This window comes from Balaenoptera musculus, chromosome 21 (genome assembly GCF_009873245.2).
Source record: "Balaenoptera musculus isolate JJ_BM4_2016_0621 chromosome 21, mBalMus1.pri.v3, whole genome shotgun sequence".
NCBI lineage: Eukaryota > Metazoa > Chordata > Mammalia > Artiodactyla > Balaenopteridae > Balaenoptera > Balaenoptera musculus.
This window is the reverse complement of record NC_045805.1, coordinates 7,719,969-7,864,147: the sequence shown is the minus strand read 5'-3', so window position 1 is coordinate 7,864,147 and position 144,179 is coordinate 7,719,969.

Genomic DNA, 144,179 nt, shown 5'->3' with positions numbered 1-144,179 from the left:
ATTTCTAAAACAATAATGGAACCACCAGGCATCTTGAAAATTTATGAAATGCCTACCAACAACTATAACACACTGGGTCACAACCAATGAAGAGTACAGACTTCGGAAGCACTAGAGGTGGGCACCAGGAGGGGGGCTAATGGGAGGGGTCACGGAATAGTTGGTATCGGGGCTCCACCTGGACAAAGAGATAAGATTTGGTTATTTGGCTTTGAGAGATGAGATTAGCAGAGGACATGAATGAGTAAAGGTAGATAAAGTGAAACGATTCTTTGAAGAAACTAGAAAGATTTACTGAATCCTATAAGGAATCTATAGGAGGACCTAAAAGCCCCTATAAGGAACTTGGACCTTCTTGAATAGAAAATGAAGGTTTTTGTTTGTTTTTTGTGTTTTTGTTTTTGTTTTTTAAAGCAAACCTGACACACCTACATAATGCTTTGAATGATTAATGAAGCAGGGGTAGTGATAACAGATTTTTAAATGGGAAGAGAATAGAGGCTGGGAACTGAGTCTGTAGTGTTGAATTACAATCCAGCTGATCAAAAATTTAGCTGGAAATGGGGAAGAGGTAGTGGGAGTGGAATAAAAGGGAGAAGAGTTCAGTGCGGCCAGGAATAACTGTGGCTCTTTTGGAACAGGAAGCAGGGAGTTCTCAGAGGACTGATAAGAAATTAGATCACACACATCAAGGTGTGATTCAGAGCAGACAGTTCTGCTTGTGTGTTTAAAGACGGCTGTGCTAAAAAAAAATAAAAAAATAAAAATAAAAAAAAAGACGGCTGTGCTATAACCATTGAACAACCTTCTGGTTTATTACAAAAGGGGAAACTTTTAGACATTCAAAACCATAGTCATCCATTAAAAACGGACAGTCTATCCTTTGGAGAAAGAAAAAAGAATTCAGAAGTGAAAGATGCTCACACCACCCTCCCACCCCAACTTGACCTTTTTAATGCGTAATCTGTACTTTCCATCCAGAGAACTGGTCTCTAAGTGGATCAGATGCCCTGGCAGAGATAGGGCTTCACGTTTAACATGCTACAGGCACATATCCTGTCATCTGCAACTGGGAAAGCACACTGCAAGGGGGATTGTTTCCGTTATTTTGGAGAAAACACTTCAGGCAGAGTTCAGGGATAAGAAAACTTGTCAGTAAGAGATTCTATTCTTCTCCAGAAGAAAGAGCTCAGAGAACAGACGGTGCTCTCCTTGTTCTGGGAGACAGATTCGAAGACCAGATCAAGCGCCTCCCTCTGGTAAGTTTTCTAACTCATCACAGTAAAGTTACCTGTAAAAATCCCTCCAAACTTCAGGGAAGTTAAGAGTTAGGAGCTAGGGCTTCCCTGGTGGCGCAGTGGTTGAGAATCTGCCTGCCAGTGCAGGGGACACGGGTTCGAGCCCCGGTCTGGGAAGATCCCACATGCCGTGGAGCAACTAGGCCCATGAGCCACAATTGCTGAGCCTGCGTGTCTGGAGCCTGTGCTCCACAACAAGAGAGGCCGCGATAATGAGAGGCCCGCGCACCGCGATGAAGAGTGGCCCCCGCTTGCCGCAACTGGAGAAAGCCCTCACACAGAAACAAAGACCCAACACAGCCATAAATTAATTAAAAAAAAAAAAAGAGTTAGGAGCTAAATAATAATTTAGATACAACATACTTTACTCCAGAATTTTTTCCACAGGACACTCAGTTAAAGTTGAATCTCAGATTTTTTTTTCCTAAAAAAATTGTGTATGTTTGTCCCATGCAATATGTGGGACACACTTGTACTAAAAATGTGTCTGTGAAACATAGAAAAGGCTTCATCACATTGGTTTAGGCAATGGTTTCTTGGATATGACACCAAAAGCACAAGCAATAAAGGCAAAAATAGGCAAGTGGGACTACATCAAAGTTTTCTGCACATCAAAAATATAATCAAAAAAAAAAAGAAAGAATATAATCAACAAAATAAAAAGGCAATCAGTGGAATGGGAAAAATGAAACCACAAATCTGATAAGAAGTTAATATTCAAAACATACATAAGATCCTACAAATACAGAGCAAAAAAAAAGTCCAATTAAAAATGGGCAAAGTGGGGCTTCCCTGGTGGTGCAGTGGTTAAGAGTCTGCCTGCCAATGCAGGGGACACGGGTTCGAGCCCTGGTCCGGGAAGATCCCACATGCTGCGGAGCAACTAAGCCCGTGCACCACAACTACTGAGCCTGCACTCTAGAGCCCGCGAGCCACAACTACTGAGCCCACATGCCACAACTACTGAAGCCCACGCACCTAGAACCTGTGCTTCGCAACAAGAGAAGCCACCGCAGTGAGAAGCCCGTGCACCGCAATGAAGAGTAGCCCCTGCTCGCTGCAGCTAGAGAAAGCCCGCATGCAGCAACGAAGACCCAACGCAGCCAAAAATAAATTAATTAATTAATTTAAAATAAAATGGGCAAAGAACTTGAATAGACATTTCTCCAAAGAATACATTCAAATGGGCAACAGGTGTAGGGAAAGATGCTCAGTGTCACTAAATCATGCAAAACAAATCCACAATGAGATACCACCTCACACCTGTTAGGATGGCTACTATCAGAAAACAAAAGATAAAAGATGTTGGCAAGGATGTGGAAAATTAAAATGCTTGCACAGTGCTGGCAGGAATGAAAAATAATGCAGCCACTATGAAAAACAGGACAGAGATTCCTCAAAACATTAACAATAGAACTATCGTATATTCCAGCAATACTATTTCTAGGTTGTATCCAAAATAATTGAAATCAGGATAGGAAAAAGAGGTCTGCACTCCCATGTTATTGAAGCATAATTCACAATAGCCAGAATGTATAAACAACCTAAATTTCCATCAACAGATGGATGGATAAAGAAAATGTGGTATATACATACAATGGGATATTAGCCTTAAAAGGAAGGAACTCTACCATTTCAACATGGATGGACCTAGAGGGCATTATGCTGAATGAAATAAGCCAGTCACAGAAAGACAAATACTAGATGATTCCACTTACAGGAAGTATCTAAAATAGTCAAACTCATAGAAGCAGAGAACAGAACGGTAGTTACTTAACGGGGGACATGGAAAGGGGGACTGCTGTTCAGACTACAAAGTTTCAGTTACGCTAGATGAATAAGCAGATCTGCCTTAGAACGTAATACCTATAGTTAACAACACTGTAATGTGTACATAAAAGTTTACTGAGAGGGTAAATGTCATGTTAACAGTTCTTACCAAAATAAAGAAGAAACAAAGAACATAGCCTTTGTCACCAACCCTGTAACCAAAAATAAACTCAAGCAAACTATATTAAAATACAATGGAAAGAAATTCACCAATTTCAATTATTCTGATTCAATTAGATAAGAACTTAAAAATTCCTTTTTTATTTTTAATATTTTTCTACATTTAAATATATTTCATTCTTAATAATAAACATTATTACTTTGATAATGTAAAATGTTTATTAATATATCATTTTCAAAAACAGTTTTTGTGAAATTATAGATGATAAACTAAATATCATAGGCCTTCCTTAGTTGTGTTAGTAAAAAATAAGCACTAAGAAATAGTATTTTTGTTTTATCCGAAATTCTAATTCAGCTGGCTGTCCTCTGTTTTATCTGGCACCTCTTCCAGGCTGACCCACAGTGGTAATCCAGGGGCCGTGACTTAGCTCCACTATGGCTTTCCCTGCCATGAACACTCCATCTCTTCCTCTGCTTTACCCTTTAGCAACGGCGTCTTCTATTCCTGTTCCACCACCTGCCCTCTTCTCAATCCTACTTCAGCCTCCTTAGAGATCGCTTCCATCCCCCTGTTACGCCAACACCAAGATGCTGATAATACTGAATGCGTGCGCCTAGCTCATCCTTAGAGGGCAAGGACTAAGTTTCTTTGCACGTTCAACAAGGCCCTTTAAGGCGAGGGTCTTCAACTCTCCTTGAGCCCTCCCACTCCCAACACCGACGTCGGAAACCCCAGATCAGCTGTGCTCTTTCCCTCCCTGGTTTGGAGAGGGACCTGTGGAACACTTTGAACCACAGTGTAAGAACACACAGTAGGTATTTTTGAACCTATGAGAAAACATTTATTGAACAATTTTCTATCATGTATTCCATTAACGAAAAAGTGACAAAAAGAAAAGAAAAGAAAATTTTGCTTCCTTTGGGATGTCACAATTATTTGTTACTATTCATACAATGGGTACATTTACTGATTTCTTTCTGCACTAATAAAGAAGACAGTGTTCTCATGTAGCTGAATCATATTTTAATCCAGATGACCTTGGATTTACCCTTAACTGTGTCTCTATGTCCAGGAGAATTCATTTGCTGAATATTTACCATGTGTCAGGCTGATATAGCAGAGATAATATCGTGAATAAGACAAAATTGGCCTCAGGTTTTACAGTTTTTTTTGGGGGGGAGGTGGATATTTCTGGACTGAATTATTGTTGAAAAAAGTTCTTAAAAGCACATCTAAAAAATTCTCAAACATATACCTAGGGTAATTTAGGCAATTAATAATTTCAGAATTACACATAAACTCTAACTAAGGATCAAACCCCAGAAAAATGTCCTAAGCATGAATAAACTGTCAGAAAAATCACTCAATTAGGATTATACTTCAATTTTCAATATTAATCAAATGGCTTTCTCTGCAAATCATCTTGGCATTTAGAGTCAAAACTAAAGATTAATAATTATCCATTTGAATTTCAACACCACACGAATCTTTTATTTTTTATAAGAACCACAATCTCACAATTTTCACAACAATTAATTTCCATCTGGAGTAAAAACATCTTTAGTAAAAGCAAAAAAATGACTATTTTCACACATGCACACACACACATACACATACAACATATACACACACTCCCACATTAACATATAGTTTCTATGTATCAGAATTGGAATAAAGGGTGAGTTACAGTTAAACTAATTTTTTGTCAAGTAAAGGTTAACTAGAAATTTAACTTTGTTTCAAATCCTCTGGTTTAAAGCATTTATTAAATAAATCAGTAACCATTGCACTAATAAATAGTTATTTAATTTTCTTTCTAATATATTTATCATTTACTTTCTCTCAAACTCCCCAAACCTCATGCAGAATCTGTGAGTTGACTAAGAGAACTTTGTAGAAGTTTTCATTGTCTCTTGGACTCATCTTTATACTATTTATCCCCAAAAAGCTAGCGCTGCACAATTTTCAACCCCACTCAGAGGCAGCAGAAATGAACCGGCTAATTAAACATTGACATACATTTTTAGAATTCAAAAACCTGTTTGTCTGCATCTTAAAAAGCTCTAGGCTTAGAGTGATGCTAAAGTTGACCAAGCCTCACATATTCTGACAGTTCATATTCGGTCTATAAAGAAATAACAAAGAATCTGAGTCTTGAAAGGACAAGAAGACTGGTGTGAATGTTTTCATTTCCTGAGGCTGGAAAAATACTTAGATTTAGAGTTGAATGTATTTAAAATAAAAACTAGTTTTATCCTAGAGTCCTTTACAGGCAGATCTTAAGAAAACCTGCTTTCTCAACGTCTCATCAAACCTGTTCTAGAATTCTCTTTGTGAGAGGCCGGATCACATAGCTTTATAAAGCGAGCAATGGAAAAGGGTCCAGGCTTCTATTCCTGGCCCTAAAACTGACTCATGGTGTGCTCTCAGAGATGTGATTTCTCCTGGAAGCATCCCTCTCCCAGAAGCAGCCGTTACGAGAGGCGTGCTGTTCTCTGTTCCCTGGGACGACATCTCGCTATTTTTAGAAGTCAAGAGGCTCCTACTGGTGCTGGTTCATCCAGAGGGAGCATTTTGGAAGATGGTCATACAGTTCATGTGACCTGCTTCATTACTACTTCTTCTTGTAATTAGACTCACAAAAGATAATTTCAAAAAAATAGAGAGCTCTTTTTTTGTTGTTTTTTCCTTTTAGACTTATTTTATTGACTTTCCTTTGCCAGTCTGAAGTCCAAGCTTCATAACAAGACATGAAAAATATCAGCATGATCATTCTATGGTCTCCTCATTTACTGTAATGCCACCGGATATATTATGACTCCATTACTTTCGCCATTTCTTTCTTCCTAGATGTTTGTCAAACTCTTATTTATCTTGTGAAAACCTTTTTCAGAAACCACATAATCCTTAAGACTTTACCTAATATTCCCATTAAATCAGGCTTAACTATAATTTTCTCTCTTCTATTTTGTAACATATATATTACCTATATACTTGTTATACATATAACTTTGCAATATAGTATCATATTTTAATTACATTGTTGTGCTCTATTATGTTTAATTTACTAGAGATCTAAACACCTGCAGAGCTTTTATTTTCTTGCTCAACACTGCGCCTGACTCACAGAAAGCAAAATAACTATACGCCCATAGAGAGCTCTTGATTTGAATGAGGAAATTAAAAACGTAGCTATGGCAAAATGGCCTAAAAATAGACAAAAAAATGAAAAAAATAGAAAGGTGACTGTCTGATCTTTATAGACCCAGCACTCAGTCAAAACTTAAAACAGTAAATTTTTAAATAAAGGAAAATAAACTAATAACATAAAGAAGGGAAGTCATTTTAGAAGCAAGGTAATATTTAGTAAGAAATTATGTAAAACAACCTGTTTTACGTATTTCATATGAAATTTCCCTTTTAAACATAATAGAAATCTTTTTTTTTTGTTTTAATTTAAAAGCTAGGTAAACTGAGACTCAGGAAAACAAAACACACACACACACACACACACAGTTTAAATCACAAAATGAAAAAATGATGGAGCAAGCTTTTCAACCAGACCTTTCTGATATGAGAGAGCATTCTTTCTACTATACCGTACTACACTCATCATTCTATAGACAAAGGGATTATTAAATCTTAGTTAAGGTTTCTAAAGTTTTAAAACTTCTTTGCATTTTTAATGATATCCTTAATAATCCCCAAACTGTGGAAACATTAAATTATCAAGAAAACAAGAAATGACTTGTGTTTATCCAAATTTGGAGCACTCACCCTTGGACTAGACATGCCAGTTCATTCACCTCTACTGTGCCAAGCCTACACTTGATTTTCAAATCTCCAAATTGATGCTAATAAATGTATACATGGCAACACTGACTCAGTCCAAGTCCTTAGAGATAAGAAGATCATGAGATCCACAGAGCAAAAGCACGAGAGGCTGAACTCTAAAATCGGTGCTTTCTAAGCACTAAGAGATATAAACGTCTCGTGGCCCACGGAGTAGGTCTACTCTGGCGTGGAGAGAGGGGCAGAGATGAGATGAGGGCAGTCCTAAGCAATTACCTTAAATCTTTACGTTTAACACTTCTCATGTGATTGTGATCAAACTTTCATCACGGAAAGAAGTTCCATTCTGTGCAGCCTAATCTATGACCTAACTGGTCAGAAGAAACGAGACAATGCCTGAAAAGGTTTGTAAGATAAAAACATTATGGCAGCGGGGCTGGATTTAAGCAAAAATCAACATAACGATCTATGGAAGACTTTCAGTTTCAGACGAGAAAAGACTGTCCACATCAAACATTTTGCGGACATTTTGAAGAAAATAGTGATTGAAGTATCAAATTATACCATGTGCTGTTGTGTACAGAGGACAGCACCTAGAACTTACGTCATTTCCTAGTTTTGTAACTTTGGTCAAGCTACTTCTCCATGTTAATTTCCTCTTTGAAAAGTGGGAGATTAATTTAGATGACTGGAAAGGCCTCTTGCAACGTTAGACTTTTTTCATTTTTAATACGAGTTCCAAAGTCTCAGAAAAACAAGTTAGAATGTGTCATGGCCACACACATGTCAGACTCTGAACAGTCGAAACATAATTTGGAGATGCCAATTTATCTTACAGACAACTTAGAAATTTTGGTTGGAAAAATCAAGACAGAGGGAGGGAGGGGGGGCAGGGAGAAGGAGATTACAATAAGGGCACAGTTTGCTTCACTCCAGACATGGAGACTGGAGGAGAGATAGGATGAATTTAGTATGGCACCATGAAGGAACTGTAGTTTCGGTGGTATTAACCAAAGAAATGCATTTGGCAATGAAAGAATACGGTCGGAAGAGCCACTCATATGCAATCATACTAGAAGTGAGACTAGAGACCACTCAACTGCAAAACAACTAGAAATATTTCAAGATAAAAAACACCCTACAAAAATAAATAAATAAGTCATGTAGCTCATTTGTATCTTTTTTGTTTAGATTCCACATATAAGTGATAGCATATGATATTTGTCTTTCTCTGTCTGGTTTACTTAGTATGGTTATCTCCAGGTCCATCCATATTGCTGCAAATGGCATTATTTCTTATTTACAAAAGAGAAATAGACTCACAGACATAGAAAACAAACGTATGGTTACCAAGGGGAAGTGGGGGAGGGATAAACTAGGAGTTTGGGATTAACATATACACACTCCTGTATATAAAAAAGGTAACCAACAAGGACCTACTGTATAGCACAGGGAACTATACTCAGTATTTTGTAATAACCTATGAGGGAAAATAATCTGAAAAAGAATATATATATATATATATATACACACACACACACACACACACACACAATTGAATCACTGGGCTGTATACCTGAAGCTAACATGACATTGTAAATCAGTTATACTTCAATTAAAAAAAAAAAAGTCATGTAATTAGAGAAGGCTTGTATGTACCCACCTAGACTGGTGAATTTATTGCTCAATCCACTCAAACATCTGAGCAACTAAGACAAGAATTACACTGAGCTACATCAAGTATATGGTCCTAGGACACACTGAAATGTATACACAATCACCAGCTTTCAAGGGAGCCAGCTCTGGTTGGAGAGAGAAGATACACGTGCTCACTTACAGTAAAAACAAGTAATAGTAAAGATATCATGGGACCTTTGGGTATTAATCTCTTGAGGTTCACGCTCAGTGCTCGGACTGCCCTTGCGGGGAGAGGATGCGGCCTGGGTACCAGAGGCAGTGGCGGCCTCAGGAAGTGGACAGCCAGGGCTCCACGCCCGGCAGCCAGCAGTTCAGCCTGGACCCTGAGCTCAGATGGCTGAAGCCCGCCTGCCTGTACACGAGGAGAGCTGAGGTGCCTGGGAATCTCACTGCCCTCGCAGCCTTTACCGACGACAGGCGTGCAGAGGTATGGACACGCCGCCCTCCTTCCTAACGATCAGAACAGCCGGGAGGTGCGGCCACGCGGCCATCGGAGTCCTCCCCCGGGTGAAGCCGAGGTTCCTCTCTGCACTGAGTGCAACACTGAACCCGTGCTGGGCTGTCATCCCCTCCCTGGCCCACTCCTTCACACCCCTTCTGGTTTTTCCTGGGAATTCTAATAATTCACTTTCACAAGAAACTTTAAGGTTGTCTTCTGGGGACCCAAACCTCTGATACCTTCCTAAGACCCATTTTTGGGGGAAGGGTAGGAACACGCACAAGTTAAAAAGCCCTCTTTGTAACGGCTTCTATTAGCTGGATGTGGCCGAGTGACAGGATTCCAGCAAATGATACGCAAGAAGAAACCTGTTGCATGTTGCAAGGGAAGGTCTGCTTTTCTGATACAGTGCTTGCCCCTTTCCCATCAGAGCATCCTTCCCTTGGGGAAGCAGGAGGCAGAACAGCCTAAAGATGACCCTGAAGACCAAAGGGACCCACTGAGGGTCACAGAGAGGAAGGAGAAAAGGACACAGTTCAGTGTCCGATGACTTCAATGGCAGTGCAGAGCGAGCGGCTCAGATCTAGACAGAGTCCCCCAGACACGTGATACGGCGACACAAACAAAACTCTGTTATTGTTTTTTAAGTGTGAACAGTTCTATTTCTATGCAACTGAGGGCTATCTCTAACGAATACACTGCTGATATGGACACAGAGGATCTCAGGACATATTTTTTTTAATGGGTGAAAATTATACTCCATTTTTTCAGGGAGTCTGAAAGGCTTCACTCCCATGGATTGAGCTGGGCTGGCTACACTGTGATGTAACCTCGGGGAGTTTGCCTGCTGGTCTAGCCTCACTTGGCATCTTCCTTCTCTTTAATAACGCCTCTTGAATTAGCAACCGAAACCTTTTCACCACCTCTGGAAGCCCTCTAAGTCAATCAAAATCAGAATGCCTGGAACTGAATCTCAGCCTAACCCCTCACTAGCTGGTCCACTTAGAGCAACTGTGCTTTGTTTTATCAACTGCAAAATGGGTATAAAATATCACCGACTACAAAAGTTGGCTGTAGAGATTCAAAGCAAAGTGCTTAGAACCATGCCTACCTCGTGCTAAAGATTAAGGTAATTTTATAAGAAATTAAGTTCATTAATTTGAATTTATTTCAATTCAGATTTCTGGTTAGAACAGAAAGAGAAGGTTTGGGGATATAATAAAAGATACTATTTCAAGGGAAATTTCTGAACCTGTAAGATGTCAGAAAATTCAACATGTGATAATATTCATAGATTGATGGATTGGTGTTTTCCAAACTCCTTACTCATATTTAACTATCCCAGTGAAAAGCACTAGCTTAGAAGACATAACGCTGACAATCAGCTGACAGCAAGGATCCTGGCAGCAGGCAGAGAAGCCTTGTGAGGACCACTAGGAGACCTGCCCTGCTTGCCATGAAGGCGGCACAGCTACAAAACTCAGCCGAGTCAGGCACCTTGGTCATAAACCACTCCCATGTGCAGATTGAAACCTGGAGTATATTCTGAACCTTCACATATGCAATCCTTTGCCATTTGTTAGCGCTAACACTTTTGCTTACCTTGGTCCAAACATAAAATTTCTTGGCCACTACTTCTTTCCTCCATATGTCTACTATTCCTTCACTAGAGTGATACGGAATATTTCTGCCATAAAGATGCTGCTACAGACCCTATTTACTAATTTTTCCCTAAATGCAACTCTTTTGTTTGTTCTTCACTTTGTGGACTTCCAATTATTCAATGGCTCATAAAGCAAACAGGCTGTGTGGTCAGTATCTGAGTCTGTAATCTCACCCTGAAGGATTTACACAGATGTGTTAGCTCTATTATGAAACAAGACGACCCACTTTTTACATTTTGCAGTGGCTGTCCCCAAGGGGATGGTGAAACTTTTAGAGGCACTTGGAAATGGAGGTACACACACCTCCCAGGAGAAGATTTAGGCATTTTGATCTATAGAGCCATGAAGGACAATTGCAAGGGATCACACGTAATGTATCTAAGAAGATCTAAGCTCACCTTGCTCCCATCTAGCCAGGGTCGAGGTTCTTAAAGACACATCTGCATCTTGAAATAGGGACATAGTGATAAAAACCAAAGTGCCAAGTGTGAGCCTCTGTTCCTCGTGTGGGCTGTATTCTCATTATCCAGACTTGCTGATTGGGACTCATTATATCAACAGGTGATTTACAGAAATGAAGAGCGTGTGGTTAAAATGATATACAAAACAGAAATAGACCCACCGACATAGAAAACAAATTTATGGTTACCAAAGGGGAAAGGAGGGAGGAATAAATTAGGAGTTTGGGATAACCAACAAGGACCTACTGTATATATAGCACAGGGAACTAGACTCAATATTTTGTAATAACCTATAAGAATATGTAAAAGAATATATATATATATATATATATATGTAAACTGAATCACTTTGCTCTATGCCTGAAACGAACACAACACGGTAAATCAACTAAACTTCATTTTAAAAAGATGACAATGCACATAAAGTTCTTACATAGCTAAGTGCCTCTATAGCATGAGCTTGATAAAAGCTAAGCAAGAATAATTATTTCCAAAATCCTAATACGATATTAATATTAAGAGAGTCAAAGGGCTAAAACAGTGAAAAAAATATAAGTTAAAAAACATATGAAGGGAGATCTAGAAAAGATTTGACAAAGAAAAGTTGTGACTGAAAACTCCTAAACTAGGAATGAGAATTATAAAGACAGAGGTGTCTTAGGATGGTTCAGTTTCCCATGCAGACAGGCACTTCCTCAAGTCCACGGCTTCTTTTCTCAGGCTGAGAAGCTGGAGACAGGGTCCTAGGGGATTTTGCAATCAGGGACTCTTGTTATGTACCCGTAGGCCTTCCAACAACCACCCTGCCTAGCTCTCAAAGCCCTGCCTAGATGGATGACTAAGCCCATCAGTACAACAGCCAACTCCCTCTCAGCAGCCGTCACCTATGTGCTGCGGTCCAGGTAGTATTGGCAGGTACTGGACTCAGTTCTGGGGAAACAAAGCTGAACCAACTAGGAGACACCCCACACTTACTGTACAAGCTCCTGAGGTCGAGGCTGTTGACTGGACTCAAACTGCCTGTGACATTCACTAGAGGTGGAGTCTTAGGCAAGTTATTTTACCCCTTCCTCCCCACTTCTGCTTTCTTAGAGATGATGATAATCGCAAATGCCTCTCCCACAGGGCTCAGCGAGTATTAAGTAAGGAAACTTAGGTAAAGTACCTGAAACAATGACTGCCCCGGGGAAGCACTCAACTCATGCTGGGCAGACATACTCCACTGTGGACAAAAGGGGTATGCCAGTGAGGATGAGGCAGTGAAACAGGGGATGTGGATCCTAAGAAGATGCATTGTACAGGAAAGAGGCATTGTGCTCAGCTATGCTCCATCTTCAAGGAAACCACCAAATCAGGGAAAGAAAGTTGTAGTAAATTACCATGCATGTGAGTACATGTGTGCAGGCATGTGTGTGTTAAAAAAAAAAAAAAAAGTGCATGGATGGGAGCCCAAGGTGCTGAAATTTATTGGTAGAATCTTTTCAAATAAATAAATAAATAAATAAATAAATAATAAATTTATTTTTGGCTATGTTGGGTCTTTGTTGCTGCGCGCGGGCTTTCTCTAGTTGAGGCGAGAGGGGGCTACTCTTCACTGTGGTGCTCGTGCTTCTCATTGCGGTGGCTTTTCTTGTGGAGCACAGGCTCTAGGCTCACGGGCTTCAGTAGTTGTGGCACATGGGCTCAGCAGTTGTGGTGCACGGGCTTAGTTGCTCCATGGCATGTGGGATCTTCCCAGACCAGGGATCAAACCCATGTCCCCTGAATTGGCAGGCAGATTCTTAACCACTGCACCACCTGGGAAGTCCCTATTGGTAGAATCTTATCTACTGAGACTATTCTTAGCATTGTCGCAAACCTAGAAAAATCAGGAAAGCTTAAAATTGCAAATCTTATTATTCACTTCAAATATTAAGAATGCCAATTCCACTTCAGGACACAGTGTGGATGTCATACGTCTGCAGGTTTCTTTTTCAGGTACGTAATAATTTCCACTTGTAACTTGCTTTGAAACACTCAAGGCTTCCAAGGACACTACACAGTGCCAATAACAGTCCTGTTGAACTGTTTTATGGGACAATCATCTGGCATCCTGCTGGTGAAAACCAGCCTTCAACCTCACAGTTAATTCACTGGGGAGTTGTTATTGCCTCATAAAATATCACCGCTGTATTATTATGAGTAACAGCTAGGTAAAGCTTTTTGGTATTTCCATTGTGATTTACCAAATATATATATTTAAAGGATATCTGACACCATACCAAACACATATATATTTTTTTCTCTAGTAGGTGTAAAATAATGAAACCCCAAATGGAGCTGGAGTTTATGCCTCCATTAAAGGTAATTAAGTTGTAAATGCTGGTCTCGCTAATGCCAATGAGTGGCTTACTAGAAATAAATTGCACTTAACCGCATTTAGAATGCAATCCACATAATCAGAAATGACTGGTAAATTAGCACCAGTCAAAACCAGCAGCATACAGTAAGGATGGCAAATGAAAAAAAAAAAAGTTCCTGTTGAATTCATGCATGCATGTATGAAAAGACGAAATCTTAAAATCTCAACTGCTACAATGAGTCTAAGAAATCATTTACTTCATGCCCTTGCATTCACTAGAACCGTGCAATTTTATTAGCTCTCCTGGCAATGCAGTCTGGTGGCTTAGGGCATTGACAGAAGACTGTTCTTTTTTATGCCTAATCTAAATCCCCTCTGCTGTAATTTAAGCCAATCTCTGCTTTGCAGTCTCTCAGCAGAAGTGAACTTCAGTTCTTCACACCCTCCCTGAAAGCCCTTCCCACTATCTCTAATGCAACCAGCCCTTCCCAGCCTCACTCAGTTCTGTATTTGAATGATACAAATGATGGAACCACAGCGTGTATATTCCACACTATATAGAGGGTAGATTACAGAAATGCCAACAAACAGCTACTACTTTCTTTCACTCTTTAATTCCTTTGAATTTTAAAATATACTACTTAATTTTAAAAATAATTTGCTTCTGTTGTAATGTATGAAATGCCACAGAAATGGTTTTGCTTTATGTTGTTGCTTATTAAGATCTAAATATTTCTTTGTTTTTGCTGTTCTTTTTTTTAATTTTGCAGATCCTACACATAAAGTGGATGGCTGAAAAATGTGCATATACAAAAGCAAATAGGAACAAAATAAGGGGCAAAGCAAAAGAAAAGAAGAAAAGGCAATAAAAATTTCCATTCTTCCTGGGAAATACTGGGTGATATTTTCAGATTTACACTAAGCATTTTAAAAATTAATCAATTAAGTGGATTAATAGAGTCTTGCAACATTGACTCTCATATGGGAATTTGTAACTCAAAAAATTTAAAATATATTTATTATTTATTAAAATTGAGATAATGGTGAAGTCAAACTTACCATCAATCTCTCTCTCTCTCATGATTCACATTCAATAAAATGCACAGAGTGTCTATTATACACCACGTGCTTCTCAACAGCTTTTGTTTAAATGGAAGTCTGTGGGCCCTCCACCCCCAGCCGGCATGGGAAGTGAATATCAAACAAAAGGGAGGGAGGCACGGAGGCAGGAGCTGGCAGAGTGATGGGAAGCGCATGAATGGGGGGGACCGAGACCCGTGTGGCTGACAGGGTCTTGGTGCTCCAGCCGGGTGTCAGTCCTGAGCCTCTGAGGTGGGAGAGCCGAGTTCAGGTCATTGGTCCACCAGAGACCTCATGGCCCCTCGTAATATCAATTGGCAAGAGCTCTCCCAGAGATCTCCATCTCAACGCTAAGACCCAGCTCCACCCAACGACCAGCAAGCTCCAGCACTGGACACCCCATGCCAAACAACTAGAAAGACAGGAACACAGCCCCAACCATTAGCAGAGAGGCTGCCTAAAATCATAATAAGTTTACAGACACCCCAAAACACAACACCGGACATGGTCCTGCCCATCAGAAAGACAAGATCCGGCCTCATCCACCAGAACACAGGCACCAGTACCCTCTACCAGAAAGCCTACACAACCCACTGAACCAACCTTACACACTGGGGGCAGACACCAAAAACAACGGGAACTATAAACCTACAGCCTGTGAAAAGGAGACCCCAAACAGTAAGTTAAGCAAAACGGGAAGACAGAGAAATACACAGCAGATGAAGGAGCAAGGTAAAAACCCACCAGAGCAAACAAATGAGGAGGAAAAGGCAGTCTACCTGAAAAAGAATTCAGAGTAATGATAGTAAAGATGATCCAAAAACGTGGAAGTAGAATAGAGAAAATACAAGAAACACTTAACAAGGACCTAGAAGAACTAAAGAGCAAACAAATAATGATGAACAACACAATAAATGAAATTAAAAATTCTCTAGATGGAAACAATAGGATAACTGAGGCAGAAGAACAGATAAGTGACCTGAAAGATAAAATAGCGGAAATAACTACCGCAGAGCAGAAAAAAGAATGAAAAGAATTGAGGACAGTCTTAGAGACCTCTGGGATAACATTAAATGCACCAAATTTCCAGAAGAACAAGAGAAAAAGAAAGGGTCGGAGAAAATATTTGAAGAGATTATAGTTGAAAATTTCCTTAACATGGGAAAGGAAATAGTCAACCAAGTCCAGGAAGCACAGAGTCCCATACAGGATAAATCCAAGGAGAAACACGCCAAGACACATATTAATCAAACTATCAAAAATTAAATATAAACAAAAAAAATTAAAAGTAGTATGGGAAAAACAACAAAAAACATACAAGGGAATCCCCATAAGGTTAACAGTTGATCTGCAGGCAGAAACTCTGCAAGCCAGAAGGGAGTGGCAGGACATATTTAAAGTGATAAAAGGGAAAAACCTACAACCAAGATTACTCTACCCAGCAAGGATCTCATTCAGATTCGACAGAGAAATTAAAAAGCTTTACAGACAAGCAAAAGCTAAGAGAATTCAGCACCACCAAACCAGCTTTACAACAAATGCTAAACGAACTTCACAAGGCAGGAAACACAAGAGAAGGAAAAGACCTACAATAACAAACCCAAAACAATTCAGAAAATGGTAATAGGAACATACATATGGATAATTACCTTAAATGTAAATGGATTAAATGCTCCAACCAAAAGACACAGACTAGCTGAATGGATACAAAAACAAGACCCATACATATGCTGTCTACAAGAGACCCACTTCAGACCTAGGGACACATACAGACTGAAAGTGAGGGGATGGAAAAAGGTATTCCATGCAAATGGAAATCAAAAGAAAGCTGGAGTAGCAATACTCATATCAAACAAAATAGATTTTAAAACAAAGACTATTACAAGAGACAAAGAAGGACACTACATAATGATCAGGGATCAACACAAGAAGATATAACAATTGTAAATATTTATGCTCCCAACATAGGAGCATCTCAATACACAAGGCAAGTGCTAACAGCCATAAAAGGAGAAATCGACGGTAACACAGTAATAGTAGGGGTCGTTAACACCCCACTTTCGCCAAAGGACAGATCATCCAAAATGAAAATAAATAAGGAAACACAAACTTTAAATGACACATTAGACAAGATGGACTTCATTGATATTTATAGGATATTCCATCCAAAAACAACAGAATACACTTTCTTTTCAAGTGCTCATGGAACATCGTCCAGAATAGATTATATCTTGGACTACAAATCAAGCCTTGGTAAATTTAAGAAAATAGAAATCGTATCAAGTATCTTTTCCGACCACAACGTTATAAAACTAGGTATCAATTACAGGAAAGAAACTATAAAAAATACAAACACATGGAGGCTAAACAATACACTACTAAAGAACCAAGAGATCACCTAAGATATCAAAGAGGACATCAAAAAATACCTAGAAACAAATGACAATAAAAACACGACGACCCAAAACCTATGGGATGCACCAAAAGCAGTTCTAAGAGGGAAGTTTATAGCAATACAATTCTACCTCAAGAAACAAGAAACATCCCAAATAAACAACCTAACCCTACACCTAAAGCAATTAGAGAAAAAAGAACAAAACCCCCCAAAGTTAGCAGAAGGAAAGAAATCATAAAGATCAGATCAGAAATAAATGAAAAAGAAATGAAGGAAACGATAGCAAAGATCAATAAAACTAAAAGCTGGTTCTTTGAGAAGATAAACAAAATTGATAAACCATTAGCCAGACTCATCAAGAAAAAAAGGGAGAAGACTCAAATCAATAGAATTAGAAATGAAAAAGGAGAGGTAACAACTGACACTGCAGAAATACAAAGGATCATGAGAGATTACTACAAGCAACTCTATGCCAATAAAATGGACAACCTGGAAGAAATGGACAAACTCCTAGAAAAGCACAACCTTCCTAGACTGAACCAGGAAGAAATAGAAAATATAAACAGACCAATCACAAGCACTGAAATTGAAACTGTGATTGAAAATCTTCCAACAAACAAAAGTCCAGGACCAGATGGCTTCACAGGTGAATTCTACCAAACATTTAGAGAAGAGCTAACACCAATCCTTCTCAAACTCTTCCAAAATATAGCAGAGAGAGGAACTCTCCCAAATTCATTCTATGAGGCCACCATCACCCTGATACCAAAACCAAAGGTGTCACAAAAAAAAGAAAACTACAGGCCAATATCACTGATGAACACAGATGCAAAAATCCTCAACAAAATACTAGCAAACAGAATCCAACAGCACATTAAAAAGATCATACACCATGATCAAGTGGGGTTTATCCCAGGAATGCAAGGATTCTTCATATACGCAAATCAATCAATGTGATAAACCATATTAACAAATTGAAGAAGAAAAATGATATGATCATCTCAATAGATGCAGAAAAAGCTTTCAACAAAATTCAACACCCATTTATGATAAAAACTCTCCATAAAGTAGGCAAAGAGGGAACTTACTTCACCATAATAAAGGCCATATATGACAAACCCACAGCCAATATCATTCTCAATGGTAAAAAACTGAAACTATTTCCACTAAGATCAGGAACAAGACAAGGTTGCCCACTCTCACCACTATTATTCAACATAGATTTGGAAGTTTTAGACACATCAATCACAGAAGAAAAAGAAATAAAAGGAATCCAAATCGGAAAAGAAGTAAAGCTGTCACTGTTTGCAGATGACATGATATTATACAAAGAGAATCCTAAAGATGCCACCAGAAAACTACTAGAGCTAATCAAGGATTGTGGTAAAGTAGCAGGATACAAAATTAATGTACAAAAATCTCTTGCATTCCTATACACTAATGATGAAACATCTGAAAGTGAAATTAAGGAAACACTCCCATTTACCATTGCAACAAAACAAATAAAATACCTAGGAATAAACCTACCTAAGGAGACAAAAGACCTGTAGGCAGAAAACTATAAGACACTGATGAAAGAAATTAAAGATGATACAAACAGATGGAGAGATATACCATGTTCTTGGATTGGAAGAATCAACATTGTGAAAATGACTATAGTACCCAAAGCAATCTGCAGATTCAATGCAATCCCTATGAAACTACCAATGGCATTTTTCACAGAACTAGAACGAAAAATTTTACAATTTGTATGGAAACACAAAAGACCCCGAATAGCCGAAGCAATCTTGAGAAAGTAAAACGGAGCTGGAAGAAACAGGCTCCCTGACTTCAGACTATACTACACAACTACACTAATTAAGACAGTGTGGTACTGTCACAAAAACAGAAATATCAATCAATGGAACAGGAAAGAAAGCCCAGAGATAAACCACGCACATATGGTCACCTTATCTTTGATAAAGTAGGTAAGAATATAAAATGGAGAAAAGACAGCCTCTTCAGTAAGTTGTGCTGGGAAAACTGGACAGCTACATGTAAAAGAATTAAATTAGAACACCCCCTAACACCATACACAAAAATAAACTCAAAATGGATTAAAGACCTCAATGTAAGGTCAGACACTATAAAACTCTTAGAGGAAAACATAGGCAGAACACCCTATGACATAAATCATAACAAGATCCTTTTTGACCCACCTCCTAGAATAATGGAAATAAAAACAGAAATAAACAAATGGGACCTAATGAAACTTAAAAGCTTTTGTACAACAAAGGAAACCTTTAACAAGATGAAAATACAACCCTCAGACTCGGAGAAAATATTTGCAAATGAAGCAACTGACAAAGGATTAATCTCCAAAATATACAAGCAGCTCATGCAGCTCAATATCAAAAAAGCAAACAACCCAATCCAAACATGGGCAGAAGACCTAAATAGACATTTCTCCAAGAAGATATACTGACTTCCATCAAACATATGAAAGGATGCTCAACATCACTAATCATTAAAGAAATGCAAATCAAAACCACAATGAGGTATCACCTCATACCCGTCAGAATGGCCATCATCAAAAAGTCTATAAACAAAAATGCTGGAGAGGGTGTGGAGGTAAGGGAACCCTCTTGCACTGCTGGTGGGAATGTAAATTGATACCAGCCACTATGGAGAGCAGTATGGAGGTTCCTTAAAAACCTAAAAATAGAACTACCATACGACCCAGCAATCCCACTACTGGGCATATATCCTGAGAAAACCATATTTCAAAAAGAGTCATGTACCAAAATGTTCATTGCAGCTCTATTTACAATAGCCAGGACATGGAAGCAACCTAAGTGTCCATCGACAGATGAATGGATAAAGAAGATGTGGCACAGATATACAATGGAATATTGTTCAGCCATAAAAAGAAACAAAACTGAGTTATCTGTAGTGAGGTGGATGGACCTAGAGTTTGTCATACAGAGCGAAGTAAGCCAGAAAGAGAAAAACAAATACCGTATGCTAACACATATATATGGAATCTAAAAAAAAAAAAAGTTTCTGAAGAACCTAGGAGCAGGACAGGAATAGATTCAGATGTAGAGAATGGACTTGAGGACACGAGGAGCGGGAAGGGTAACCTGGGACGAAGTGAGAGAATGGCATGGACATATATACACTACCAAATGTAAAACAGATAGCTAGTGGGAAGCAGCCGCACAGCACAGGGAGATCAGCTCGGTGCTTTGTGACCACCTAGAGGGGTGGGATAGGGAGGGTGGGAGGGAGACGCAAGAGGGAGGAGATATGGGGATATATGTATATGTATAGCTGATTCACTTTGTCATACAGCAGAAACTAACACCCCATTGTAAAGCAATTATACTCCAATAAAGATGTTAAGAAAAAAGGGGGGGGGGAATTCTGTGGACTAGTATCACCTACCCATTCTTAGGATTAAATGAATTCCAAAATTTTGTTATTTCTTGTATACGAGTGAGTGTATATGCATAACAGTTTTTTATGGTGTAATTTATGTACCATAAAACTCACCTCCTTTTAGTGTGCAATTCAATTACTTTAGTAGATTTACAGAGTTGTGTGACTCTCACACAACCTAATTTTAAAATGTTTTCATCACTCCAAAGATAACTGTTCTATAAAGTCTAGAGTTTATTTTGTACTGCTTGTTTTGTACAACTATTTCTTTTTAATCTCTTTTCATTCAGGGGAAAATCTGGAGCTATCCAACATATTCATTCAGCATGGGTGATACTGAGTGTATTTTCTTATAAAAATAAAACAATTTTCACATCTATAAAAGTGTCACGTACAGCATACATGTCTTTGTCCATCTGCACTGCTGTGACAAAATTCTACAGACTGGGAGGCTGACAAACCAGCAGAAATTTACTGCTCACGTCTTGGAGGCTGAAAGTCCGAGCTCAGGGTGCCAGCGTGATCAGATCCTGGTGAGAGTTGCCCTGTGTGGTTGCAGACTTGCTTTGGTGTCCTGACACAGAACAGGGGGCTGGGAGCTCTGTGGTGTCTGTTTTACAAGGACACTAACCCCATTCGTGAGGGCTCCACCCTCATGACCTAACCACCTCCCAAAGGCACCACCTCCTAACGCATTACCTAGGGAGTTAAGATTTCAACATATGAATTTTGGGGGGACACAAACATTCAGACCATCGCGATTTATTGAGATCACAAAAACAAAAACAAAATGCTCATTATTTCTAACACAACGCACTTCAAATAAAAAACTGGATATACATTCTGACCAAGGACAGATCAATGACATGGACTTCTTTACGCTAGAAAATGGGATCCAGTCTACCAGGCTTCTCAGGCCCCCATCTCCACTTTCTCACTGACCCAAAAGTCAAACCCCACCTACACTTTTCACGTTGAAGTTTCCGATGCTAACCTCCATGGGGACAGACAAAAGGCAGCACAACTAACCCACTCGAGGACATTACATTTGCAGCATTGACTATGTTCTTAGATTCATGCTACATACTTCTCAGCCCAGGACTCTCTCTTATTCAGATGTCCCTGTAGCTTGTACGTGAAACTAAAGAAAGCAATATTACCGTGGTTAAACTGAAATTGTCTCTCTGAATGAGATAAAATCAAATATAAAGGATGAGAATAGGAATCTATAAAAATTACCCCAGGTATTTTTTATATATACTTAAATTCAATCTAGGGAAACTAGATTGTGATTTTTTACTAGAAAAGCTCATATATATTTGCAATATCGTCTGCATTAGGAAATAATGCATTAATGAAGGGTGCGGTCTCAAGGAATCTACAAAAAGGAAGTAAGAGATGCCAACTTGGCAAGTGGGTCCCTAGAACTACCCAGAGGCGAATGTGTCAGCAATTCTGTGTGGCAGGTATACCCTTCTGCATTAAAGAGGGCTGTATTCACATATATGGTTTGATGACACTGGCTAACAAAATCATCTCACTACCACTCTGATACCACTGTGTGGTCACCCACCAATCCTTTTTATAATTCACATTATTTAGTAGGCTTCTATAAAGAGAAATAATATGCCTGTTGGTGAATAGAAGTCTACATTTGATAGTTATTACTGTCAGTATCAATTAAGGAACAACATTCTCATATTAGCACTGAGGTTTGTTAATTTGGTTATGTCAAATCAAACTCTAGGACGGGATGATTTCGGGGCATCATGAATAATAAAATTCCCAAACCTAAAAGCTAACGAGCAATCCTTGGAAAATCCCTAAATGATCAAGAAAATTCCTTGGAATACAGTTACCATATTAAGATAATGCCACCTGACGGGGCTGGTTGGGGTAACATTGCTCTGCCCCCGCCAGTTTCAATGTGGTTTCATTTCAGAACTCAATCACTGAAGGGGCGCTCGTTCACACAGAGGAGCACGCAGTCCCTCCTGGGTACGCTGACTGGAGCGCTTAAGGCAATCAGTCCCCAACCCTCCCTGGGCAGGCCTTCTCTTCCCTAGCACTGTTGTGTCTGAGACCGTGTCTTCACTTGGTAGTTCTTCCTCGCAACCTCCCCTGTCAAATTTCCACTTTCAAAAGGAAGGCAGTCCTCTCACCCACCTGGAATCTTCTGATGGCTCGTTGCCTGGAGCGAAAAAAATACACAGGGAAACCAAAAAAGCAGACCTTACAGAAGTTACTGTTCCTGAGGGACAGGCATTGAGAGGGAGACAAAGAGGGGCTCTGGGGAAAAAGTACAGAAATGGAAGTGGTTTATTTCATGTAAGGCTTAGGGTCCATACAGCCAATCATACATTCACTCGTTCAACAAACATCCTGTATCTACTATTAGCCTGTCTATTCTTAAAAGGATTTTAGGGGTATCTTTAGCCCCAAGGTTTTCAATCTCTCAAGGTTTTTATACTTCAGGTATTTGGAGGAAAGTATGAACTGTGTATGCCTCACAACAGATTCAAACACGTTTCTGTTTCATAAGCATCTTATTTTAGGAAGAATAGACATTTTACCATGAGGCTGTGTGCCATTAAAATGTGTATATTTATTATCACTGCAAAAACAAACTTTCACTTTCATTGCTAAACTTTTTTACTTAATTTGTGACAGCACTTAGAATGTTTTTACATTCAACAGAATGAACTTCAAAAGCATTGTTTTTTTAAATTATGTATTTATTTAGTTTTGGCTGCGTTGGGTCTTTGTTGCTGCACGTGGGCTTTCTCTAGTTGCAGCAAGCTGGGGCTACTCTTCGTTGTGGTGCGCAGGCTTCTCATTGCGGTGGCTTCTCTTGTTGCAGAGCACGGGCTCTAGGCGCATGGGCTTCAGTAGTTGTGGCACGCAGGTTCAGTAGTTGTGGTGCACGGGCTTAGTTGCTCTGTGGCATGTGGGATCTTTCTGGACCAGGGCTCGAACCCGTGTCCCCTGCATTGGTAGGCGGATTCTTAAGCACTGCGCCAGCAGGGAAGTCCCAAACATTATTTTACTCAGTAAATTGAATGAAAAAGAGAAAAATGATAGGAATTAACTGATACAAACAGGCAATATTTAACTGTCAAGTTCTCCTGCTACTGGAGTCAACCTAGTAGCAGCTGTGACTAATACTTTTCTGTGTATGCACAGGCAAACACCGATTCCAAAATAAATAACATTACTTTAGAACAATCTTTTGATCTAAATGAAATGCTTTCCAGAGTGCTGGGTAAACACATTTTATGCAGCTGAATGGGCCATATAACCACCTTTGGGCCCAGCTTAAAATAATGACCAACCTCGGAGGGTGCAAATAGAAAATGGAACCCTATTACAGTCACCCAAAATTATTCCTGTGCAATTATGAATAACATACTTCATTAAAAATTGAGAAGTCCTAACAAAATTCTAAGCTTGGGGCCTCCCTGGTGGCGCAGTGGTTGAGAATCTGCCTGCCAATGCAGGGGACACGGGTTCAAGCCCTGGTCTGGGAAGATCCCACATGCCGCGGAGCAACTAGGCCCGTGAGCCACAACTACTGAGCCTGCGCGTCTGGAGCCTGTGCTCCACAATAAGAGAGGCCGCAATAGTGAGAGGCCCGCGCACCGCGATGAAGAGTGGCGCCCGCTCGCCGCAACTAGAGAAAGCCCTCGCGCGGAAACGAAGACCCAACACAGCCAAAAATTTAAAAAAAAAAAAAAAAAATTCTAAGCTTGGCTGGGTACTAGACAATGGTTGTAAACTAGGCCATATGGTCAATCTAGGTAAAGACTTTATAATACTGTCCAACCATCATAAGGACTATGTAAGTCTTTGATGATTTTTTTTTTAAAGTCAGATTGTATTACTGCCAGAAAATACCTGATTTTTCTGGCAATTCTTACAATTAGACTGGATTTGTCAATTCAATTACCAAATTAACTCATGTATAAGATGTGGGGTTTTTTCCCCCCCTTTGTTTCTTTATCAGTTTCTCTGAATTGTGTAAGACCTCCTACTAACTGCTCAGCTAGGCAGCAATAGAGACATAGCTGTCAGTGTCTGCACATGCATGAAACTGCTTGCTATTCCCATATTATGACTGGAAAATTACATGTTGTAATCCAGGATTTAATACCAGTTTAGGAAGGGATATAAAACTGGATGCCCAGACATCTTGCACTGACACAGTCTGGGGAAAAGCAAGTCAAAGCAGGCATCAACTACTCACGAGGAATCTCAGAGTCGAGAAAAGAGCAATCCTAGGAAATATTACATCACCATGGCTCCTCTGAATAGAGCAAAGGAGGGTATAGAGAGAAAGAAAAAGGAGATGACCCTCAGCTGAAGAAGACTCTCAGCTGAAGGATAATTGGAGTTGGACTACGAATATGAAAAAAGGTGTTAAAAGTGTTGATGCCACTTATGTTTTCTTTTTGATAAAGCACATCGGAGATACATAACAAAATATATGACAGTTCTGTGAGACAGCTATACAGATTGAGATGGAAGTCAAAGTTCTTGCATAATCGTTTAATTAGCATCATCAGTTTTCTTTCTTATTGGTATATAGGCTTCTGCATTTTTCTCCACGTTTCTTCAGGTAAAGTGCCATTTTACATGTTACATCCTTTCTAATAGATGCGAACTCAGTGTAGTGTCTGCAATGACAGGAACTTGTAGACTTTTTTTTTTTTTTTAAATTTATTTCTTTATTGATTGATTGATTGCTATGTTGGGTCTTCGTTTCTGTGCGAGGGCTCTCTCTAGTTGCGGCGAGCGGGGGCCACTCTTCATCGCGGTGCACGGGCCTCTCACTATCGCGGCCTCTCTTGTTGCGGAGCACAGGCTCCAGACGCGCAGGCTCAGTAGTTGCGGCTCACGGGCCCAGTTGCTCCACAGCATGTGGGATCCTCCCAGACCAGGGCTCGAACCCGTGTCCCCTGCATTGGCAGGCAGATTCTCAACCACTGCGCCACCAGGGAAGCCCCCAGGAACTTGTAGACTTTTGATTCACAGGGCTTAGCATTGTCCCAGAAACACAGTTGTCACTTAATACAATGTTTCTTGAACTAAAATGAAGATGCAGTCAGGATTCAGCAAGAAATGTAAACTAGAGTTTGTTTGAATCCTCATTTCTTCTTATAACACTGATCTTTTTCGTGCCTTTGTATTTTTCTTCTACGTTTATCCCTCCCCCCGTCTTTCCTTTCTTCCCTTCCTCTTCCTTACTTCATCCGTAATTTTCTGTAAGTTTGCAGTTTACAGAAAGCTGGCAATTGAAAATTCTGGAGAATCTACTGAATTGATGACGTGACAGTGGCCCCCACATCACACCAGCCTCTCAGTACCTTTCCTCCTTGGGCTTTCCTTGAAGGGATAGAGAAAACTTCCACTTCCATCCACATCAGCCAGTGAAGTAGTAATGGCAACTCACACTCCCTTGCCCACTGTTTCACATTGGGTACTGCGGTCATAATTAACTACTTAATATAAAACATCCTTAAAATCATACAACTTTATACACGTGCAAGCAAAACAGCTGCACTCATTCATATTACAATGTCACACAGCAAATGATAAATTTTCAGCGTTAACAAATTTCAGCCTCGTAAGTCTACTAATCTGAATATATTTGAAATTGAAAAGTAAAGAAGACTCCTTCCTTGTCTCCTTCTCCTAATCAAAAATGAAATCACCATGGACATGTTCAATACAGGTGGATACCCTAAACCCAGAAGTGAGTATTGTCAAGGAATCGGACTTCAAATGGACCTGCTGGTGTATGAGAGAGTAAAACTGGAATACGTTCAACACTTCTACAAAAACCAGCTAGCCAGCTATTCAGAGTCAAATGATCATGGGCTGCTGCTACATAGAAAGAGAATGTTAACCTTGTTTCTGATGTCGTTCATGGAGCAGCAAGACCTAAAAGGGTCAGCATGTCAAAATCCATGAGGTATACTGGCAGGAGGAATTAATCTGTTCAGAGAAAACAGTTTGACGGGAAAATTACCGTCAAAGAGAAGGAGAGTTCTTAAAAAGTGAGAAGCCTTAATGGAAATGACCAAGGGAAAGTGGAGCTAAATGGCTGTAATTAGCTCTTCAGAAAACACCCCCCCGCCCCGTGTTCATCTTCTTCCTCTGCGACCTCCCTCGCCCGCCTTGTTCTCATTTCTCCCGGCTCTTTATTCACTTGGTTCGCCGTCTTAGTATTCAGATGCTCACCCAGCCCTTCTCTCTCCTTTCCTTTGCAGAGTAAAATTACTTTAGATAATCTACTGCTTTTTGAATGTAGACAAATGGATATGTTTAACGGCGCCATACCCCTCCTGTTTGCCCCGCATGTGGTCCTCTGCCCCAGTCCTACTTTCTGCCCTGAGAATCCGTGAGCGGGTCCTTCTGCCCTCTTGGGTTCCAGCGGCGTTCCCCCCAAGTGGAAGCCCCACGAAAAGGTCAGAGATGGAGAGCATTTGGGGCAGGTCGCTTATCCCGCTGGCCCCTCCCATGAGATGTCGCCTGTTGCCCTTGACTGAAAGCAGCCACGCCTCTCAGGGCAGCCGCCTTTCTGCGCCTCTCCTTCCAGACTCCAGCTAGTGCTCTGTTCTCCCTATCTCCTCCGGGTCTGCCCAGGGATGATCACAGCTTAGCTACTCATAGACTAGCTGCCTGCACTAGGTCTCATGGTTTCTTTATGCCCGTGCTATTCTAAACATCATTCAGGAATAAAGGCTCCGAGTTTTCCCAGCTGCCAAGAGATCTGTTTCCTATTGGGAAACTGGCTAATACAATCAACCGTCTTCTGCTAAGGGTATAGAACATGCCTTTAAAGCAAATAACCCTAGCTCCATCCTCCTTTCTCGCTTACCGGAGGAAATCTCTATTCTCAGTTTATTGTTTGCTCGTTCCTTACTTTTTAGTCTAATATTCATATTTCTATGGCTTATTCTGTCATGTGTTTTTACCTTTTCATAAAGAGATTCATACTACACGTATTTTTCTGAAACTTGACTGTTCTTCACTCAATTTTATATTCCAGATTTTCCTCCATCTTACTGCCTATAGGACATTTTCACTGCTGCATTTTTTTCAACTGCATCATATATGCTGTACTTCATGAATCCTTTATACCACTGACGAACGTCTGTACTGTTTGCACCATTTCAGTGTTACACATTCTGCAGCCACAGATACACTTCACAGGTCTTCTGAAGCATGTTTCTTTAAGGTATACTGCTAGGACAGTGAGTTACAGCATCTTCAGTGTTACCAGACAATGACAGATTCTTTCCCAAAGTAACTATACCATTTTTTTTAAAACCACCGGAAGTACTTAACAATTCCAAGAACTACTTCTTTGCCAACATTTGATATTGTCCAACTTTTAAATTTCCACAAATTAGTATGTATAAAACATTTTTTATTGCAGCTTTAATTTTCAATTCCCTAGAGAACTAATTAGGTTGCAAATCCTTTCATATGATTTTTTTCAAGATTAAATTCTCTATTGTTCATTTATTTTTCAACTGAAATATAGTTGATTTATAATATTGTGTCATATAAGTTTTCCTTGAGTTTTCTGCCCAGTTTTTTTCTATTGGATTGTTGACCTTTTCTCACTGACTTACAAGGCTTTTAAAAAGTATCCTAGACATAAATCCTTTTGTAAATTATATGTGTGGTAAACAATTTTCCCCACTACGTGATTTCACACTTTAACTCTCTTTACGGAAGCTTTTGATGAAGAGAAGTTCTTCATCTCAATGTGGTTGAATTTACAACTCTCGTTCACTGTAGTTTGGAATTTTTATGTCCAACTTAAAAATATATTTGCCAATCATGTGATCACGCACATATTCTATTCTGTATTCTAAAATTTTATAATTTTGTGGGTTTTTTCACCTTGAGGTTTCAGTGGACCCCACAATAACTTCTGCATACATTGTGTAGTAGAGACCCGATTTCTGTCACTCCTCTCCCAACCGGATAAATACCTGAGGTGGTATAATATTGAATAACCTTTTCTCTCTTCACTGGTGAGCAAAACACACCTTTGTCCATATAGGTTACATATGTGTGTGGTCTATTTCAGGGCTATCTATTGGCTTCAATGGCCTATTTTTCTATTCCTGCAACAAAATCACACTGTTATAAAAAAATACATTTTATTATAGGTCCTGATATATGGTAAGGCTAGACCCCTCAGCATGATCTTAGTGTCGTGTCTATTATCAGAACGTCAAGCAACCATGTAAATTTTAGAATCAGTGTGTGTCCTTACTCTCTCTCTGTCTCTCTCTTAATCTCTTAACTGGGATTTTATTAAAATCTAAAAATCCATACGGGAAGAACTGTCATCTGTGTTACTTCCCTAATCACTGTTCTTATTCCCTGTCTCTGCCTTCCTTTCCCATTATGTTCACACGCACCCCATGTAGCTCCCCTCCCCTATTTCAGCCTATGTAATTATATTGTCTGACATCAGGTGAAACCCTTTCTGTTTTTCAACAACTTACAAATCCTCCACAGTTCCAATCAAATGCTGCCTCATTTATGAAATTATCCGTGATTCCTCACTGTGATTTTTCTGTCCAAAAATTTTTCATGTTATATTTCTAATTCTTCTCATGTAGCTTAGAACATTATTTTCATATTTATGTATATACCTAACATGGCAGAAAATAAGCTTTCGCTTTTGTTTATTTCCTATAGTAACTTTCAGAGCACCTTGAATATAATCGAGGATTCTAAAGGGCAAAAAGGCATAATAATAGGTGCTAAAGTATGTTTTATCTCACCTCCTCTTTTCCTGGATGCCTTATGATTTATTTGTCACTTTGCATATATTACCTTATTTACATATAGTTTTATTGCAATTATGCTATAATTAGGTATTATTATGCTTTCCTTACATATGAGGGTCAGATGCATACACACAAGTGAGCAGAGCTGGAATTAAGATCCAAACCCAACCCCAAAGTCCGTTCACTTCCCGAACCACCGTGAACTGCAAACAGCTGACAGAGCAGGGACCTTGCATGAGGTCCCTTGCACTGACCAAGATGGAAAAGCCAGAATAATGTAGTCATAGGGAAGGCATCTCAGACAAGGAGGTCCTACCAGATAAAACTGGTTTTTCTTCCATGCACACAACTTACTCCCATGCTGTCAGGTTCCTGACTCCCTGCGTAGATTTGAGAGCTACTGAGTAGATTTGGTTACAAATTCCAAGAGGAAAGTTGAACCATTAATGACGAATCACAGCATATCACACCTTTTATGGGTCCCTAGTATTTGCTGAGGCAGAGAAACAATTTAGCAACCATGCAGTTTCAAATTGGAGACTAACTAACTGGATGACATATAATTAGAAAATCAATTGTTTCATTTTGGAATTTATTATTTATTGTAATATCTAGCTTAGGAAATTAATAGGTTAATTTAGTAAAATACACTAAAAACATGCAGGCACATGATTTGAAGGTAATTCAACAAATGGAAAAAAAGTTTAAAAAATATAAAGAAATCCTCAAGACATTCACATCTTCTACCACCTCCAATTTCCTCACCTGTTGATTAATTTTTTGCTTTAGCTGTCATGTAACTCAAAGAACTGGTTCCAGTTTGCACAAAGTGTGACAGCTGCCAACAGCATAAAAAAAAAATCTCTCCCTTAAACAACATGAGCACTATTCAAATCTTCTCATGTAAATAAAAGGGGCAATCAGCCTTCATAGGCTGCCACCTTCCTACTGACATTGACATCTAACTGTATTCCACAAAATCCCAGATAATTCTTAACTCAATTCTCTAATTAAGCTAAGACCCTTTAAGCTTAGTAATCTTAAACATTACACCATGACTTTCAAGTGTGATTAAATTTTTCTAGACTTTATAATCTTCTCTTGATCAAAAAATATGACTTTTAACATAAAACTCTATTTGTAATAGACGAACCTGACCATATTAATTCTCAACCAAAAGTTAACCGAAGCCACCCTACAAAAAAATGGGACTGACACAGGATAGAAGAAAACATTACTAAGTTTTATAGAGTGGTAACCAAATGCTATTCTTTAAGAAGACTTTTTTTATTACTTATATTATTTAACCTTCATAACAACCTTAGCAACTCTATCATGCTATTTTGGTTTTGTTCTCATACTGTAGAAGAGAAGGTTGAATGTAAAACAATTAAAATAAAATCATAATATAATGCAATGCCTCCCCAATCATCAGAGTTATGAACAGTAGAAAGGAGTTTGGGAATCTTCTCGAATCTTTACTCATAGTTCTTTCCAGCACTTGCCTATTATATACATGTCATAATACAATGTAAACACAATATTATGAATGCATTTTCAAATAGTACAAAAATATTAATCAGCCTAACTTTCCTAATGATTCACACTTTAGAATACTTGAAGCATTCATAATGACCTATTCATTTTTGTAATCCTGAGGTAGGCTAGAACCAACCTCCAGGATTCAAATCTGTTTTCCATTGTAGCACACTGAATTCTGCATGAATAGACTATTGTTAGTTCTTTAAAAATACATTAATCTATTTAAAGGGACCTAAAAGAGCTACTGGAGCAGTAACCAAGGTATGTAAAAACCCTGGGCTAAACTTGGGGTTTGGAGAGACAAGTTCTCAGTCTCAGTACTTCCCACAACACTGTGTAAGCTTCTGAACAGAAAATAAATATTATGAGAGAAGTGGAACTATCTGCCCCCATACACATGTCAGTTCTGTTCTCTTTCCACCAATGCTGTTACTATCAGCACCTGGGAGAGCTCCCCACTTCCCCCTTCCTTCTTCCCCTCCTTTCTGAGGGTTGTTGCATGAACACCTCTGATTCTTTCCGCCACTTGCCATCACTGCCACTGCTGCTTGGGCTAATCTGTGTCTCCTCACATGCTACTCCCTCTGCCCCACCACTGAGACGCGGCCCCTCACTCCTGCTCCTCCGTGGTGGGTCAACTCACTTCTCATCCCATCTAGGAAACTGCTGGCAAGTCCACGGTTCATGACTTACAACTGGACTCAATATCTACTATGAGAATTTTCATTTTCTATTTTATTTTATGCAATGCATAATGGAGACTTAAGAAGGTGCTCATGTTTTCCAAGATAAATTTCAGGATTCAGTATCTTAGCCAAATTTTTTTTTCTCAAGATATAAATAAATTCAATTGTATGAGTTTATAAAGGTATTAAGGTCAAACCACATTCTCCTATATGTATAATATATTCCCTATTTTGAAGCATTTATATTGTTGTATTGTCAGCTTATATAACCCTACCTAGGTTATAAAATAAATAGACCACAATTAGGTATCACGAAACAACTGTTGGGGCATTCTGACTCTAGAATGAGTCTTTAAATTTGTTTTTATTTACTTAATTATGTTTTAATATTTGTGAATGTGTATTCTTTCTAAGTCTCTGAGTATAATAATATATCCACAATATACAGTTATTTTAAAGATTAAATTGAGATCATACATGTGAAATCATGAGCATATTGTAAGAACTCAAGAAATGCTAGGTTTTATCAATATCAGCATGACTCCTCAGTAAATGTAGTTTTAACTCCCATATGAGAACACGTGTTATAATAATGAAGCATACAGATATACTATGAGCCATATATAGAACTTTAAAAGTATACTTTAATAAAGCTGTAAGTTTTGGCTCATTATGTATTTCAAATATCTGTACCTTAAACTCATTCAAATATCCTGTAATGTACTTTAGGTAAAAAAAAAATAATAATAATGTCTCCTTATCAATGAGCTACACAGTAATAGAACAGGCATAGAAACAAAATAGTGAGATTTTTACGTGAATGGTCCACTCTCTCATTTTAAAGCCCTGTTAATTTAGATTCTATGGAGGTGAAATATTTTGTTTAAGTTCACTCAGCTGGTTGATATTAGCATTTTGATTATAATCTAAGTGTCCTGATTCTAAAATCCATGGTATACTTTGGTACAAACATTTATAATTATGTTAACATATGTAGGCTATACAAAATATAAGTTTTGGCCAAAGAAAGTTCTTTACGGACCAAGTACTTCAGGGGTTTTATAAAGTCCTTTAAAACAGTCTTCTAACTACCATAAAACCAATAACTCAGAGTGTATTCTGCTGTCCTATTCATCCTGGGTTGCTTTGTAATCCATCATGATATTTAAAAGCTGATAAAGTATGTTGCAGTGTGATTCATTTTGCTTTTGTGTATTATCTTCTGTACAGAGAAAGAAAATTTGTGTCACCCAAGCTTCAAAGAATAATAAGTATTCAATTCACAAAAATCCAAAATGCTGGAAAGGCTCCCCAAAATACTCAGGTTTTCTCCATCCCTGAAAAGACTGAGCCAAATCCTTTCCTTTTGTAATTTTTAATTTAATTACCAGCATACATAATTTACACACTCAAACCATTTACAATCACTTCTTCATATAGTTTTATAGCCTCTAACAGAATTGTTTCCTCCCAGTCTGACAGTCACACTACCTTGTGGGAGGAGTAGCTGGCCAGCTGGATAAAATATGCCCAGGCACTACAGCGTCCCGAGAATCACAGGGGTGCTGCGAACAGCCCGTCCACTGTGAAAGCTGCTGGGGTGTTCCTGTGATAAGCTCTGATTAGCAGCGCTGCCCGTTCTAACTAGTCTAAATTGCACACTCTGAGCTCTGACACAGTGGCAGCAAATCTTCCTGTGAAGCCGCTGAAACGCTGCAGAAGTTGTTCTGAGACTTAAGTCTTGGAAACACAGTCACTGAATTACTGTCTCAGGAATCCAGGAAGGACTACATCTACTATCTTACTGGCGAGAGGCAGCTCTGTGCTCCCCCGCCTCACATGATGTTCCCCGTCTGGGCCAGGCTATTTCGACTCTTAAGACTTCAGAGAGGTGGACTGAGACACCCACAGATGCCCCCCATCCACAGCAAGTTAAAGAAGGAACGGACCCCAGTCTCTTAGGCTAGATAAGACAGGAACCTTCTAGTTCATGCCTCACCAGCATAAACTCTGTAGTGTCAGTATCTTATCAAGACAGGCTTTTCTTTGCCCAAGGAGATTATCACTTATACTTACTTTGAAACAAGCAATACCCTCCCCACTGGCAGATGACCTGCCATTAGAGTCAAGGTGCCTCCATCATTTTGTGGAGAAGTATCTGGTTAAATACTGTCTCACACAGCAGCAATTACAAGCATTAAACAGCATTTGCCTTCAGTGACTCATATCTTGGTTGTTCAGCAAAAACCTCCAAACAGGTTAAATTATTTACATTTACTAGTTAACCCCTGAAGGGAGGAAAAAGGGCAGAGTCATATATTCCCAAGAAAACTCGAAATTAAATATGATTAAATAATTGTAAAACAGAATGAAAGGAGGGGAGAGAAGCAAGAAAAAATAGTTAGCAATAGGCTAAAAGAAAATGTGAACGGTAAAAATAAAAATAAAAAACCAGAGTGAGCAAACATGCAAAAGTCACACACAACTTAGACAGGTTTAGTCTTTAACTCCACTTACTAAAACCTAGAGTTGATTTCGTGTATACATGTGCACACAGTGAATTTTCACATTTGGTTCCAGGTGCTCATGGCAGGTAATAACAGCAATAATCTACAGCAATACAGGCTCGCCAATGGCCCTCACTTCTCAACAGGTATGTATCCGCTACAAGGCTCTGTCCATTACACACGCCCCTACTGTCAGCAAGTGTCAATTACAGGACCAAGTGGGAGGGGATAAGCCCTCCGCAAGTGTAGCTCCTCTGACCCCTGTCCAAAGTGTACATGTCAGATGAAGAGTTTCTTCAAAGCTGTAATGAAATAAAAATGTCCTGAATTTGATGAATTGAGATGAATTACTTTGAGGTGGCAGGTCTCTCTCGTTTAAATGCAAATCCTGAAGTTAATTTTAGAAATGTAAAGGATCACAGAGATCATATAATCAAATGCTCTCATTTTACAGGAGAAGACACTGAAGGTCAGAGAAAGTAAGCCTCTTGCCTAAAATAACACCAGTAAAATACTAACTGTAAGTATATATAACGAGTCTTCAACAGGCATCCGACTATGTGTCATTTTATCTATGTTTTCTGATCAATTTCTTCTTTCATTTTCCACAACTCTTGCAAATTATGTATTCCTCTGGTCAAAGGCTCTAATGTTTCTCTTCTCATTCCTCATTGATGATCTTATCCACCACTACAGTGAAAAAAATGGAAGCCAACTTCCTCTCCCAACTAATCAATAATGTCTGTCTGCCTGCCTATCTATCTATCTATCTATCTATCTATCTATCTATCTATCTATCTATCTATCTACCGTATCTATCTCTTCACCTTTGGCTACATTCATTCTTTTTTCTCCTGACACCAAAAGCAGGTTTCACCTCTCTTATTTAGAGCTCTCTATTTACTATTTACTATTATTTATTATTTCCTTCTATTCTCTGAAAAAAAAAATCTTACATGAGCAATTATGCCTTCTATAGTTACATGTATACTCACAGCTCATCATAAACCCACGATCTGTGTCTTTTTCAAACATACAGACACATGCACAAATTTCCCTTTGGGCCAATGTCCCATTTCAGGTACCATAGTATATAGCACCTTCTTTTTATATCCAAGTTTCTTAAGTTTTAAATATTTTGCTTTATAGTCCTAATCACCTACTCTTCAGACCACTCCCATATTCCTCTGATACCATCACTCCAACATGAGTTTCTGAGAAACAACATGAACTCCATGGCGCTAATCCCAATGGGTGCTTTAAGTTCTCATCCTACTCGAGTCCTCAGCAGTGTCCTGGACATCATCATCAATGCACAAATCACCCTCCCAAACTTCTGAAGATGCATCGGGCTTGAACCCATCTCCTTGTGTGTCTGTCACCTAATTTCACTACCCCCTTTCTGCAAAAGCTCTAGAAACGCTGTTTATGCTTACTGACCATTTCTTTACCTACTCTGCGTCCACCCACCATCCCATGCAACAGTGCGGTCCGTACTGCAGCCCGTAGTAGATGAAGAGGCGGGCACAGACACTGGAGTGGCCTATTCAGCTTTGCATTTTTCCAAAAGTGCTTCAGATGGGGTGTGATGTGAGATTGCTGATGAAAGAGCTTTCTATCACCTTGACTGAGACTATTTAGGTGGTTACTGTAGTTGGTCTGTAGAGAAATGAAGGTGTCCTCCACTACAGTGGTGGTGGTTGGAATGAACATGAGGGTAGAGATGTGAGAGATGTATGGGAGACACAATGAGCAGGACACAATCAGATGTTGACAGAGAGAGGATGGAGTCAAGATTCTCTACCAGACTTCTACACTGAGCAACCGGGCAGATGGCAGTGGTGTTTACTGAGATACTGCACAGCGGAGGAGAAGGAGGATTTATAGGGATGGAATTCAGACATGCAGAATTTCATCACTAGAACAGTAATAGCCAGTAGGTAGTTGGATATGTAGAATTAGAGATCAGAGGAAAAGGCTGAGATGGAATTATATCTAGGAGTCCTTTGGCATCCATCTACTTATTCAAATATTACTTATTAAGTACCTACTTACTGTATACCAGGCACAGTTGTAGGCTCTAGAAGTATACAGTAATGGGGGGGAAACAAAATTATGCACCTTTATGGATTTTACATTTGATTTGGTGAAATAAACAGAAGACATATTAAATAAATAAATTATATACCGCGCTGGAAGCTGATATGTATTATAAAATAGAAGTAGGCTGGTGTAAAGGAAACAGGGTGTACCTGACTAGGGAGATGCCTTTTTGACACATAGATATATAGATGAAAAGTGCAGCTGTGAAAATTCACAAGCTGAAATCTTTCCAGTGCACTGTGGGAAAGAAAAACCAGGGGAATGTTTATGAAAGTTCTTATAGAGGAAGGGGTGGTCATAAGGGTATGATAGCCAAGATAAAAATGTGTCTAAAGAGGAAGGAAGTTTCCACTATATGAAATCTGGAGGCAACACAGTTAAACTAAAGACTCGGGAAGAGTAACAGGCTTCCCAGTATTATCTTATAATGGAGTTCAATTCTCTTAATGTGCAGTTCTTAATTGACAAAATCTAGCTGCTGACCCCCTCCAGCCTCATTCCCGGCTGTCCTCTTTGTCACTCAATCTGGCTGTAACACACTTCCCTCAACATTTTAAGTGCACTGTTTACTGTGCTCCAGACTCAGAGCCCCTGCACTTGTATTTCTTATGCCTACAGTATTATTCAACCACTGTCCGACGGGCTGATAGACCCCCCTTATCTGTTAGCCTAGGCTCACTTCGCAGAGAAGCCTTCCTGACTCTCCCAGGCTGGCGGAAGTTGCTGTCGCGTAAGCCTCCATAGCAATGCGAGCACCCCTCCACAGCACTCATCCCTCTGTGTGAATTTAGTTTCTACATCTCCCTTCGTATTAGGGCCCCTTTTGGGTTCAGAGTATCCAGCCACTTCTTTTCATGAGACCTACTTAATTATCTACTTGTTTTCCTCCGTGACATTACAGACATTGCTCCATCAACCCCTAAGATCTCCATGTGTCTTTCCTTCCAGGTGGACGCCTGTCTTCCTCTGTCCTATCTAATGCTTTCTGACTGAACTGTTTAGGAGAGAAGAGAGAAAGAGAGGGTAAAAAGAGGAGAGGAAAGGAAGGAGGAGATGGGGAGAAGGAAAGGGAGGGAAAAGTACAGGGAGCGAAAGAGGAAGACAAAGAATGGAGTAAGAAGTAAAGGCATCCTTAATTATTTTTCATATAAAGTGTCTCTACTTTTTAAAGTATAGATTACATACAAATTTTACAGACCCTACTTTTATTTTCTTTTTCCTTTAAGTGCAAGAATCAAGCATAATCACAAAAGACAATTTAATGAAGCCTGAGAGTATTATGTAATATTTCTACACATAATACTCTGGTATGTGTTTCCGGTTCACAGCAGGACAAATAAGAACCATTGCCCAGTAGCTCCTATAACTCTCACATAACTCAGAGGAAAAGGGTCTATTTCTTAAGTGAATGTCACCTCCTTCCTCCTTCTATGGGACTTTCTGATAACCTGTAGCCTTTGCTGACATCACCTATGCCTGCTGGGTACCTTGTTGTCCACTGGATACAAGTAGCTGGGAAACACAGGTCATAGGCTTTTCAAAGACAATGCAGTCCTTAGACGGAGGAGTTGCTCTGAACAGGTTACATGAAGGCTTCCAAAAAGTGATATTTTATAACTGAGCAACGATACCTATTTTTAATCCCTCAGCATTGAGTTCGAGCTCAGGGATCACCGCTAACATTAGGGAAAACAGCAGTCACCACTGCCCAGACCCACACTTGATTTACACAGCAAAGGAGGGGGTGTACATGTTTTAACTTAAATATCAACTGGAAACCTGGAAAACAATGTAACTCCTGGAAGATTGCAGGGCTGTTCTTTTCTAAGAGATCAACACTTTTGGAGAGACAGAATACGTCCTCCTTGGACGGAGTGGGGAGGGGAGCTCAGGGTGCAGGGCTCAGCCTCAGGCACAGGTGCCCTGTGGCTCAGGGGGGCAGGCCTGTCTCTGGTTGTTATGGAACTTTCCTGAAGCTGGAGACACAAATGTGCGTGTCCCTAGCAATTGCATCGAACTACTTGAATGGGCCTGGTAGGAGCCTATAATTTCTTCTACTGTAATGAAATTCTGGCTCAAAGGCATACATCACAGCATAATGGGGATTCACTTATGTCACAAAGGGCTAAAAACAGCAATGAAAAAAAAAAAAACCCTGAAAAATCATTCAAATTAACTCTGCGTGTGCTCTGACACGGTGTTTCATGCCTTTTGGACTGAACACGAATATCCTGCAAGAGTGAGAGAGTGTAGAAAAGCACACAGGCAACATGCTGGCTCTCTTTCTTCATTCCAGAAGGTGCAGACCTGGGATTCTGTTTAAATGAGGACACACTGATGAGACAGAAAATGCCAAGTACAAAGAGTCCAGAGCACGATTATTTGACAGGACAATAAAAGCCCGAGTGGCCAGGATGGATTCTCCTGTGTCCTTGAGCTGAGTCTTCTTGACTCTCTTCATTTCTAGGAATTACAAATGAGCTCTACAGAAGGCTATTTCCTTTTCCCTGTATCTGCAGAATGTAACAGGTGCCAGAGAAACCTTAGTGTTTCTACCCTCTGATATATATAGCCCCCACTCCCCAATTTTAGTGCCTCATCCCTTCAGCTTCAAGACTTGATGTCACTTAAATGAAAACCCTTTTAATTAGAGGAAATACCCGGGGCAATTACCAATCGCAAATGAATGCTGATGATAATAGCTAGTGTTTGTACAGCACTTTCACATTATCTATTCCAATTAATCCTTTATAGGAATTAAGAAGGTGATGATGGTTTATTTATTTTACAGAAAACATTCAGATCAACTGTAATTCCCCAAAGCCACTAACTGGCTACAGCTGGCAGAGGCAGGGTCAGAATCTATGTGTCCGGGCAATCCAGCCCCGACCCATCATGTTTTCAGTAGAGGATGTGCCTCCCACTTTCGTCTGAAAAGGGTCCCAGAAAAGTCTTGATATTAGAAGAAGGGATGTAATTGGGAGTTAGTGAAGGAAGAGAAGTAAAAAGAGAAGTTGGAAATTATTTAATATTATCTCCAGAACTAGCTTTGTCTCTTTAATTACAGTAAAGAACGGATGTTGATGCCGCTGAGAAGGACAAACAAGAATAAAAAGACTGGGACTTCCCTGGTGGTGCAGTGGTTAAGAATCCACCTGTCAATGCGGGGGACACGGGTTCCACCCTTGGTCCGGGAAGATCCCACATGCCGCGGAGCAACTAAGCCCGTGCACCACAACTACTGAGCCTGCACTCTAGAGCCCGCGAGCCACAACTACTGAGCCCACGTGCCACAACTACTGAGCCCACGTGCCACAACTACTGAGCCCACGTGCCACAACTACTGAGCCTGTGCTCTAGAGCCCGTGCTCCGCAACAAAAGAAGCCACCGCAATGAGAAGCCCGTGCACCGCAACAAAGAGTAGCCCCCGCTCACCGCAACTAGAGAAAGCCCGCGCGCAGCAACGAAGACCCAACGCAGCCAAAAATAAATAAATAAATAGATTTGTAAAAAGAATAAAAAGACTGGGTGGATTCTGCCTCAAAGCATTTTAAAAAATAGTATTTGGAAATAAGTTGAAGGATGAGTTGCAGCTGCAGGATGTCTGTGTATTTTAAAATCAACCCTTTCCATGCAGCCGATAGGTGATGGCATTATGTAAGTCGGAACCAGCCAACAATGACTAAATCAGCTGAGGGTCAGGTAGCTTGTTGTGCTGCCCATCAGATGCCCTCTGCCCGAATGTGCTCAAAGCCATGAACACACTGAAGCTGTCAGCGACGGCCACATGCTGGGCTTACTGGAACATGCAAATGTTGACACATTAAAAACTTTGCTTCCCTACATGTTGTTCTTGTGACAGCGCAAAAGCAGTGTCAACTGTGGCTTTCCATTTGCTTTGTACGTAAGAAAATGAATATAGGAGGGACAATTATTCTATCATCTGTTGACTGTTAATTCTCACTGCTTGGAGTGTAGAACTTAACTCATCCAGAGTCAGAAAATTCCACTGCTAACGTGATTAGCTTAAGGCTATCGGAAACCAGTGTTTCAAACAGGACCACGCCAAGCACATAGTAAGCTAGAGAATGCCAGATCTGTGATTAAAGTACTGAAATAAAATCTATGTGACTGAGAGCCTTGCTAACTCTCTTACTAAAACCCTGAAGTAAATGATAGTTTACATGGAGTTCTAAAGATTTTGAGTGGATTAGTTTAAAATCAACATGCACAACATCTATACTGATCTAAAAGTGTTACTCATAATAGAGCTAATAGTTGCACCATACTGTGTGCCAGGCACTATTCTGAGCACTTTCTATCCATCAGCTTACATAGTTCCCATAACAAACTTCTTGTTGGGGTGTTATTATTATTATTATTATTTTTTTTATAAATATCTATTTGTGACTCTGTGAACATACATCAATGTGAGAGTCTATTTCACCAGGATCAAAGTATTCTTTTTTTTTAAAATTTATTTTTATATTTTTATTCTTGACTGTGTTGGGTCTTCGTTTCCGTGTGAGGGCTTTCTCTAGTTGCGGCGAGTGGGGGCCACTCTTCATCGCGGTGTGCGGGCCTCTCACCATCGCGGCCTCTCTCGTTACAGAGCACAGGCTCCAGACGCGCAGGCTCAGCAATTGTGGCTCACAGGCCCAGTTGCTCCGCAGCACGTGGGATCTTCCTGGACCAGGGCTCGAACCCGTGTCCCCTGCATTGGCAGGCAGACTCTCAACCACTGCGCCACCAGGGAAGCCCTGGGGGTATTATTGATGGAGGAACAGAGGGTTTATGTGTCCCACCCAAAGCAAGTGGCCATTCAGGGTCTTACCCAGGCAGCATGGCTCCAATGTCACCTACATAATTTTATCCTCACTACCTCTCTGTAAAGGAGTCTCTGACCTCATCTTTAATACGTGAAGAACTGGGATCCTGAGATGGTTGGTGAGTGGCAGAGCTAGAGTTCAGACACAGATATTACTATGCCAGCCTCAGGTTCTCCCACCACATAACTGGGGCATCTCTTATACAAATTTCACAATTCCATTATAGAACAGCTACAAACAACAATAATAACAAACACCAGCAAAGTCAAAGGGCTTCGATTGAAATCATAACATGTAACACAACCCTCCAAAGGCATATCCACTCTCGGCATTTACTGTCATTCTTATCAATAGCAATTCTCATTTTTATATGATTTTCCTAACATTGCCTTCCTTGCAACTCTTCCCAATATAGATTCTTGAAATTTAGATACAATCACAATTAAATGCATTTACTTTCCAAAGGAATAATAAAACTGGTAAAAATTAAAAGAATTGCTTCATAGGTAAAAGTCACAACTCTTTTGGATTTGAGTTTCTCTAGGGTAAGTAAAACAAAGATGTGAGGAAAGGTACAGTGAAGGGAGAGGATATTTAGGAATTATGCTGCACGTTTCCCTTAATTTTATCTTTCCATTCCATTTGAAAGATGTATCTAATAATTATAAAGTTAATTTCTAAGTAGAATTAGACCTCTAGAATAAACATTCACATTTTTATTACATGGGGCATATTACAGAGTAATTCTTTACTACATTCTTTCATTTGCTCTTGGCAGCACTTTAATGAGTGATTCTGGGTAAAAACCATCATCCCCACTTTGTAGGTGATGAAGCTGAGCCGGAGGGTGTTCAATAACTTATCCCTTGTAAAGCAAAGTGGTGAGAATGAGAACCGGCTTAGAGCACAAATCTCTGGTCCTTGTGCCAGGGGCCCTTCTGCTGCCCCAATCCACCTGCCTCTTTGGTGAATGAGATGAAACGTGTTTTCAGAAAGCCTTTTATTAACAGGATATCTTTTTGTTTGTTTGTTACATCAGCCCATGACATGAAACCAACAACATTCACTGAGCACCGGAATGTAGGCAAAGTTGATAAATAGCTTAGAAAACGAACTTTCACTTAATCCAATGTATTCAAGGAACACCCATGTCCCTCCAGGGTAAAAATAAGTCACTGACTCATTCAATAATGTGCAAGAGATATATGAATAAATAAAACAGACCAAGATTCTGCTCTCACGGTGCTAATGCTCAAATGGGAGAGACAGACTATACACAAAAACCTACATAAAATACTACTAAGTTAGATAAAAACAGAGCAGAGAGGGCGGGGGGACAGGCTGCAGCTTTGAACCACGATGGTCAGGAAAAGTGCCACTGAAACTGAGATTATAGCAAAGACACAGACGGTGGGACAATCTCAGCAGCTACCTTGGTGGAAGAATTCCAGGCAGAGAAGCAACCAATGGAGACCCTGCCGTGGGGATCTGGGGATACTTCCCAGACACAGCAAGGTGCTTGCCATGGCTGGAGAAGAGCCATCAGAGATGTGGTCCAGTGGCTCCGGCCACTGAAAAGAATGTCCCTTTATGCTGATCGGGAAAGAAGCCATGAGGGGGATTTGAGCAGAGGAGTGACAGTGTCTGACACGTGTTACAAAAAGAACATTCTGGCTGCTGTGTAGGGGGATGGTCTGATGGGACTAAGAGCAGAGGAAGAGGGTTCTGTCAGGAAACTGGGGTGGTGGTGGAAGGCAAGAGTTGATTGTGGCTTAGACTAGGGTTGCAGCAGGACATACAGTAAGGAGGTAAAAAAGAAAATAAGTCCACTGGATTCCCCAACAGACTGGATGCAGGTGTAAGAGAAACAGAAGTCCAAGATGACCCTAACTCCTTTCCCCTGCACTACCAGTTTATTAACGAGAATGGATACGAGGGGGGTAAGTTAGGGGAGGGGGTAAGGGGCACAATTTTGGAAGCATCAAGTCTGAGATTTTTATTGGACTTCAAAGAGGAGATATCACTTACATAAATCTGGAAAATTAAGGCTGATGTTTAACAAGATGGTGGTGATAGAAAATGTTCAGATGATGTTTCAAGACCTGAGAGGGAAACCTAGGAGTGGAGAGAGAAGAGGAGTTGCCAGGGACTGCCTTGGAGCCCCATCACTCAGCATCTCACTGCCCACTGTGCCAGCCCCCACGCAGGTGGCTCTTTAAATGTAAATTAAGGAAAATTAGATAAAATTAGAAATTCAGTTCCTCAGTCACATGGTGAAATCTCAACTGCTCACTTAGTCGTATGTGGCTAGTAGCTACCACTTGGGACAGCACAGAATATGAACTCTTTCATCACTGCAGACATTTTTTTGTGGTCAGTGTCACTTTAGAATATAAGGGGATAAGGAGAAACAGCAAAGGAGACCAAGGAAGATGGGTCTGTCCAGAGAAGAAGGATTGTGTCCCAGACAAAGTATCTCAGAATGCAAGTCAAAAGCCGGCTTCAAGAAAAAAGAAAAGGCTTGAACTCTGCTATCAGGTCAATGAAGATGAGGGTTAACAACTGCCTACAGGATTTAGTCATGTGGGGAATAATTTTTAGGGTGACTATATATATGAATTTGCTGAAATAGATCTGGTTTGTGTTTGTAGAACTTCTGTGAAAGCTAAGTCATTACTTTAATATCCCTCATATATTAAGACTGTCAGGATTTAAATAATAAGTTCTATGGTTATCTTATACTGATGATCTTAAAAGATCAATTTAACTAAAGGAGAAGAATGAGATACTCATTTCGATTCAAGAGAGAATAAGAGGAGAGGAATTGGACCCCAAAAGAATACACCAAGTTCCCAAGTAGTCTGCTGTAAGGGAAGGAGAGAAATGGCACAGGAGCTAGAGAAAGATGTAAAACCTGGAGAGAGACCATTATTCTGCTTTGTTTTTGTTTTGCTTTTGTTTTGAAGATGATAGAAACAGGAATGTGTTTGTATGCTGAAGTGAATCCCTCCATAAAGAACTGAGTAAGACGGCCTTAACCCGTCCCTCATTGTGAGTTATCTGCAGACAGGTTTCTATGACCCAATCTCCCTTTTCTTAGAACATTTACTTTAGAAAACTTGTAATTATAAATTCTTTACCTACCCTCTGCTCCTTTGAGATGTATATAAATCTTTTAAAAATACTCTTTACAGTTTTACAACCAGGTAATATATTTCTCAAGGACGTGAGAGTCATCCATTTGAAATTCAATCCTCAAGGAAGGTAACGCCCCCAACCCCTGGTCTCTGTGGGAAAGCAGGAACCTAACCTCAGTGCCCATCTGCTGCAAGTTTCAAAACTATGCCCTGCCACAAAGAAAGTTACTTTTTCCTTGGAGAAAGCCAGTAAGAAAATACAGATGACCTATGATCTCCCAACACCAGCTCTTAAAAACCTCTCTCACAAAACAAAAATAACCCTAAATCATCATCATAATTAAGAGAGCAAGAGGAAACTTTTGGAGGTGATGGACAGGTTTATAGCATAGATTGTGGTGATGGTTCATGGGTGTTCTGTTAGTCAGTTTGGGCTTCTGTAACAAAGTGCCACAGACTGAGTGGTTTAAACAAAATTTATTTCTCACAATTCTGGAAGCTATGAAGTCCAAGAAGAAGGCATCAGCAGACCCAGTGCCTGGTGAGGACCTGCTTCCTTGTTCACCATCCTCACATGGCAGAAGGGATGAGGGAGCTCTCTGAGGATTTTGTTATAAGGGCACTAACCCCATTCATGAGGGCACCACCCCCATGACCTAATCACAAAGGCCCCACTTTTAAACACTGTAACAGTGGGGATTATGTTTCAACATGTGAATTTTTGTGGGGACACACGCATTCAGTCTATAGTAGGTATATGCTTCTCTCTAAACTCATCAAGGTGCATACATTAATCATACATGGCTTTTTGTCTGTCAAAAAACATTTTTGTAAACAGAAGAAGAACCTTCCACCCTTCATTTGGAGTTGAGCTCAGACTGATTTCTGGTCTCTCTCCTCTATTGCAAGAGTCTTGAGCAAGGTCTTCCTTGCCTGTTCAACTTTGTCTGGAGCAACTTTTGCTTTGACAGAAGGGAAAAAAATGATGAGAAAGGAGTGAGGGGAAAACAAGCACTGTTTCTTTCTGTTTGTGAGGTCAGAGAATTTAACTGGTAGGTGGAGGGGATCATGACACAGCAGGATGGATACAAAGAGGAAAGGATATACAGAGGAAACAATGATTTATGCATGCAGGAGAACGAAAGGATCAGGGAAATGAACCACCTGCCTGTAGCGCTTAGTGGTCATGATTCAAGCATGGCGGTAAACTTATCCCCAGTCACGTGCAGGTGCACATGGAGGAGAGAGACGTTTGGATGGAACCAAGGTTGCCGTTAAAGCAGAAGCAAGAAACAGGGTTGATGGTGTAGGCGAGAAAGTGATCATAAGGATCACCTGGGGCATTTAAGTGCAGTGATGACCAAGGTGAGGACAGGAGAGTGACAGCAATGAGGGACCGTGGGAAACTGGTACGATCAATAGAGTACAGGTGCAGAAGATAATGCAAAATCGTTACAGTCAAATGAAGCCGGAAAAATGAACTGTTGCTCAGAGTCTACAACATTTTAAGACGAGATTATACAGGAGACGAAGTTTGCACTTACAAAAGTTTACAGTATATTACAACCATGGAAGGAAAGGCTGAGGAAGCACAGAGAACACAACCATTGGCCGAAAGATCAAGGAATTAAAAGCCTGGGTTTTTAGAAAGTGTATTTTATGAACATTAAAGTTTCAGGAGGAGGAGCTGCAAGATGGCAGAAGAGTAAGACGTGGAGATCACCTTCCTCCCCACAAATACATCAGAAATACATCTACATGTGCAACAACTCCTACAGAACACCTACTGAACGCTGGCAGAAGACGTCAGACCTCCCAAAAGGCAAGAAACTCCCCACATACCTGGGTAGAGCAAAAGAAAAAAGAAAAAACAGAGACAAAAGAATAGGGACAGGACCTGCACCAGTGGGAGGGAGCCGTGAAGGAGGAAAGGTGTCCACACACTAGGAGCCCCTTCGCAGGCGGAGACTGCGTGTGGCAGAGGGGGGAAGCTTCGGAGCCATGGAGGAGAGCGCAGCCACAGGGGTGTGGAGGGCAAAGCGGAGAGATTCCCGCACAGAGGATTGGTGCCGACCAGCACTCACCAGCCCGAGAGGCTTGTCTGTTCCCCCGCCGGGGTGGGCGGGGCTGGGAGCTGAGGCTCGGGCTTCAGTCGGATCGCAGGGAGAGGACTGGGGTTGGCGGCGTGAACACAGCCTGAAGGGGCTAGTGCGCCACAGCTAGCCGGGAGGGAGTCCGGGAAAAAGTCTGCAGCTGCCGAAGAGGCAAGAGACTTTTTCTTGCCTCTTTGTTTCGCGGTGCGCAAGGAGAGGGGATTCGGAGCGCCGCCTGGACGAGCTCCAGAGACGGGCGTGAGCCGCGGTTATCAGCGCGGACCCCAGAGACGGGCATGAGACGCTAAGGCCGCTGCTGCCGCCACCAAGAAGCCTGTGTGCGAGCACAGGTCACTCTCCACACTGCCTCTCCCGGGAGCCTGTGCAGCCCGCCACGGCCAGGCTCCCATGATCCAGGGACAACTTCCCCGGGAGAACGCACGGCACGCCTCGGGCTGGTGCAACGTCACACTGGCCTCTGCCGCCGCAGGCTCGTCCCGCCTCCGTACCCCTCCCTCCCCCCAGCCTGAGTGAGCCAGAGCCCCCGAAGCAGCGGCTCCTTTAACCCCGTCCTGTCTGAGCGAAGAACAGACGCCCTCAGGCGACCTACACGCAGAGGCAGGTCCAAATCCAAAGCTGAACCCCGAGAGCCGCGTGAACAAAGAAGAGAAAGGGAAATCTCTCCCAGCAGCCTCAGGAGCAGCGGATTAAATCTCCACCATCAACTTGATGTACCTGCATCTCTAGAATACCTGAAGAGACAACGAATCATCCCAAATTGAGGAGGCGGACTTTGGGAGCAATGATATTATTTTTTTTCCCTTTTTCTCTTTTTGTGAGTGTGTATGTGTATGCTTCTGTGTGTGACTTTGTCTGTATAGCTTTGCTTTTACCATCTGTCCTAGAGTTCTGGGGGTTTTTTTTGTTTTTTTTTTTTAGTATAGTTTTTAGCACTTGTTGTCATTGGTAGATTTGTTTTTTGGTTTGGTTGCTCTCTTCTTTCTTTCTTCTTTTTTTTTTATTACTACTTTAAAATTTTTTTTAATAATTATTTTTTATTTTAATAACTTTATTTTATTTTACTTTATTTTATCTTCTTCTTTCTTTCTTTCTTTCTTTCTTTCTTTTCTCCCTTTTATTCTGAGCCGTGTGGATGACAGGCTCTTGCTGCTCCAGCCAGGTGTCAGGGCTGTGCCTCTGAGGTGGGAGAGCCAAGTTCAGGACACTGGTCCACAAGAGACCTCCCAGCTCCACATAATATCAAACAGCGAAAATTTCCCAGAGATCTCCATCTCAACGCCAAGACCCAGGTCCACTCAACAACCAGCAAGCTACAGTGCTGGACACCCGATGCCAAACAACTAGCAAGACAGGAACATAACCCCATCCATTAGCATAGAGACTGCCTAAAATCATAGTAGGGCCACAGACACCCCAAAACACACCACCAGACATGGAACTGCCCACCAGAAAGACAAGATCCAGCCTCATCCACCAGAACACAGGCACTAGTCCTCTCCATCAGGAAGCCTACACAACCCACTGAACCAACCTTAGCCACTGGGGACAGACACCAAAAACAATGGGAACTACGAACTTGCACCCTGCGAAAAGGAGACATCAAACACAGTATGTTAAGCAAAATGAGAGAACAGAGAAACACACAGCAGATGAAGGAGCAAGGCAAAAACTGACCAGACCTAATAAATAAAGAGGAAATAGGCAGTCTACCTGAAAAAGAATTCAGAATAATGATAGTAAAGATGATCCAAAATCTTGGAAATAAAATGGAGAAAATACAAGAAATGTTTAACAAGCACCTAAAAGAACTAAAGAGCAAACAGTGATGAACAACACAATAAATGAAATTAAAAACTCTCTAGAAGGGATCAATAGCAGATTAACTGAGGCAGAAGAACGGATAAGTGACCTGGAAGATAAAACAGTGGAAAAAACTACTGCAGAGCAGAATAAAGAAAAAAGAATGAAAAGAATTGAGGACAGTCTCAGATACATCTGGGACAACATTAAACACACCAACATTCAAATTATAGGGGTCCCAGAAGAAGAAGAGAAAGAGAAAGGGACTGAGAAAATATTTGAAGAGATTGTAGTTGAAAACGTCCCTATTATGGGAAAGGAAATACTTAACCAAGTGCAGGAAACACAGAGAGTCCCATACAGGATAAATCCAAGGAGAAACATGCCAAGACACATATTAATCAAAACTATCAAAAATTAAATACAAAGAAAAAAAATTAAACGCAGAATGGGGAAAACAACAAAAAACATACAAGGGAATCCCCATAAGGTTAACAGCGATCTGTAGGCAGAAACTCTGCAAGTCAGAAGGGAGTAGCAGGACATATTTAAAGTGATGAAGGAGAAAAACCTACAACCAAGATTACTCTACCCAGCAAGGATCTCATTCAGATTTGATGGAGAAATTAAAACCTTTACAGACAAGCAAAAGCTAAGAGAATTCAGCACCACCAAACCAGCTTTACAACAAATGCTAAACGAACTTCTCTAAGCAGAAAACAAAAGAGAAGGAAAAGACCTACAATAACAAACCCAAAACAATTCAGAAAATGGTAATAGGAACATACATATCGATAATTACCTTAAATGTAAATGGATTAAATGTTCCAACCAAAGGACATAGACTGGCTGAATGGATACAAAAACAAGACCTGTACATATGCTGTCTACAAGAGACCCACCTCCGACCTGGGGACACAAACAGACTGAAAGTGAGGGAATGGAAAAAGATATTCCATGCAAATGGAAATCAAAAGAAAGCTGTAGTAGCAATTCTCATGTCAGACAAAATAGACTTTAAAACAAAGACTATTACAAGAGACAAAGAAGGACACTACATAATGATCAAGGGATCAATCCAAGAAGAAAGTATAACAATTGTAACTATTTATGCACCAAACATAGCAACACCTCAATACATAAGGCAAATACTAACAGCCATAAAAGGGGAAATCAACAGTAACACAATCATAGTAGGGGACTTTAACACCCCACTTTCAGCAATGGAGAGATCATACAAAATGAAAATAAATAAGGAAACACAAGCTTTAAATGATACATTAAACAAGATGGACTTAATTGATATTTATAGGACATTCCATCCAAAAACAACAGAATACACATTCTTCTCAAGTGCTCATGGAACATTCTCCAGGATAGATCATATCTTGGGTCACAAATCAAGCCTTAGTAAATTTAAGAAAACTGAAATCGTATCAAGTATCTTTTCCAACCACGACACTATGAAACTAGGAAAAAAATCTGTAAAAAATACAAACACACGGAGGCTAAACAATACACTAAATAACCAAGAGATCACTGAAGAAATTACAGAAGAAATCAAAAAATATCTAGAAACAAATGACAATGAAAACACGACGACCCAAAACCTATGGGATACAGCAAAAGCAGTTCTAAGAGGGAAGTTTATAGCAATACAATCATACCTTAAGACACAAGAAACATCTCAAATAAACAACCTAACCCTACACTTAAAGCAATTAGAGAAAGAAGAATAAAAAAACCCCAAAGTTAGCAGAAGGAAAGAAATCATAAAGATCAGATCAGAAATAAATGAAAAAGAAATGAAGGAAACGATAGCAAAGATCAATAAAACTAAAAGCTGGTTCTTTGAGAAGATAAACAAAATTGATAAACCATTAGCCAGACTCATCAAGAGAAAAAGGGAGAAGACTCAAATCAATAGAATTAGAAATGAAAAAGGAGAAGTAACCACTGACACTGCAGAAATACAAACAATCATGAGAGATTACTACAAGCAACTCTATGCCAATAAAATGGACAACCTGGAAGAGATGGACAGATTCTTAGAAATGCACAACCTGCCGAGACTGAACCAGGAAGAAATAGAAAATATGAACAGACCAATCACAAGCACTGAAATTGAAACTGTGATTAAACATCTTCCAACAAACAAAAGTCCAGGAACAGATGGCTTCACAGGTGAATTCTAGCAAACATTGAGAGAAGAGCTAACACCTATCCTTCTCAAACTCTTCCAAAATATAGCAGAGAGAGGAACACTCCCAAACTCATTCTATGAGGCCACCATCACCCTGATACCAAAACAGACGAAGATGTCACAAAGAAAGAAAACTACAGGCCAATATCACTGATGAACATGGATGAAAAAATCCTCAACAAAATACTAGCAAACAGAATCCAACAGCACATTAAAAGGATCATACACCATGATCAAGTGGGGTTTATTCCAGGAATGCAAGGATTCTTCAATATACGCAAATCAATCAATGTGATACACCATATTAACAAACAGAAGGATAAAAACCATATGATCATCTCAATAGATGCAGAGAAAGCTTTCGAGAAAATTCAACACCCATTTATGATAAAGACCCTCCAGAAAGTAGGCATAGAGGGAACTTTACTCAACAGAATAAAGGCCATGTATGACAAGCCCACAGCCAACATCGTCCTCAATGGTGAAAAACTGAAACTATTTCCACTAAGATCAGGAACAAGACAAGGTTGCCCACTCTCACCACTATTATTCAACATAGTTTTGGAAGTTTTAGCCACAGTAATCACAGAAGAAAAAGAAATAAAAGGAATCCAAATCGGAAAAGAAGAAGTAAAGTTGTCACTGTTTGCAAATGACATACTATACACAGAGAATCCTAAAGATGCTACCAGAAAACTACTAGAGCTAATCAATTAATTTGGTGAAGTAGAAGGATACAAAATTAATGCACAGAAATCTCTTGCATTCCTATACACTAATGATGAAAAATCTGAAAGTGAAATTAAGAAAACACTCCCATTTACCATTGTAACAAAAAAAATAAAATATCTAGGAATAAACCTACCTAGGGAGACAAAAGACCTGTAGGCAGAAAATTATAAGACACTGATGAAAGAAATTAAAGATGATACAAATAGATGGAGAGATATACCATGTTCTTGGATTGGAAGAATCAACATGGTGAAAATGACTCTACTACCCAAAGCAATCTACAGAGTCAATGCAATCCCTATCAAACTACCACTGGCATTTTTCACAGAACTAGAACAAAAAATTTCACAATTTGTATGGAAACACAAAAGTCCCCGAATAGCCAAAGCAATCTTGAGAAAGAAAAATGGAGCTGGGGGAATCAGGCTCCCTGACTTCAAACTATACTACAAAGCTACAGTAATCGAGACAGTATGGTACTGGCACAAAAACAGAAATATAGATCAATGGAACAGGATAGAAAGCCCAGAGATAAACCCACGCACATATGGTCACCTTATCTTTGATAAAGGAGGCAAGAATATACAGTGGAGAAAGGACAGCCTCTTCAGTAATTCGTGCTGGGAAAACTGGATAGCTACACGTAAAAGAATGAAAATAGATCACTCCCTAACACCATACACAAAAATAAACTCAAAATGGATTAAAGACCTAAATGTAAGGCCAGACACTATCAAACTCTTAGAGGAAAACATAGGCAGAACACTCTATGACATAAATCACAGCAAGATCCTTTTTGACCCACCCCCTAGAGAAATGGAAATAAAAACGAAAATAAACAAATGGGACCTAATGAAACTTAAAAGCTTTTGCACAGCAAAGGAAACCATAAACAAGACCAAAATACAACCCTCAGAATGGGAGAAAATATTTGCAAATTAAGCAACTGACAAAGGATTAATCTCCAAAATTTACAAGCAGCTCATGCAGCTCAATATCCAAAAAGCAAACAACCCAATCCAAACATGGGCAGAAGACCTAAATAGACATTTCTCCAAAGAAGATATACAGATTGCCAAAAAACACATGAAAGAATGCTCAACATCATTAATCATTAGAGAAATGCAAATCAAAACTACAATGAGATATCATCTCACACCAGTCAGAATGGCCATCATCAAAAAATCTACAAACAATAAATGCTGGAGAGGGTGTGGAGAAAAGGGAACCCTCTTGCACTGTTGGTGGGAATGTAAATTGATACAGCCACTATGTAGAACACTGTGGAGGTTCCTTAAAAAACTAAAAATAGAACTACCATACGACCCAGCAATCCCACTACTGGGCATATACCCTGAGAAAACCATAATTCAGAAAGAGTCATGTATCACAATGTTCATTGCAGCTCTATTTACAATAGCCAGGACATGGAAGCAACCTAAGTGCCCATCGACAGATGAATGGATAAAGAAGATGTGGCACATATATACAATGGAATATTACTCAGCCATAAAAAGAAACGAAATTGTGATTTTTGTAGTGAGGTGGATGGATCTAGAGTCTGTCATACAGAGTGAAGTAAGTCAGAAAAAGAAAAACAAATACCATATGCTAACACATATATATGGAATCTTAAAAAAAAAAAAAAAAGTCATGAAGAACCTAGGGGCAAGAGACGGGAATAATGACACAGACCTACTAGAGAATGGACTTGAGGATACCGGGAGTGGGAAGTGTAAGGTGGGAGAAAGTGAGAGAGTGGCATGGACATATATACACTACCAAATGTAAAATAGCTAGCTAGTGGGAAGCAGTCACATAGCACAGGGAGATTAGCTAGGCACCTTTTGACCACCTATAAGGGTGGGATAGGGAGGGTGGGAGGGAGGGAGATGCAAGAGGGAAGAGATATGGGGACATATGTATAACTAATTCACTTTGTTATAAAGCAGAAACTAACACACCATTGTAAAGCAATTATACTCCAGTAAAGAAGTTTAAAAATAAATCAATAAATAAATAAAATTTCAATCGACTATTTTGGGGTTATCAGTGGAGAAAGTGAAAATGAACCAGAAATGATTTTGTTTTTCACGAATAAGGGGAAATGGTTAAGATTTGAATAAATATAATATGGGATAAAAGTCAAAATCTTAAGGCAGCCTCCTCCACATTACCACTTGGCTTTTGTCAAAGATTCAGAAAATCTACCACTATTACGCTCGCTGATGCTTGTTTCAACCCAGGTGCCCAAGGAAAACTGAGGCAAACAGGTAATAATTGCTGAGACAGTATTTTAGAGATACAATCCCAGGGCACTGTTAATCAGGGAAAGAGAAATGAGGTAGCAAATGTTAGGATGCAATTTGAGGTGCAGTTACCTGCTGGCCGCAACCCACAGTAACCCAGAGAGAGACACGCTTCGTCACATGGCACGGGCTTTCTGCCTGGCCACCTGCCGTCTCCAAGGAGCTGCACAGAGAGAGGTTGCCTCTGCGTATTTCAGGAGAGGGAGAAGCAGTCCATGGGAGGGAGAGAGGAAAGGAAATCTGTCTGCCAGCTTTGCCCTTTTTTCATATTTCCTGATATTCAGATTTTTCAATGTATTTCAGGTGACATCATGGGTCTTTGGCACTGCTTGGGGAACCAGATTTTGTGTCCTGTGGTATGATGTTTCTTCCAAGTTCAGAAATGGCACAAGGAATCAGGAAATCAGGGCACAAAACAGAAGTCAAGACAAAGGGCCCAGGCTTCCAAAATAAATAGTTGCTCAGCCCTGAGGGTAGGACTGTGTGAATATTCATGGGAGTGACTGGTAAATAGTCACATGCTACGTAAATGTCAGGTACTATTTTTATAAATTTCCTCTGATAATATTTATCATCTCACTTTAAGACTCTTACTTCGAAGAAATGCATCTACATCTATATCATCGCATTATATAATAAGAAAGTCCTAACAGTGGGAAGTCCAAAGAAAAATGAGAAAAACAAAATTTTAAAATAAACCCTTCAGACGTCTGGTTTCAGCTGTAGTACGTTAAGAAGTTGAAAGTCATCACTCCCATTCTCGCAACAAGAAAAAGATAAAGAAACTGGAAATCAAGGACTATTTTTGGATGCATCAGTGGACTGAACTGCTACCCCCAAATCTAGGACAAGCGAATGCAGAGGCTGGCAGAAGGTATCTACTTAACTAGAGAAGATGCTTCTTGAGCCGTAAACTGGTAAGAAGTACCATATGGTAATTTTGATGGATTTCTTCAGGCTGAGTTTGTACTAGCAGGAGAGAGAGAAACTTCTAGGGGCTACATTCTTAAAACTCACACTTTTGTGGGAATTACCTCCAAGAAACCCACCACGTCCTCATGGTGACCATCAGAGGAATATACCTTCCTGGTTCCAGCAGGGCATGGGGAAGAGTAATCCTTACGAAGTTCACCCAGAGCATCCTTCACAAGAAATGTCTACTCAGTAGGTGAAATGACTTTTCAAGAGCTTTATGCCAGCTGGAAGAATGGCACTGTCCCCATTCCAGCTCCCTCTAGACTTCCTGTCTCAGCAAAGGGGTTAAAAAAAAAAAAAACTATACCACTAAAGAAACAAGTATAAAGATCACAGCACTAAGGCGCAGCCCCACTAAAAGATTAAACTATAGTTATAAGATTAATAAATGTTTCCCCTCCCCAATGTCTCACCACTGTACCAACAGGGATCCAGTATAATAACAGTGGATTACAGCTGAAAAAGCTAGAAAACACAAACTCCACCTGCGAAGGTGTTCTTAGGGAATCTCGAATTCAACAATGACTACGAAGATAAGGTCACTGGACGAATCTGAAGGTTCTGGCTTCTACAGCAATCACAAACATAAAAAGCAAACCAACTCCCAGCCAGAAAAACATAAAAACTCACACTGAAGGCCTACCAACCTCAGTTCCTATTACCCCTTACATCATTCCAGCCTTCAACAAAAGTTACAAGGCATGTTAAGATGATGAAGAGACACGGAAAGCATCAGAAACAGACTCAAATATGGCAGAGATTTTGGAATTATCAGACTGAGAATTTTTAAAAAAAGTATTTTCACACAACATAATGGAATTAATCTAGAAAACAAGAGCATAAAGAGAACTGGGAATTTTTGAAATATGTGTATATTAAACAACACACTTCTCAATAATACACGGGTCAAAGAAGTCCCAAAAAACTAAAATATTTTGCAGTAAATGAAAATAAAAATACAATTTATCTAAATATGTATGGTGCATTGAAAAAGTGTATAGAGGGAAATTTATAGCACTAAATGTATACATCAAAAAGAAAAAAACCTAAAATCAATAATCTAAGCTTCCTGTTTTGCAAATTAGAGAAATAAGAACAAGAGGAAAAAATAATAAAAATTAAAGAAGAAATAAATATAATTGAAAACAGAAAAATAGATAACATCAATATAATTAAAGTTTTATTTGAAAAGTCAGTAAAATTGATAAACCTCTAGCCACACTAACCTAGGAAAAAAAGATGTAAATTACCAATATTGGAAATAAAAGAGGGATCTTTCTACTGATCTCTACTCAACAAATGTGCATTGAAAGCATAATAAAGAATATTACAAGCAAACTCATACCCATAACTTTGACTATTTAGGTAAAATGGACTATTCTTTGAAAGGCACAAACTAAGTCATACAAGATGAAATGAATAATCTAAATATACCTATATCTGTTAAAGAAATAAACAAAGAAATCATGAGGCTCAGAGAGTTTCATCAGTGAATTCTACCAAGCATTTAAGAAAGAAAGGATATCAATTCTCCACAATATCTTCCAGAAATGAGAAGTATAGGAAACACATTCTAACTCTGAGATCCAGTTTGCACTAATATTAAACCCAGTTTCAAAGGTAGGAAAAGTTCATTTCTCATGAACACAGATGCAAAACACTCAAAAAAATATTAGCAATAAAATTCAACAATATATAAAAATAATTATACACCATGAGCAGGTATCCTGTGCTTGTTCATCAATCAAAAATCACTCAATGTGTTATAGCACATCAACAGGCTAAAGAAGAAAATTTATATGATCATATCAATTAATGCAGAAAACATATTTCACAAAATTCAGCAGTCATTCATGATAAAAGCGCTCAACAAACTAGGAATATAGGGGAACTTCTCCCACCTGAAAGAACATCCATTATATACCTACAGCTAACATCATAACAGAGAGTGAGAAACTAGACACCACCATGATCTGGAGCCTAGCAAAGATTCCCCTCTTACACTCTGACTCAACATCTACTGGAAGTCCTACCTACCACAATATAAAAGGAAATAAAGTTATACATATTGGGAAGGAATAAATAAAAATATTTATTTGCAGATGACATGACTGCCTATGTAGAAAACACGAAACAACTGAGAAAATAACTCCTGGAACTAATAAGCAAGAACAGCAAGATTACAGGATACAAAGTTAACACACAACAGTGAATTGCTTTCCTATAGACCAGAAAATTTAACTATTGGAATTTGAAATTAAAAGATAATAAAACATTACTATTTACAGTCACACCAAATAAAATGAAACACTTAAGTACAAAAATAATAAAATTTATACAGAATCTATCTATAGAAAACTACAAATATCTCATAAGAAAATCTAAATAAATGGAGAGAGATTCCATGTTCATGTATTGGAAGGGTCAATATCATTAAGATGTCAATTAGCCCCAACTAGATCAATGGATTCAATGCACACTCACTTAAAATCCCAGCAAGCTATTCTGCAGATACTGGCAAACTTATTTTAAAGTTTATATGGAAAGGTAACAGCCCTATAGTAGCCTAACTATTACTGAAGAACAACAGTTCAAAGACTCACACTACCTAAATTCAAGACTCACTATAAAGCTACATTATTCAAGACAGCTTTATGCAAGACAGCATGGTACTGGTGAAAGAACGGGCACATAGAAGCAACAGTAACATCTAGCAAGGAGGCCCTCTAGTGCTCAGATACTGGTTTATAATGTTACCGACCCATGAAAGGAACCAGGGTTCCCTGGAGGAACGGCTGATTCTAGGAATGGGGCCTGGAGCAACTTATAGTGCAGAAAGTAAGAAAGTACTCCCCTCAAAAGTCTAAATTGATGGGACTATGTCAAAGGGATACAGGAGCCAACTCAAAGAGGTCATAATGGCCAAATATGGAATAATTTTGGCAAAAAATTAACTAATTAAATTAAAAACTAATTAGAGAATGTAGTATTGGATGATATCTCAAAATATAAAATAAATATCCATGAGTCCACACTGATATAAATAAATGACTGAGTAATTAAATAAAGAGGAGAGAACAGACAAGTCTCTCGTGCAGAAGAATTCCAAATAATATTAAAAAAAGATATTCTGTACTCAAGGAAGTACAACAAAACTGCCATCCCTTAAATGTGGGCTGCAAAGATGGACCCACTTCCAAAGTACACAGGATGGAAAGTGGAAAAAAAGAGAATAACTTTATAGTAGAGAAACATGGCAAATACTACCTCAGCCCAGTAATTCAGTCAATACCACAATGAGGAGTCATGCTGATAGTATGCACTTTTGATAAGGTGAGATGAAAATAGCACTTTATCTCATGAAGTCGTCCTCCCCAAAGCCCATAATCCTTGTCTAATTGTGAGAAAAACATAAGGCAAATCCAACTAAGGGACAATCTACTGATACAAAATTCCTGATCAGTATACTTGCAATCTGTCGAGGTCATCAAAAACAAGGAAAGTCAGAAACTGTCAGAGAAAAATACTCTAAGGAGACATGAAAACTAACTGCAATGTGGTTTCCTGGAATCCTGGAACAGAAACAGTTAAACAGTTAAAACTGTAAATAAATAAGAATGAAGCATGGACTTTAGTTAATAACAATGCATCCATATTGGATTATTAATTATAAAATGTACCACACTAATTAATACAAGATGTTGATAATAGGAAAATTGAGTGTGGGGTATATGAGAACTCTATGTTGTCCTCTCAAATTTCTGTAAATGTAAACATATTCTAGAATAAAATTTTTAAAAATAAATGATTTAAATGTGTTTATTAGCTTCATTCATGTTTAAAGTCAGATAACCTCAAATTTATTATATATTTATACATCAGGAAGTTTCAGGGAGTAATAGAAAAAGCCCTATAAACTACTAGGTTTAAATTCCACCTCTATCACTCTTCACCTGTGTCATGACATTCAAGTCCCTGTCTCTGCATTTTCCACCTCATGAAAATAAGTGATGAAGTGTTTAGATCCTGTCTAACTTTCCTTCTAGCTCTGGAATCTATAACTCCTTTCTCTAAAAATCACTGGAAGAGTACTACTTTCATGTAACCAGTAAATAGTAATCAACTGAATACTGTATTGTCTTTTATTCTTCATGAGGCCTGATGAATTGACATTATTAATATAATAAAACATTCTTTATACAGCTAATTCAAGATAATCAAAAGAGCGGGAAGTGATTTTTTTTTAAATCATAGAGTCAGACTATCAGGGTGGGAATGAGATATTTTACAGGTGAGCTGACTGAGTTCCAGAAAGAGAGGAAATTGTGAATTTATTTAGCTAGTGGTAGAAACCTACAGGCATCCAATGCATTCTACAAATTTTAAATGGGAAATTAGCCATGCAATTTTTCCTTTAAAAATGTTTCATCATACACCTATTAAACTCTTTCCATTAAAATATTAATAGCAAAAAAGATACCACTCTTCTACAGTTATACAAACTATATATATGTATATATAAAAATATATATATGAATTATACATATATACTATATAATTTTGAATAGTTTTCTATGAAAACACTTGTACAATTTACTTATTTTACCTCTGATTATAGCATTCAAGTGCATGAAGCAATTACCTGCCCTAATTTTAGAGTCAACGTCCTTCATGGCTACTCAGAGCTGCTGAAGCATGAACATGATTTCAGCTCTGACCCTAGAAGGGACCTACTTCTAAAGGGCGTGATTTGGTCCATGCCCCCCTGGGGAGGCACTCACTGGGTTTGAATACAGGGCAACTGTTGGGGGGCATGGGGCAGTATTCATCAAATGTGCTTTCCAACACGAACAGGAACTAAAGTCCTGAAGGGAATGAAGACAACAGAAGACCCCTGTCTTCTCATTAATGAAAGCTGCTCACTCCCCACCAACCTAGAGAGCACCCGTAAACACATACAAAGGACATGATTTTCAACTGCTGGAACAGTCTATTCCCATAACTAAGTGCAGTACAACAAAATTTCAAACAACTCACATGGAACATCATTAAGCCTAGGTACACTGTAATGTACTGTTATCAAAAACGAAACTGCAAGGACACAATATTATTCCCAGCTTTAGGGGCAGAGAGGTGATATAACAGAGTAAACAGAAATAATTAATAGAACCCTGAGAAAGATCTCAGTGTTCACTTTTTTTTAGACCATTATAGGAAACCTCTTACTTTTATTATCAAATATGTTATCCCCTGGAGATACAGCATTTAATATGGTTCTCAGAGTCTGGCACTGTCCAGTAGAACTCTCACTTCAAATTCCTACAATTAAATTGGCTAATAAGAATCATGTTAATGCAAAGTTGCTCATGCTTTCCTGTTGAGAAAGGATCTTCACATCCCTAGCTTATGGAGGTTAAAAAAAAGGAGGGGGGGGGGGAGGACAAATTAATCCAATTACCTTGTTTTTTCCTTCCTTATTCCAAGGAAAAAGAGTGTTTCTTCACAATCAACATTCAGCACACTTCCCTAATTAATGCAATTTGATAAAATGAAACAAATTCATGATGTCATTAGCTGAGTTCTGCCTAATGAAGTTGGGTTATATGAAACATTAACTGCAGAGCAAAATCCATTTCTGCAGCCAAGGAAACACACATTTATCATTTCAGTACATTTACTTTGGAAGTACCAATCATGAAGGGTTATCACTACAATCATCATGTCTTGATAAATCAACATAAATTAGCATTTTGATCAGTGCCATCATTAAGCCCAGGCTGTGAGAGAAGGAACCCACAGCTTGGTAAAGTGGCGCAAGTTAAACTCTGCCTCTTGACAGAATGACAAGGGACTGCCTGGTGGACAACTGCTGTTGTTTCATTGGAAACCGTATTTATCTTACCAAGTTTGACAGAGACCATCAATACGCTTCAAATCATGGAAGTTTAATTCCATAGATACACTGTGAATCCCTTAAGGAGAAGACAGCTTTGGTCCACCTCATTTAAGCAGAAGGCAAAAGAGCTGAAAGTTACTAAAATGTACGTGCAACCCACCAACACCCATGTTCCTTCAGCCTCTTTCATGTAGCCTTTTTACTTTCCAAGCAACGTATCCATTTCACATACAAGATTTATCTCCTCACTGGGATTATGAGAATGTTATTTAAATATTTTTAAATTCTTGGCTTCCCTAGTGGCGCAGTGGTTGAGAATCTGCCTGCCAATGCAGCGGACACAGGTTCGAGCCCTGGTCTGGGAAGATCCCACATGCCGCGGAGCAACTAGGCCCGTGAGCCACAATTACTGAGCCTGTGCGTCTGGAGCCTGTGCTCCACAACAAGAGAGGCCGTGATAGTGAGAGGCCCGTGCACCGTGATGAAGAGTGGCCCCCGCTCGCCGCAACTAGAGAAAGCCCTGGCACAGAAACGAAGACCCAACACAGCCAAAAATAAATAAATAAATAAATAAATAAATAAATTTAAAAAAATATATATATATATATTTTTTAATTCTTTACCTTCTAAAGGAAAAACAAATATTCTTGCAAATTCACTTCATCCCTTGCCAGGTAATTATAAATACAATCAACTCAAATATTCCTTTTGGTTCCTTTTCTCTTTCTATTATTTAGTATACATGATGTTTCTAGCTAGTGGTTTATTTTCATTTTTATTATTTTTGGCAAAAGTTAATACCCTATTCAGTTTTTCTTTGTTTTTAATGAATGTTCTTTTTCTGCTGCACAATCTCATTCAAGATACTACCTCACATTTAGCAGTCACTGTCACAGCTTCCTCTCCGTTGTTAACAGTTACTTGGAGTTTACTGGATCTTGGCAACCTTGCAGAAAACTGGTTGGGTGATTTAACGAATGTTGAGATTTGTCTGGTCTTTCATCTGACTGGGATTTATTTGATGTTTCTCCCATCATTAGAAGGGAGTTATGGGTTTTCAAGAGGAAGACCTCAGAGGTGAAGTACCATTTTCATTACATCACATCAAGACACTGATACCCAGTACAACTCTCACTTAAAATAACTCTAACTGAACTGGTTAATGATAATCATGTTGACACAAAGTAGCTCATGCTTTCACGTTGAAAAGGGACCAGTGTGATTTGTCACTATCAACATGATTTACTACTACTGATGTTAACCTTGACAACTGGCTGGGTTTACACGAAAGCAGTTCTCAAAGTTACCTGCACATTAGAATCACTAGGGGATTTATAAAATATACTCATTCCTGGATCCCACTCTGAGAGATACTGGTTTAATTGGTCAAGGGTGTGGTCTGGACATCAGTATTTTTAAATGTTCCACAAGCGATTCTGATGTGCAGCCAGTGTCGAGAGCCACTGCCTGAAATGCTGAGACAGGCCACATGAGTGCAGGATTAATCCTCTTACTTGCCTACTTAACCTCACAGGTAGGATGGCATTTGAGGCAGCTGATCTAACACTGACCCTCAAGGACCAACATAAACCCTTATTAGGGGTCTGAACTTCATCAGAACTTAGCTCTTTCGTGGTTTTGCTTATAATGAAATTTTGGTCTCACCTATGCCTCCTTTTGACCAGACAAGATGATAAAATATAACAGCAACAGTCTGCAACTTGAAGCAGCCCCATCTGTACTGTAGGGCACTTGCATATCTGCTGGTGACAACTGAATCCTGGCCTCAGCTCTGCGGGCTCAGGAAGGATGCTGACACCTGCCGCCTTCTGCCGAGGCATTCATGCACTGCCCTGCTTCCTCCACTGAAGTTCCTTCCTAAAGATTAAATTTATCTAGAAGAATATCAAAACTGTTATAAAGCTGTGGTAATTAAAAGACCATTGTTTAAGGTTAGATCTGAAGATCACTGCAGTACACTAGACAAACCCTAATAGTTCATTCCATATATGGGAGCGTGTATGAAAAGATGTAGTGTCACCAATCAGCATGAATGGACTGAATTGCCTAGGATGGTTTAGTTGACCAGATGAGTAGAAAATAATAAAATTAGATTCCTACTTCATATGACTCAGAAAATACATTCCTGATGTATTAAAGATCTAAATGATAAATGTAAAACTTTAGAAAAATAATTGGAGGCAACAGAGAAAATACTCTATGAATATTCTCAGGATATGGAAGAACCTCTTGAGCAAAACAGAAAAAACACAAAAATAATGATAAACGTGAACAAATTACATACATTAAAAAATATTTTCAACAAAATAAACATACTAGAAGCTATCTGAAATGCATAAGCCAACAAAGTATTAGTAGGATAAGTGAACAAAGAATTAGTAGGCGGATAAATTGGATCTGAATAGATCTATCTTATGTCTTGTTTATATTAATGAAACAAAAAGCAAAATATCACAAAATGTAGGTTCAATGAGTTGCCATTTATCTTATGTGTCAAGAGCACACAAATGAATAATAAATACATTGTTTAACAGGTAAATGTACAGTAAAAGTACAAAGGCATAGCAGGGAAGGATACATACTTATCTCAGGGAGAGTGAAGCCATGATAGAATTAGGGAGGGTTGCAAAGGATATTTTAATAATATATTTGAGTTTTATTTGGAAAGTCATTATTTGAAGTAAATAAAGAAAAATGCAATTGTGTGAACCACACAGGGGAATAAATGGTTTTATTAGTCTATACTTTTCTCAGAATATTTGAAATTATTTAATAATTTTAAAAGTGAATTAGAAAACAAAAAGAGGTGAAATCTATAAAAGGCTAAGGTGCATATCTCAGAGTGCTTAGATTATGGGTATTTATATATTTTCCCATTTAACTCCTATATTTTCCACTTTGCAATAAAGGTAACTGTTGTAACAAGAAAAATTTTTGTTTGAAAGTGAATGTCTTTTTAATTTTTTTCAATTTTTCAAATACACTGGAAAAACAAATTACCAAACTCTCTCTGCCTCTCTCTCTCTCTCTCCGTATCTACCTCTATCTATCATGTTTCTATCTATCAGCTATCACCTATCTATCATCTATCCAACATCTACCCGTCTACCATCTATCTACCTCTAAAAACAAATGCACAGAAAGGCTTATAATTTAAAGCATACAAATTTATTTCCTAAGCATTAGTGTTTTTATCAGAACAAATATATGTTTCGTTGCCCTGTTTAGCATTTTACCATAGGTCATTCCATGGATAAAAAATCTTGGGTAAAGTGACTTAGTCTTTTAGATTCTAGCAGTTCATTAATTCACTCATTGAGTGAGCCTTTATTGAGTATCTAGTTTTGGCCAGACATTGATCGTGTCTTATTTTTACACTGCAAGGTCTAAAACCCACATGCTCATTAATTTTTTTTTTTTTAAATCCTTTTAGTGCCAAGTATGTTACTTTAGATTGGTAGACAGCAGTATTTAAGAAATGCTTAGACTGTCTTGAATTAAAGCCAAGGTTTAGACCGAGACCATACTCCTCATCTCTAGCTCAATATTCTACCCCATATTAACTCATCAGTTTTTATCTGTCTCAGTGGCAGATGCTTAATCACTGTCCATATATGTTCTTATAATTCCTGGGAAAAAAGGGAATTTATGATAATAGAAGACAAATAATTCCTCATAATTGTGTCAAATTGACTAAAAACCTCAATACCTCTCTAATTTAGAGAGATTTTTCTCACTTACTAACACAGACTAGTTTACCGCCATCCTTTCAGCCTTACTAGTGATTTCTTTGGGAATAAATGGTTTTATTAATATATGATTAATTAATCTGTACTTCAAAGATAAGGTAATTGTTTCCACAGAACACTGAAAGTCAGAATGACCTATGGTAAAATGCTAAACAGGGCAACGAAACATATATTTGTTCTGATAAAAACACTAATGCTTAGGAAATAAATTTGTATGCTTTAAATTATAACCCTTTCTGTGCATTTGTTTTTAGAGGTAGATAGATGGTAGACGGGTAGATGTTGGACAGATGATAGATAGGTGATAGTTGATAGATAGAAACATGATAGATAGAGGTAGATATGGAGAGAGAGAGAGACAGAGAAAGAGAGTGGTAATTTGTTTTTCTAGTGTATTTGAAAAATTGAAAAAAATTAAAAAGACATTCACTTCCAAACAAAAATTTTTGTATGAATATGTACAAGTCAGAATGTTCATCGCAATGCTAGTACAGATGCGTTGGAAATTAAATGTAGCACCCCGGTCAGAGGTCTGGTTTGGTAAAGCAGCTGCATGTGAGAGAAATCTCATGTCCATCCTGGGCAGCTCAGTCTTTGACTGAGAGAGGTTTCTGCATCTGATGAGTCTCGCTGAAAACTAATAATACGTGGTTCAGGCAGGGATGGTGGCACCTTAAGATTTGTGGAGAAAAAATAAAGAAAAAAAAAGATAGATTCTGTGAAAATGCCCGACCTCTTACTCTGAAAGGGACTACTGTACACGTGATTACACTGCTCTCCTCTATAATTATACAAGAATCATCACCATCTTTCCATAGAGGCCTGATGTTAATTTAGCTTCTCCTCAGTGGACTCTGCTGAAACGCTAAGCTTTTTTATTTTTTTTTTGAGCTATAAAGTGATTCTTGATATTGCACACTTCAGATTTTTCTTCTTTGTGGCAAATCCAGTTGATCATTTTCTGAGTGTTTACATTCTGCTTCCTATTGCCAGTTTCAGGTTGGTTCGTTAATTTGTTGAGGTCTTTAAATATATTTTCACTCAGTCCTCGCTGATTTTTTTTAACTAATAAAGATTTTTGAAAAATTATGTCAAGGGTGTTCATAAATGGAGTTGTTCAGAAGGGATCATTTGCTTCAAATAATGCTCTTCAATTCAGGCAGCGAAATCACACCTGCTATTTGCTTTTCACAGAAGTCGCTTTTAGTTCAGATCACGTGGCCCTGAATTTCTGCTTTGTTTTGAATGTTCTTTATAGGTGTTGTCTGTTTTGGGCCTTTGTTTTACACTTAGCATGCACTAAAGGATCAGACACTCCTAGATGTTAGTTCTAGGAACTCTTCCATGGATAAAAAATCTTGGGCAAAGTGACTTAGTCTTTTAGATTCTAGCAGTTCATTAATTCACTCATTGAGTGAGCCTTTATTGAGTATCTAGTTTTGGCCAGACATTGATCGTGTCTTATTTTTACACTGCAAGGTCTAAAACCCACATGCTCATTAATTATTTTTTTTAAAAATCCTTTTAGTGCCAAGTATGTTACTTTAGATTGGTAGACAGCAGTATTTAAGAAATGCTTAGACTGTCTTGAATTAAAGCCAAGGTTTAGACCGAGACCATATTCCTCATCTCTAGCTCAATATTCTACCCCATATTAACTCATCAGTTTTTATCTGGTCTCAGTGGCAAACTTCTGAAAAAAAAAAAAAAAAAACTGTGATAAAGACAGATAGGCTTGGATGAGGGCATAATCAGCTTGATATAATGAGGAGATGTATTTATTAGGCTGGGACTCCATGGCAAAAAAAAATAACAGTAATGGAAGAAGCAGCAGCAAATCATACTAAAATGCTTTTGACTCCTAAGACATGGGGAGGAATATTGGGCAGGAATAATGTCCTAATGCAGTGGTTCTTAAACATTTCATTTTCCAGACTCCTTTCTACATTTTAAAAATTATTATCCCACCTAGCCCTTTTATTGGTTTGGAAAATATTCTCTTTTCCCCCCCACTAATGGTTTCTGTACAATTTTAACCCATTTACTTGACTTCAAGATTAATGTTAATACTACACACCTCTTAAGCAAGACGAGAAATTTAGAAAGATTTAACTCTGCTCCCCCACAATTTTGGTGTCTAGTATTTCAGTGCAGCTGTGTTTTCCTCATGGTCACCACCGAGGTCTTTGTTAAAGGCAGTACATATTAAGATGCAGCCGCGATTGTTGTTCTCTTGTTAATCCTGAGGGTTGGATCACTTGACCACCTTTCTTTTTTCATAACCACATCATTTATTAGTCTTTTCAAATTTTTATTAAGGATCTCTAGTAAACACTTTGTGCTGTTTTATTTGTTTTCTTTGTTTTCCCTTATTCATGAGCAATATTCCGGTTAGACCTAAAGTTGTTAACTGAGGTTCATCCCCTAGAGTCCTTGTACTTTGTGGGTTCCTGTTATTTCTGATAAGAAACATGCTGTCTGTTTACGTTTCCCTGCAGACAACCTGCTGGAAGTCGCCATGGCTTTGGCAGAGATAACACACTCACCTGGGGTTTTGAGGGGGTTTGATGAAGGATTTGATGTGAGTGGGTAGGACTGAGGAACTGACAAGGGATCTCAGGACTCAAAAACAAAATACTCTATAGATGTACTTTTAGTTTGCTTCTGCTAAAGCAGTAAGGATGTTACCAGTTCTAGAGACGTGTTTATATTTTTTTTAAAGGGTGACTGCACCATGCAAATGCTCCGCGTTCTGGTCCTTTGTGAGCTCACAGCACGCTAGGGTTTCTTATTTCTCCCCTCCTACTCTCTGTCTGGCTGTGGTTCCCATTCTCCTGCAGTCTTCCTTCTTCTTCCTAGGACAATGAGCGTATTTCTCTTTCTTCTTAGCTTCATGGACAAGGCGGCTCTCAGCGGCTCTAAACTTTAAACCTGGCGTCTGTTCCAACTCCCGTCTCACACATACCTGAGGTCCCGTTCCCTGTACCCACTTCTGTATTAATACCACCTCCCCTACTTCCTACTGGTGGGACTGAAATCTCATTCCACAGACACATATTTCTTTAGCTTTGAAGACAAACTTGAAAAATACACTTGAAAAATTAGTACTCCTTCTTCTGAACTCAGCTATTTTATATTTGATCAAGTATTTCTAGGTATTTGGGAGAAAATGTGAACCATCCACGCCCATTCAGTCCGTTCCATTACCTGTATCATGTGGAATTGACATCCCTCTTCCAAATATGGGGACAAGATACTGAGACTATTTTAAATAACTGTTTAATAAAGACTTTTTCCTCTTATAAAATGACCCGCAGAATATGTGGGTTTGTGTTTTCAATAGGCAGAAAAAAGGGAATGGAATAGTTAAGCTTGTGAAGCTCTCCCGAAATGCCAGAAAATTGCTTGTTTTCTTCTTCACACACGGCTGAACTACCATTAACAGCGTGACTGATATCTCTGCTTTGTCGTGGGAGACAGTGTACTTGGGAACACTTCATGTCCTCGTTGATAGTTGATAATTACATCCAGCAGAATGCGTTTCCTTCTGTATGTGTAAGCCACAGTGCTCTGCTTTCTGTAAGTATCTGCTGAGTGGCGATAGATGCCTTCTATCAAACAATAAGGCTGCTCTGTGTAAGATCCATTCATTACTGTCCATGCACTTACTCCTTTCATTTCTTAGCAACTGATTTGTTATTATTATGTATTATTTCATATTGTCTTTGTAAGATATGGATATGGGCACGCCACCTCCTGCATTTTTCAAGTGTAAGGATAAGTGCCTTATGTCTATTAATTACAATCTATAGCAGAACTCTGAAAGTTAGGTATTATCCAGATTTACAGTGAAGAAACTTGCTGCTTACAGAGGCTGAGTAGCTTGCCCAATTCACGGGTGGCAAAAATAGGATTTGAATCAAGTTTTATATTTTATAAATACATATAACTTCCATTGCCTTCAACTTTCCAGATAAATGAATTGCAACGGAGAAGTTGCTGTACACCGTCTTGGCCAAAAAGCCAGCTAATGGCATTAGGCTTTCAAATCAGCATATTTTCTACTTCAAATGCATTTCCCAGAATTAAGGGAAATGGTCTCCTCACTTTGCCTTTTTTGAGACTCTGTGCCCAGGACATATACGAGCCTGGGAAGCAAATTATTATGGTATGTGAATTCCACATACAATAATTAGTGCATTTTAGTCATCATAAATTTATCCTCACCTTCATTCAATCAATACATGGTCTTTCTCTATACACTGGGTGACAGGAAATATGGCAGCAGACAGGAAACTGGAGGAAGCCAAAGCTCAGTGCCTGGTCTTTGTAAGCTCAACATCAAGAAGGAAAAGTGATAGAGAGCATAGATTAAAACAGGATCCCGGGGCTTCCCTGGTGGCACAGTGGTTGAGAATCTGCCTGCCAATGCAGGGGACACGGGTTCGAGCCGTGGTCCGGGAAGATCCCACATGCCGCGGAGCAATTAGGCCCGTGAGCCACAACTACTGAGCCTGTGCGACTGGAGCCTGTGCTCCGCAACAAGAGAGGCCGCGACAGTGAGAGATCCGCGCACCGCGATGAAGAGTGGACCCTGCTCGCTGCAAATAGAGAAAGCCCTCGCACAGAAACGAAGACCCAACACAGCCAAAAATAAAAATAAATAAATTAATTAAAAAAAATATATACAGGATCCTATGCACACAGTAGAAGCACATACACAATGGAAATATGATAAAGACTTATTCCAGGAAAAAATAACTGATGACGGGGTTGTCAGATTTCATCTTTAACAGAAGGGTTTCTTCATGTTAAATATTATAATATGGTATAAATTTCACTCCTCAAACCAGAGGACATATGAAGACATGTCACTTTTCAAACAGCCTTCAAATGCTTCATTCATTCACTTCTTCAAAAATATTATTGAGGGCCAGTTTTATTCCAGGATATGTTAGGTTCTGGATTTGGCAAGGAAGGGCGTGATCCTTGCCCCCATGGAGCTTACAGTCTAGCAGGGAAGACTTACCATTAGTCAAATTAACTGAAATGTACATATATCAAACACCTCTAGAAATGCAACTGTGATGACAGCTGTGAAAGTAAGGACAGGGCTCAGAGAGCCAATAATGGTTTTGGAATAAAATAAAGCCATTTGCCGCTACATGGATGGACCTAGGGATGATCATACTAAGTGAGATAAGTCAGACCAAGAAAGATAAATACCATGTGATATCACTTATAACGTGGAATCTAAGATATGACACAAACGAACCTATGAACAAAACAAACAGAGTCACAGACAGAGAAAACAAGCTTATTGTTACCAAAGTGGAAAGGGGGTGGGGGAGGGATAAATTAGGAGCTTGAGATAAGCAGACGCAAACTATTATATAGAGAATGGATAAACAACAAGGTCCTACTGTATATCACAGGGAACTATATTCAATACAATCAACCATGATGGAAAAGAAAAACATTAAAAATAAAATAATGGTTTTGTTTCCTCTTTCACCTGATCATGGGTGCGGCGAGGAAACTTTTCTCTGAGGAAATGATCTGAGATCTACAGAATCCGTAGGGATTATCTGTGAGGACGGGAAAGGAAAGAATGCTCCAAGCAAAGGGAGCGACACATGCAAACACATGAAGTGATTCTGGCAAACACGTGATACTGAACGAGGGCCTGTGTGTCACTCAGCAGAGGAGGGAAGGTCGGCACAAAGACAGAGAGACGCAGAGAGCACTCCAGGTCACCTCTGTGGTCCGCGCTAAGGACTGTGTTGTCCGCTAAGAGAAAGGGGGTTGACACATGACCGAATTGGCAACAACATGGAAAATGGGTTGGAACACTGGCCAGAAGGCGTGCAGTCTGAAGCCACTTCACAGGCTATTACCTTAGTCCAGGTGAGAGAGGATGCAAAGGAAATGGTTCACCCAGAAACCCTCAGCCACCAACGCTGAGTTTACACTGGCATTTTTTTCATTCCTCACTAAGAAATCAGAAATTGCTTGTTTTCAGAAAACTGGACCCAGCCATTCTTTACCTAAGGATCTAGAGCTCATAGCAGAAATCAATGGTTCAGAAACTAGATTAAGGTACTTTGATGAATTATTCCACATTCAAAGAGGAGGGCTATACCAGTGAAGAAACACTCTGCTTACTTAGAATGTGACGCTTATTTCTGAAATGACAACAATTTTCTGAGAGGTCTTGATGTCTCCCTTAGAATAGCCATTCTGACCCTGAATAGACTACTAAGAGATTGCTGATTTGTGCATTCGGTTTGTCAAGCAAACAAGGCCAATCATGGATGAGAAATGCAGAGAAAACTGAATACCGAGCCAGCATACGCTGAGATTAACAGAATCAAAACCAAAATAAAACAACAATAGAAGCCTAGAGCCAGCCTACAGTAATATTAATTACTTACTTTGCTCCTTAATAACTCACTTTCTTAATTTAAGAAAATTTCTTGGACTAAAATTCCCCGTACAGTGAATTTCACTCAGCCTGCAGCGTGTACGTGTGTGTGTGTGCACGCGCACACACGTGTGTACTCTTGAACATCATTTGATAACATAATTCTCTTCCAAATGTCCTGGTCCTAGCCCGTGAGGGCAGGAGACAATATACGGGGCAGTCATCAATATGTCTGAAGAGATGGGGCTACTGGCCATACAGGTGGTAGCAGCACTGACTTGAGAAATAGTAACAGTGATGGCAGGTAAACTGGATGAGGACGAAGCAGTCAGGTAGGAGGCAGTGGCTGGGGCAGAATCACGGTGGTCAGTGAGAAGCTCGCGAGAAGAGCACCCGCTGTGGAAGAGGAATTGGGGTTTTATATCTACTTCTCTAGAAATAAGCGTGCGACCAGGTTCAACAGTTCTCTGCCCCACCTCATATTTCTCTTACGTAATTTCTTCTCCATTGTTTGCAAAAAAAAAAAAGACCCAACTTTTGTTTCCCTGCATGCCTTTAAAACAGAACTTCACACAGACATAAATGTATATTAACCACGTCTAATATAGTTAACTATATGAAGCTTATATGGCAGGAATGAATTTCAAGTCAGGTTTGAATATGAAAAAAATATCACTGATGCACTTCTCTGTCACGGAAGTTAGTTTAAACCTTGGGTCATCATTTCTGTTTGGTAGCGGAAAACAATCTTAGCCAAGTCAAGGTAAGTTCAGTCATTTCTAGATTTGTTTCATTTATTTTCCGGGTAAATATTTGGCCTATTCAGGAAATCTGTCCTTCCAATTTCCTTCCCGTTTCCTTGGTGCCAGGGAGAGAGTATCCTGTAATTACATTAGTCACACTGATCATTTTTGTTCGACCAGAGCAAAGTACGTGAGATTCTACTAAAAACTCGTCATGTTCAAACAAGATGAATTGGCAGTGGTTACATGTTAACTCAGTACCAACCAGTTACTGTCTGCAGAGGTGTGTGTGTGTATGTGTGTGTGTGTAAACCTAAATCAACCACAGTGATATGCCTTAAGACCGCAAATATTACTTTCATGGCACCTACTGTAAAGATTGTCCTATCATTTTATTCCTGAGAAGATGAAATTGATAGGAATGTAGTGAATTCTGAGACGCAAATGAAAATTTCACTCTATGTATCTCTGAATATCTGTATTCATCCACACTCCACATGTATCCATTCAATGTACAATAACTGGACACAGCGTCTTCACTCACAGCCAAGAGTCACCGGCCTGTCCTTCTTAGCAGTTTTGAGTAAAGAAAAGAAAACACTGTCACGGTTCTGCCTCCTTCTAAGGATGTGAGCCTGGGAAAGTCATTTAACCTCTCTGTATTTCAGTTTCTGTTTCTTATTGGGACTCAACTTTCTCACCTCCCAGAGTTTTGGGTCAGTTTCAATAGGTCATGTCTTCATGTCTGCCTCAAAATGCCTAAGGCAATTCCCACCAACAAGTGCAAGAGGTTTTGTTGTTTTTGTTGTTTTACTTGAAAAACAACCTTATCCCAAATTGACGTCCTTTCTTGAAAAGTGAATTAGGAGGAAACGTGCACCGATTATTACATAACAAAAATAACTGCCTCAGTAATTTTATTTTCTACTTGCAGAACTTCTTCAATTTGTTACAGTAGGTTAGTGCTACTCTTACAAATACCTGACATTCTGGAATGCTCATTGTGTGAGAAGTGTTCATCTAAATGTTTTAAATGTGTTACACAATAAATCCTCGCAATTGCCTCTAATTTGGATGTTGACATTATCCCTTTTTCACTGATGTTGAAACTTAGGGCCACCCAGAGAGGATAAACCCTTCCACATGAGTTTCTAATGAGCTAAAAAAAATCTTATTAGAAGAAAAGAGAGGGAAGTAAATGACTCACCAAACAGCCTACAACTAAGAGCCAAGCACCTCATTTTAAGCTTACTTCAGAAATTAACTGCATGAAATTCCATGGACAGCATTTTTACCCTAGATGTCTGTTTCCTACTTAAAACAAATACGATATGATAAAATTTTCTCTATTACTTTATGAGGCAGTTAGAAGCATCAAATGAAATTAAAAAAAAAAAAACTATAATGGGTTCCATATATCTAAAAATCTTCTATTAATGCAAACTTAACTACCCTCAACATTTTATATTACCCACTCAAATTGAAGTACATGAATTTCACTTATTATCTGCATTGATGTTCACATTTGGAAGTAAAGTTGTTCTTTTATATTTTATATTATTTTACCATAATGATACTTACTACTTATCATGTGACCCCAATTCCTTGTCATTAAGAATATAAAAGGATTAAAACTTAGAGACTATAATAGGAGAGAATGACTCACTTGTACTCTGATTTACTTGAAAGGAAAGGGCTACTAAAGGTCAATTTTTTAAAAATGTTTACCATAGGAGAGAATGAAGGAAATGAAATAACTATTGAGTCTAAAATCTGATAAGTATAAAATTACACCTATAGCAAAATCCACAGCAGTTAAACAAAACATGAAAACCAACTCAATAGTAAAGGAAAATATAAGTGGGAGACATGTAACATTCTAGTTATTATTTTGATTTTGGTTCAATTGTGACGGGGTTTTGGTAGTAAGTAAATCTGATAATAACTTAGATGTGTTGATGAAAACTATCCTTTGAAATTGATATATTTGACTTGAATAAATCCTTAGTAACAGACATAGCAATCTGTGGCATGATTAAACAAACATTTACATACTCACAGCCACTGTGAGTATAATTTTTAAGACTCTCAAATTTCTTAGAGGTTCTGTGAATGGTTATTACTATTGTTATATTTTAAGTCTAATTTCCTTTCCTTGAGTTCTTTTTAACTCTGCTCCACAAAGATATCATTGTGTTTAATAATATATTTTTCTCAACTGGTTCTTCTGGAAAGATTAATCTTTTTTTTTTTTTTTTTTTTTTAATGACTGTGTTGGGTCTTCGTTTCTGTGCGAGGGCTTTCTCCAGTTGCGGCAAGCAGGGGCCACTCTTCATTGCGGTGCGCGGGCCTCTCACTATCGCGGCCTCTCTTGTTGCGGAGCACAGGCTCCAGACGCGCAGGCTCAGTAATTGTGGCTCACGGGCCCAGCTGCTCCGCAGCATGTGGGATCTTCCCAGACCAGGGCTCGAACCCGTGTCCCCTGCATTGGCAGGCGGATTCTCTACCACTGCGCCACCAGGGAAGCCCCCAATCTTTTTTTTTTTCATTCAAAAAATGAGAGAGAGAGAGAGAGAGAAGGAGATTCAGGAATATCAGATATGCAAACTTTGGAATTAGATTTTTATCTTCTTTTTCTGGAAGGATTCATAGCAGTTTAGTAATCTATTGATTATTGAATATAAATGAAACAGATGAATATACAAGACATCCAAAATTAATAATAACTATGATTATGGTTATTACACAGCCACTGCAAATATGGTAGTAAAAGATTCAATACAAATATTTATTAAGAAAGAGACAGTTGGATAAATACAGACTGAATCCCAGGTATACGATGTAACACCTCTGGGATTTTGTTCAGAATAGTGAGTCTTTCTTTCTTTTTTTTTTTTTTAATAAATTTATTTATTTATTTATTTATTTATTTTTGGCTGTGCTGGGTCTTCATTTCTGTGTGAGGGCTTTCTCTAGTTGCGGCGAGCGGGGGCCACTCTTCATCGCGGTGCGCGGGCCTCTCACTATTGCGGCCTCTCTTGTTGCGGAGCACAGGCTCCAGACGCGCAGGCTCAGTAGTTGTGGCACACGGGCTTAGTTGCTCCACGGCATGTGGGATCTTCCCAGACCAGGGCTCGAACCCGTGTCCCCTGCATTGGCAGGCAGATTCTCAACCACTGCGCCACCAGGGAAGCCCCAATAGTGAGTCTTTCTAATCCTCATCACCTCATTGTGGGATTTTCTAGACATGGTATATTTGAGTGTCACCTATGGAATATTCTCCCTGCCCCACAGGTACTATCGGAATATAAGAACTATGGAAAGTTTCTAGCTTTCCATTGAGGAATAAGTCAAATGTGAAATAATCATAATTATTTTATATGATCACATGATTTTACAAAATTTTATAATTATTGATATTATTACTGTAATTCATGAATCGCCAGTGTGCTATTTCTAAGGCATTTTTAGCAGAAGAACCCTTTTTTTAATATCAATATTTGTAACACAGCAAGGTTAGAGAAAGCCTGAGATGGAGACATCTGTCTGGGCTAAATTACCTGGGAAGTTCTCCATGGATGAGGGGGAATTTGGGCAGAGCCCTGAAGTGAGGGTAAGCGAGAAGGACTGAAGGAAGACACCAATGCAAGCTGTACAAACACCACGGGTAAAGTCAGAATGGCCAAGAAAAGACTGGGGACCACAGAAGTGTTTTAATCACATGGGTATTTAAAGACAGGGTGTGCTCACACTCCAGTTTTTTTTTAAATTTGGGTTCACTTGCATCTCTTAGTCCATTTCTTCCTGCAACACAGACTTGATGGGGGGGGGGCCCTTCACAGACGAGCCCTCTGCACCTGGGAAAGGCGGCAGCAGGACAGAAGTGACCCCAAAAAGCCTTAGTCGTCCCAACTCAGTACTTTACAGTAGGACACTGGTCTCAAGAGTGAGCAATGCATTCAATGCACCTTAAATGCACAGATTTCCTTTTTGGTTCTAACTGATGTTTTGATTAAATGCCAGCTTGGCTGATCTGAGCTTCTGTTTCACTCTGTTAGCACACACAGTGCCGAGCCCAGAGCCTTGACTGGGCAGGGTTTCCACACGTGCTTGTTAAATGCAGGGATGAATAATTAGGAGGTGACTATATTTCAAATTATCCTCCTCCAAGAAGTTAATCAACCCTGCCTCATCCCCAGGACATCTCTATCTCATTTGAATTCCCTGCACTTATCATTAGAGCATGGCCCACATCACTGCCATGCTTATTGTCTGAATTTCATGCTAAAAATTGAGTTTTCATGCATTCAATCCCACTGTGATGATATTCCCAAAGTGCAGACTCTGTTTCTTACTTCCACTTCTCGCAGTGCCTCCGGCAGTCATCAGGCTGGGTTCTAATTCCTCATTCGCTTCCTGAGGACCAGGGAGAAGCCACCTTAGTTATCTTGATTTATCATCGCGGTTCTGCTTACTTCATGGAGTGGTGGTAAGAACGAACTGCCCCCGTGCACGAAATTGCACCGCGCACACTACAAGCCGTAACAACATTATAGGACATAATCAATATAGTAACCCCAGCTGCAGCATGATCTGTCAATACGCATTAATTTAGCTGACACAAGTAGATGGGCCCCTAACCTCATTTTTAAAGTCTTTCTGGGTGCGGGTCATCAATCAAAGAGGACCTCAAGGAGGAGGAAGCACATGGAAAGGAGTGGAGATTTGGTTGTGAAAGAGAGAAGAGCATCTCGCACTGAGAGCCACGAACTGAGACAGGCAGGCGTGATACAGCATGGAGCTGTCCATAAACACATAATGGGGGGCTGGGGTCCTGGCCTGCAACGGTGAGGCTCGGTTATCAAAAGATTTCCCCTGTGAGATAAGCAGAGTGGGAGGCAGCCAGGAGCCACAGAGATATTTGACTGAGGGTGCACATGATAAAGGTTAAAATAACTGGCAGGGAAACGAAGAAGGGATTTGAATGGAGAAAGAAGGGCAGAAGGAAGACCTGTAGGAGGAATGACGACAGTGTGAGTCAGAGCCACGGAAGGAGAGAAACGACCAGAGAACAAGCAGCATGACCCCCAAGTGACTGCCAGTCTGCCTGCCGTAAAACTTTCTTTGGTCCACGTGAAGGTATTTTTTAAAATTATGTGTCATTATTCCAATATTAAGATATCCCACCTAAAATTTTATATCTTCAGATTATTATTTTTTAAAGGCGGCAGGAGATACAGAGATGTGCAAATGAGGCAAAACTGAGCTCTCGCTTCCGCATGGAAACCATCGGGGCGTCTGTGTTTCCCCATTCGCCAGAGTCCTTGTTCTTCCCTTCCGTCCCTAGGTCCTGGGTAGCACACCAGTGACCATTTCCCAGCTCACCTTCGCCACCCACGCCCCCACTCAAATGTGTCCCTTTCACTGTAAGCATTTTTATTTTAGGTCCTTTGATTATTGTCATAGAACTGGAAAAACTGAGTTACCTGTGAGTTATGGAAAAGAGAGAGAAAGAACTATTGACATTTCTGGTATCTTGATGAATGTGAAGAATATGAGATTGAGAGACTGGTAAGAAACGCTGAGCAGCAGATTCAGGAGAGAGAACTTAAGCTTGACTCAGATATGTGATAAATCCATACGGATATATCTTTTGGGCAACTGTGGGTTCTAGCCGTAACTCAGACGAACGCTGGAGGTGCTGATTAACTACTGTGAATGATGAGCTGGTCTCAAGAGATTTCACAAAGCAAAAGGAAAAGAGGGCAAAAGAGCGTTAGGACGTGGACAAAGCATATTTAAATGAGAGTCCTTAAGAAAATCAATTAGTCATCAAATCTAATGAATGTAAGAGATGTGTCACTCCGTTAGGATCAGCTTTCTGATATTCTGTTCATGCACAAAAGGTATAACCATAAATTTAGCACATGTGTTCACTGAAGGAGAAAGCATTTTGCTTTCATTTTTTGTCCTTTCTCTTATACATAAAGGAATAAATTTGGCTTAAGTAGAGTCTCAATTATTTGGCTTCAGCAGACAGGTACAGGATGTTTCCAGCCTTCAAAATATTCCCCTACACATCACATGTGTATCTAAAGTAACTTTATAGACACTTCCTTTTGCTATTTGAGGTGAGAATAGAAACAAAGTAACAGTAGGAAAACAGAAGAGGGAGAGCATCCCAGGGTCAGTGGTTCCCCAAGTGGGAAAGAAGAGACATAATTCATTTAGAGAAAAAAAGCCTGTAAGAAGCCTTTGAGTCCATCTTTCTGAAGTTCCCTGCTAGATTATTTAAAAATGGAAACATGCATTTATTTTCCAAATATAGTTAATTACTTTAAAAAGCAGGAAAAACATTTGGGGGTACAGGAAGCATAAGATCCTCACCACTATCCAACAAAACTGTTATCTCCTCTGAGTATTTTTTTTTCCATCTTCACCCTAATTGTTTGTTTTTCACAAGGTCTAATAAAGTTTGTAAAGTTCTTCACTGCCCCAAGCTTTTGCCAGGAGATATCTCGGTTTGTGACTGACCCAGTTCAGACATTCCCCAAAGAGAAAAAAGGAAATTATTTAGAAAAACACTTCAATTTCAAGAATCTTGGATTCTATAGTTAATATGTTTTCTAATATTCTGTATGAAATTGGGTGAGCCGCTGAAATTAGACAGTGTTTTTTCTTCCCCCCACAAATTTGGCAAGTAAAACCTGTCTTCAAAATACAATAAAGATAAACTGAAAAAATAAAGTTTTAAACTATTCGAAAATAAGAACCTGAATATTGACTCTCATATTAGCAAGTCTCTGTGGGAGCCTTCTCAACCAATGGATGACTTTTCTTTATGTCGTTTATGGCCCAGGGGAATTTTAGTTCCTCATCAGAAAACAACATATGTTATCAAACTCCAATCTAAAAAGCTTTAGACATTTGCTTCAAAGCTACTCTCAAGATTCACACCATGAAATAATTTAGGCGAGACTGAACTACATCTCATTTATTCTTCTATCGGGTTAAAACAGGAGCCAGAAATGGCACAGACGATTTCTCAGTGTTCTGTATAAGGAGTCTAAACGAGATAATGCACTTATGAAACTCAAAATAGGAATTTAGTCATGAACTTTGCCACGTGTTCAGACAAAAATTTCATCCTGTAGTTACTTCAATCGGAAGTGATGCTGGGTATGTATGAATCTGAAGTTGTTAGTAAGGACTTGTGCAAATATAAAGTGGTTCATAAATGTTTAATACCAGCTACAAAAATGAATTATACTTCATTAACATTTAACAGTCTTATGGTGTTCTTTAGTTCAAGATTCATTTTTTACTACAACAACTATAACATGAATAATAAACCACTCAAATTTTGTACTTATAGATACCTTATTCCCTTTTTTAAAATAGGTATTATCTGAATGCAAAGCTCTGCTAGCTATTTTAATGTTTTACATTTAGCTGTTGATTTAGGGTCATATATAACTAAGTCTATGGGTCGGAGCTGAAATCTAGTTCATTGACTAGCAAATTTTTGAGAAACTTAGACATCGATCATGAAAACTGGAACTAAGTCTCAAGATGTTTGGAGCAATGCTTTACAGATACAACTATAGATGATATAGTTATATAGTTTTTGATATACCTATATCTAGAACTATATGTTAGGACGTATATGCATATGTATGCATATACATATATATAATATATATCTCCCAAGTGTTAACATGAATAGTAGCACAATAATGCATAGTTCAATGGGAACATCTATAAAAATAATATGCTCATTGCCAATATACTTCATCACAAATAATAGGAAATATACATGGTAATTTTTAGAATATGTATAAAGGCTTTACCATGCCTCCACAAATTTCAGGTAAAATTGCTAAATTATTGACAACATTAAAACTCCAAAGGTTTCTCAAATTACAAAATTAATAGCAAAACATAAGATGACTGAATATTACATTTTTGTTAATATCTGCAAATAACAAAGTTACTAGTGATAACTGCATTAATATTGCCAAAGGCAGCCAATACAAATCAATCTATCTATCATCTATCTCTAAATTTGACTTCAAATTATATAGCTAAAATTATAGATATAATTAATTGTAGATCCCAGAGATATCTACATATCAGAATCCCAGAGGAAGCTCTTTTTAAATATAGAATGCTAGATAAGTTGACTCGGAGATTTTGATTTTATAGATCAAGTGTCAATCCTGAAAATCTGTAGCTCTTAAAGCTATCTAACTGATTTTGATAAGTACATATATATACATATATATATAGAGAGAGAGAGAGAGAGAGAGAGAGGTAAATTTAGCACACCTATAATACCAGCTTTCATTTTTGTTAAGCATCACTAGTTCTTGGGAGAAAGCATCTATATGTTCAGCACTTTGTGCAGGAGGTAAATCCATGTTATTTATGTCATTGGCCCTCAAGGTACAACATGCTTATAATGTAACTGAGAAAACTATATCAAAAGATTTTTTCACATGTTTTCCCCTCCACCCTTCTCATTCCTTCCTACCTAATAAACACCTCTTCATGCTCCAAGACTCAGCACCAATACCACCTCCTCAAAGACATGTCCCATAGCACTTCAGGAGAAGTCAAGCACTTCCGTTTCTGTGCTCTCCTAAATCTGAACAAAAACCCAATGAATGGGAGCCCTCAAGAGCAGGCATCCTCAGGGTTCTTGGATGCAATCTTTACCAGGTATAGACTTACTGTTTTATCTTTGAGGGTGATTAGTCAGAAGGGTCAGGGTGACTCACATGACTGATGAAATTCTGGAGGAGAGGGCTTGGAAAGTGTCAAAAACCAAGGATGCTACAGAGCCAGCAGGGGCATCTGTCTGAGAGAGGACCACCATGCCACCTTTGCACCCCACCAGAGGCTGCTGTCTGCTCTGGACACCAGCAGCCCCCCTGCTCACTGCTGCAAATGACTCAGAAGCCTTTACCACGACCTGGAGACTCCACTCATGCTCTGGCCCGTTGAAAGGTTGTACCTTAAGGATGCCCAACACTGAATAGTCAATGTAGCATTTCCAAATGTGATACATGATGTCTAAAATATCCATAGGGGCCCACCCCATGGTTTACCTCTCCAACAGTGATAAAGAAGCCACGTACCACAAATTGTTCCTCATTGGTTCTAAGATGCCCCAGATTACCCAGTTCCCAAATCATGTCACTAAACAGCAACTCTCCATATTTTAGAGAATTATTTCTGAACCTTACTCAGTCAGCTTTTAACTCCTTCAGCCCAGACACTGAACTCTTATTTTTACTTTCTTTCTTTAAGTACTTTAAGTATATAAGACCAACTATTTTTCTCTTTATCTTGCTGTAGCTCTGTTCACACATTCTAATATATGGAGCATTTTTTTTTAATTGTTATACTCTAGATACCCAATCATATGCCATTGTAATTTTCAACTTGACCCAAGTGCTATTTAAGGAAAAGATTTTGAATTCCCAAGTAGTAGCATCATTTTGTTTTCTAATTGTTATTATTTTTTAGCTTATTGAATTGTAATCAGAGAACTTGCCTTTTTTTTAACTTTGTAGCCTCATACATAGTCTGTTCTTGTTGTTGTTTTTTCCTGAAAAGTTGATTGGCACTCTGAAAGATAGTGTACTTTCTGAATTTAGAGGGCTCATGTATAAATATATAAATAACACACTACTAATAATTTACAATATTAATTCTATTATTTAGTTTTTTGGTTTTCTTGCCCTCCCTATAGTGACTACCATGGGCTAAGTCTTCTAGACCAAGGTGGCCAAACTGTTTCTATAAAGGGCAGATAGTAAATACCGTAGGTTTTGTGGGCCACCTGGGCTCTGTTGCAGCTACTCAATTCTTTACTTATAGCTTGAAAGAGGCCACTGACAAATAAGCAAAAGGACACAGCTGTGTTCCAGTAAGACATTCTTTACAAAATCAGATGGCAGAATGCACTGGCCTGTGGGCAACTGTTTGTCAATCTCTATTTTAAACCACTGACTTCCCATGTATTTATTCTTATATTTCCTCTTAGTCTTGCTTTATGACAATTAATATCATGTTCTTTTGGACTAACCCTAAATATGGACTTTACAATATTTCATGAAGTGCCCCTTCTTGATCTCTTGATCACTTTTTCTCCTGAATTCAACCTTTTATGGCATTAAGATTGTATTTCTGTTTTCCTTTTGTTTGTATTTGCTGGGTTTGCATTTTTCTTGTTTACTTTCAACACTCATAAATCACTTATCAGAGTGGATAAATTTTACTTAGAGATATAATCTGGGAATTTTTACTTCTAATAGATAAATCTAGGCAGTTTATTTTTACAGATTGGACACATACAGTTGGTGTTAGTTTTATGAAATCTTATATTTTGTTCCTATTTTTTCTTTTAAGGATTTCCTGCATGATCTGTGTTTCTGTTAGTTTTGCTTTCATATTAGCTTTGTTTTCTGTTCTGTTGTTCTAATTATAGAAAGTTTATATTCGTTATATAATTATTTCTATAACATTACTTTTGTATATTTATAATTCTTTATTTTCTCACATAGTATCTATTGAGTCGCTCTTGTGATTAATGAGGATATTCACATATTTCTATGCCTTTTTCTCCCTCCCTTCTTTCCACTCTGTCAGTTGTATAGATTTTTTTTCCTAATGCTTTCCTGTTAAAGATAAATACGTTTATATTACCCTATCTCACAACTTCTTTTCTTTTTCATCTCTCAACCTATGTTAAGTGTTTTGTTATACACGTTGTTATTTTACGTGCTCAGCTTTTGCAGCATTTGTATTCTACATGTAACATGAATGCCATTTCTATTAGTCTTAACCCTACAGTTAAGTATTTTTAATGGTCCCCAAACTGTTACCCGTTATTTGTTAGCAAGGCTTTCCACTCTGTACTTTGTACAAGAAGAGTTTCTTGCAACTATATTTCAGAATTCTTTCAATGTTTTTGGATCAGTCTTTATAAATGAACGACAATTTGGTTAGCTGTAAAATTATTGAGGGACATTTTAATTGACGTTATTGTAAGCATCATTACCCTTCAGGTATTGAAGGTTACTGCCAAGCAATGTGAAGCAAGCCTAGTAATTTTTCTCCTTATAAGCTGATTATTCTTTTTGACTTGATGCCTAAAGAACTATTTAACTCTGAGATGCAACAACTTTACTAGAATATCTTTGCATTATTCTCTTTTTAATATGTGCTGTGAAGGATGCTTATATTTCTTTACAATAACCTTTAACTTACAATTGTAGGTATTTTGGCTATGGCTTTAGTTCTCTATTCAGTGGACACCAAATGTATATCTGATGAATATCCTTGGCCTGTCTTCTCTTTGTATAATTTACTCACAATATTTATTAACTCTCTGTTTATTTTTAATTTGTCATACTCATGTTTCTGAGTCCTTTCCTCTTTACCATGTGCTATGTTCTCAGCAGTGTTGTTTTGTTTGTTTCCTTAGCTTTCAATGTGACTTCCATCTCAATGATAGTTCAAATTTGTTCCCCCCTTTCTGAGGTCTGCCCGTTCATGTTTCAGTTTTACTTTTGTACCTTGTCTTCCCTAAGCTTTTGCACTGGGGATCTTTCTCTTATTTTACAAAAGTGATTGCTTCATTAAACTTTTATTCCCTTAATTCATAGCAATATATTTGGGACTGACTGTCATCTGCTTTCTGGCAAGAACTGCCAACTAAGTGCTCTCTGTTGCCAAGCGTTTTTCTGATTTCTTTTCCCTTTGGTTTGGTTCCTTCTATGTAGTGATTGAAGGTTAGCTCTTTTTTCATTTCTTTCCTAGCATTTCTTGAATGAGCTGTTTACAAAAGAAGATATGGGTGAGGGAACAGGGCAGGGCTGTGTGCCTGGCTAGAGGAATTTTGTTTCACCTTGAACTTCAGTAGACGTGAGATATTTTAACCTTTACTTGTCCCCATGGCTGAAATATAACCCTGCTGGCTAGCTCATGATGCAGGAGCTCTCTCCCCCTGCCTTCCTTGAAAACATGATGTCCCAGGTGTTGCAGGATAAACGGCCACAAAGTCTAAGAAAGGTTCGCCACGATAGCCCATTTGCTCCACTGCATTGTTTTGAAGGAAGGCTGCCCCTGAGGGTCCATCACCTGCTTTGGAGAAACATCCTTTGCTGGATTTCTCTGGGCTGTAGCCAGAGACCATGGTTACCGGCTTCTTATATGCTTATTTGGCTTTGCTGTCTTAGCATCCCTTCCTGTAATGTATCTGGGAAACACAAACTCAGCCTGTCCTGGCTGGGGTGGTTTCTCACTCTTTTCACTGCTTCTGGTTAATTTTTGAGAAGAAAAAGAAGTGTACTTACTTTTTTATCCTTAATTTTTAAGCATGAAGTTTTTCCCTGTACTTTTTTCATATTTTAGAGAGTTTTATAGAAAATGGCCATGACCTTGTTTTAAGAAAAGTAAAATAAATAACCTGAGATTGAAAGGTAGGTATGAGAGGGCAGTCTTTCTCAATGGTGTATTTATCATATCCTTAATATGCTAGTGTTTTAAAGATATTTCCCTTATGCCTAATATTTTAAAATTTCTTAATAGTTTTTGATCAATGAAGACCACTAAAAATGATACAACTAAAACACTTTGAAAAATACTAATTTTAAATAGTAAGAAAATATTCATAATAAAATTATAATTTTAATTATAGAATAGTATATAAACTATAATACAGTTATAAGTTTAAAATTATAAAATACAAATTATAGCATTAACATATAATCCTTAGCTATCTAGAAACAAACTAGTAAAATGGCTAAAAAGCCAATAATGGAAGTAATTATAATACTGTTTTGAACCACTGGATGAATTTCCAATATGTTTAATTTTTATTTCAGTTTAGGAGAAAAATCATATTTTTGTTAATAATCCTATGTTCTAGCTATATACAGCTTTACAACATAAAAACTTCAGCCGTCATTAAAGTTGACATAATTTAAAAATGAATTATAACAGAGGAGTTGCATCAGCAAAATGATAGGATAGGCAGCTCCAAGCTCCTGTCCCCCACAAAAACATTTAAAAACAAGCAGAAACTGTCAGTACACAGTTTGTCAGAACTCTGAAAAACAATCAGAGGTTTACAGCAACCAAGCAAACCCTGAATCAAGAAAAAGGCAACAGTAGCAAAGCTTTGTGACATTTTTACTCTTCCTAGCCCCACCCCTGATGGTTTAGTTGAAGTCTTGAAGACTGCAGATTGAATTCCCAATGTGGGACCCTATCCAAGACTCCAAAGGGTGCAGGGCAGATCTTATTTACAAATTATCCCTTAATCTGTTCTGATCTGTCTGGGGGCTACTAGAAGGCCTAATGCAAGGTGTACTTCTCTCTTTTGCCTAAATCAGAACTGACCCAGTCTGGGAAAGCAAAGGGCGTTAATTGAAAATATTGTAAACTGGATGAACAACCTGCAGACACCTGGGCTAAAAGATTACATTTCAGAAACACAATAGACTATCTAAGGTCTCGCAGAAAGAGCCTGAGAGAGAGAGAGCTACTTTGGGAAATTAGGGCATTTAGAAGTGGCATAAGCTAAAAGCTCTATGGACACCCAAGGCAAGATGCATGCTCCTGAAAGTTCTAAGATGTCCTCAGTGCAAATCTGGTTAAGGCTGATGGAGGGCCCCAGCACAGAGCCAATCTGCAAAGGCTAGGAGAGGTTTGTTTTTTTTCCTTTTTTTACTCTCCTGACATTCATGAAAATGTGTCAAAACACTAGCTGACCCCAGGCTAAGGAGCAGAACCTCAATGGTCACACATGAAAAGGAATGCAATCTCTGCAAAAATAGTTGGGAAAATGTCAAGTCACAAACAGAATACTAAGTCCTTAAAAAACAAACAAACAAACAACAACAAAACCAGAAAATTTTAGAGAATGGATCTGACTTCGAGAGCTGTCACATCATAATATTCAAATGTCCAGTTTTCAACAACAAAAATATCACAAGGCATACAAAGAAATAGGGAAGTATGACTGATGCAAAGAAACAAAATAAACTGACAGATAACCATCCCTGAGGGAGTCCAGATATTGGCTTTACTAGACAAAGAACTAAAACAACTGTCCTAAATATGTTCAAAGAGCTAAAGGAAAACATGGAAAAGAACTAAAGAAAATCAGGAAAACAATGAGTGAACAAAATAGGACTATCAATACTGATAAAGAAAGTATAAGAAGGAACCAAGCTGAAAAGGACAACCATTGAAATGAAAGATTCACTAGAGTGAATCAGCAGAAGACGTGATTAGGCAAAAGGCAAAGACAATGAACTTGAAAACAGAACAATGGGAATCATCCAATACAAGTGGTAGAAAGAAGAAGAATGAAGGAAAGGGAACAAATCCTACAGAAACTGTGGGGCACCATCAAGTGGACCAACATAGGTGTCACAGAGACCCAAGTGGAGAAGAGACAGTGAACAACCCAGAAAACATATTTGACAAAATAACAGCCAAACACTTCCCAAATTTGATGAACATGAATCTATACATCCAAGAAACTCTACAAACACAAAGTAGGATAAACTCAAAGATTACTCTGGGACACATGACAATCAAACCGTCCGGAGCCAAATGCCATCTTGAAATCAACAAGATAAAAACGACTTATCATGGACAAGGGATCCTCAATATAATTAACAGCCATTTTTTCATCAGAAACCTTGGAGGCCAGAAAGCAGTAGGATGGCATATTTAGAGTGTTGAAAGGAAAAAAGTTGTCAGTCAAGAATTCTGTATCTGGCAAAGCTATCTTTCAAATTTAAGGGAGAAATTAAGACATTCTCAAACAAACAAAAGCTTAAGAGTTCATTACCACTAAACCAAACCTACAAAAATAATACAGTGAGTCCTTCAGGTTTAATTGAAAGGACATTAGCTATTACCCCAAAGCCATGTGAAGAAATAAAGATCTTTGTTAAAGGTAAAGCTGGTATTATTATATTTTTGGTTTGTAACTCCAATTTTTATTTCTTGCAAAGTTAAAAGACAAATATATAAAATCATTATAAAACCTTATAAATCATTTTAAGCACTATAAAATATTATAAAACATTATAAAATGTTATAAATCATTGTAAAACAGCTTTACAATGTAAAAGGTGTTATTTGCAACAGCACCATTAGTGGGAGAGAAAGAGTTGTACTGAAGCAGAATTTTTATACACTCTTGGAGTTAATTCGTAACAAATTATAACTAGATAGGTTATAAATTTTGGAGATTAAATGTAATCCTCAAGGAAACTATAACACATTGCTGTAAGTAATTAATAAAGACTTAAATAAATGGAAAGATCCTGTGTTCATGGATCTGGAAGACTTAATGTTGTTGGGTATCAATATTATGCAAAGCAATCTAGAGATTGAACACAACCCCTATCAAAATTGCAACAGCCGTCTTTTTCAAAAATGGAAAACCTGATCCTTCAATGCATATGGAATTGCAAGGACCCAAAATAGTCAAAACAATCTTGAAAAAGAAGAATAAAGTTAGAAGACTCACTCCACCTCATTTCAAAACCTCATACAAACTTACAATAATCAAAACAGCGTGGTACTGAAATAAGATAGACATGTAGAACAAGGGAAGAATTGAGAGTCCACTCCAAACCCGTATGTCAATGGCCATCTGATTCTTGACAAGGGGGCCGAGGCCATTCAATGAGGAGAGATTAGTCTCTTCAATAAATAATGCTGGGACAACTGGATTTCCACGTGCAAAAGAATGAAGCTGGACTTCTACTTCACACCATATACATTAATTAACTCAAAACGGGTCAACAGAAATAATAGAGCTAAAACCATAAAACTCTTAGACAAAAATACAGGGATAAATCTTCATGACCTCAGGTTTGGCATCAGATTCTTCAATATGATGCAAAAGCACAAGCAACAAAAATTTTAAAAATGGGTAAACTGGATGCCATTAAAATGTAAAACATTTATACAGGAAAGGACACTACCGTTAAGTGTGGAAAGGCAACCCACAGAATAAGGAAAATATATGAAAATCATCTATCTGATAATGGCTTAATATCCCGAGTGTATAAATAACTACTTCATGAACATCAACAAGCAAGCAGATTTTTAAAATGGGCATAGGATGTGAATAGACATTTTTCAAAAGACTGTATAAAAAAGGCCAATAAGCACATGAAAAGATGCTCCACATCATTAGTCATTAAGGAAATGCAACTCAAAACCATAATGAGATACCACACCACATCTAAAAGGATGACTATAATTTAAAAATAAAGAAAATAGCCAGCTTTGGCAAGAATATGAAGAAACTGGCACTAGCATTCATGGCTGATGAGAATGTAAAATGATGCAGCCACTGTGGAAAACAGTTTGGCTGTTCTTCAAAGTTAAACACAGAATCACCACAGGACCCAGAAATTCCACTTCTAGCCCTCCTATGTATATATCCAAAAGAACTAAAAATAAGGACTCAAGCAGATATTTGCACACCCACATTTACTTCAGCATTATCCACAACAGCCAAAAGGTGGAAACAACCTAAATATTCATCATCAGATGAATGGACAAACAAAATGTGGTATATACATACAATGGAATACTATTAAGTCATAAAAGGAATGAAATTCCAATTCTTGCTATAATACTGATACTCCTCGAAACATTATACTAAATGAAATACGCCAATACAAAAGGACAAACATTGTATGAGTCCATTCATATGAAATATCTAGGCTAATTCATATATTTAGAAAGTAAATTAAAGGTTACTGGGGACTTCGGGAAGGGCAAAATGGGGAGTTATAACTTAATGGGTACAGTTTCTATTTGGGGTGATGAAAAATTTTGGAAATAGTGGTAATAGTTTTACAAAATTCTGAATTTAATTAGTACCATAGAATTTTACCCTTAAAATGATTAAAATGACATATTTTGTTTTATGTATTTTAGCACAATAAAAATATTATAAAAACAAAACATAGTAGTTTAATGTTAAAAATAATGGAATAAAAATAAAGGCAATAATTTTAAGCCATGTTACTGTTATATGTAACCAAAAAATGGAATATTACATAAAGTTTTGGAATAGGTATCTTAAGACCAGTATCATAGTTTCATTATTACCATTAACCATAGTTATTCTCTCAATGTCCTTAAAGATGAGTTTCTTCATTTAGAAAATCAAATTATATTATTTCCCAACTAAATTCACAGGGTATTTTGTGAGACACAAATGAAGTTCTTCAATTGATAAATTTTATAAATTGATTTTAAAACAGAATTATTAACTACTTACTTATATGGCTTGTATAAATAGCAAAGTATATTCTGTAGGCTCTACATAATTTTTAAGCAAAGTAAGAATATGAATAAAAATAGGGATTTTGGAAAGAGACAACAGAAATGCATTTTGATTGATCTGAGTTAACCTTACAAAAAAACACTTTTCTGCAAAAATTACATTGGTACAAGTCCATAGTAATGATCCTTTGTGAATTACAATATCTAGCTAGAAAACTATGTTGCTAAGCATGTAGGAACCATTTTAAGTCATTTATATTTCTCAGAGTTCTTTGTTCTTTTGTGTGGACTTTTACTCCACACAAAATGATTCATATGTTTCCAGGTTTAACAAATGAAAGTACCAGAACATTAAAAAAAAAAAAGTAGCCCCATCAGTTAACACCACATATTACTTCAACATTATCCATGGTTCCTTTCTACCCGCAGTCTCACTTCACTGACACTTACCTTCTTTTTTAAGCTCATAACGTTACTTCTCCCCACCCCATGATACAGTTTTACTTATATAATGAACAGGAAGTAGTACCAAAATAACTTAGGCGTCTGGGGGGAAAATCCTTTCACATTTCTTCTAAAATAATTTACCTACTTTTGAAACGGACATGCTGTGAGAAATACAAATTATATTTTTAACTATTCACCTTTTAAAAGGAATCAAATCCTACCTATTTTTTAACTAGAACCCATTTTAAAAAGGTTTACATCTAGGAGAAAAAAGTTAAAAAATACTTTATTTGAAAAGGAAACTAATCCACACCAGGCAGCACTGTCGATGGTCACAGATGCACACTGGAGGGACAGTAGGACAGAGAGAACCCGCGGGCTCTCGGGAATGGGCAACGGGAAACAGGAAGAACAAACACGACGCTTCTGGCTGGTGGATGAAGACACTGGTGAATGAGAAATGCTATTTTCTAGGACTTGGACAAAATCACCTTTAATCTCTGAAGTACGCTTTGAGTACATCTGGCTCTGAGGTGACGTACCAGATACAGCCCTTGTGTGCTGGCTCAGGTTCTCTCAACCACCTTCCTCTGTTGGTCAGTGTCTAACTACGGCAGGGAAGCCCCTCCAGTTCAGAGTGCTGAGAAAACACTTTAACTGGGGGAGCGGAATTCACATTGCTGGGCAGCCGCTGACAGACAGTCACAGAAGCTTGAAGTGGAGAGGAGCTTGCTTCCCACAGAGGGAAGCCGGCCGAGGGGAAACAAGCAATGGGAAAACCTTACGCAGATAAACTCATTCTTCCCTCTTTTCTGATCCACTCAAAGGCGGGACCCTTTGAGCAGAAGTCCTAACTCAAGACTTGCTGTGACTCTTTGAGGCTTGCTTTGAAACAATACCTAGCCTGGAGGTAGATCAAATTCATCTGTATATTTCTTTCCTTTGTTTGTTTGTTTGTTTGTTTATTTTCTTTTGTTCTTCCCCCTAGTGTCACTGTCCTGGGTTTGCTCTGGGTTCTATTTCCCAAATAAAGTGTTAGCACTTAAATCTCTGCTTTGGGCTCTGCTTTCTACAGTAAGTAGGCTAATGCAGTTAGAAAATTTAGATGATATTTGAAGACTTTAAGGCATCCAACAGTCACAAGATTGGTGTGTTTATTTCAATGTTGCTTCATGTATTTTAGGAAACTGTGTGAAATGCCACTTAAAATTAAAGTTTGATTTATTAAGGAATGTAATTTCTAAAAGTAAGTGATACCAAACAAACAGAAATCAAAGAAGATCTAAATAAATGGAGAGATGTTCCATGCCCGTAGACTAGAAGATACAATTTGTTAAGTCATTTTTTTCTAAATTAATTTATAGATTCAATGTAATCTCAATCAAAATCCCAGAAAGCTATTTTGTAAATACTGACAAGCTGACACTAAAGTTTACATGGAGAGCAGAACTCTGGAATTATAGACACAATACTAAAGAAGAAAAACAAGGCTGGAGGACTGACACACCTACATTTCAAGACTTACTGTAAAGCTACGTTAACCAAGACAGTGCGGTATTGGTGAAAGAATACACACATAAATCAATGGAACACAAAATCATTCCAAAAATACAGAAAACTGATCTTTGAAAGAAAGCACAAAAGCAATTCAATAAAGAAAGTCTTTTCAACAAATGGTTCTGGAAAAAATGGATATCTTTATTACAAAAAAATAGAGCCTACGCAGAGACCTGATACCTTTTACAAAAATTAACCCCAAATATGTGCCAAAAAGGAAACAAAGGAAGCATGTTGAATAAGAATCAAGGGAACAATAAGAAAGAGCTCCAACGGCCAAAACTGGAACAATATGAGCAACAGATTAAACAACAAAAATATTGGATTGTCACACACAGAATAAAACAGTTACACAACCATACTGAAATGAATAAATAATAATTTCCAAGAGCAAATTTTTCAAGAATCAGGAAAACAGAAAATGCCATTGGCACTGTAATAACTGTCGCAAGCAAGAGCCACTAAAGGATGCCAAAACTTTTGGGTGAAACTTAGAAGATAAACAATATATTTACAAAATCTCAGAAAAATAATAACTTTACAGTAGAAAACATCACTTTAACCAAGGGAATAATTTTATTAGCAGTAATAAAACATGTTCATATTGTGTGCCCTGAGCTGATGTATAAAGAAAGGCACATCAACATTGTCATATTCTTGTCAAAAGTGTATAACCTCAATGAAATCATTAGTAAACAGCAGACAAATCCAAATTAAGGCACTTTCTATAGAATAACTGGCCAGTACTCTTCAAAATGTCAAGGCTATAAAAGAACACTACTCCTCCCCAAAAACGTCCAAAAAACAAAAAACAAAACCAAAAAAAATGAAAAAATGAAAGGACTGCCATGGATTGGAGAAAACTAAGAAGAAATGATGACTAATATAATGTGGGATCCTGAACTGGATCCTAGAACATTAGGGGAAATCTGGTATAATCTGAATAAACTGTACCAATAATAATTTACTGACTCTTTGATCATTATTCTATGGTTGAGTAAGATGTTTAACATTAATAAAAGCTGGATGAAGAGTATATGTGAACTCTATATTATTTTTGATCATTTTCTCTAAGCCTAAAATTATTTCAAAAAAGTTTGAGTCAATCAAAAGACGTATGAATTAAATCAATAAGTTTAATTTTTGTTTCAAAGACACTCTTCCAATAAAAAAGGGGTTATCTCTTGTTTTGGCCTTAGTAATTGATTTTTATTCTGTTAGTTCTTACTTAATCAACATTTTCCAGAGAGGTATCAGAGTCAAAACTCTTTTATAAAATTATATTGCATCCCAAAAGGAGGAAAAGTTTAAGCATGTATCTTCTCACCCTGACAACTAAAAAGAATTTTCAGCTTGCAACCAACACTCACTGTAATCACTGACTTCTTTTTTTCATACTTAAACATCTGTATATCCATCTCACTGGAAGTACAATATAATGCATCCCTTAATCTAACTCCTGACACCAAGTTGATGCGATGCAGGATGGGTGAAGTTGTGCCTCAGGGTAATTCCACATCCTGTTTTTTCCAGTTAGCTATATGCAAACACCTGCTAAATTATGGCACTCTACAAACTCACTGAAAACCATTATGTCTAATTATTATGGTAGCCAAGCTATTTTTCTCTGCAAAGAGTGAGGAGAATATTTTCAACACCACAAAGAATGCCAGTACATCCAGACAATATCTGAAATAAGGAACAATTTTATTGGTTTTTATAGGCCCCTTAATAGCCAAAAGTAATTACAGAAAAGTTCTGAGAAGCCTCCGGGGAGAATCTGAGAACTGAGTAAGCCTATGACTATTTATACAGTGCTTCAAAATTTGGCAAACTTAAGCAGATTTTCAGAGTTGAAAATGGAGAAATTTTAAAGTCTTAATGCTGGTATTGTTTAGGAAGAGATACTACTTCTCAAGGCATTTTTAAGCAACAAAGCAGGTATGGAAGAAAACAGCAGAGGAAAAATAGCAAGTGCTGGAATCCTATTGCAGCGTGGATTTTGACAATGGTCTCAATGCATCAGTGCAGGTGCCAATGATCTGTACACACCTTCTCTCTCTCAATTCCACATACACTTAATGTAGTTTAAAAAAGTAAAATTGCAAATGATGCTCAACTTTGCTAATTATTAGAGAAATGCAAATCAAAACTACAATAAGGTATCACCTCACATCGGTCAGAATGGCCATCATTAAAAAGTCTACAAATAACAAATGCTGGAGAGGGTGTGGAGAAAAGGGAACGCTCCTACACTGTTGGTGGGAATGTAAACTGGTGCAGCCACTATGGAAAAGAGTATGGAGGTTCCTTAAAAAACTAAAAATTGAGCTACCATATGATCCCACTCCTGGGCATATATCTGGAGAAAACCATAATTTAAAGAGATACATGCACTCCATACAGAGTGAAGTAAGTCAAAAAGAGAAAAAAACAAATATCATATATTAACGCATATATGTGGAACCTAGAAAAATGGCACAGATGAACCAGTCTGCAGGGCAGAAATAGAGACACAGATGTAGAGAACAGACGTATGGACACCAAGGGGGGAAGTGGCGGGGGGGGGTTGGTGGTGGGATGAATTGGGAGATTGGGATTGACGTGTATACACTAACATGTATAAAATGGATGACTAATAAGAACGTGCTGTATAAAAAATAAATAAAATTAAATTAAAAAAAAAAAGATACATGCACTCCAATGTTCATTGCAGCACTACTTACAGTAGCCAAGACATGGAAGCAACCTAAATGTCCATCGACAGATGAATGGATAAAGAAGATGTGGTACATATGTACAGTGGAAAAAAAGAATGAAATAACGCCATTTGTGGCAACATGGATAGACCTGGAGATTATCATACTAAGTGAAGTAAGTCAGACTAACTCAAATAACATATGATATCACTTATATGTGGAATCTAAAAAAAGGACACAAATGAACTTATTTACAAAACAGAAACAGACTCACAGACTTAGAAAACAAACTTATGGTTACCAAAGGGGAAAGATGGGAAGGGATAAATTAGGAGTTTGGCATTAACATACACACACTATTATAAATAAAACAGATAATCAACAAAGACCTATTGTATAGCACAGGGAACTCTACTCAATATTCTGTAATAACCTAAAAGGGAAAAGAATCCGAAAAGGAATACATATATGCAGAACTGAATCACTTTGCTGTACACTTGAAACTAACACAACATTGTAAATCAACTATACTCCAATATAAAATAAAAATTAAAACAAAACAAAATTGCTAATGCAGATTCATAAATCTTGTCTTCAGCTTGCTAAACTCTCACAGTTTTCATGAAAGAACATACTTCTAAGTAGGTTTCTATCCTACTTTGTCTGGGAACATGACACTATCAGGTATCCATTTTTCCTTGCATTTTCAACTTCGTATCAGTTCTATTCTTCTCATGAGCTTTTGAATCTGCTCAAGTGTCTGCAGTTTTTTTTAACCCAACTCTCTCTTGAGCTCACTTGTCTCTCCACTAACCATCCTTCTACCTTCTCCCTTTCATAGCCTTGCTTCTTCTCCAGTTAATTTTCTCCATTTCCACCTTCCCACTCAATTCTCAGCCCATCCGGTCTGCTTTCTATGTTTGCCGTCTTTTATGATTATGGATTTCCTCCATCTAGGAAGGTGGACAACATCCAGTTTGCATTCTGTGTGACGTTTTAGCAGTGATCACCACGATTACCCACCTCCCTCTCCAGCCACTCCTTTTCCGTCTATTTGAAGTTTACCCTCATCTCTCAGTTATTCTATAATGAGTCCTTCAAGGCTCAGTCCAAGCCCACACTCTCACCGCTACAGTCTTTCTCCTGGCAAACTCATAGGTACCCATGGCTAGAATTATCACCTAGATGCAAAATACTCACAAAATAATCATCTCTTAATTCATGAATTATATACCGAGTGCTTCTTACGTGCCAGGCAGTGTTCTAGGTGTCAGAAAAATCAAATCGTATAAGGTCCTAGCCCTCATCTAGAAGTACAACTTCTTCTCTGGGCTCCAGATCCATATACTTATCTGCCTTCTTCATATCCCCGCTTAGATATCTCAAGGTGCCTCACATTTTACCTAGTAAAGCCTCTCAAAATGCACACATTCAACCCATCTCTGCCACAAACGTGTTAGCAGAAAACACCAGAATTTCTTTCTTGTGTTATCCAGTCATCTCCTAATTTGTATCCCTAAATCAATTTATGCCACAGCCCGTAACGCCCTTCATGTTCTGGTCTGTATCATTCTTGTCCATCCTTTCCTTCCATCATCTTCTCTCTCATGATATCTGCTCAACCCATAAAACAGGTTCCACGGGCTTCTGCTTTAGAGCATTTGAATTTGTCATTTCCTCTCCCTGGTACAAATCTTAACTTAATCATAATATCTTTAAGAACTTTTATTTAACTCTTCAATTCGGTCGAATCTACCTGTATTATACACTTATCACCTAATATATTGTCTCTTCATATCAATTAGCACAGTTGTAGTTTAGCATTTTTTCACGTTGCAATTATCCAATTAATGGCTACCCCTTCTTATGACACCTCACTTTCATGATGGCAAAAATGATCTTTCTTCATCATTACATCAACGTATTTTGATACATAATAGAAGCTGAGTAAATTGCGTTGCTTGAAAAAAATAAACGTTGAGTGGATACGGTGACTATCATTTTGAGTTTTAAATTATACAAATATCTAGATTTCACACTTTCCCTGCAAAATATCTCTGACTTTCGTCTTAGATAATACTAAGCTATTAGACAAAAAATATTTTTTTGCTTCTGTGTCTCTAACAGCCAAAAAACTGGACTCAGTGAGATCTACCACAAAGTTTCTTCAGGTAACAACAACTAGAAGTTCCCCAAAGAACTACTAAGCTCATCAGTATGTAGCGTATGGGAGACCTGAACTGAGAACGCAGTGCTGGGATCATCACAGACACAATCGCACCATAGATTTTATTCAGTCAGTTTTAACAAGAACTGGTTAAAACTCTTGGAGGTCAGCTGCAGGCAACAATGAACAAAGCAAACATGGAAATGAGAAAACAAATGCAATGTATCAGAAGTTCATGTCCTGTTTCAACATTATAAGGAAAGGGCTGAAATAAGACTTTCCGAATACCACGAGTTAAATAATGTATATTTTGGGGTTTATAGAAAATAATTATTTGAAAAGATGCTGTTATTGACTGTAAATTCACCTAAATATAATGTATGTGGGACGGAAATATGTGGTCTTATTTATGTCCCACTTTAATGTTATTTGCCCTTTTAAGTTATTCTAGATCAGTTTACACAGAGTCCAATCTTGAGACCTTTCCAATAAATACAACCTTAACTTAATTGTGATCTTTATGTAATCTATTTATTTAAAATTTTTAAATTCTATTTTAAAAATTAAACAAATGAATACAAATAATGAATAAAAGAATTTTAAAGTTTTGATACCTTTATTAAACCTAAGATCTTAATTTACAACAAAGAAACTCAAATAAACAGAGGTCTTTAGTCAAGATATGATAGAAAGTAGCTGATATTTTGGTTCAGAAACTACTGCAGATGTTTAGTTTAACTCCTTAATAGTGAAATGTCTGGGGGTTTGATGAAGAGGATCAATGATGTTCTTCTTTCTAGAGGTCAGTGTTGTCTAACAGTATTGTAATTTTTTTACAATAGGATTTGCCCTAGAAGTTAGAGGGGAAAGTAAATAGGTATAATTAAATAGAATTTGGAAAGGCATACTAGAACAAAGGGCTTCCTGACCTTTGAAAGAGCTATCTTGTTACATATAAACCAAAGTCAATGACACTTCTAGGCCTCCATAGTTTTAGTCCCACAAGTTGTCACACGGAATGATGACCTCGTTTGGCCAAAGTGACTATTGGTTTTTACACTGAGGCATGGGAACTGAGGCGGACATTTTGGTGTGTCCGTCTTTACCTCATCCCAGTAAGTAATTTCATAAAAGACAAAAATCTTGAGGTACAGATGCCCCATTTATCTGAAAGCTCCATAAACATTCAGATTTTTCAGAAAAAATACTGAAAGGGAGGGAAAGCAAGACCTATGAAATAATAAGCTATACTGAAAACACGTCCATTGTTACCAGATGAATCTAGGGTTACTTTTTTTCTGCTATGAAAGCAATTACTTCATAATGTCACTCCAGTGCTACTTATTCACACCATTTGTAACTATACATAGCCCTCGCTTTGGGATTGGGCTGGTTTCTAAAGCTAGTGCAATTTTTACAATCACTTCAGAATTACCTTCATAGCATTTAGTTAAATAATACCAACCAATCAACAGTACCTCTCTTAAATCAACAAAGCATTTATGGCATATCCCATATTCCATACGAGATCTCTAAGTGATGAATGCGGTCTGTATTGAGCAAAAGAAAGCTATTTCAATCTGGAAATCTTTTATATACCCCCTTTTATACCTTGGCTGCTCCATGTTATTTTCCATGGAATCATGCCCCATAGATCCATGAATTGCAGGTTTCCTTCCCATAATCAACCCTAGAAAGGCGAAGTAAATCATGCTAAAAGCGTTCTGTACTTAAAGACTTTCCTGCTAGTAATTGCTGTTTGCTAGTGTGTTTGCTATTCGGTGTGTCATTAGTATGATTGCAAACTGATTTGACGAGGTTACTTTTCCTTTTTTCCTGTAACTTACCCGAGTGAAGGGACACACAAGGTTTTGGTTTGGTCCACTACTAACTCTTTCCCAATGTACTAGGATGTACTACTAGCAGATTAGAGTAACCTCCACTTCTGTGTCCAAGTTTTATTTAAAAAGTATCATCTAAGAAGCTTAGTAAAGAAACAGGGATATGTTCCATAATAATGATAGTGTCTCAGGAACATTACCTAAAAATTACACCTAAATGTACTAAGCAGATGCTTGACTACTGTAGATTTGTAACAGAAGATAGTCTGACATGGACTATGTCAGATTATGTAATAGTTCGTGTGGTCTCTTTATTATGAGAATGATTTATCTGTGGTGGAATACAGAACACATACGTCATATATTCTCTTCCTGAAGAGGTGCTTTATATTATTTCTTTACACATGGAAGCTGGTTAAATTTGGTGAATTTGCATGCAATAAAATTAGTATGGAAAAAATTCCCTTCTGAGAGAAATATCCTCAGATGCTCTAGTTATTAAAACCACCCTTCATAAATAATTCAAGGTCGCATAATACGGTAGGGTATGATTTCAAGCATCTGTTTCTGTCTGTAAAATATTATCCTTTTGCCACACTCCATTTTTCTAAAATTACTTCTTTATCCAGAAAAAGTTCAAGATCAGTCTGATAAGCTATAATCTACACTGAGGATATTAAGAAAGGTTCAACAACAGTAAGTAAAATTAAAATGAATAAATAAATAGAAAGGGTGCCAGTGCCCGTTGTCACCTGATGGCCTCTCAGCTCCAAGTGCCCCCTACGGGGTCCCACTCGTGACAGTGGAGCTGGAGAGAATAAACACCCCTCCTTTGCCAGCAGTCAGCCCTGGAGGAGCCCCACAGCGGGGGTCGGCACCCCCGTGCCTGCTGGGTTATTCTGCTGTCAAAGGCACACCCAGGGACACGCATCTTCCAAACTTCCCACTCCTGGCTCAAGTTCTCGATTTCCTGTGATGATGCAAGTTTTCCTGTCTTCGGATGCCTGCCTGCAAACCTCAGGCTGCCTGCATCCTGGGTATCCTGGCAGGGGGTCTCCCACCTGTTGGCCCTGTCCCATAGTTTCCTTCCCTCCAGATGTGGCCTGCGGGTCTCCTGGTATTTGGGTTCCCTGCCTGCTTAGCCCGCTGGCAGCTCAACCAGCTTCAGCCCACCTGGGCCCCAGCAGAAGGCTGACAATCTGCCGGCTCAGACCAATGTGTGTACACCAGCTGAAGGCAAGCCTGTGACCTTCTGCTATCTAGGGGCTGCAAATACACCTTCCCCACACGGGTCTGAATCCCAGTGCTGGAGAGGGACGCCTCTGAGCTCGTTCTATCCCAGGGTGTTCTCTCTCAGTCCTAGGGCATTCTTTAGTGTTCTGTGCAAATCTTCTTACTATTTAATCTCCTGTAAACAGTTAATAATTCTTTCTATTAAAACTTCCCTATTCAAATCACCGTGTAGCTTCCATTCCTGACTACCCTGATGCATTTCCTACAGTGAGAAAGCCTCTTGTATCTATGAGGATAAAATAATGGCTAAGAGAACTTGAAGGGAAAAATACCCCATCAGTCAACTCTTGGCATGATGGGTGGTGTATTAAGTTCACATTAAGGACTGTGAATCATTTGAGAGCAAAAATAAATTCAATAGTAGTGTACATAATCGCTTTTAGAGGATCTGTCTACCAAATCCTATAAATAATCACTGTAAACAAGAGGTGGATTTGATTTCTTGGGGAGATTCACTTATGTAAAGCATCACAATCCCCTAATGTCAGGGATATTGGCCTATAAGCAGTACCTCCATTTATGTGCCGGGTCAGATTCCCCCTCGAATATTCGAGTAAGTCAAGCTGGCAATTTTCTCACCTTTCCTTTTTTTAGGCAATTTTCTCATCTTATCTCTCACATCACCATTCGACTCTCTTCAGCAGGTCCCCGCCATCAGCAACCCAACATGCAGCAATATTGTCTACCTTAAATATGTATCTTAATTGTGAAAGCTGTCTTGCAAACTCTACCTCTTTCTTCACCCACCATTCCACTTCTCTGCTCTCACGGTCGATACCCACAGTCTCAATCTCCACTCATCCCCACCCCTTCTCCTCTCTTGAATGTACACTTACTAGGCTTTCATCCTTCACCTGCTCCAGGTCCTAGACAGTCTCCACTTTGCCAAAGCGAATAAACAGTCCTCGGACCCCTTCTTGGGAACCCTCTCAGCATCCGTCACACAGTCGAGTACCCCCTCCTTTCTGAAACGCTTGCTCTTTGACCCAGAGGACACAATCCTCTGTTCAATACAGTACCTGGTTTTCTTTCTTCCCCATTATCCACTCCTTCTCAGTCTATTATTGAGACTCTTCACCAACCCTTACATGTTGGAGTACTCAAATTTCATTCCCAAGACTTCTTTTTCTCTTCTCCTTTTACTCACTCACAAGGGGAACACAATTAGTACTATGTAACCCAGACTCCCATATTTATGTCTTTAGTCTTGAACACGTCTCTGAATTCCGGTCTCACGTGACTGTCCTACGAAACATATGCACTTAGAGGTCTAAAAGCACCCATTTATACACCTGGAGGAATTAAGTTCCCTATATCAACATAGTGGACACTAACAATAGACAAAAATAAGAAGCATTTACAACCACACAGGCCATAATCCTGCTCTGCACACAGCTAGCATCTGACCCTACAACTGAACATTCAACTTTATAAAATATTTGAGAATTTGGCTCTCATTTAATTGGACAACTATGAACTCCATAAAATCCTATTCTGGATGATGCAATAATGTTAGTCTCTCTGATTTCCAGTGTCCATTGATTAACGGTTCATGGGTAAACACTGGGTATCAGGAGAGAGCCTGTGGCATTGGTAAGTACTGCTGCCTGGCAACCAAGAGAGAGTAGAAAATAAAACTTCTGCTTACCCACATGTACAAGAAGCTATGGATCCCTGCGCTTCTGTAAGACAAAAGAAAGAGAGAGAAATCAGAAGAGATTAAGTATAAAATTCACTCTACTGTGAGTTTTCCTATTCCTAGCTGTCATCTCCATCCACTATAAACTGTCTATTAGGTAAGGTATTGTGACACATGGGTGGATGTGAGACTCTAAGGAATAATGTCTTGTCAGAAGTACTGGAATCCTGAGCTCCACCATCTCTTTAAAAGATGACAATTTTAATGCTGCAAGGATATTTAAGTGGCTACCATGAACACAGGTTTGCAGATGGCTTACTAAAAAATATTCCTGGCACAGTCTCCTCCTCACTTTTTCCAATCACATATTGTTAAAAATCAAGGATTTATCTAGTGCGTATTCATTCACCATGATTTTGTTGATCACCTACTATATGGAAAGTATTATGCTTATAGCTGTGTTAAAGATAGTTTTTTTTTCAAAGAAAGTATTTAAAAGTATATATTTTAACATAGTAAAATTCTGAATCCCATCAATATAACCCTTGGGAAATATAAATGATTTGGATAAATAAAAAATAAGATAAAAATATTAGTCATGCATTTTCTGATTTTAATTTATCCAATAGAGTCAATGTACCAAAATAAAGGGGGAGATTTTTTAATGGATACAAAATGATTAATTGTTCTCTTGATGTTGAATATAAAACCAGAATCTCTCTTTGCCATATTAGTGATCTGCATATGCGTAATAAAACATGATCTTAACTCTACATTCCTAATCTGGTAAACATCCAATGTAAAGAAAGGGTTTAACACTGCTGAGAACCAGGTACACAGTCGGCATGTAACCCAACTTCCCTGTTATGATTCATATTCCCTCCTTCAGCAAATCAGGAAAAATATAAATATGCATAATAGAGCCAATTATGTAAACTCTATGGTGGGATTTAGGCAGACACTAAAAAGGTGAACAAAAAAATCCCCCTTCCCTCCTCACACACACAATTCCCACCAGAAGCGAACTGCCAATCAAGGCAAAGTCTGATGAAAAACTATTGAGATGGTAAAACACAAAACATGCTCTTCTCCACATCACACCATCAGCTCCCACTGATGCTTCTTACGGGTTGTACAACGTTGCCCTAATCAGGCTCTCCCTGACTACTCTTCTACTCCAACTATCCACTGATGCTTCCTTTCAAAGCTGCCTTCATTTGCTTATTGAAAATTGTATAAAACTGTTGACTATTTGTCACTCTAAACTGACCAGAATCATCCTTAAATGTAAAGATTAATTATTGGAACCCACCCTCTCCTGCCTCCACCACTACCTGTCTGGCTGTGTCTTGCCTAAGTCCATGTGCCAAGGGAACCTACCCAGAGATGCCATTAGTGGTCCACATTACTCTGTCCCCGTGCACCTTTCAAATCTTAATATATGCTCTTTATTTCTCATATGTAGTGAACTTAGCTGAGGTCCCAAGAGACTTGAGGCACCATTTTTATTAAGGAGAAAAATCGAAAGACCTGAAGGAACTAAGCCTCAACTTTTATTTCTAACTAATTAGTATAGACCCAAAGAGATGTCCTCTTGCTGCATTATTAGAAGAGAAATATGTAAATCAAAAATAAAGTCTGCTTAAATTATTGAGCTATACCAAGGCTTCTGAATATGTTTTAAGTGCTAAAAGCATACTTATCTACGATGACTGACTCAAATTGTTCTTCCTCATACATAAAACAATTTTAATGCACTTCTCCATTTCTTTGTTGTTGGTGAGTTTTTTTTTCTCTCAGATTTTTTTTCCCCACTTAACTACATGACAGGACACTTTGCCAGTTATAAAAGTCTAATGGATTGATTGATTCTGTTCCATGTTATTCTTTGTAGAGGCAAACAAAGAGAATCAATCAAACTTCCAATCCTAAATTCCATATTTGCATGAAGAACTCTGGGGATGTCGACACTTTCAAAAGCAGGAAGATAAATCTATTTTCACAATAATCATATAACAAGTTATACTCTCCATATTTCCAGGGCACTCCAAGATGCTTTTTAAAAGTCCACCCTTGAACTCCAATGATTAGCAAACAAAATTCAAGGCTCATGAATATCAATTGAGCCATAAGTATCATAACATAAATCATACTAGTATTCACATGGCTGGAAACCATGATCTTAGCAAAAAAAAAAAAAAAAATTCAGGAAAATCTGATGCTATGCTATTTGCAAAATAAGTAAGTCAACAGGTCTGGTGCTAGCTCACTCCTCTTCTTCCTCAATTCTCTTTAATCTAGACTGCCACAGTAAGAACGTGGACTTGTGACTGAAAAAGAGGGGCCTGAGACCTGTTTGAACTTAGGTGATTGACCTTATATATATCAGGAATTCAATTTCAGTACTAATAAATATCTCACAAGAATTGTTGAAGTAGCCATGAGTTGGTTGCAAAATCACACTGAGATTGGTAAAGTATAAATCTGCATATATCAGTACATATGTGTATACACACACACATACATATACACATATATACACACATATATATATAAAATTTTCTTTTTACTAGTCAGAGATTTTCAAAGGAGAGACCTCATACTTTTCTCACTGTGGCTCTACAAGATGCACTTGTGTTCCCTAAGGCTTTTTGTCTTCAGCGTCTGATCATTCATCAAATCTGCCCCTTCCGAAGACCTTGGGTACTTGAAGAGGTGGAGGAAGACAATGGCTAAGGGTGAGGATTCTGGAGTCAGAAAGACTAAGTCATTTTACATCTGAGTTTTGTGAGAAATTAGCTAATACATATAGTATAGTACCTGGAAGAGAGCCGAGCACATAATCAACAGTCAGTAAATGCTGGCTCCTATTGCCTTCACTGTCAAGGTCTTGGTTCAGTGCCCCACCATTTCTTACTACTGTGGACCACTGTAACAGTCTCCTAGCTGGAGTCATCACTACCTGTCTTGGTTCACAGGACTTCCCTGTGTGGAACCTGCAAAATCTTGAATTTGTTGGATGTTTTGTGAGACTCGGGTTCTCTCTTCTGCTGCGTTACAGTAACTATTTAGGTGGTAGTTACACTTACTCTTTTTGTTCAGTTACAGTCTACTTATGTAAGTGCACATTCTGAATATACAGCTCTTCTTTCCAGAAATGACAGCCACTGCTTTCTTCATTCTTTTTCTACCTGAGCTCTTGAGAGTTTCCTCTAACAAGAATCTGATACTTAGCTGAACTAAAACTGTTTTAAGCTGACTTCCTATCACTAATGTCAAATAGCATGACTACAAATGTAATAAAGAATGCAAGCCAAGCTGAGACACCTACTAGAGTGAAATCTACGTTTTTCACTTTATTTCAATCTGACTATGGCATTCAGACTGATATTTTCCACTTCACTTGCTCTAACTTCCATCAAGGGTAAAGTAAATTTCTCTTGTAATTGGTTCTATGAGTAGAACCTTGAAGACATTGGTAGGTAGCTGTTCATTCTCTGTAGCTGAATAATTTTGGAATCGGTGAATATTAAACAGAATCTCAGAAATACTGAGTGAGAAGGAACCTCAGAAACCATCAACTCAACTCTCGTTTTACAGGGGAAGAAATCAAGTCCCAGAATGATGACCTCAAAAAGCCATTTGGAGATGTATCTGCTTGAAGGAGACAGTTCCTGAAGGCTCATCGGTGACAGTTCTGCTTTTCATTTCATTTTCCACTTCCACTTGTAGGAGACATTTGTCAGGAACTTTAGCTGAGCCATTTATCCACAAAAGATTGCTAATGGCTACTGTGTATAACGTACTACCAGGGCCTTTGGTTGAAACAGGGAAGTAGCTCTTTTTGATATATTTGTCATTTTATTCATATTTTAGGAGCATGATATCTATTAATTCATAATGTGGTTATATATTAAAGTTTTTAAAATCCATACTAAAAGGCACATGCACACATAACTACATTTCCTTTTAAAATTGAGAAATATAATATACACAGTAGACTCAGAATATGAAAATTAGAATTAATGTTACAGATCATCAGCTCAAATTTCCTCTTGGTCCCAGTAGCCTCATTTTATGAAATAAAGGTGATGTGATTTGTTACAAATGTTACGCAGGAACTAAAATGATGGGTAGGAACACAACAAGTGCTAAAGAGAAACAATAACAGCAAAAGGACAGGCAATACTAAATTGGCGAAAAGAAACTCTCAATTCCCTGGAAGAAATCTATGTGAAAGGCTCCTTTAAATGCATACACACATAAAACAATCTTAATTCCTGTGTGTTCTGGTAGCCATGAGATACAGTTCACATTTTCAATCTAATTACAGTCTTGCCAGTGCCATTTAAAAAAAGAAAGAAAAACAGCCCTAAAGAATATAATAGTATTAAGATTTTTCTGGCAACAGCTGAAATAAAAAGAAATTTTCAAAAAGGGGAAAACCCCTATTCCTCTTATTTCTTTTCTTGCAACACACTGTGGGATCCCCAGAAACCTGTGGTGATATTTGCTCACTTATTATAAGTTCATTTTTATTTAGAATTATCACTTTTGAGTGTATTGGAGCCATAGTGAAAAACAATTTGTGCATCCTTGTTTCAAAAAGTTAAATTTTGGCCAAAAATTAATCTCAGCCGAGACTCTGATTTTAAATAAAACTTCTGTGAAATATTACCTAAAGAAAAAATAAAAAGGAGATTTGGAATGTGTCTTTATTTAAAGACTGACTGAAGATGTGGACATGTGCTTTTGCAGATGGTAAAATGCCAAACATCATACTGCATCCTTCCTCACTCTCTCTTCAATTTGGTTTTTATCCAAAATGTTTTGGATAAATAGCAGTGATGCCTGAAACAGCATAAATTCAGACCCACGAGGCCTCTCGGGGGTTTCCTAATGGAGTTGCAGCTGGTCCCCAGTTGTCTGGCCTTGGGTTTTTAAAGCATTTACTAAAATCGACTCTGGAATCAGATGCGTTCTCCCTTCCACAGCATGGCCATATCCCTCCTTGAATACTGAAGCAAAGAACCTCGGCTCCCTCATGCACTTCTTTCAATTATAACCTGGGTGTTTCGGTGGAGTTAGAGGATTTGCTGAGAGAGGATAAATATTTGGCAGCAATGCAGTAAAAATGTATCATCCTCTTCCTTCTGGTTAAAAAAAAAATCAGTAGCAGAATGTGATGATTACATCAGAACTACTATTTCATGCAAAGAAAAACTGACCCTTCCGTTGAGATTTCCTGCCTTTGCTTATGTCTCAGTCTGAGTCTTCTAACACCGTGTCTTCAGTATTTTATCTTACATTCAGAACACAGCATTCTTTTGAGAAGGTAAAACCAGGGACCAGAGAGGATGTCCAGAGACGATAGGGTGGGGGTAAAAAGCGTAAAGTGTGCTGCTCACCCCACAGCCTTCAGGAAGAGGTGGAGGAGGTCAGGACCACCAGTGCTTTGCGGCAGCTGTGGACAAGATGTCTTAGGAGGGCGCCCTCCACAAGACCTACTGACTCCTCACTTGGAACTGATATATTTCACTTCCTACCGTCCCCAGCTTTTCTACCATTAAGGCTGCTCTCTAATTTGCTCTGGCGCTGACATTCTACCACTAAAATAAGATCCAAAACTGTGGTTAGACTTCAGGTTATTCAGTTACTTTTTGGAAACACTGTTCTGCTTAAATGTATCCAAAAACACCTGTTTGCAAGAGAGAGATGTGAGGTTGGGTATGATTTTCCCTCAAGTGGTACAGACAATTCTATGACCTAAATTAATATTCTTCTGTCTCAGGGTGGCAAATGCCAGTGCTTTCTCACTATCCACGGAAACGCATGTTTAATTCAAAATAGAATAGAAAAGGGCTGAACAGAAATATTGGCACGCAAACTATTACAAGAATATGCAAGGAATAGTTTCTCTTCAAGTTACAGAAATTAGACACGAGGAAATAAATCTGTGGCTTTAACTCATGAACGAGAAATCATGCTCAGCAAAAAGAAGATGAAACATCCCACCTCCTCCCTTTGATGGTATGTGTTCCCTCCCGCAAACATCCAGAATTTGTACTAAACGGAAGGCTTAGTGCTCACCCTCCTTTGCACATTTCCTGGGTTTTGAACTGTGTAGAGCATCTCCATGGCTGTTTCTCCCACATGTGTAAATGCACTGCAACGGTGGAAGTCTCAAAATACGACAGCCAATGATGGAAGCTAGAGGCAAGGATTTACAACAGCAGAAATTCTCAGCGCGAACAGGTAAAGCCTCAAAGCCTCATACTGGGGTTGCTGACACCCCTTCCAGGAGAAGAGACCTGTCTTAGGATCCAGGCACATCAAGTCACTGGCTAGTTGCACATCCAAGGAAATTCAAACAATAGCACAGCTTGCCAATGAGGCAAGGGACAACCCAACAGACCTACCACTGTGAAGAAAAAAATAATCAGTCCTATGATGATTTCAAATCATTTAAGGGCTATAGAGAAAGGGAAAAAAAGGGAAGAAAATAGATACTTGAATTAGATTTGACTTAAAAGACAAGTGAGAAGTGACCCTAAAATACAAACTCAAAAGCCAAAATGCTACCTACCAATGATACAAAACTAGATGGTTTCAGATTTCTCTGTAACAATACACTGCAGAAGCTCTTCTTTGATGTGATGGAAGAAAAACAGAAAGAGGTTCTAATTCATTGTGTGTGTAAAAGAGCTGGCTTTGCTATAAGGGGCTGTAAATGTACTGTTAGACAAGCAAGGACTCAGAAAGCCTAGTCACATGATGTTTATGCTAAATTAGTACTTAAAGAGACCTTTCCACTCATCAAAAATAAAACTAAAAGATTCAAATGTTAAAGCTGTTTATAAAATGATTGGCAGTGATGTTGAAATCAGGAAAAACATAAGAAGCATGAATTTTTTTTACAAAATGTGGTTTGGATACTTGGCTTTTGTTTCCCAGCAAGGAGATAAGTAGCACAAACAGCTGGTCTCTCCCTTCTCATCTCTGCTGTGACCACAGAGCTCACTGTGGGGCTGGTGACTCCATCAGCCCAAACAGGAAGTGGGACGAAGCCTTGAGCAGGAGGGGCCCTTGTTTCCAGGACATGGAACCACAGAACAGTTGTCAATGAGAGTTAAAGGTTTTTAAAATATTATCTAGGGAGAGGGCAGACAGCAGAATCGAGAACTACAATCCTGCAGCCTGTGGAACAAAAACCACATTCACAGAAAGGTAGACAAGATGAAAAGGCAGAGGGCTATGTACCAGATGAAGGACAAGATAAAACCCCAGAAAAACAACTAAATGAAGTGGAGATAGGCAACCTTCCAGAAAAAGAATTCAGAATAATGATAGTAAAGATGATCCAGGACCTCGGAAAAAGAATGGAGGCAAAGATCGAGAAGATGCAAGAAATGTTTAACAAAGACCTAGAAGAATTAAAGAACAAACAAACAGAGATGAACAATACAATAACTGAAATGAAAACTACACTAGAAGGAATCAATAGCAGAATAACTGAGGCAGAAGAACGGATTAAGTGACCTGGAAGACAGAATGGTGGCATTCACTGCTGCAGAACAGAATAAAGAAAAAAGAATGAAAAGAGATGAAGACACCCTAAGAGACCTCTGGGACAACATTAAACACAACAATATTCGCATTATAGGGGTCCCAGAAGGAGAAGAGAGAGAGAAAGGACCAGAGAAAATATTTGAAATTATAGTCAAAAACTTCCCTAATATGGGAAAGGAAATAGCCACTCAAGTCCAGGAAGCGCAGAGAGTCCCATACAGGATAAACCCAAGGAGAAACAGGCCGAGACACATAGTAATCAAATTGGCAAAAATCAAAGACAAAGACAAATTATTAAAAGCAGCAAGGGAAAAATGACAAATAACATACAAGGGAACTCCCATAAGGTTAAGAGCTGATTTCTCAGCTGACACTCTACAAGCCAGAAGGGAGTGGCATGATATACTTAAAGTGATGAAAGGGAAGAACCTACAACCATGATTACTCTACCAGGCAAGGATCTCATTCAGATTAGATGCAGAAATCAAAAACATTACAGACAAGCAAAAGCTAAGAGAATTCAGCACCACCAAACAAGCTCTACAACAAATGCTAAAGGAACTTCTCTAAGTGGGAAACACAAGAGAAGAAAAGAACCTACCAAAAAACCCCCAAACAATTAAGAAAATGGTAATAGGAACACACATATTGATTATTACCTTAAATGTGAATGGATTAAATGCTCCAACCAAAAGACACAGGCTCACTGAATGGATACAAAAACGAGACCCATATATATGCTGTCTACAAGAGACCCACTTCAGACCTAGGGATACATTCAGACTGAAAGTGAGGGGATGGAAAAAGATATTCCATGCAAATGGAAATCAAAAGAAAGCTGGAGTAGCAATACTCATATCAGATAAAATAGACTTTAAAATAAAGAATGTTATAAGAGACAAGGAAGGACACTACATAATGATCAGGGAATCAATCCAAGAAGAAGATATAACAATTGTAAATACATATGCACCCGACATAGGAGCAGCTCAATACATAAGGCAACTGCTAACAGCTATAAAAGAGGAAATTGACAGTAACACAATAATAGTGCAGGACGTTAACACAAAAGACCCCGAATAGCCAAAGCAGTCTTGAGGGGAAAAAATGGAGATGGAAGAATCAGACTCCCTGACTTCAGACTACACTATAAAGCTACAGTAATCAAGACAATATGGTACTGGCACAAAAACAGAAATATAGATCAATGGAACAAGATAGAAAGCCCAGAGATAAACCCATGCACCTATGGTCAACTAATCTATGACAAAGGAGGCAAGGATATACAGTGGAGAAAAGACAGCCTCTTCAATAAGTGGTGCTGGGAAAACTGGACAGCTACATGTAAAAGAATGAAATTAGAACACTCCCTAACACCATACACAAAAATAAACTCAAAATGGATTAGAGACCTCAATGTAAGACCGGACACTATTAAACTCTTAGAGGAAAACATAGGAAGAACATTCTTTGACATAAATCACAGCAAGATCTTTTTTGATCCACCTCCTAGAGTAATGGAAATAAAACCAAAAATAAACGAATGGGACCTAATGAAAGTTAAAAGCTTTTGCAAAGCAAAGTAAACTACAAACAAGACAAAAAAACCACCCTCAGAATGGGAGAAAATATCTTCAAACGAATCAACAAAGGATTAATCTCCAAAATATATAAACAGCTCATGCAGCTGAATATTAAAAAACAAACAACCCAATCCAAAAATGGGCAGAAGATCTAAATAGACATCTCTCCAAAGAAGACATACAGGTGGCCAAGAAGCACATGAAAAGCTGCTCAACATCACTAATTATTAGAGAAATGCAAATCAAAACTACAATGAGGTATCACCTCACACCAGGTAGAATGGGCATCATCAGAAAATCCAAACAACAAATGCTGGAGAGGGTGTGGAGAAAAGGGAACCCTCTAGCACTGTTGGTGGGAATGTAAATTGATACAGCCACTATGGAGAACAGTATGGAGGTTCCTTAAAAAACTAAAAATAGAATTATCATATGATCCAGCAATCCCACTACTGGGCGTATACCCAAAGAAAACCATTATTCAGAAAGACACATGCACCCCAGTGTTCACTGCCGCACTATTTACAATAGCCAGGTCATGGAAGCAACCTAAATGCCCATCGACAGACGAATGGATAAAGAAGTTGTGGTACATATATACAATGGAATATTACTCAGCCATAAAAAGGAACGAAAATGGGTCATTTGTTGAGACGTGGATGGATATAGAGACTGTCATACAGAGTGAAGTAAGTCAGAAAGAGAAAAACAAATATCGTATATTAATGCATGTATGTGGAGTCTAGAAAAATGGTACAGATGAACCAGTTTGCAGGGCAGAAATTGAGACACAGATGTAGAGAACAAACATATGGACACCAAAGGGGGAAAACCACGGTGGGGTGGGGGTGGTGGTGTGATGAATTGGGCAATTGGGATTGACATGTATACACTGATGTGTATAAAATTGATGACTAATAAGAACCTGCTGTATAAAAAAATAAATAAAAAAAAATGCAAAAATTCAAAAAAAAAAAAAAACCCTGTTTCCAAGAAATAATGTAAATATACTTTTCTATACCTTCCAATTTTTCAAGTTAAACCAAACCTGATTTTTGTGAGATTTTTTAAATGTTGGCCATTTAATTTAAACTATAGTTATTTTCTATATTGTGCAAGTTCAAATAAAACATTTCTACAGATGAGAGCCAGCTCATAGGCTACCTGTCTATGATGTCTGCCATAACCATTTCATGACAATATGAAAGAAAGAATAAATTAGGAGCATTGACCAACGTCTTGGCCTGATCATAGAGTTAGTTTTAAAATTTCCATTGATAAATCAAAAAGGCACATACAACCAGTCATAATATTTACCATCAACATCACACACACACACACACACACACACACACACACACAATTGTCTAGGAAACTGATAAATCAACCAGATTAAAAAAAAAAAACTCATATAGAATTTGAATAAAATTAAAATTGTATATTTTACACACATATTACACATAATAAATACAAGTACGTATTTATGAATGTATAATATGCATACATATATGTGTACATATACAAACAAACACGGAATTTATACCTAATAAACAGTGATTAACATTATTTTTGACTGTACATAGAACATTGAAAACTATAACAATGTAGCAGGTGAAAAGAAAGTCTAATTCTAAAGAATCATCATTCTGAATACGTTCTCTCACTATTGAACTCAGTAATAAAGCAAAGTGTTAAAAGCATATGCATAGAAAGTAACATACTACTGTAAAAGCCTTGGATTAAAAAAGGAAATCGTTAAAAATCTCATAAAACACATAAAACTGGAGTACTATAAAAATGCACCAAAAATGTGGTACTAAAATAGCCTTTAAAGGGAATTTTATAACTTTAAATAAATTTGTCAGAAAAATTGAATGAAAAAAATGAATGTGCAAACTATGAACACAGAAACTATTATGGAATAGAAACTAAATAACTCAAAGAAGGAAGTGAAGATATAAGAAATATGGAGGAAAAAAGCAGTGAAATAGGGGACACTGTTATGATCCAAAGTGATAAAAACAATAGATAAGGTTTAAAAAAAGATTTATAAAAGTATATTAATTGGAATTTTAAAAAATCTGAAAAGACTATTCAAGAAAAAAACAGGGAATGCAGAAATAAATAAAATATAAAACTTTGAAAGTTTAAGAATTACAGAAAAATAGATACACCCCAAATAATGCAACAAATACACATCAATATATTTTTGATATATATTAATAGACTATATCCCCAAGCAAAATACTAAAGATCTTCATTTCTACAGACTCATACAAACATGTCTTAAAAAACATGTAATTTGAAACCGCTTTCAAATGTACAAAAAAAATTAACCCCTATAAAATATAATTTATTACAAAAAAGTAACAGTTGTGTATTTATCCTATTTCTTTATACCTTAGGAGTATCATACTGATTTTTAAAATAAGAAAGATTGGAAATCATAGCCCCATTTCACTTTTGAACCTTAATATGAATTGATAATATTTAACTTGGAATATTTTCATCTGACCTTGGATGAGGAGCTAGATGGTTAAATATATTCAAGAAACACAAGTAATTTAATATCTGGAAATATGTCAATGAAACTGAAAATACTAATGACAATAAATTACATGATTTTCTCAACAGACACAGAGAAGGCATCTGATGAAATTAACATTTTTATGATTAAACTCTCAAAAATAGCTTACTTGATAAATTTTACGTACCAAATTATAACAAAACAACCTCATATATACACTTTAGAATAACTCATGTCTTTTGAAAACGAGATCAAAGTGTATTTACTCTCACTGTTATTTTTTAACATAAAACTGAAGGATAATACTGTGTAATATAATGAAAACAAGAGGTATGAAAGGAAAAAGAACAATTCCATTTGCATATATTATCATCTATACTGAAAATTTAGCAGAATCCAGAAGCAACCTCTATAAATCAATAAGGGAGTTTATTAGCAAATCTGATGTAAACAAGATCACCTTACAAAATTAATAGTGGTTATTTATACCAGAAAATATACTATAAAATAATATTCGTAAAATTTTAAATGTACCTATAAATTGAAAGTTAATGCAGAAGAATTTTTTTGTTGAAAATTAAAATTCTATTCAAAGAAAAAACGGAAACACTTAACTGGAGAGAGATACAACTTTTATGGATAAGGTGACTTAATAAAGAAAGATGTCAATTTCAACACTGATGTATCATTTCAGTGTAATTTGGATCAAAAACTCCACAGTAGTTTTTGAGGATTTAAACATATTTCCCAAATGTATATAAAGGTTAAAAGTCCACAAATTCCTGTAACAGTTCTGAAAAAGAAGAGCAAAGAGGACAAACTTGTCCTACCAGATAGCAAGCTATACTAAAAGGTGTAATAATAAGAAATACTGTAGTTCTAACCAGACAAAGACAGATGGTCATATGGAATAGAACCAATAGTTCAATATCAGACCCATGTGCACATGAAAACTTTGCATATAATTTGCATATACACATATAAACTTAAATATATGTGTGTGTGTAGGTAATTGAAATAGCTAAATTATGGTGTTGGGATTAAAAACTGTAAGTGGAAAATAAGAGTGCATACCTACCTTACATAATATGAAAACACAAAATCCTCTTAAATAATACATCCTTATGTAAAAGCTAAAACACAAATACAGTAGCAAAACTGTCAGTGAATATCTTGGTCTCCTTTGGTTGATAAATAATCTCTAAAATAAGATCCCAAACACATGGTTCATCAGGTAAAACACTGTCTACATAAAATTAAAACTATCAGTGCCACAAAGCGCAGAGAGTTGTTTGAAAATTTAGGAGAAAGACTAGTTATATCAGAAAAGCATATACATTAAAATTATTTTTAAAACTGTAAATTAACTGGAAATAATATGGGAGTAGAAAAATGAGCAAAGACTACACACAGGCTTTTCATATATCAGGGAAACTGTAATGACTAATTTCATAAAGTGATGGTCACTCTTACTCAGGATAATTGAAAATTAATGATATTTTTGCCATGAAGATTATAAAAATTTATAGTTAATTAATACCAGATGTTGGTAACTATAGAAAAGCTAGCCTCATGTACTCTGGACAAGCATGAATTCCACTAGAGTCTTTCTGGATAACACACCAGTGGATCTTCAGGAACATACATCCAAGGGTTCACAATGGCTCAGAAATTCCATACATAGTACGGTCCTTCAGAAACACCACTGCACACGTCCACAAGGAGACATGCACGTAAATGTTCACGGCACTATTGTCTACAATAGTAGGGAGTTGCAAGTATTACATGTTCATCACCAGGAATAAAACTATAGACTTTACTGCATGCCAAGAACTACTCAATTCCACATACATATAAACTGTTTATGAGTACTATGGAATATTTTTCAGTTATTAGAAAGAGTGAGCTGGATGTTTAGAGGTGTGCATAGATTTTCAGTAAATACGTTGAGTTGTAAAAAATACGTGTGTGTGATTGTGCATGTATACTAACACCACTCATAAAATTTGATGACACGCATATACAATACCACAGAACAAGACTATGTATAATTTGAGTTACATAATCAAGTAGATGAACAAGGTACATTAGAGTGATTTTTAATGGCATATGGAAAGGGGAGCAGTAATTACAGATAAAAATGAAAAAAAGACAAAAATAAAAGGGGGGAAGCATTTTTGAAATAATGTGGGGAGTTCAATATCTCCCCAGTGAAACAGTCACAGATTGTGAAAATCGTTAAAAAACAAACATACAAACAAAACCATCTGAAGTGTCTAGACATTGCTCTAATGGCATATAGCAAATGAGCAAGCAGAATAACATTTATTCAAGAAAATCTACTAAACCTCAGTCAGAACGGTCAGCGTCTATGGCATGTGAGCACTGACCCACTCCCTCCTCCTGTCCCCAGGCCAGTGTGACAGAAGCTCTACTCCAGGGAGAGAGAGAAAATGACCTCCAACTCTGCGCCCAGCCTAGTGCTGCTTTCTTAGAGGCCACGAGATCTGGGGCTTTCATCTCCCACCCAGTCTCTACTTGTAGAATGGAAGCTTGTGTTCCAAGCATGGCAGGCTGAGAATACTGGGACCCAATTGCCCCTGCCCCTGCTCACTAATAGGGTAAAATTTCCAAGATGGAAAATGAGAGACAAGAAGATAGGGGCTGCCATTCCCATCCCACTGACAGAACAAGGGAGTCACTCCACGGAAAGAGGGCTGACGTCCCTGTGCCCACATTTGGAGCACTGCTATAGCACAGGTCTGCTCGGGACGGGGGTGGAGGGGGTGGGGAAGAAGTCCACAAGAACAGAGAGCTCTGTACACCCCACCAAGTGGGCTAACTTCAGCTGGAACAGAGCTTGGAGAAGTTCAAGACTAAGAGCGTTGTTAAGATCAGTAGAGACCTTGGTGGTGAGCAATTCAGAAGAAGCTGGTATCTCTTTCATAACAACAGGTTTACTAGAATTTTAACAGATCACCGCAAGTTTAACAGGGAAAACCAGGGAAGAGATGGCCAAGGGCCCTTCTGGGGTCAGAGCAGCCTCCAAGACTGCCGCTGCCAAAGGGCCTGGCTTTAACTGGTTAACCTTATGGCACAACATACACTCAGAGCATCGCTCAAAACCAAAGATCAAAGAAAACCCAGCTACAACCACAGTAACCCTGGGGGTGAGGCACACATGCCCAGATTGTGTCCTCTTAGAGTGACATCAGAATAACCAGCAAAAAACAGCCCAGACTCAGTATCAGAAAGAGTTTAGTATCCAGAGTTGCTACAATTTATTAACTAAAATGCCCAGCTTTAACTGTCTCTTTCCCCATCTCTCTGTAAGCTTCTGGCTGCTCTGCCTTTACTGTTGTCACACCCAACTGTTAGCTTCCAATAAGTGCTGGGTGATTCAACCCATACCAGTTGGTTTAGCATCCAAAAGTCAAATCACGCAATATACCATATCAATGGGATAAAGGACAAAAACCACACGATCATCTCAATAGACAAAATGAAGAAAGTCATTTGACAAAATTCAATACACCTTGGGACAAAACAAACAAAAAATACAAGCTAGGAATAAAAGGTAACTTCCTCAACTTTATAAGTAACATCTATAAAACAAACAAACAAACAGCTAACATCATACATAACGGTGAATGACTAGATACTTTCCACCTGAGATTAGGCAAGGAAAATGGATGTCTGCTCTCACCACTCATATTCGATATTGTACTAGAAGTTCTAGCCAGGGCAATCAACAAGAGAAATAAATGAAAGTCATCTAGGTTGGAAAAGAAGAAGTAAAATAATCTCTATTTGCAGACCACGTGGAGGTGTATGTAGAAAATCTTAAGAAACTCACTAAAAATGATTATAACTAATAAGTGAATTCAGGGAGGTACAGGATACAAGATCAATATACAAAAATCAATTAAATTTCTACACTTGAGCAATGAACAATTCAAAAATTAAATTAAAGAAAAAAATTCCATTTACAATAGTCTGGCAAAATAATTAGGAATGAATTTAATGAAGAAGTGTGAAATTTATATACCTAAAATTACAAAATATTGTTGTAATATAAGGAAACTGAGGAATTATGTAAATGAAAAGAATTCCATGTTCATCGGTTAGAATTTTTAATTCTGTTGAGAGAGTGATGGTCTCCAAATTGATTCACACATTAACGTTCAACATGGATGTCAAGATACTGCACTGGGTAAAGATTAGTCATTTTAACAAAAAGTGTTGGGACAACTGGATAGTCATATGCAAAAGTACAAAAAAATAGACCTCTTTCTCAAATCATATACAAGTATTAACTCAAAGTAGATCAGAGACCTAAATATAAGGGCTAAAATTACAAAACTCTTACAAGAAAGCATAGAAGTAAACATTCTACTCTCGGGATATAACAAGGTTTTTTTAGATGTGACATCAAAAGTAGAAGCAAAAGCATCCCCTGAACTAAAATATTTTTGTCTTTCTTCATGTGTAAAATATATTCATGATATATTTATCATTTAAACTTCAGCCCAAAATAGCTCTCACAAAAGCCTTCCCCTAATCACCCCACCTAGGTTAAACGCCAGCCATTAAGGTGTATTAATCTTGGTTTTTAACAATATTTTATGGTGTTTTGACATTTTCAGGGGTCTGGCTGTCTGGAAACAGACTGCCCCTCCCAGGTTTTGCAAATTCGTAGAGATAATAAACAACTCCTGAGAACAGGAAAACACCTTTCACACAAACCAACCATTCCCAAGTCCAAACCCCCAACCACCTTTTTTATGTAACTCTCAAACTCCAAGCCAGTATTTTCCCTGCCCTAAATCAACCCAGGGCCAGGTCACAGTCAGGGAGAGGTCACCCATACAGCCCAAAGCCTGCTGACGTTACGCAAACTAGTCAGCCCTGAGCTCTTTCCTTTTCTCCGCCTCGCCTTTCCCAGGAGAACACAATGAAGACTCTGGGCTCTGTGTCCGCATGGCTCTTCCTGCCTCCTGGCTGAACGTGGTCTCCCCATGTGGCCCACCTACATGCCTACCTGGGGCGGCGTTTCCCCCTCCTTTCAAGAAACGTGAGTCATAAATTATTTGCCAGTGGCCTTAGCTTCCCCCTGTTGACCCTCAGTCACTTTCAAATTAAAATCCTGTGGGTACATTTAAAATAATGGTCCCTAGCACCATGTATTTCTTCTTGCCATATTTCAATTATACATTTTTGTGTGACTATTTGTTTGATAGCTATATACCCTAAATTTTGTTTTTGCTCTTCACTTTATTCCAAGGACCTAGTATAGTACCTCCCATGTGGAGTATGGAGGTCATTTTTAAAAATAAATGCATGAATAAATTTACCTAAAATAACAATAGGGATACTTTATAACTTTTGAAATCCAAGAAATATTTACTCAGAAACAATCCTTAGCTTCTTTCATAATTAAATAAAAATAAGTGCAACTTAATCTACAAAAGAGTTAACACAGAAGAAAGATTAAAAACAAACCAAGCCAAGGAAAGCTAAAAAAGTAAAATAACATCTTTAAAATAATTTGGAAAATAAGACAAATATAATTGAAAAATTATCCCAATAATTCATTTTAAAATTGGGAATCAGTAAAATAAGCAAACTTCTAGCATAACAACTCTGCATTCTGAATTCTATGAAGCATATTTCTCAGTAAAGATTTCATTTTCAAAAACCTGGGGCATCATGCAATTGATATGAATATTTAATTGATAATATTTTATTTTTCCCTGCACAATTTACTATTTAAATGATAGTATTCCTTAAAATTGATACCTTTAAATTAAAACAATTAAGAAAAATACACAAACAAAATTAAATATGAGAAAAATAGAAGCAATTACAGAGTTTGGGTTAGTAGATTCATTTCAAGAAAGAAGTTCCCTCAGGCTACATATGGAATTATGATTTGATACAAGGAAACTGATTGTTACATGGAAAACAGAAAAAAAAAAGAGAGAGAGGGGGCTTCCCTGGTGGCACAGTGGTTAGGAATCCGCTTGCCAATGCAGGGGACACGCGTTCGAGCCCTGGTCCGGGAAGATCCCACATGCCGCGGAGCAACTAAGATCGTGCGCCACAAGTACTGAGCCTGTGCTCCAGAGCCCGTGAGCCACAACTACTGAGCCCACGTGCCACAACTACTGAAGCCCGTGCACCTAGAGCCTGTGCTCCACAACAGAAGCCTGCGCACCACAGCGAAGAGCGGCCCCCGCTCACCACAACTAGAGAAAGCCCGCGTGCAGCAACGAAGACCCGCAGCCAAAAATAAAAAGTAAATAAAAATAAATTAAAAAAAAAAAAAAAGAGAGAGAGGGAGAGAATTGATGCTCTTGGAAAGGCTGTCCTTGGTGAAAAGCAGCTCGAGACAATCAACAAGTGCTCGAATTCTCGGTTGAGAGCTGCTTCACAACGTCACTAAGCTATTCTTTGTATACCTTCTTCTCTCTGCATCTGTTTTCTATTCACGCTACTAATGAGAGTTTAAATTTGAGAATTTTTGGAAAATGGATTCAGCCTAATGTAACAGCACTGAAAATAATAAGAGTTCGATTTTACGTACTACTGAAAACAAAATCTTTTGTTCGATGTGCATTTCAGAATTTCGTATAATAATCAGATCTCAGTAAGTGAAATGTTCTGAATGCTCCTCCTAGTGGTGTTGATATATTGCCAATATATATTCTAGCCTACTTATATATTTCACGAGGGAAAACCTATTGGATAAGATGAGTGTATGATGTGAAGGAAGAGACTAGAATTTAACTCATAAATAAGGGCCCTTCACAAAGCTATCAGTGAAGTAAATGAATTATTTCACACAGTCATTTAAAACCAATCTCTATTTGCAAAACAACTCTAGGAACTTAATTTGCATGGCAGCATTGAGGTTCCATGAAATTGTCTGACAAACACTCATTTAGGGCAGGTAGGTTGGGGCCATGATTCCTTGTTCATCAATTGGCTCAATACAATGAAAATATTTATCATCCTTAGAGATACTGGAATACTCAACTGCCTCACAGCCATGGCTGCCCTTCCTGTGGTCCTATAGTTGAATTTTGACATAATCCAAACATGCAGGGGAAGTGAACAGTTATGCTTTAACTTGGTAACATCATCTTATATACAAAAGTCATGACTCAAGAGTGTGGAATAGGCAGATTTGAAGACTGAAAGACAACACAGAAAATGTTTACTAACCTTCCGGTTCCAACGTAGGATATATAGAAATGAGGTCCCCACGGTGTACACACACACACACACACACACACACACGCACATCCTAGACTAAATGGTAAATGGAACAGTGAAATTGAGAGAGAGGGAGAGAGGAGCGTTCTCTCAGCATCCCTTTAATCTACTTTAATTAAGTAGATTAAAGATCGTGACCTCTGCCTGGGGAGAAGATACACAAGTTCCACAGAAAAGAGTTCGTATCGCACCAGTCCATGTTTTGAAGTCAGCTGGTGCGTAGAGAGTCTGGCCCGAGCTCATTATGAATAATTCATATCTCATCTACCTTTTGAAGAGGTGTTAAATTGCCCTTTTGGCATGTCTGTGGTTTCTGAGAACGTGTTCACACCTCATTATCACTCGGTGATGGACTCCCGAGACAGAATGTAAAACCAAGGTCTTTGTCAGGCCAGGAAGGCATGATTTCAGGACAATATGAGTTCCCAATATGAGTTTTACAAAGGTAAAAATCTCCAGAGGAAAAGAGGACAATCACAGGGTCTTTTCCCCCTTAACTTTTAAAGCAATTTCACTTTTCTCTAATGTTTGCTTCAATTAGAAGTCACTTGTTCCACCTTCCAGTTTCTTTCAAAACTAAACTTTTTGAAAAGGAGATATAAGGAAAACTAGGCTTTGTTTCTATAACGTGGTCAAAAAGTGCTCTAAGACCTACCTTTCCAAATATGCATACCTTCCTACTAACATTCATTTATAAAACAATCCCTAGGAGTCATTTACTACTTTAGGCAATTTCACATATTATTTATTTTATTTTAATGCAATTCTCAAAACCTAAAGAGGCTGAAATTTTCTTCTCCTTTTACAGGCTAGAAATTGATTTACTCAAGATAAATAGCTACTAAATGGTGAGTTGGGGTCTTTCTTCAAATTGTGCTTTAAACCATTATGGGAAATGCCTCTAAGGATCTTACAGTTCCCAAGTTGGTATGCTTGCTTTCAGTTCAAGTACTACATTCTCTTGAAAAGTTGCCACGGTAATGTTTTCAGGCCATTAAAAACCCTTGTCTATAAGGAAAGTTCAAGAGAGAAGTCAAGAGGAATTCATGGAAGCATGTTCAGTTGGGTATACAATTTTCTAAAGACAGAGCTGCAAAACAGATCTACCTATTGTATAAATAGCCTGACTTGTGTATGTATAAGCGGGGGAGGGGAGCAGAATGGACAGAGGCAGCCCAGTTAGCGAGATACTGCAGTACTCCAGATTGGAAGTAATAATAATCTGGTTAGACTAGAAATAAGAATAATCTGGTTAAACTCTATTGAGGTAGAAAATGCGAGAAGGGAATGGCCTTGAGAATAATTTAAAAATTTTAAGTCAGTAGGTTCTTGTCATATATTAAATACAGGTGATTTGTAAAAAGGTGTCATGTCTAGACACTGCAACTCAATGGACAGTGTTATCATTTTCTAGGAAAAAAATACTAGAGAACAACCAGATTTAGTGAGGAAGACTGTCACAGGTTTTGGATGTAATGAGTTTGAGTTAGATGCATGGCTTTAGAGCTCAGGAAGATTGGAGCAGATAATATAATTATGAGAGTCATCTGAATACAGGTAGAAATTAGGCTATTATTAACAACAACACAAGGAACTCACCTCAGCGGGGGTTTTGGGAAACCAGGAACAGCACGAGAGCCCTGGCAACCTAGGTAAAAGTCAACAGTGTGGAAAAGCATGACTGGTCCATTTTAGCAATGATTTGTTTGTTGGAAAAAAGAAAGGATCATCTCCTATGTACAAAGCACGTGTCTCCATGCTAGTGCTAAGTGCACGAAGATGTGGAACTCCGTCTGTTTCCTAGAGGAGCTGTATAATCTAGTGGAGAAAACCATTCATCTATTTCAGTCCTATTTTTATTCATTCATGATGCAAAACATTGGTGATTAACTATTACATACCAGAAATCAAGAAATGAGTTGTTATATCAAAGTTATGACACAATCCTGGCTGTTTAGGAGTAAAGCCTAATGGTGCTAAAAACATGTAAAAATAATAATCATTTCAACACACATGCTGGTGTCACATGAAGATTACACACTGGGAGCTACTGAGAAACACTGGAATGAATGATGAAACCTGGTTAAAGTAATAACGGTGTGTTTCATAAGGGAAGCACCATTAAAACTCCACCTCCAGACAAAAACAGAAGGATAAGGAGAAAAGGAAAAAGAATATGCAAATACATGGAGACATGAAGAAGCAACATAATCAGAAATCAAGTGGCTCCATGTAACTGGAGTCACAGGTGCATTTGTGGAGAAGAACACGGAGTGTGGATTGAGGTGGCTGTATGAGAGGTAACAACAGATTGCAAGAGAGAATTGCGTAAAACTGTAAAGAGCCTTATAAGTCAGCATACAATAATTCTGACAGCCAACCAAAAACACAGACAAAGCATCAAAGAGCATAAAAAAGAAGCACCAAGTTTAACCATGTTACCTAATTTAAAGCATATAAAATCCACTCATTTATCAATCTTTAGTTTTAGGGCCAAGAACATTTCTTTGAACATTCATTGATTGGATTCCGTGTGTGTGTGTGTGTGTGTGTGTGCGCGCGCGCGTGTGTGTGTGTGTTTGCAAAAACATACCAGGGTGCTTACCAAATATAACTTCAAGTTTTAACTTAATATTCAAGTAAACAACTTTCTTTTTCTTTTGTAACTGAGACTTCACCAGTTTATTACATGCTTATTTAAATTATAAAATATTAATTAACAGGGAAATGTAAAATAAACAGGTCTGGGAACAGCTAATTCTTAGAATGCGTGTGACTCATTTGGTGGAAAAGCTATAGTCTGCTACCAAAAAGCATGGGAGTGCTGTGGGCCTAAGTCAAAAAGTTTACGGAGGAAAGAGTAAACATTGGTTATTCCATGATTTTTTTTTATTGGATACTGGTTTATAAAGCTTTGAAAATTTACGACTTGCTTTTGGAGATAAGGCAATGATCATTTATAAGGAGTTTTTAACAAGATGACTTGTAGCTTCATATTTATGTTCTATAAAGATAAATGTGGCAGTGGTATTAAAACTGAATTTCTTTCAGGGGTCACCAGTGAAGGTTAAGAGACAGTTTCCTTCATGATGAATTGTGGAAGGCAGGAGCTTTTGCCGGAAAGATAACTATAACCTCTGATGCTTTCAATTCCTACTCAATCATTCCATCTATGTCTATTTTTTTGCACTTGTTTGTTTGGTTTGGTTGGTATTATCTTTTAATCTCATTTGCAGGTCCCTCTACTTTTCTCTGCACATCAGCTCCTTAATTTCTGAGTTTCCTTTCTTATTCACAATAGAGTAAATCGACTCTGCCATTAACTACTATCTGGTCAATATACTAATCTCCATTTCCCTGTTCTCACAGAGAAAAAGGAAACACGTAGAAGAAGAAAACAGCTTGGTGTCTCCACATCTACAACCAGGATTTAATTTTACTTGAAAAACAAATGTAAAATTTGTGAAGAACGAACCCATTGTATGAACACTGTCTCCTTCTGTTTCCCGAATCAATGTTTTCCCTTAGCATAGCTATTTCAAACGTACCCTACCTCTCTCTTTATGCACCTAAACCTCAGGGGCATTCCCTCTTACATTCAGCAGATGATTCTGTTTCCTTTCTAAACACCCACACAAAAGAAGTCACCAGAAAGGCACGTCCTCAATATTTTCCACACTGAAGAATTCCTTTATTTGTATTACAATGAAGGTAGTGTCTGTCTTCCCTCTAAGCCAAGGATCACGCCTGACACTGAATCTAGTGCCCACAAAGAGCCTTCACACTTCCGACCACCCCCATCTCTCCTTATATTTCTAATATCTTCCATTGTTGCTCCTTTATATCACATTCAAATACATCCACATTTCTCTCAAGTTAAAAAAAAAATCCTCCTTTGACTCGCATACCGGACTGAAATAACTCTAAAGAGGTGCTTAAAGAGATCTGAGCCTTATATTATAGCCTCACTTTAAGTCGCTCTACATCGTGTTCTCTGATGCACCCACCATTCACTTTTCTGCCTGCTTTAATGGGACCCCACCTGCAACTTCCGCTGAAATTAATAAAGGATAAAAACTTCCTTGTTGCCAAAGCAAATGGATACTTTCCAGTCCTCATCCTAATGGGCTTTTGATCAATACTAATCTCCTTGTGGGAAATTCTTCTCCTTTGAGCATCTCCCAGGAACTCTTGTTTTTCTTTTCCTCTTCTTTATTCCTTTTCAATCTCATTTATGAACCGTCTTTCTTTTATTTTCACTCAAAAATATTGCCTAGTCTATCTCTAAGCCCATCTCCATCAGTATACTGAATGTCCTTTTTCACTTTTATGACTTCAATAACCACCTGTGTGCAGACAGCACCCAAGTGTATTTCCCCAACCCAAATTTCATTACCGAAGCTCACACTGAGATATAGGTATCCATTCTGCCCGTACGCTATATAGATCATCCACAGGAGTGTAAACTCTTGAAGAAAACTTATCAAGCAAGGCTACATCAGTTCCCTTGTTTGCAGGGCCTTGATTATTTTGCTTTTTTTAACAGGACAACTAGAAATAACGTGTGCATGTTTGTGTGCTTTTGCATGTGTACCATAATAAATAAAAGGTCTATGCCTCTTACAGTTGTCCAGTGGGCAGCTGAATTTATGACAATTATGCTTTGGTGTAGTTCAAAAAGAAAATAAAAAGATTCAATGACTGGAACATTTTTCCTGAGACGAAAGAAGTGCATGGGATTTTTCAGACAATTCTACTTACTATATAGCCATGATCAGCTCATAGACAGCACATATGCAATTCAATATAGGAATCATGGGCTCAACACAAAAAAGAGTAGAAATTTCATGGAATCCAAAAGTTTAAATAGCACACTACATTCTGCATCACATTTCAAAACTCCTTTACAAATAAGAAATTATTAGTTCAAATACTGGCTTTGTGGTTAAGCCAGTTACTGAACGGGAAACTATTTTTCAGGTAAAGAACCAAAGGAACATTTTGTGAAGTGCCTTGCCTAAGAGTAACTGAAAGTTAATGGTTCAGAGAGATTAAAGCTGTGACGTCCCAGTCCCAAGACCTGAATATGTTTACTCCTTAAAGATAAACATATGTCATGAAAGGCAAAATTTGTGGAGATGTAATAATTTAAAGAAAACACAGGAAAGAAAGTATGTCAAATCAAAAATAGAGCTTTGAAAAGTAAACACAGAAATATGGTTTGAAGTAGATTTTACCTTTTTTAAAGATTACTATACTCTGCCTAGCAAGTTTCTTAATTAAAAATATGGATGCTATTTGTCACTTAAGCTGAGCATAATATCAATAATATGATAACCACTTTAAACAAATTTGTAGAAAAGTTAAAATAATAACAATTGGTAAAGTACACGTGTGTGTGTGTGTGCACACATAATGCTGATAAGGTATGATGCCACAGGAATATTCATATGTAGATAATGTGACATTCTACATCAGCAGTGCTATAAAAACGTATGCCTTTTATTCAGTAATTCTACTCATCAGACTCTATCTTAAGATAAAATATTGCAAACAAAGATACTCACTATAGTTAAAAGTATAAAACTGAAACATGTGAAGCAACTTCAATGCTCCATTATAATAAATTATTTATATTACAGTGCATATCATGATGTACTGTAGAGTCGTAAAATCTGTAACTTTAAATATTTGCATATTAAATTCATAACTTATGCATAAAATATGTAATAAAGCATATGATAACAACACAATACCTTTTGTGACATGAATTTGTCTATGTATGATTTGCCTAGGTTATTAGCTTAGGGCATGACTGAAAAATTCTTGTAACTTCCTCCTTAAGAATTCATTTTTCTTTTTTCCATTGTACAAAATACAGTTTCAAGAACTTCACATGTTTTATCTCATTTTCTTTCCATGACGCTCAACAAACTAGATCCCAGGTAACATTTACACAATCATGGATCACAGGCCTTTATGGACAAAGAAAAATAAATGCTCTGGCTATTATTTTGAGAGAGGTAACTAGTGCTGAACCAATTCTTTACGTATTTTATCTAAGTCCAGATGAACACACACCACACACACCTATACAATTTAAACACTTTTACTAGACTTAATGTTGCAGGTTGAGTTTCCCAAGAAGCAGACTCTGAGACGGAGGTGAGTGTGAATGGTTGGTAGTTCTCTTGGGAAGTGGAAGGGAAAGAAAAGAAGCAGATTTGGGCAGGAGAAGAGGTGAACTGAGAAGCCATCTCAGGGCAGGTCTGTCAACCCTGTGGGCGATTTCTGAAGATAGACGATCCTTTGGATGGGTCTCAGGTTGGGACAAGGGGGCTGAGTCGATATAACCCCACCTCAATTAGTCACTGGATGGGGGCCACCCAGAATCGGATGAAACTTGCAGAAGTGACCTTCTTCAGCCAAGGCAGAACAGGTGCTGACCACTAGCAGCACTGTACACGTGTTCTACTGCCCAGTCCCCACGAATGTGTACTCTTTCTTATCCTTTTTTCTAACTGGATGGAAAAGACCATGTGTTCCAATCTGCCGGCCATACATCTTGACCAGGAGTTTGTGTGAATGTGCTCTAGCAAAGATAACACACTGGCACCCTCTCCAGAATCAGGACCACCAGGTGGCTGTGTTTTCAGTGATCCACTCTTATCCTCCTGGATTGATTTAGTCTTTCCAAAGGGAGATATACTGGGAATCATGACCCTAAATTATTTAAGTCTTTAAGGGTGCACTCATATATATGATGAGATATTCAATTACCAAATTTATTAATAAATAGGTAATTTTTAAAATATTTGCTTATCATATAACCTCTCCCCAAATATTTCAAGTTTTCTCAAAATCTTTTAAAGAAATCCACAATATGATTTATTTGAAAGACAGCAGTACCTCCAGATAATTTGCCAAAAATCAGATGCTAGAAAGAAATGATCATCTTTCTTCCCATGTTAGGTTGGTAAAGGACGATCTAGGGCTGTTCTGTGCTATGATTCTCACTTTGCAAAAGTCAAGAAACTCAAAGTTATAGTCCTCCACTACTCTTGACAGAGTCTAAGTGGTTATTATATAACATATTAAAATTTAGTCCCAGATAGAAATATCACCCACCATTTTTATGTATTAGAATTATTTGTAGTTGCTATGGGATTCATAAAACTTAGACTCATAAAACTTTAGTGTTGGAAAATACATTAATGTTAAATAATATAACTTTCCTCTTACATGGCAATTCTAACTTGGAAGCATTTTTCAGACAATTTTAAATGGAAATTGTTTTAGAGTTGATTATAAACACCTAGGTTGGGAAAATCAAACCCAGTTTACAAGACATGATATTTTCCTTAAATTTCTGAGTTCAATGATACATTGGAAGTGACCACCATAGAGTGAAAAGGAGTAATACCCTTGAAATAATCTGCATCTAATTCTGTCAAAAGTATCTACAAGCTTAGAGGTAGCAAAACTTCACACTGTAACGAATTTCATATTAAAGAATTCAGGAAAGCAGCTGCTTTACCCAGGAACATTTACAAAGGAGTAATTGGTCCCATTGTGACACCAGCCTTCTTCCGCTGAACAACTGCTTGAAGCCATAAAGCTTTTGTAAATAAAGTGTAATAAGTAATGCACAGGTAGGTGTGAGTAATGTGCAGTTGGCGTAAGCCCGGAGACATGATGTGTCTTGCCCCAGGTAGTCCTGCAGCTAGAAGAAAGGCATATTCTGCTGATCACAGGAGACATTAACATAATGCTGATCACAACACATAATTCAGAGCTTTCACATGTCAGTTTTGCCCTAAAAACTAAGAATTGACACACACACAAAAATAAATTATAAAACTATACTGAAAGGTTCTTTTTTTTTTTTGAAAGGTTCTTAATGATAGAATCTACATATAATTCATTCATTTATCCAGTCAAAAATCTGTGTTAAGCTACTTCTCTTTGCAGGACAAGGCACCAAGTACTGGAAGTACAGCAGTAACAAGACAGAGATGGTCCTGCCTTTGTTAAACTTATATTTTAATTAGGAAGATGGGGAGACCCATAACAAAATCATCATGAATCAGGGAACCATATGGATGGCTTCTGTTAGTCATTAAAGTAAAAGTAAATGTATATAATGTTGCCATAAATAATCTTATACTGGAAAAAAAATAATCTTATATTGAGTAAGGTCACCTCAGCTACAGCATGATGCATAGATTTGAAAACACCCAGTTTACATGTAGTGAGACTGGAGAGGGAATGGTAGTCATGTGGAATAGGGTACCGCCATTCTCTTGAGACATGGGTAGATTTAGATATGTTGAGAAGTAAAAGCAGCAGGGGTTGGAATACACTAGAGGGTGTTAGTAAACAGTGGCTGTGGAGTCCAGGTGCTCTGGTCTCTAAGCCAGCAGCATCCCATGGTGCTGGACACGGTTTTAGCCTCATGGGGTTACTGTGAGGTTTAGCAAGTTAATTTGCACAATGAGAAATTATCTATGATAGCATTCAGAGCAGTGCTGTATACTGGAAACATGACATGAGACACACAGAACATTTCACATTTTCTAAATGTTCTTTCTTATCCTGTTTGGTCCTGCAGAGCTTCTTGAATCTGTTTTTCCATAATTTGGAAAAATCTTGGATATCTCTCCCCAGATTGCTTCTTCTCTCTCCTTTTGTGGCTCAAGTTACACACATTTTAAAATTCTGTGACATAAGTTTCTTCTTTATATTTTAAAGATTCTTTAGAAGAAGTTACATGGAAAGCTGACATTTGAACAAAAATGATGGAAACCAGGAGACAATGGATGGGAAAATAAGCACTGGGGGAAAATAAAAACTGACACATCAGAGTTCCATCCACAGGGAAATATCCTGTAAAAATGAAGGCTGGGGCTTCCCTGGTGGTGCAGTGGTTAAGAATCCACCTGCCAATGCAGGAGACATGGGTTCAAGCCCTGGTCCAGGAAGATCCCACATGTCGTGGAGCAACTAAGCCCACGTGCCACAACTACTGAGCCTGCGCTCTAGAGCCTGCAAGCCACAACTACTGAGCCCACGTGCCACAACTACTGAACCTGTGCGCCTAGAGCCCGTGCTCTGCAATAAGAGAAGCCACCGCAACAAGAAGCCAGTGCACCACAATGAAGAGTAGCCCCTGCGCGCCGCAACCAGAGACAGCCCGCGCACAGCAAGACCCAACACAGCCAAAAATAAATAAATTAAATAAATAAACTTTAAAAAAAAATGAAGGCTGAATAAAGATGGTTTCAGAAACAAAAACGGAACTTATCACAAGCAGAACAAAGCTATATGAAATACTAAAGAACATGCAAAATAAAATGTTCCTAATTAGAAGCATGGAAATGTACAAAGGAATGATGAATGCTGGTAAGGTTAAATCAGGGAATAAATATAAGTAAATACTGAAAATAGAACACAAGAATGGCAGTGTCTGTGGTACTTAAAATGTCTGTTAAATTAAAATAGTAGCTCAACTACTGCATATAATGGGGAAAATATACTTGAAAGATTTTAAGGTCCTTGCACTTTCTGGAAAGTGAAAAGGGTAATAATTTAGAGTATACTAAATCCAAGTACTCACTCTAGAGTTACCATTAAAGAATTCAAAGAACAGGTTACTATCAAGCTAGTATACTGTGAATGTCAATAATAATAAATCTCTCTCTCTCTCTCTCTCTCTCTATATATATATATAGATAGATAGATAAATAGATAAAACCTCATTGTAGGTATATAAACCCAATATCCAAGTGAAAGACAAAATTAAGCAGATTAGATTTTTAAAAAGATGTTGGTCACAGGCACACACATTGAATATAAGGGCATAAGATCTTGAAAGTAAAATGATAATGAAAATCTAGATGAACTTCAGGCAAGAAGTTTACCAGACACAAGGAGGAGTATTCTATGCTGATCCAGGGAACAATTTAATAAGATCAATACAGTTTCAATTTGGTATGTACTAATAATATAAAATAAAAACATTTAAAGTAATAAACAACAAGGTCCTACTCCTACTGTATAGCACAGGGAACTATATTCAATATCCTGTGATAAAGCACAATGGAAAAGAATATTAAAAAAGAATGTATGCATAAATACATATATATATAAATAACAGAATCACTTTGCTGTATAGCAGAAATTAACACATTGTAAATCAACTATATACTTCAATTAAAAACAAAAAAGCATTTAAAGCAAAACCCAAAAGATTTAAAGAAGAAATTAATTCACCATTGTGGTGTACTAATTTAATACACCTCAATCAGTAATTACAGATAAGCTGATGCAAATGTTATCAGAAAGAATATTTGAATACGATTAACAAACTTGACCTAGTTGAACTACACATATTGTTACACCCAAGGAATTACAGATGCATTTTTTTCAAGCACAATGAACGTTTGCCATAACGTACTGTATGCTGAACCATGAAACAACCCTCAATGAATTCCAAAATCTGAAAATAAGTACAATCTATTTTTGTAACCACGGTGTACTTGAGCTAGAATTCAGTAATGAAAACATAACTAAGGAATCCTCAAAGTTCCAAAATTAAATAACATACTTCTAAATAACGCAGGGGTCAGTTAGAAATCACAACAGAAATTCAAAACACTTAAAATGAATAATGATAATAAACTTTCCAACGAGAATACATTATGTCAAAAGGTGACTGATGCAGATAAGACCCTGCTTAGATGGTAGTTTAAAGCCTTTAATGCAGACATTGGATCAATGGTTTTCCAGCCTTCACTTTCTAAGTATTCATTTGAAAATCTTACAGAAAGAATAGCAAATTAACCTTCCCCTAAATAGGAGAAAGAAAATATTAAAATAAGAACAGATGTTAAAGAGATAAAATCAATATACAATAAAAAATAACAATGGCAAAGATACTGTTCTTTGACAAAGCTAACAAAACGTACAAACTTCTAGAAAGATGGATAATGTATAAAATACAAATAGCAAAATAAAACTAAACAAAAAATTATAATATCAGTTCATATACTACAAATGGTAAAAAGATAGGCCAACTACTGTCTGCTGGGAGTATTTCTGGCAACTGGGGGAATAAGTCTTTTAATCTTAAAGGGGGATTAAACTGCATATCAAAGCACCCACGACAGAGAGACCTTCAGGATGGCAGAGGAGTAAGACGTGGAGATCACCTTCCTCCCCACAAATACATCAGAAATACATCTACATGTGCAACAACTCCTACAGAACACCTACTGAATGCTGGCAGAAGACCTCAGACTTCCCAAAAAGCAAGAAACTCCCCACGTACCTGGGTAGGGCAAAAGAAAAGAGAAAAAATGGAGACAAAAGAATAGGGAAGGGACCTGCACCAGTGGGAGGGAGCCGTGAAGGAGGAAAGGTTTCCACACACTACGAAGCCCCTTCGCGGGCGGAGACTGCAGGGGGCAGAGGGGGGAAGCTTCGGAGCCACGGAGGAGAGCGCAGCCACAGGGGTGCGGAGGGCAAAGTGGAGAGATTCCCGCACAGAGGATCGGTGCCGGCCACTCACCAGCCTGAGACACCTGTCTGCTCACCCAACGGGGCGGGCAGGGGCTGGGAGCTGAGGCTCGGGCTTCAGAGGTCAGACCCCAGGGAGAGGACTGGGGTTGGCTGCGTGAACACAGCCTGAGGGGGCTAGTGTGCCACAGCTAGCCGGGACGGAGTCCAGAAAAAAGTCTGGAACTGCCTAAGAGGCAAGAGACAACTGTTGTGGGATGCGCGAGGAGAGGGGATTCGGGGCACCACCTAAACGAGCTCCAGAGACAGGTGTGATTCGCGGCTATCAGCGCGGAGACCAGAGACGGGCATGAAACGCTAAGGCTGCTGCTGCCGCCACCAAGAAGCCTGTGTGCGAGCACAGGTCACTACCCACACCACCCCTCCCAGGAGACTGTGCAGCCTGCCACGGCCAGGGTCCCATGATCCAGGGACAACTTCCCCGGGAGAACACACAGCGTGCCTCAGGCTGGTGCAACGTCATGCCAGCATCTGCCACTGCAGGCTCGCCCCGCCTCCGTACCCCTCCCTCCCCCCAGCCTGAGTGAGCCAGAGCCCCTTGATCAGCCACTCCTTTAACCCCCTCTTGTCTGGGTGAGGAACAGAAGCCCTCAGGCGACCTACACGCAGAGGCGGGTCCAAATGCAAAGCTGAACCCCAGGAGCTGTGCGAACAAAGAAGAGAAAGGGAAATCTCTCCCAGCAGCCTCAGGAGCAGCAGACTAAATCTCCAAAATCAACCTGATGTACCCAGCATCTCTAGAATACCTGAATAGACAACGAATCATTCCAAAATTGAGGCGGTGGACTTTGGGAGCAACTGTAGACATGGGGTTTGCTTTCTGCATCTAATTTGTTCCTGGCTTTATGTTTATCTTAGTTTTGTATTTAGAGTTTATTATAATTGGTAAATTTGTTTATTGATTTGGTTGCTCTCTTCCTCCTTTTTCTTTTTTTATATATAGATATATATTTTTTTCCTTTATCTCTTTTTGTGGGTGTGTATGTATATGCTTCTTCATGTGATTTTGTCTGTATAGCTTTGCTTTTACCACTTGTCCTAGGATTCTGTCTGTTTGGGTTTTTTTTCTTTGTTTGTTTGTTTTTTAGTATAGTTTGTAGTGTTTGTTATCATTGGTGTATTCATTTTTTGGTTGAGTTGCTCTCTTACTTCTTTCTTTCTTTTTTTTCATTTTTTTATTACTTTTTAATTTTTTTTATTTCAAATAATTATTTTTTATTTTAATAGCTTTATTTTTTTTTTTCTTTCTTTTCTTCTGAGCCATGTATCTAACAGGGTGGTCCGCCGGGCAGCTGTCAGGCCTGTGCCTCTGAGATGCGAGAGCTGAGTTCAGGACATAGGTCCACCAGAGACCTCATGGCTCCATGTAGTATCAAACGGCAAAAGCTCTCCCAGAGATCTCCATCTCAACGCTAAGACCCAGCTCAGCTCAACGACCAGCAAGCTACAGTGCTGGACACCCTATGCCAAAAAAATAGCAAGACAAGAACACAACCCCACGCATTAGCAGAGAGGCTGCCTAAAATCATAAGAAGGTCACAGACACCCCAAAACACACCATCAGACGTGGTCCTGCCCACCAGAAAGACAAGATCCAGCCTCATCCACCAGAACACAGGCACCAGTCCCCTCCACCAGGAAGCCTACACAACCCATTGAACCAACCTTACCCACTGGGGGCAGACACCAAAAAGAACAGGAACTACGAACCTGCAGCCTGCGAAAATGAGACCCCAAACACAGTAAGTTAAGCAAAATGAGAAGACAGAAAAACACACAGCAGATGAAGGAGCAAGGTAAAAACCCACCAGACCAAACAAATGAGGAGGAAATAGGCAGTCTACCTGAAAAAGAATTCAGAATAATGATAGTAAAGATGATCCAAAATCTTGGAAACAGAATGGAGAAAATACAAGAAAAGTTTAACAAGGATGTAGAAGAACTAAAGAGCAAACAAACAATGATGAACAACACAATAAATGAAATTAAAAATTCTCTAGAAGGAATCAGTAGCAGAATAACTGAGGCAGAAGAATGGATAAGTGACCTGAAACAAAATAGTGGAAATAACTACTGCAGAGCAGAATAAAGAAAAAAAATGAAAAGAATTGAGGACAGTCTTAGACACCTCTGGGACAACATTAAACGCACCAACATTCGAATTATAGGGGTCCCAGAAGAAAAACAGAAAAAGAAAGGGACTGAGAAAATATCTGAAGAGATTATAGCTGAAAACTTCCCTAATATGGGAAAGGAAGTAGTCAATCAAGTCCAGGAAACACAGAGAGTCCCAAACAGGATAAATAAAAGAAGAAACACGCCAAGACATATATTAATCAAACTATCAAAAATTAAATACAAAGAAAAAATATTAAAAGCACCAAGGGAAAGACAACAAATAACATACAAGGGAATCCCCATAAGGTTAACAGCTGATCTTTCAGCAGAAACTCTGCAAGCCAGAAGGGAGTGGCAGGACATATTTAAAGTGATGAAAGGGAAAAAACTACAACCAAGATTATTCTAACCAGAAAGGATCTAATTCAGTTTCGATGGAGAAATTAAAACCTTTACAGACAAGCAAAAGCTAAGAGAATTCAGCACCACCAAACCAGCTTTACAACAAATGCTAAACGAACTTCTCTAGGTAGGAAGCACAAGAGAAGGAAAAGACCTACAATAACAAACCCAAAACAATTAAGAAAATGGTAATAGGAACACACATATCGATGATTACCCTACATGGAAATGGATTAAATGCTCCAACCAAAAGACATAGACTGGCTGAATGGATACAAAAACAAGACCCGTATATAGGCTGTCTACAAGAGACCCACTTCAGACCTAGGGACACATACAGACTGAAAGTGAGGGGATGGAAAAAGATATTCCATGCAAAAGGAAATCAAATAAAGCTGGAGTAGCAATTCTCATATCAGACAAAATAGACTTTAAAATAAAGACTATTGCAAGAGACAAAGTAGGACACTACATAATGATCAAGAAATCAATCCAAGAAGAAGATACAACAATTGTAAGTATTTATGCACCCAGCATAGGAGCATCTCAATACATAAGGCAAATGCTAACAGCCATAATAGGGGAAATTGACAGTAACACAGTCATAGTAGAGGACTTTAACACCTCATTTTCACCATGGACAGATCATCCAAAATGAAAATAAATAAGGAAACACAAGCTTTAAATGATACATTAAACAAGATGGACTTATTTGATATTTATAGGACATTCTATCCAAAAACAACAGAATACACTATCTTCTCAAGCGCTCATGGAACATTCTCCAGGATAGATCATATCTTGGGTCACAAATCAAGCCTTGGTAAATTTAAGAAAATTTAAATAGTATCACGTATCTTTTCCGACCACAACGCTGTGAGACTAGATATCGATAACAGGAAAAAATATGTAAAAAATACAAACACATGGAGGCTAAACAATATACTACTTAATAACCAAGAGATCACTGAAGAAATCAAAGAGGAAATCAAAAAATACCTAGAAACAAATGACAATGAAAATACAACAACCCAAACCCTATGGGATACAGCAAAAGCAGTTCTAAGAGGGAAGTTTATAGCTATACAATCCTACCTCAAGAAACAAGAAACATCCCAAATAAACAACCTAACCTTACACCTAAAGCAATTAGAGAAAGAAGAACAAAAAACCCCCAAAGTTACCAGAAGGAAAGAAATCATAAAAATCAGATCAGAAATAAATGAAAAAGAAATGAAGGAAACAATAGCAAAGATCAATAAAACTAAAAGCTGGCTCTTTGAGAAGATAAACAAAATTGATAAACCATTAGCCAGACTCATCAAGAAAAAAAGGGAGAAGACTCAAATCAATAGAATTAGAAATGAAAAAGGAGAAGTAACAACTGACACTGCAGAAATACAAAGGATCATGAGAGATTACTACATGCAACTATATGCCAGTAAAGTGGACAACCTGGAAGAAATGGACAAATTCTTAGAAAAGCACAACCTTCCAAGACTGAACCAGGAAGAAATAGAAAATATAAACAGACCAATCACAAGCACTGAAATTGAGACTGTGATTAAATATCTTCTAACAAACAAAAGCCCAGGACCAGATGGCTTCACAGGTGAATTCTATCAAACATTTAGAGAAGAGCTAACACCTATCCTTCTCAAACTCTTCCAAAATACAGCAGAGGGAGGAACACTCCCAAACTCATTCTACAAGGCCATCACCACCCTGATACCAAACCAGACAAAGATGTCACAAAAAAAGAAAACTACAGGCCAATATCACTGATGAACATAGAGGCAAAAATCCTCAACAAAATACTATCAAACAGAATCCAACAGCACATTAAAAGGATAATACACCAAGTGGGGTTTATTCCAGGAACGCAAGGATTCTTCAATATACGCAAATCAATCAATGTGATAAATCATATTAACAAATTGAAGGAGAAAACCCATATAATCATCTCAAAAGATGCAGAAAAAGCTTTCAACAAAATTCAACACCCATTTATGATAAAAACCCTCCAGAAAGTAGGCATAGAGGGAACTTAACTCAACATAATAAAGGCCATATATGACAAACCCAGAGCCAACATCACTCTCAATGGTGAAAAACTGAAACCATTTCCTCTAAGATCAGGAACAAGACAAAGTTGTCCACTCTCACCAGTATTATTCAACATAGTTTTGGAAGTTTTAGCCACAGCAATCAGAGAAGAAAAAGAAATAAAAGGAATCCAAATCAGAAAAGAAGAAGTAAAGCTGCCACTGTTTGCAGATGACATGATATTATACATAGAGAATCCTAAAGATGCTACAAGAAAAGTACTAGAGCTAATCAATGAATTTGGTAAATAGCAGGATACAAAATTAATGCACAGAAATCCCTTGAATTCCTATACACTAATGATGAAAAATCTGAAAGAGAAATTAAAGAAACAGTCCCATGTACCACTCCAAAAAAAAGAATAAAATACCTAGGGATAAACCCACCTAAGGAGAAAAAAGACCTGTATTCAGAAAACTAGAAGACACTGATGAAAGAAATTAAAGGTGATACAACCAGATGGAGAAATATACCATGTTTTTGGATTGGAAAAATCAACATTGTGAAAATAACTATACTACCCAAAGCAACTGACGGATTCAATGCAATCCCTATCAAACTACCTATGGCATTTTTCACCGAACTAGAACAAAAAATTTCACAATTTGTATGGAAACACAAAAGACCCCGAATAGCCAAAGCAATATTGAGAAAGAAAAACAGAGCTGGAGGAATCAGGCTCCTGGACTTCAGACTATACTACAAACCTATACTAATCAAGACACTATGGTACTGGCACAAAAACAGAAATATAGATCAATGGAACAGGATAGAAAGCCCAGAGATAAACCCATGCACATATGGTCACCTTATTTTTGATAAGGGAGGCAAGAGTATACAACGGAGAAAAGACAGCCTCTTCAATAAATGGTGCTGGGAAAACTGGACAGCTACATGTAAAAGAATGAAATTAGAACACTCCCTAACACCATACACAAAAATAGACTCAAAATGGATTAAAGACCTAAATGTAAGGCCAGACACCATCAAACTCTTAGAGGAAAACATAGGCAGAATACTCTATGACATAAATCACAGCAAGATTCTTTTTGACCCGCCTCCTAGAGAAATGGAAATAAAAACAAAAATAAACAAATGGGACCTAATGAAACTTAAAAGCTTTTGCACAGCAAAGGAAACCATAAACAAGATGAAAAGACAACCTTCAGAATGGGAGAAAATATTTGCAAATGAAACAACTGACAAAGGATTAACCTCCAAAATTCACAAGAAGCTCAAGCAACTCAATATCAAAAAAACAAACAACCCAATCCAAAAATAGGCAGAAGACTTAAATAGACATTTCTCCAAAGAAGATATACAGATTGCCAACAAACACATGAAAGAATGCTCAACATCACTAATCATTAGAGAAATGAAAATCAAAACTACAATGAGGTATCACCTCACACCAGGCAGAATGGCCATCAGCAAAATATCTACAAACAGTAAATACTGGAGATGGTGTGGAGAAAAGGGAACCCTCTTGCACTGTTGGTGGGAATGTAAATTGATACAGCCACTATGGAGAACAGTATGGATGTTTCTTAAAAAACTAAAAATAGAACTACCATATGACCCAGCAATCCCACTACTGGGCATATACCCTGAGAAAACCATAATTCTAAAAGAGTCATGTACCACCATGTTCATTGTAGCTCTATTTACAACAGCCAGGACATGGAAGCAACCTAAGTGTCCATCGACAGATGAATGGATAAAGAAGATATGGCACATATATACAATGGAATATTACTCAGCCATAAAAAGAAACGAAATGGAGTTATTTGTAGTGAGGTGGATGGACCTAGAGTCTGTCATACAGACTGAAGTAAGTCAGAAAGAGAAAACAAATACTCTATGCTAACACATGTATATGGAATCTAAAAAAAAAAAAAAAAGTTCTAAAGAACCCAGGAGCAGGACAGGAATAAAGACGCAGACGTAGAGAATGGACTTGAGGACACAGGGAGAGGGAAGGGTAAGTTATGACAAAGTGAGAGAGTGGCATGGATATATATACACTACCAAATGTAAAACAGATAACTAGTGGGAAGCAGCCGCATAGCACAGGGAGATCAGCTCGGTGCTTTGTGACCACCTAGAGGGGTGGGATAGGGAGGGTGGGAGGGAGACGCAAGACGGAGGAGATATGGGGATATATGTATATGTATAGCTGATTCACTTTGTTATAAAGCAGAAACTAACACACCATTGTAAAGCAATTATACTCCAATAAAGATGTTAAAAAATAAAAAATAAAAAAATCACCCACGGCAATGTGCAGACTTTGACTGGATCATGAATTATATAATTTCATTAAAAAACATCTTTGGAGCACCCTGCAAAATTTCAATGTGGTCTGTATATCCTTATAAAAATATTGTTGAATTAATACTAACTTAGATGTAATAATGGTGATTACATATGTTCTTAATTATAGGAGATTGAGAATGTAGTCATTTGAAATGGTAAATGTGGAAAAATGTTAGAAAAACAATAATTTGACATTTCAGTTTCTGTCAAGCATATTGATTCTCACTGGCTGGGAGTAGATCTGATTCTGAACCTTTTCTACTCTAGTAGGTACTCCTGACATTTTCTGTTTCACTGTTCTTTATGCCTCAAGTGTGACTGATTTGATTTTGTAATTGAAAGCACAACAACATGCTAGTAATCAATATGTAATATAGGTAATACGTGAATGTAAACATCAAATCATATGGTTTCTGCTTTGGAAGTATATTGCCCAGGAGAATAGTCATTAAAATCAAACAACTAAGGGCAGAGTGGAAAAAAAAAAAATCTCCAACAAATGATTCTAGATGACCTTACTGCCAATCACAATTTTACATGTGGGGACACATCATCAAACAAAAGAGACAAAGTTCTCTGCCTTCCATAGTATAAAAGATCCACCTTCCCGACTGCCGTGCTTGCCCAATAAAACAAGTAATTTCCAACAAAAATGTATATGTACTGCCTAAGGTAGAAATAATTAATCTGATTAGTTAACTTTTTGAACAATATCATAAATAAATATTTCAGCAAATAATTTTTCTTCTACATAACTATCTCTGATTCTCATGTAAGAGGAGAGTTTGAATGGTTTAAATACTAGAATCTCCCTTGAGAGAAGTAACGGTGTAAGTACATAACAATATTATTGTGCCTTGGGTAATGACAAACTGCATTTTTAAAAAATGGTATCTTGTTATTCTCGGGAAAATCACTATACTGAATGATTGTCCTTGGGAAAAAAAATTCGGAAAAGGATCAAAGACACATTTGATGGTAGTAATGGAATGTGAATGACACGAATATTGTATTTCCCCATGACTTCTGTAGACTTACCCAAAAAAATTTTAATGGGGGACTACTGAACCAAAGGCAATTTTTAAAGCTTCTGTTCATGTATAAAGATATAAAACATTTCTTGCACCCTCCCTTGAAGTGTACAGTTTTCCAGTGTTCTTAGAAAAGTTCTCCTAGGTCGAGCCCTCACACTGCTGAATCTGAGGTTGGAATGTTGGAAGCAGGTCTATTTCATTTTCAACAGAGTGCTTTATCCTGTTCCAGACTGACAACACACACAAAATTGCGCAGGTCAAAGAGCTCAGATAAATGTTGGTTTTTCTCACTTGCCTGCAACCGTCTTTCCTAGTTTCATGTATGATCACAACATAGGAAAACAAAAATGCATTATGAGAGCATAACCATCCCAGTGGGTGCACTCATGAGCCACTCTTCTATTCAAGGCCCCTTCTTTAATTTGGCCTAACTTTCTCAGACTCCATACAGGGTGCATGAATTAAATAGAGTGCTGAAATTGGGTATCCTGATCTGGTGTTCTGCAGATATAATGATCACACATGTACTATCTCAAACGTGAATATGCAATAGTACCAAATGGCTTCTACACAGTTATTAAAAAACACTTAAAAATATCAGTTTAAGCCATTCTAATATGTTGCTAATACTGATACTAACACTGATTAAAATAAAATTAGGGGTCCTTAAATCAAACAGGATCTTTGATAAAGATCACATTTCTAAGCATGTATGTGCTTTACTGAGTACCACTGATATGAAGTGTAAGTACAATTAAGCCAAGTGAAGATACTGAAAGAGTACCTTGAGATATATTTTCACATATTATATATACCCATCAAACTACACCCCAAAGATAATAAATACATCCTTTACCTCAAAAGATTCTTCATGACAGTTGAAAATCTCTCCTTCTTACTCTCCCTGACTCCCATCCCTAGACAATTACTGATTCCTCTTCTTTCTGTCCCTATGGATTAGTTTGCGTTTCCTAGAATTTGATACAACTAGAATCATGCATAACGTACTCTTTTTCGTCTGGCCTCTTTCATCGAGAATCAAGAGCTCGTTTCATTTCATCGTTGAGTCGTATCATATTTTATGCATATATGAGAAATCATCTACCCGTTCACTTGTTGATGGCCACTTGGGCTATTTCCAGTTTGGAGTCATGACAAGTAAAGCTGCTATGAACATCTGTGTATACATCTTTGTGTGGAAATACACGTTTTTTCTCTCCCTCAGGTAAATAACTAGGAAAGGATTAGTTGGATCACATGGTAAATACATTTACCTTAAAACAAACTTCTGTCAAACTGTTTTCCGAAGTCGTACCATTCAGCTACGTATGAATGTTCCAGTTACTCCACATCCTGGGTAATGTTTGTTCTTTTTACTTTTTGCTATTGTAACAGGTGTGTAGTTGCATACCAGTGTTGACTTAGTATATTTCTAATGACTAATGATAGTGAGAATCTTTTCATTGGTTTATCTGCCATCCATATGTATTCTTTGGTGGCGAATCTGTTTAAATTTTGGCATTTAAAAAAATGTTTTTTTTTGAATCATTGAGTATTGAGAGTTCTTTATATATTCTAGATATATCCTTTATAATATGCGTGAATTAAAAATATTTTCCCAACCTGTGGCTTGAATTTTAACAACACTGTCTTTTGAAGAACAAACATAATTAATTTTCATGAATTCCAATTTACTGGTGTGTTATTTTATGGAGAGTGTTTTGGCTGTCATGTTAAAGAAATATCTACCTCATGTAAGTTCACAAAGATTTACTCTTAGTGTTATTCTAAAAGTTGTCTAAGTGAAGGTTTTACATTTAAGTTTATGATCAATTTTGGATTATTTTTATATAGTGTGAAATACTCATCAAAAATCACTATTCTGTATATATAAATCCAATGATTCCTGCATCATTTCCAAGAAACACTATCCTTTCCTTTTCCCTCTGATCTGGCTCTGTACCTTTGTCAAAAATCAGTTGTCTATTCATGTACAGATCTATTTCTGGACTCATTAGATCTATTCCATTTATCAATTTCTCTAGCCTTATCCTAATGTCACACATTTTCATTACCTTATCTTATAGTAAGATAAAGTCAAGTCAAGTCTTAAGATCAGGTAATGTTAGTCCTTCAACCTTTTTATTCTTTTCCGTAGTTGTTTTGGCTATTCCAGGACTTACTTATTTGGTGGCAGGGGTTTTGATTGTGTTCATTCTAAGATCAATTTGGGAAGAAGTGGCAGCTTAGCGGTACTGAGTCTTCTGACTGGCAGTGTTACTACTAATCATCTGGGTGGTGCGTTCCCTTGATTGGTGTAGTTTCCTCACACACGTGAGTTGACCCCTACTCAACTGAATACTCAAGGGACCTTCTGCCAATATCTGGAGTTATTTCCCTGTGCGTCTCCCTCCTCCCAGTTACTCTGTCCTGCAAATCTAGGCACTCTGTCCCTTCATCAACGCACCTCAACACAGAGACTCCGCCAGGCTTGACTTCAGTGCCCTCCACCTGCACTGCAGGCTGGAAACTCTTTCAAAGAAGCAAACTAAGAAAATTACAGGGCTCTCCTTATTCTTTCTGGTCTCTCGATCATCACTGTCCTTCATGATTTGATATCCAATGCTTGCAACCATGATGTCATATTTTGTGTTCATAGGAAATATTTTATTTGTTGATCTGGACCCTGTTACTCCACCTTAGCCCTAATGATTGCTTTTGCTTGACACGGAGCATTGCATTTGAAGTAAAAAGACTTTAGGCATATCAAATTGCTTATTCCCTACATTTATAGGGCAGGGGACTTTAAGTGTTCTGTGCCACACCTTATTTATCTGTGAAACAAGAACACTAATAACTGCCCTGCTTAATTCTGGAATGTTTGGCAGATCCAATGAGTGATGTTGTGGGACAAAACTCTGAACTGTAACACTTTATGTAACTAAGGATGAGGATAAAGAAAAAGTTAATAACAATTTGTACTCTAGTCACTCACAAGGGAGGCAGAGTTATGATCTTCCTGTATCCCTCTCAGCTTAAGCCCAGAGACACTCTCACCCACTGTATAAGAAGACTGAAAATGTTATTCAGTATAATGAGAATATCAATGCTACTTTAACAGCTGGTTTCCATGTGAATTAGATATGTTTGGGGGATAAAATAATTCCTTTGGGAATTAAAAGAAAATATGGCTCAAAAAAATGCTCTGCAGTTTAGGAAAGAAAACACACACACACACACACACACACACACACACCCCCCAGAATGAGCCCTTTGTTTCTGTGGTGCAAAGAAAGTAAAAAACTAGATAGGATGTATAGCACAGGGACCTATATTCAATCTCCTGGGATAAACCATCATGGAAAAGAATATAAAAAAGAATTATTTATGTGTATAACTGAGTCACTTTGCTGTATAGCAGAAATTAACACAACACTGTAAATCAACTATACCTCAATAAAAAAATTAATTAAAAAAAAAACCAAGAAGATGAAGACAAAAGAAAAGTTAGTTGCTAAATACAGTAAAGATAGGAGATTTGGAATTATTCCATGAGACCAAATCATCTTAAAACTCCATCAGGTGGAGCTCATCACCCTCACTTTCATAGAGGGGAAAACTGAGAGTTTTATTAAAAAGTCTGCTATATGTCACAAGTAATAGTGATGGGTGAAGACCTCCTCCCAAGTATATCTAACTGCTGGGACACTCCTTCAACCATGGGATTGCACCCTTTGCTCACTTAGGACGGAGACACAAGTTGTGGAAAGAATATCAACTAGCTTGAAAATTCACATGATATTCAGAAATCCCCATTTATTTTTTTTACTTGAATCAAAAATCAACCCATATGCCAGAAAATAAGGTATTTCTTATTTTCTTTAAAACACATCCACAGCAGAAATTTACCTTCATATGTATTCATTTAGCAGAACCTAACGTAAAATAGGTACATAACAAATGTGGAAATTAAGAAAAGTAACAGCAACAGTGTACGCTGTGGAGGCTTATAATCGTCATGGACTTGCCTAACTTTTTAAAATCCAGATCACGCAAATAATTAACTAGAGCTTGAATCTCTTCTGAGATTATTTTCCTGAATTATAACTGACTATCTCGTACAGCAATGAGTGCTATGTTTTGACTTAATGTGGAATTTTATTATTTTCTTCCCCTGACATAAGACATATAAATTTTAATTTTAAAAGGCCACAATGTTAAACAAAACATTCACTACAAATCTTTATATGAACAGAACCTAACCACAGCTCTGGATTCAGCTCTAACTGTACTCAAATAGCTGTTCTGCCCTTCTTATGTGTTTGTGCTCTTGAGTTTTTAATTTAAATTTTCTGCCCTGAGGTTTTCTCATTTGTATATCTGCCTTACAATATTGCTTTGATGATCCTGGGACATGGAGGGTGTTTATTCAAAACTGGTCCCCTTTCTTCCTTTTGTGAAAAACATCTAAACCACAGAAGATCTGCAGATGGCATAAGAACTTCGGAGCAAGGCCACTGAATGGCAACTTCTTCCTGGCAATTCTGCTTTCCTGGATGTGAGAAGAACGAAGACACGATTATTTCTCAAGGTAAAACCTAAGTAGATAAGTGAGCAGCTAAGGCAACAAAGGGGATGCGTATTATAGGGGAGCAAAACTTGCCACTCCAAAAGGGCTCTTTGGTATGAGGACTATTTAGAGCTGAAAAAAATCACAGCCCAAAAGACTCGGGAGGAAACTCTGACCTTCCCAACTGCCTCGAGGATGTAGACAGAGGACGTGTTGCAGGAAGGGAGCCATCACCAGAGACAACTATAGAGTGAACCAGGCAAGCAGACAGGGAGGAAGGCAGCAATGTCTGCTGGAATTCCTCTCTGTGGCCACTGTCGGACCCAGCAAACCTCCGCTCACCAAAGACTCACGTCTCCATCCCCATGCCAACTGCTTCCCTACCCTTTGAGCTCTCGAACTGCCACCTCCAACATCCTCTATTGCCTTTAGCTGAAAATGGTACTTATGGCAAGGGCTCCAGACATTCCAATGAGCTACCTGGTTTCCCTGGGTCTCTCCCATGTACACATGGGATTAAACTTCTTATTTTCTCCTGTTAATCTGTCTCATGTCAATTTAATTCTTAAACCAGCCAGAGGAACCTCCACCTTGAAAATATGGAGACGCTCAACTAATAAGAAAATAATGAAAATAATAATAATAATGTTGTTATTTGCTAAATACTTATTGGAAAATCAACCGTTTTGTAGTTGTGATACATCTGAACCATTTTTGGGGGGCAATTATCAGCACTAGCATAAGGGCATGGCACACATGACTTTTGAAGCCAAATGCGATTACATGATTGAGGTTTTACAAATTACTACTACTTTGCAAATAGAGGAAACATACATGAAAATATGGTATTTACTTTATAAACAATACAGGGAAATAGTTACATGAAATTTTCCATTTGCAATTCCACAACTTTGTAGATAAATATGTATTCTACCTCTGATTATTTTTTAAAAATTAATATAAATTTGTCATTATTTGTAAATAAAA